General features: G+C 48.0%; 14 protein-coding genes across 25 annotated transcripts in view; all 14 read left to right on the top strand.

The window, feature by feature from the left end:
• Nucleotides 1-4,253: 4,253 nt before the first annotated feature.
• Nucleotides 4,254-7,517, top strand: LOC114001304 (keratin, type I cytoskeletal 19-like). The gene is made up of 7 exons (XM_027746358.2): nt 4,254-4,784; nt 5,139-5,221; nt 5,395-5,551; nt 5,641-5,802; nt 6,077-6,202; nt 6,296-6,522; nt 7,430-7,517. The coding sequence occupies exons 1-7, from the start codon at nt 4,254-4,256 to the stop codon at nt 7,515-7,517; spliced, it is 1,374 nt and encodes a 457-aa protein (XP_027602159.1).
• A 6,746-nt stretch (nt 7,518-14,263) lies between these two features.
• LOC114001273 (keratin, type I cytoskeletal 19-like) lies at nt 14,264-19,159 on the top strand. The gene is made up of 8 exons (XM_027746300.2): nt 14,264-14,836; nt 15,743-15,825; nt 16,147-16,303; nt 16,541-16,702; nt 17,144-17,269; nt 17,374-17,600; nt 17,904-18,049; nt 18,813-19,159. The coding sequence occupies exons 1-8, from the start codon at nt 14,264-14,266 to the stop codon at nt 18,836-18,838; spliced, it is 1,500 nt and encodes a 499-aa protein (XP_027602101.2). The 3' UTR covers nt 18,839-19,159.
• Nucleotides 19,160-23,381: 4,222 nt separating this feature from the next.
• Nucleotides 23,382-28,412, top strand: LOC114001312 (keratin, type I cytoskeletal 13-like). Its single transcript, XM_027746371.2, has 8 exons — nt 23,382-23,985; nt 24,861-24,943; nt 25,462-25,618; nt 25,856-26,017; nt 26,470-26,595; nt 26,775-27,001; nt 27,502-27,620; nt 28,113-28,412. Exons 1-8 carry the CDS (start codon nt 23,497-23,499, stop codon nt 28,136-28,138), a joined length of 1,389 nt encoding a protein of 462 aa, XP_027602172.1. The 5' UTR covers nt 23,382-23,496; the 3' UTR covers nt 28,139-28,412.
• Nucleotides 28,413-33,966: 5,554 nt separating this feature from the next.
• LOC114001259 (keratin, type I cytoskeletal 9-like) lies at nt 33,967-40,060 on the top strand. Its single transcript, XM_027746291.2, has 10 exons — nt 33,967-34,047; nt 35,266-35,884; nt 35,974-36,056; nt 36,589-36,745; nt 37,003-37,164; nt 37,524-37,649; nt 37,855-38,093; nt 38,374-38,648; nt 39,103-39,204; nt 40,004-40,060. Exons 2-10 carry the CDS (start codon nt 35,267-35,269, stop codon nt 40,027-40,029), a joined length of 1,788 nt encoding a protein of 595 aa, XP_027602092.1. The 5' UTR covers nt 33,967-34,047; nt 35,266; the 3' UTR covers nt 40,030-40,060.
• A 6,080-nt stretch (nt 40,061-46,140) lies between these two features.
• On the top strand, nt 46,141-51,767 carry LOC114001239 (keratin, type I cytoskeletal 10-like). 4 transcript variants are annotated; one of them, XM_027746272.2, is made up of 10 exons: nt 46,141-46,546; nt 46,580-46,893; nt 47,620-47,702; nt 48,147-48,303; nt 48,925-49,086; nt 49,427-49,552; nt 49,740-49,966; nt 50,670-50,821; nt 50,855-51,043; nt 51,447-51,767. In XM_027746272.2, exons 1-10 carry the CDS (start codon nt 46,141-46,143, stop codon nt 51,470-51,472), a joined length of 1,842 nt encoding a protein of 613 aa, XP_027602073.1. In that variant the 3' UTR covers nt 51,473-51,767. The 4 variants fall into 4 exon arrangements, with proteins under 4 accessions (XP_027602073.1, XP_027602057.1, XP_027602065.1 ...); XM_027746256.2 differs by having other exon boundaries at nt 46,141-46,525; nt 50,670-51,043; XM_027746264.2 differs by having other exon boundaries at nt 46,141-46,513; nt 50,670-51,043.
• A 1,579-nt stretch (nt 51,768-53,346) lies between these two features.
• Nucleotides 53,347-56,529, top strand: LOC114001324 (keratin, type I cytoskeletal 14-like). Its single transcript, XM_027746391.2, has 8 exons — nt 53,347-53,883; nt 54,445-54,527; nt 54,718-54,874; nt 55,073-55,234; nt 55,407-55,532; nt 55,622-55,848; nt 56,002-56,090; nt 56,510-56,529. Exons 1-8 carry the CDS (start codon nt 53,434-53,436, stop codon nt 56,527-56,529), a joined length of 1,314 nt encoding a protein of 437 aa, XP_027602192.2. The 5' UTR covers nt 53,347-53,433.
• A 4,183-nt stretch (nt 56,530-60,712) lies between these two features.
• LOC114001329 (keratin, type I cytoskeletal 16-like) lies at nt 60,713-64,349 on the top strand. The gene is made up of 8 exons (XM_027746405.2): nt 60,713-61,259; nt 62,063-62,145; nt 62,286-62,442; nt 62,641-62,802; nt 62,975-63,100; nt 63,190-63,416; nt 63,952-64,031; nt 64,330-64,349. Exons 1-8 carry the CDS (start codon nt 60,810-60,812, stop codon nt 64,347-64,349), a joined length of 1,305 nt encoding a protein of 434 aa, XP_027602206.1. The 5' UTR covers nt 60,713-60,809.
• An 8,264-nt stretch (nt 64,350-72,613) lies between these two features.
• Nucleotides 72,614-77,459, top strand: LOC120323081 (keratin, type I cytoskeletal 19). Its single transcript, XM_039380371.1, has 8 exons — nt 72,614-73,051; nt 74,445-74,527; nt 74,799-74,955; nt 75,195-75,356; nt 75,489-75,614; nt 75,726-75,946; nt 76,663-76,691; nt 77,202-77,459. The coding sequence occupies exons 1-8, from the start codon at nt 72,614-72,616 to the stop codon at nt 77,237-77,239; spliced, it is 1,254 nt and encodes a 417-aa protein (XP_039236305.1). The 3' UTR covers nt 77,240-77,459.
• A 3,670-nt stretch (nt 77,460-81,129) lies between these two features.
• LOC114002150 (keratin, type I cytoskeletal 15-like) lies at nt 81,130-86,096 on the top strand. Its single transcript, XM_027747961.2, has 8 exons — nt 81,130-81,772; nt 82,272-82,354; nt 83,234-83,390; nt 83,679-83,840; nt 83,959-84,084; nt 84,221-84,441; nt 85,243-85,268; nt 85,759-86,096. The coding sequence occupies exons 1-8, from the start codon at nt 81,194-81,196 to the stop codon at nt 85,848-85,850; spliced, it is 1,446 nt and encodes a 481-aa protein (XP_027603762.2). The 5' UTR covers nt 81,130-81,193; the 3' UTR covers nt 85,851-86,096.
• Nucleotides 86,097-89,388: 3,292 nt separating this feature from the next.
• Nucleotides 89,389-99,259, top strand: KRT23 (keratin 23). Its single transcript, XM_027746327.2, has 8 exons — nt 89,389-89,955; nt 93,414-93,496; nt 94,386-94,542; nt 96,061-96,222; nt 96,316-96,441; nt 97,171-97,391; nt 98,057-98,082; nt 98,739-99,259. The coding sequence occupies exons 1-8, from the start codon at nt 89,404-89,406 to the stop codon at nt 98,840-98,842; spliced, it is 1,431 nt and encodes a 476-aa protein (XP_027602128.1). The 5' UTR covers nt 89,389-89,403; the 3' UTR covers nt 98,843-99,259.
• Nucleotides 99,260-108,341: 9,082 nt separating this feature from the next.
• KRT20 (keratin 20) lies at nt 108,342-112,700 on the top strand. Of its 2 annotated transcripts, XM_027746383.2 has the most exons (8): nt 108,342-108,761; nt 109,524-109,606; nt 109,809-109,965; nt 110,453-110,614; nt 110,696-110,821; nt 110,965-111,185; nt 111,741-111,781; nt 112,418-112,700. In XM_027746383.2, the coding sequence occupies exons 1-8, from the start codon at nt 108,342-108,344 to the stop codon at nt 112,513-112,515; spliced, it is 1,308 nt and encodes a 435-aa protein (XP_027602184.1). In that variant the 3' UTR covers nt 112,516-112,700. The 2 variants fall into 2 exon arrangements, with proteins under 2 accessions (XP_027602184.1, XP_039236304.1); XM_039380370.1 differs by lacking the exon at nt 111,741-111,781 and having other exon boundaries at nt 112,380-112,700.
• Nucleotides 112,701-114,393: 1,693 nt separating this feature from the next.
• KRT12 (keratin 12) lies at nt 114,394-117,676 on the top strand. Of its 2 annotated transcripts, none has more exons than XM_039380369.1 (8): nt 114,394-115,014; nt 115,315-115,397; nt 115,628-115,784; nt 116,045-116,206; nt 116,305-116,430; nt 116,809-117,026; nt 117,289-117,371; nt 117,572-117,676. In XM_039380369.1, the coding sequence occupies exons 1-8, from the start codon at nt 114,394-114,396 to the stop codon at nt 117,667-117,669; spliced, it is 1,548 nt and encodes a 515-aa protein (XP_039236303.1). In that variant the 3' UTR covers nt 117,670-117,676. The 2 variants fall into 2 exon arrangements, with proteins under 2 accessions (XP_039236303.1, XP_027602117.1); XM_027746316.2 differs by having other exon boundaries at nt 116,809-117,020.
• A 2,055-nt stretch (nt 117,677-119,731) lies between these two features.
• KRT222 (keratin 222) lies at nt 119,732-126,447 on the top strand. 2 transcript variants are annotated; one of them, XM_027746487.2, is made up of 6 exons: nt 119,732-119,873; nt 121,483-121,611; nt 122,349-122,569; nt 122,866-122,942; nt 123,120-123,225; nt 124,561-126,447. In XM_027746487.2, the coding sequence occupies exons 1-6, from the start codon at nt 119,778-119,780 to the stop codon at nt 124,772-124,774; spliced, it is 843 nt and encodes a 280-aa protein (XP_027602288.1). In that variant the 5' UTR covers nt 119,732-119,777; the 3' UTR covers nt 124,775-126,447. The 2 variants fall into 2 exon arrangements, with proteins under 2 accessions (XP_027602288.1, XP_027602294.1); XM_027746493.2 differs by having other exon boundaries at nt 119,868-119,955.
• A 2,498-nt stretch (nt 126,448-128,945) lies between these two features.
• The window catches only part of SMARCE1 (SWI/SNF related, matrix associated, actin dependent regulator of chromatin, subfamily e, member 1), a 15,640-nt gene continuing 9,111 nt past the window's right edge, over nt 128,946-135,474 (top strand). Inside the window, exons 1-4 of one of the 6 annotated variants that reach the window (XM_027746443.2) lie at nt 128,946-129,073; nt 129,769-129,819; nt 130,350-130,393; nt 133,255-133,359. In XM_027746443.2, the coding sequence (XP_027602244.1) occupies nt 129,813-129,819; nt 130,350-130,393; nt 133,255-133,359 (156 nt within the window). In that variant the 5' untranslated portion in view covers nt 128,946-129,073; nt 129,769-129,812. The other 5 variants (XM_027746418.2, XM_027746432.2, XM_027746437.2 and 2 more) reach the window with 5 other exon arrangements.

The raw sequence follows: 135,474 nt of genomic DNA on the forward strand, positions 1-135,474 counted from the left end.
TCATGCTTCTCCCTCTCTGGAATAACAGACCTTCCTTGGAGAAATAGGAAGTCTCCCAGGCTGACTGAGCCAGAGCTATGTCAAAAATCAAAACCAGATCAAGCAAAATGTACCTGAGCCTCCAGCTGTCTCGGGGTCTGCGGCAGTGGGCAAGGCTGCAGGCGGAAATCCTGAGAACACTGCTAATGTGCTGTGCTTTTTTTCCATCAGAACAGAGTTATTTCAGTTTTAAATGGCAGCTTTTTAACTCTCGAGCCATCTGCAGACTGCCCCAAGTGTATGAATACAGAAAGGCTTTCTGCAAACCACAAATCTAACTGATGAAATACAAGTAGGAGGCTAAAAGAAGATGTCAGTCCAGGAGTACCTGCCTTCACAGGCAGCACAGGGAGGGATGGCTCCTTCTGCAGCCAAGAGGACACAAGGGAGAGACTGATCCAACAGCACATTTGGTTATCTCTGATTGTCACCCTGTGCTGAGATATTTACATCTATCAGCAGGAACTGCCTGAGGTGAAATCCTGAGGAGAGCTGGGGGAACAGCTGGGAGAGCTGATGGAGAGCCCAGATTTGTAATCAGTGGATTCAGTTCTCCTGGGGTTTTCCTTATTCATCAACATATATTTGCATCAATGAAAAAGGCCTTAATTCTGCATACAGCTCAGGGTAACACTGTTATCACAGGCGAGAGCGAAGTCCAAGCTCAGTACAAGTGATCCCTGTAGTGCTCCGAAGAAGGAAAATACCACAGGACTATTGGGCAATTTATTGCCTGTTACTACTCCTTGATACACAGTTTGTGTCCGTGAAACATGGACAAATTGTGACTCCAAGAGAAGGACAAATACTGGTTTTGGAGAGCATTGCTCAGATTTTCTGGAAGCTCCAAGCACAAGAAGAAAAGCCTCATTAGGAGTCAACCAGGAGTTACAGAAGCAAGTCCTCAGCAAATGATGGTGAAACTTTAACGGACAACAAAATGAAAAAAGGGAAAATCAAGAATGTCCTTGAAAGGTATTTCATGACTGAGACACAGAGAGAAATCTATGAGATGTGCCTGTGTCAAACTTAATATAAAACAGCAAGAACACTGACAATATATAATACTTACACAAGAATTGTCTTTCTAATTTTTGAAGCCCCTTGTTCTTCTTAGAGAGTTATTTTTAAAATGCCCTCGAGGAGGGGGATGACTGTTATTATGGTTTCCATTCTACAAAGCATGAAATTGAGACTGGGAGGAGCTGAGTGAATTGCCTGGAGTGACTTGCAAAGCCGGGATCAGACCCCGGAGCAGCCGGTGTCCTCAGAGGGGTGGAGATACAGCCAATGGCAGCTGGCAGAAAGTGGTGTGACAGGTACATCACCAGCCAGATAAGCAAATACTTTGTAAATACTTTGTATGGATTTTCCATAGTGACACACGGAAATTCAGCTGACAGTGGGCAGAGAGCTCTCCCTGCCCGGGCTGGAGCCGTGAGAGACGCCCCAGCTGGCGGGGGCTGGGCTGGGCAGTTCCTGGCTCCAGCCCTGCTCCTGGCATTCCCTGTGTCTGTGCACCAGCAGGGACTTGGGGTTTGGTGCTGTGTCTGAGTCAATGAGTCCCCGGGGAAGCTCTCTTGGACATGAAAACAGCTGGTGACTCAGAGATTGTTTGTAATAACGTGAAATGCTGGATCTCCTTCTTGGGGGCACATTATACTTCATCTGCATTAGCTTAAGAAACAGTCTGAAACCTTAAAATATCCAAAGGATTTCCCTCCAGGGAAATCTAATCTTTCTCATTTCCATTGCCCTGTTGAATCTGGTAATTCTGTGCCGTGGAGCACCCTTGGGAATAACGCCAGCGTGCCCATCCCCTGCCCCCGTCACACAGCCCAGGACGCCGACAGAGAGCTGAACTATAATCCCTTTTCTCTCTATTTTTCACAAAGCTCATTACGTGGGAGCAGCACCTTCGCCTGGGGGAGGCTCTTCTGCTCATTTGTTACTTGAAGCAGTCATTTTTCCTGGTCAGGCCGGTGCTGCTGCTCCCGAAGTGCCTGTGGCAGCTCCTCGTGCCTGGCTCCTTCCTCTGCCTCCCCCGGGGCACAGCGCTGCCTGCGAGGGGCTCCCGAGTCAGCCGAGGACGAGGACGGTGCATCAGAGCAGCGCCCTGGGCTGGCTCCGAGGCTGTGGGCAGCAAATTTCCATCTGCAGACTCCAGTCGGGAAGTCAATAAAAGTTAATTCTGGAAGGAGCCTTCCATTAGGCAGGGAGATGCCGTCATTAGCAGGTCTCCTTGTCACAAAGTGAAAATCTCTTTAATGATATGAGGGCTGTGACTGCTGGCAGGGCCCGAGGTGTGCTCTGGTGTAAACCCAAGAGCTGGTTTTAATAAAAATTTCGCATTTTGGAAAGGAAAAAAAGCTGCTGTGAAGGACACACAAATCCGGAAAAATCAAGACTGAAGTTACTGTTCTCCTTTACAAAAGCTGTAGAAATTCTAATCACCTTTGGTAAGGTCTGAAGTTCCAAAAGTAAGGAAGAAACGTGGACATCTCTGCTTAGTTTCCAGTAATTGAAAAAAACCCAAAACTCTCCACTCATTATGTGTTTTTTTTCTCCTCTTTTAAAAAAAACATAAAATCATGTAATCACAGGATGGTTTGAGTGGGGAGAGACCTTAAAGCTCATCTCATTCGACCCCCTGCCACGGGCAGGGACACCTTCCACTAGACCAGGCTGCTACAAGCCCTGTCCAACCCGGCCTTGAAAAATGAAGGACCATATAATTATGGATTAAATGAAATTAAATGTTTACTCAGCTCTAGTTTTATAATTCTTGGATGGAAAACAGACCGATTGTGGCCAGGCTGCAGCTGATCCCGACTCCAGCTCCAGGCAGGGCCTGGCCACCCCTGTGTGTGTCAGGGCACCCTGGCACCGGCTTCGCTTCCTAATGACGGCGTTAACGAAGGACGGGCACCCACAGAACCACCCCAGTGGTGCAGGAGCGCTGGGTTTGCAGTGGCAAGATAAAATCGAGCCTAATGAACTCACCCAAATGGCAGAAGCAATATTTGTGAGCCAGGCTGCAGCTAACACATCCTTTATGCCACGTGTCCAGGTGACCTGGATGCCAAACCCACAGCTGAACCACACGTGGGTGAGAGCCAGCCAATATTAGCATGGCTTTATTAATGTTATTAATAAAATTAAAGATTCAGATGACAAAACATTTTAATTACTTCCCTTCTTCCTCAATTCATCATTCCAGGACCGAAAAATAGGTTTAATGTATATTTTTTTAAAGTTGTTTTTGTCTTTTCTAAGTGTAACACCTAGATTGTATTTGGAGTGTTTCCACGGGGCTGATTAGAACTGGGTCAGACCTCTACAGAGTCAGGCATCTGCTGAAATTCTGCATGTTACTGTTTCAGAAATCTTATCCTGTGTGGTGGTGAATATTCACAGTGAACTGCAATGTTTGGTGTTCAGGAAACATCCTCTTCTCTTATATTTTGGATAAATATTTGACTATTTTGTCTACCCTATAAAGCAGCAAAACAAACAGATCTCCCTCTGCAAGGGGATGTTTTGATGGAGGTAGGAGAAAGAGAAAGGACAAATCATCCCTGGTACACTCCAGTGCAATATTCCTCTGTGTTCTCCAAGAGCATTTCAAGGGGCTCACTCAACCCAGGGCCACGCAGGACGGGACAGACCCTCGCTGCACGGTCCAGGGTGGTCTCCTGGCCCTGGTCCCAGGGACTGAGGGCAGCTGAGTGAGGGGACCCTCTCGCTCCTGGTGACAAAGGGGTCGAGCAGGCTCGGTCAGATAGGATGCCTTTCCCACAGCTTTCACTTTCCGGGTGGACTCGCCCACGCCGGGGGTGGATAATTGCCGTGGTGTTTCACTCCCCGGGCACTCTCGGGTATCGTCGGGTTTTTGTGTCACTGTTGTTGAGCTGTCATCACAAGTCAGACCTGATGATTCAGGAAGTAACATTTTTGATGTAGTTTTGAAACACGCTTCTGTTAACCAAAGCATCTTTCTGTTGTGGGATTTCTGGAGACAAACGCCTTTGGGGAATTATTTCCGGCTGAAAAAAAACACCTCCCAGCCAGGTCACAAGGAGGAAGAATAAACAGCCCTTCTCCAGTGGCACGATCCACGGGGACTGGTATAAATAGAGGACCAGGGGACAGAGGGATCACAGTTGGATCCTGCAGCGAGCTGAGCACTTGCCCCGGGCTCCGTCGGCTGCACCATGAGCTGTGCTGTCAGGCAGGTCGTCACCACCTGTGCCCAGGGCAGGGGCAGCACGGGCAGCAATGCAGCTGGCACGGGGAGGAGGGTCTCCTCCGCCTCCTCGGGGAGACACGCTGCCTACGACCTGGGTGCTGCGGGGGGCAGTTTTTCCGGCGGCAGTTTGAGCGAGGGATTTCTCGGGAAGCAGCTGAGCGCCGGCAGCGCGGCCGGCGGGAGCTTCGGAGCCACCCAGAGGGCTTGTTCTGCCCTGGGCTTCAGCGGTGGAGGCATCTGCACTCGAGGGGGTGGGGGCTTCCCCAGGGCCGGCGCTGGCTGCGGGGATGGGATCCTGTTCGCCAACAACGAGAAGGCCACGATGCAGAACCTCAACGACCGCCTGGCCTCGTACCTGGACAAGGTGCGGCTCCTGGAGGGGGACAACGCCGACCTGGAGTGCAAGATCAGGGAGTGGTACGCCAAGGTGGGGCCCAGCTGCGAGCCACGGGACTACAGCTGCTACCACAAGGAAATTGAAGACCTTCAGAACCAGGTAAATCCTTGTTCGTCAAGAAAGTTTAATATTTCCTTGGGCTTTGCTTTCCCAAGTGCAGAGCCCTGTCAGAGGGCAGAGGAAATGGCTCTGGAGGGGCAGGTGCAGTGATGGTTTATATGGAATGATGGTCCAAGGGAGGGGGATTCTGCATTTACTGAGAACTGACACTTCAGCACAGCCAGCTCCACCCAACTGGCACGAGGGTTTCCCTGCTGTGATCCCACCTAACTGATCAATAATCCCAGTACATGGAATCATTATAAAATACCCCGGGTAGGTGTTTCCTCCAGGGTCTTCTGGAGCCAGAGGAAGCCGCAAGCCCTAATCCCTTTCCTACATTGGCTTTTCCAGATCCTGTGTGCAGCCATGGAGACTAACAAAATCCTTCTGAACATCGATAACAACAGGATGACTGCTGATGACTTCAGAGTGAAGTGAGTACAGACCCGTGCTGGGGAAGGGCAGGTGAGGGGCGGTGACGGGGAAATCCCAACCCTCTGCCTGTCAGGCCGCACGGTCAAAAGCAGATTTTTTCCCCCAAACTCAAGTGAAAGGCTTGCTTTGCCCTGCTGCCCTGCTGACCCCCCTTTGCTGCCCGTGGTTTAAGGTACGAGACCGAGTGTGGTCTCCGGCAGAACGTGGATGCCGACATCTGCAACCTGCGGCCCGTCCTGGACCAGCTGGCCAGCTGCAAGACCGACCTGCAGCTGCAGTGCGAGGCTCTCACGGAGGAGATGTGCTGCCTCAAGACCAACCACGAGGAGGTCGGATCACCCCTCACCCAGGGAATAGAGAAGAAGGAAAGCCCCCCCCGGGGTTGATATTACTGATATGGTGCTCGTGTTCCCTGCAGGAAATGAGCTGTCTGAGGAAGCAGGCGACCGGGGATGTGAGCGTGGAGGTCAATGCCTGCCCTGGCCCAGACCTGAGGAAGATCCTGGAGGATCTGCGGTGCCAGTACGAGACGCTGATGGAGCGCAACCGCAAGGAGACGGAGCAGTGGTATGCCTGCAAGGTACCACACCCGCGCAGAGCTGGGCCCGGCACTGCCCCCTGGGACAGCAAAAGTGAGGGATTAGATGTCCTAACACCAGCAGCTGGGTCACAGGAGTGCTCAGATCTAACTGTGCTGCCCGATTTCTGTGCTCTGTCTGTGGCAGAGGGGCCCCCACATGGTGTCACAGGGCCACAGGAGAGTAAATGGGGGGGGGTCAGCCTGTTCAGGGCACTGCGGGATGTGAGATGATGTGGGGACGTGAGGAAAGGGCTGCTCTTTTCTGACCTTGCAGATGGAAGAGGTGAATCTGGAGGTCGTCACAAGCAGCCAGGAGATCGAGTCAAGCAACAAGCAGGTCACTGAGCTGAGGCGGCAGCTGCAGGCCCTGGAAATCAACGTGCAAGCCCAGCTCACCATGGTAGGGATGCCACACCACTCACACCTGCAGCTCCCGTGACCAGGGTCGTGCCCGCAGCAAACCCAGGTACCTGTGTGCTTGTTCCACTCTCAGAAAGAAAACCTGGAATCCTCTCTGACGGAGACCGAGTGTCGCTACAACAAATACCTGGCTGAGCTGCAGACCCAGATCTCCTGCGTGGAGCAGCGGCTGGCTGAGATCCGAGCGGAAATGGAGTGCCAGAACCAGGAATACAAGACCCTCCTGGACGTCAAGTGCCGCTTGGAGCAGGAGATCCAGACCTACCACTGCCTGCTGGAGGGCGGCCAGCACGACATCATGTACGCAGACAGAGCCGGGCACCCCAAAATCCCTGTGCTTTGCCTTCCTGATACCAGTGGTAAAAGCAACACTGTGGTGAGGAACCAGTGCTGACCTGTTGCCAGACAGGGCCTATTAGCAAACTGTGAGGCACCTGAGGATTTGGCTCTGATAAATGTCCAGGGTGCATGTCAGAGACCATTCTGGGGCCAGGGAGGGGGGCCAGGAGAGCCCCCAGAGCTGTCCCAGCCCCTGGCACGGTGCAGCAGCTCTTTAAGGGCAGCTTTGCTGGCAGCTGGGCAAGGTCTCTGACAAACACTGTCACATTAACTGAGTTATATTGGCTTTGCCAGAATGAGGCAGGGTTAGGGACTGGCAGCTAAATTAACCGAAACAATAAATTATCTAAACATTTTCAGCTTCACACAACAATTTTAATTAAAGTTTTGGGAATTTAATTTGTATGCAAAGCAGCTGTCTCTGCCCTGCCTCCCATTGACTGAGGTTTTTAAACAGCCAGGCTGTTAATCCCAGACATGGCTGCACACACACAACACCAGCCTGGGCACCCACCTGCTCCATTTGTTTGGAAAAGGAGGCACTGGAATGGTAGAGCCCTGAGGACTCTCCAGTCCTAAATTATATGACAAATCAGTTTTTGTTCCAAAATGGCAGTTGCAGTGGATGAAGGGACACTGTTAGTGTTTGTCTTGGAGCCTGGGGTAATCCTGGGATGGAAAAGCAACAGCAGCCAAGAGGCAGGCGGGAGGGAGCGGGAGAATGGTGGCCGATGGCCCTCAGGGTTCGGAGGGGAAATGGCAGCACTGACTGAAGAGACAGAGCTACAGCCAGTGCACAGGTCAGGGGGAGATCTCCAGGGTGGGAATGCCAAGGGCCTGGGTCTCCAGAGCTGTCTCCTTTCCACAGAGGGCCAGCAGGAAGAGGAGTCGCTGCCACATCAGCTGGGAGGAGTGGGGGGCTGAAAGCCACTCTGTGCCAGCCCTGCCTGCCCTGAGCCTGGCACGGGAGAGGGTCTGCCAGGTGAGGGGTCCTCCAGGAGCTGGGGAGTGGGACCATGAGCTGTCCTTTCAGTGCTGGGAACCTGGGGAAGAGGAGGATGAGAGGCTTCCAGGCTTTTCTGGGTGAAGAGGGGTTGGAGGTGGTGTCTTTTCCCTGGAAAGAGGCTGGGTCGGAGCCTGCCAGGCGGGATGGCAGCTGTGCCCGTTGGTGGTGGAGCACTGGGATTAACTGGTCTATGGTGGGAAGCAGTGGTAAGGAATGGTGGGAAGCAGTGGCAAGGGATGCAGCTGTGGGACATTTGTACACCTCTGTAGAAATTAGGTTTGACACTGGGGAGTGCCCAGCAGTAAAGGTGTGGTTAAATAAGACTTCCAGCACAACATGGGAATGAGGAACTGGAAGGGGAATCAGTCAGTCACAGCTCTTTGAGAAGGTATAAAATCAAGCAGAGCTGGGGAGAAGAGGGAAGAGGAAGGTCAGTACAAGAGCAAGGGTGTGGAAGAGAAAGGCACATATTCAGAACCCCCTGAAAAAGTGATGCTTCCTGCTCTCCCTCAGGTCACTGCAGACCAGAGAGCCCCTCAGCCCCACTGCACATCCCCGAGGAGCTGTGAAGAACAAGCCATTTGGAAGAACAAGGCAAGAATAACCCGGGTGTTCTCAGTTGTGCTCCAGCAGCAGCCAGAGGGACTCCATGGGAGCTGCTCTGATCCCAGCACTGCCCCTCACTCGGGCTCCCCAGGGCTGTGCTGGTTGTCTGACAGCAACCAAGGCTTGTCTCCAATAAAACTTTGCTCCTACTGACACAGCCTCAAACCTGGGAAATAATTTCTACAAGTAAATTAATATACAAGTATTCAAAAAAAATAGTTATGCAGACACTGATATTCGAGGCACAGCTTTGGCTGGAATCCACCCTCGCTCTCCATCCACACACCCGTCACTGCAGGGAAAGAGGAAAACAAACTGTGTCCCCATCAGTGCTCCTGCTGAACTCAGAGGCTGAGGAGGGGATGGAGGGTGGAGGAGAGGGACCAGCCTGTGCTGTGGAAAGGGATGTTTGCTACCAGAGGAGGAGGCATTTGCTAAGACATGAGGTAGAAGGTGATGTGGAAAGAAACATGCAGGGAGGCTGGGCAGAGGGCAGGGAGGGACTTTCGGGCTGTCTGTCTGTCTTCTACTGAGAGACCTCTGAGAGAAAAAGGAGTCCTCATTAAAGTAGGTGTGTGCTAATATAATAAAATATAATATAATATCACATAATATAATGTAGCACACAACACCTATGACTTATTATGGATGTGCACTAGCAGGATAAAATCAAGAACAACAAGTTTTCCCAAATAATTGGAGCAGGAATTTTGAAAAGCAGGAATTTTGAAAGCCAGGCTCTGCTGGACTGTCCACGCCCTTCTGGTGGAGGCAAACAATTCCCAGAGAAAACACTAAACAAAGAACCTCTAAATGGGTTTGTAAAAAAGGCAAACAGGAAGAACCAGCTGGCAACATGTGGGAAGATAAAAGGGTGAGACAAATTAATACGTGGGAGAGAATTTTTTTAAAAGTGAGACACAATAAACAGCCAGGAAAAAAAAAAGCTGCTGGTGTTTTATTACCCCAGTGAAAGGAATGACAAACACATCCAGGAACACGACTGCATTTTGCTGCGTGTGCAAGCCAAGGCTCAGGATGCAGCCTGTCCCTCCTCACTGGCAGTGTCTGAGAGATGGGTCAGTAGGGCTGGGAGTGGTGTCACAGCCCTCACCCCTCATGAGGCTCTAAAAGCCCTTTTCTCTCATGAAATATTGGATGGGGTTTGATGACTAACCTTAGACAGAAGCCTGAAATGGAGGATCCTAACAAGGCGGCCTTGGGGGACACAATGAGTCCAAATTAGTGCCCATTTCTAAAGAGAGAAACAGCTCAGACGGTTCTGGAACGGCCTCTCCCTGAGCTCTGTCCAGGACACTCGTTAGCCCTGTGGGGTAATTGCTCTAACGAGCTCCTGGCCAAGCTCTGTGCTACTTTCGCTGCTCGGTTCTGCATCCCCCCTCCCGCAGCACTAATTACACTGCGCATTTGGGGGCGATCTAACCCCCCTCGGTGCTGACACAGCACCTCTGAGGTCACCACACGCTGCCCTCCCTGCCCGGGACTCACAGCCTGGGCAGCCCTGGGAAATGATGGAGGCTGTGGAGGCTGCCCTGGAGGAGGCAGGGAAGGGAAGATATATGAAATGCAGAGGGCACAGTACAAGAGACAACAGGACAAGAGTGACCCGGGACAGGGACTGCAGGCAAACGTCTGCGGTGTCCTCACACAGCTCTCGGGTCGTGCAGCTCATGGCAGCTCAATCTGTCTCTTGTAAATCTTGTAAAGCAAGAACCACCAGATATCTCAGAGACAGAGAGAGACTTGGGCTGAAGGTACAGGACTGGGAGAGGAACCAAGGATAAAGAGAGCAAGGGGGGGTGCCCAGGGAGAGGAGGGGGTGGTATCAGCACTCGGGCTGGTAAGCAGAAGATGAAATGCACTGTGACTGCTCCAGCAGATGTGTCTGTGTGCTACAGAGAGCACATGGGAATTACACCACCATCAGGAAAAATCCCCGAGGAGTGAATGCACCAGAGGTTTAAGGGATCAGTGAAGAAACAGAAAGAAAACAACTAATTTTGCAAATTGCCAATGCTGGAAATCAGCCACGAGTTCCGGACTGCACAGCACAGCCAATTATCCCTGATTACAGGCATGGTGTGTTTGGAAAGGCAGGCCATGTTCTGCTGTGATGTATAAACTGTAATTTCTCTACAAAAGTGTACTTCATGCAGTAGGCAGACAGGTACAGTCTCACTCACACCCACAGTAACTATCTGTGGGGTTTAGATTTTTGTTTACTGGCTTGTGCAACATTTGTAAAGAACTACAGAGATGAGCAAACTCCTGCCGTAACCCAACAGATTTCTCAGCTCAGTGCACTGAATAACATAATCTAAACTGCCAGTATGAGCCACAAATTTAAAGTGCATTGAAATTAAGAGACTTTAGTATGATATAAAGCTAAAAGACACTGTGGGGAGGCTCTGGCTGCTCTGCCCCTTTGCCTGCCCAGCTCTGTCTCACCCCTGACGGTGTCTGAGTGCAGGAAGCACCTGAACACAACAGGCTGTCAGGTTCTGGCCTGACCCTGTGGCTCAGCCTCGGTTTCTCTCCCATCCTGCACCATGCTCAGCTCTCCATGGGGGACTGGAACTGCTGCGGTTTCATCACCCATCACTATTCCCATCTATCCTAACGAATTCTCCAGGACTCTGCTGTGATAACCTCCAGAGGTGCACAGTCTGGAGGCCTGGCTGCACTGCCAGTGTCTGGCAGGCGCTGGAAGGAACCAACAGCCCTCACAAAGCGAATCAGGGGAGACTGTGAGCTTCAGTAGGGAGAAACCCAGCTGTGTCCATGTCCTGCTGAGCTCCTACTTCACACTGCAGATGCTCAGAGCCTGCAAATGTGAACAGTCAGCAAGAAACTGAAGCAGAGTCACCCCCTCGGTCCCAGAGGTGTATTTAAGCCCGGGCTGTTACCAAACCCACTGTGGTAATTATTTCACTTGCCTTACAGGATTTGGCTAAACATGGTGGTACAAACCAGTGAGTCACTAGCCAGGAAAAAGTCGTGGTCTGCATTTGAAAGATGAGAGCATGAGGCCTGGAGCTGGCTCAGTATCACATCAAAGAAGTGTTTAATAAGTGATGCCTAATGGCCATTATGCAAATTATTAATGGTAATTACAAGTGACAAGATAAAATCATATTCCAGTGTGGTTGCACAAACATCACTGAGGCAATGCTTATGAAAGCAAAGTTCTGTAGAACCAGACACACCTTTCTTGTAGTTGACACAGGAGAGCATTATCAGCTTTGATAAGCAAAGCCAGGCGAGCGTGTGGAGCCGGGCTGGGCACAGGGACCAGCATCCCGTGGGAATGTGACATCCTGCTGCCTCCCCCATCCCTGTGCACCAGTAATGACCCTTATCACCTCTTCCTCCACTTTCACTCTCTCACCCATCAGGCCCAGAGAACTCAGCTTGTTGGCACTGACATTGTGTGTGACCACTGCTCATCATCCTGGCCCATGGTTTGTCGTGGATTCCTGCACTTCCAGCTGCATGAAGCCATTTGTTTCCTCCTGAGGAAAATCCTCTAAGACACGTTTGTGTCTTAGACTTGCACAGTCCTTTCCCAGCCTTCTGCCCCAAGGCCGTGTCCCAAGGCTACAGGATTACAAATAAAAACAAAAGCGGAGGTAAAGAAATCAGTGTAATGGGGGAAGAAGCCGGTACTGAGGGATGTTTTGGAATGAGGCAGTGGCTCCCAGCTAGAGAAAGCAGAACCACACAGCCAGTGAGCCCCACACAGCCTCTGTCTGGCCTCGGTGCTGAGCCTCGAGCCCCAACACAGTCACAAGGAGCGGGACAACACCACAGTGTGTTTTTAAGATACAGCCAGGTTAGTCAGGGACTGGCTTCTGGGTGCACTGGCTGTACCAGACACATGTCCCACATCCCAGTGAAACCAGCAGGAGCCCAGAAAAGCTCCAAAGAATGCAACTGCATCCCAAATATGAGTACTTTGGCAGAACTGTATGGTCGTGTCTAACCTTCCCTGGTGAAATGGGATTTGGGAGCCTGTGGACCTTTTCACCAGGACGTGAGTGAAAGGTTGTACAGTGCTGCAAACCGATTTGTTTTGTGGAGCAAGACCTGTTCCTTCTTCCTGTCAGGGAGCTGCTGAAGGAGGGGGGAGGAGGTGCTCCATGTCCACCCGTAGAGAAATGTCCACCATCCTCCTAAAGCCAAGAGTCTGCAAGGGAAAGAAAGGCACCCCCAGCCCTGTGTCTGCTCTTGGGTAACTCCTGAAAACCTCCCCAGCAGAAGCGAAGCTCCAAGCAAGCATTACATTAATTTCTGTTGGCTCCAACAGCCACACCCTGTCTTCAATTATATTCCTCAAAACGACGGATGAAAGCCAGATTTGCTCCCTCTCCTCCTTTTCGCTCGTGATTTTCCTGACTGCGAGTCTGGGCTCTGTGGGGAGCACGGGGGCTGTGTCTAGGGGAGGATGGACTTGTATTTCAGGCACTGCAGTCTCAGTGAGGAATCTGAGCTCCGACAGACCCGGCTCAGTCCTCAAGCAAGTTATTTCCCTGCACCATATGAATAATGAATATTCCTGGATGCTGCCAGCCTTGGTAGGCGGCTTTTTATCATTTTGGATCTAAGTAAAGAAATAAATTACTCCACCGGAGAGTGGAGAGCCTTAACTCATGCTGGTGTGAAGACAATCACAGCTAAACATGCTTGGGGTCACTCTCATACCGTGGTGGCAGAAGCCACCAACTTCCCACCAGTCCATGAGGTGTCTGAGGGTACCAGTGTGGGTTTTCTCTGCCCTTCCTCCCAGAGATGACGCTGCTCTTGGGGCTCCCTGAGTGTCACCTCACTGCCAACGAGGATCTATCACAACTGCTCCTGTGAATACCCAAACATCCTTGAGTCAAAGGTGGCTTGTGAGTAAGAGTCGCGTGGAAATTCCACCCTGTAGGGGACAGAAGCCGTCGTCCCCCAGAGAGCAGAATATCCTCTCATTACAGAGTCTGCTGGAGAAGGACACTGGCACTGCTGGAGCCAGTTCTCTGAAGGCTCCCCTGGCTGCCCCTGCCTGCTTGGGCTGTGCTCACTCCTGCTACTGCTCCAACAAACTCAGTAAGAAATGCAGGACACTTTTGTCCTCCTTGTCCTGTGCTCAGCACAATCTTAGTAACGGCCAAGACCCGCAGGGTCCCATCTGAGTCCACCCAGGGAACTGGATACATCGCCCATGGATGCTCCCTTTCCTGTCCTCTCTGTCTTTATCTACGATCACCACAAATTGGTGCAGCAAGGGCAGCAATTACAGTAATTGAAAAATAACTTCAGCGAGGTCCTTCGAACACTGCAGGTGACATCAGCCCTGTGTCACCCACACACAGGGGACACTGAGCCGGCCTGAGCTGCGCAGTGTGAGCAACTTCACTTCTTGTGTTTCCATGACCAGGGGAGGTTAAGCCATAAACAGGGAACTAAACCCATGGGGAACTGCCTCACTGATCTAGGAAATCTCACTGTAAAGCAGGTATTAGAGCTGTGCCAGGTGACCCACATCCACACCACAGTGTCCCTGGTCTGTTCACTACTATGGTTCAGAAATGAGAAATTCTATTAGTCTCCCATTTCTGTTTCACGAACTCTACCACAGCATGTGATATAAAAATGGTTATTGGACTAAGAATAAAATAAATACAAATTAATAAAAGATAAAAGACACTTTGATGTTATAAATACCAATGTTTCTTCTTTGTACATAATCTAGGGCAACTTTTTTCTCGACTTGTTGCAAAGTTTGCATCATACAAAAAGCTGATGACTCACAAAACACTATTTTACTTTTTGGAATAAGCTGCTGACATGTAAAGTATCTTCCCTGTGAACTGGGATTTCTAGAGGGAAACTGCCTATGGGCTATTTATTCTTGGCATAAACAGCCAGACTAGCCAGCCCCGTGGGAAGAAGAAACACCCCACAGGTGACACCCCCTTTGGAAGGTATAAATGCAGACCTGCGGCAGCGCCAGCCTGCAGTCGGACTCAGTATCACGCTCTGCATCTCGCTTTGGGCTGTGGGTTGGCGCTGCAGCTGGGCCTCGCCATGAGCTGTAGTATTAAGCAGACAACTGGCTCTCTCAGGGGCAGGACCAGCGGGGGCAGCTGCGTGGTTGGTGGCGGTGGTGGTGGTGGCGGAGCGCGGATCTCCTCGGTCTCCTCTGGAAGATACACGGCCTGCGGGATAGGCGGGAGCCGAGGGTTCTCCGGGAGAAGCTACTGCGGTGGCGTGAACTACGGAGGGGGCCTGAGCACCGGCAGCCTGGTCGGTGGGAACTACGGAGGCGGCTTAGGAGCCGCTGTCCTCGGAGGATGCCCGGGCATGGGATTCAGCGGTGGCAGCGCTCGCTTCGGCGGTGGCATGGCAGGGGGCATGGGAATGGGGCTCGGTGGAGGTGGTTTTGCTGGTGATGGCATTCTTCTTTCTGGTGACGAAAAGGTCACCATGCAGAACCTAAACGACCGCCTGGCTTCTTACCTGGACAAGGTGAGGTGCCTGGAACAGGAGAATGCTGACCTGGAGTGCAGGATCAGGGAGTGGTATGCCAAGCAGGGCCCTTTTTGTGAGCCACGGGACTACAGCTGCTACTACAAAGAAATCGAAGATCTTCAGAACCAGGTAACATCCCTTCTCAGCTGCTTTCTCCCTTGAAAGCCTCTCCCCCGGTGCTGCCCACATTACCAGGAGTAACAAATCAATGTTGTAAAATGCTCTTTGCAAACATCCATTATAACATCTGCCTGTGGAAAGCCCCAGAGCTCAGAGGTGAAATCTGGAGGGTTTCTGTTGCTTTTATTCGTCAGATATACTAAAGGGGGAAATGTTACTTCATGGAATGCATCTGGATGGGCTCAGTGATCCTTCTGAATTCTGTTAGTGCCAAGGTGTTTAAATAGACATGTGGCAAGAAAAGAACTAAAAGATAAATAAATAATGGGTTGCAATAATTTGCCTGAATTTATATTATTGCCGTCAGTCTTGCAGAATTCCAGTTAAACTTTATTTCCTCTATTAGTTTACTCTCTCATAAGCAATTGGGGAATACAGGATGTCTAATTAAAGGTAAGAAGAAAGACAGCATTGCCATAACACATTTGAAATGAGCAATTTGAAATTCAAAATGTTTACAAAGTGTGTTTGGCAAAAATTTAGGATGTCAATGCATAAAGAAGAATAAAGTGAAAAGAATCTGGGAAAGGGACAGAATGAAACCAGCTTGTCATTAAGTCTTCAAACAAAATCTTTAAATCTCTTATCTGTGAAAATAAGATTTAGATTTAAAAGGTTGAGGTGGATTGTGGCAGGTGCTGGACACTAATTACACCTCCCAGACTGCTTGTACCTGAACCATGAATTTTATCATTTAATGCCTTCACTACACTTCACTGAACACCCCTGTGAGTGCTGCACCCCTCAGCTCCCCATCCCTGCTACCCAGGACGTCAAAAAAGGAAAGGGAGAACAGGGTCTGGTGGCACTGGGCAATGGGAGCAGAGATTTCAGGAGTGAATGTTCTTTTTCCAGATTGTCTGTGCAACCATAGACAACAACAAGATCATTCTGAACATCGATAACAGCAGGATGACAGCTGACGACTTCCGAGTGAAGTGAGTACCGCGGGCTGCCCCCTCCTCTGTCCCCGCCCCCGGAGCTCTGGGCAGCTCTGCTGTGACCCACGACAGCCTGGAGGCTACACAGAGAAGCCTCTAGAGCTGCCCTAATAAGGGCAGTTCCAGGAGGGAAAGTCTGGGATGCCGAGCTGGGTTTGAGTGGAGATTAGAGTTCTCCAGGAAGCAGAGGGATCTGCAGCGAGAGTTCAGCTGTTCCAGCACGTGGTGTCTTTAAAGGGGAAGGTTTTGTTTTTCCTGTCGGAGCTCAGAAACGCTCGTGGTGGTGTCAGACACTGACTGCTCTTTGTCTCTTGGCAGGTACGAGACGGAGCTGGCCCTGCGCCAGAGCGTGGAGGCCGATATCAACGGGCTGCGCCAGGTCCTGGACCAGCTGACGCTCTGCAGGTCCGACCTGGAGGCACAGCTGGAGTCGCTGCGGGAGGAGCTCTGCTGCCTGAAGAAGAACCACGAGGAGGTAGGTCCTGCCCCTCTCCTCTGAAAACCTTTCACTCCTGCGGGATCCATCCTCCCTCGCCCCAGGATGCTGCTCTGGGGGGCAAGTGGTTGATGGAGACCATGGTGTGACCCCGGAGCTGTGAGGGTCCAGCAGAGAGGGGCTTTGCCAGGCTCTGCTCCTCCCTGCAGGGCAGCTTGGCTGCCTCAGTTCTTTCCTCCTTTTTAAAAACTGACCTGATCTGGATGGTGTTTGCAGGAAATGTGCTGTCTGAGGAAGCAATCGACTGGAGATGTGAGCGTGGAGGTCAATGCCTGCCCCGGCCCAGACCTCAGGAAGATCCTGGAGGAGATGAGGTGCCAGTATGAGACACTGATTGAACGCAACCGCAAAGAAGTTGAGGATTGGTATGAGTGCAAGGTGAGTAAATTCCCACACCTCTGACCTTCCCCAGCTAACACTCAGGCAATGGTCCCCCAGGACTTAAACCTTTAAACCATTAAAGCCACACAACAGATTGTAATAGCATTTAGAATTGGTTCAAAGTGACCAAGGGACACAGGGAAGGGATGCTGCTGCCCTGTGTCCTTGTCATGGGGTGAGGGAAGCACTCCATGCTGGTGAGACTTAAGGAAGGAATTCTCTACAAGGCCGTAAGTGGTGAGAAGAACTGGAAGCAGCACTGTTAGAAGACCAAGAGGAATGACCAGCAGGGTTTACACTCCATTAGGATGAGAGTTTTCACCCGAACCTTTCTCATTTCAAGTTTTTGCCAACTTCTCTGCTCTTTCCTTAATACTTAATCTGACTTACAATGCACCTTCCCTGAATTCCCTCTTTACCCTGGATTGGTGATTTCAGATTGAGGAGGTGAATCGGGAGGTTATTACAAGCGGTCAGGAGGTGGAGACGTGCAACAACCAGGTGACCGAACTGAGACGCCAATTGCAAGCCCTGGAAATCGATCTCCAAGCTCAGCTCAGCCAGGTGGGTGACGAGCTGGTGCAAACCTCAGCCACCTCACAGAATTTGCAGCGAAACGCGGCGTTTCTCCTGCCTGTATTTGTATTGTGCCCCTTGTCACCCCTCAGAGGGACAACCTGGAGTCCTCGCTGGCGGAGACAGAGTGTCGCTACAACAACCACCTCGCTGAGCTGCAGAGCCAGATCACCTGCGTGGAGCAGCAGCTGGCTGACCTGCGGGCAGAGATGGAGTGCCAGAACCAGGAGTACAAGATCCTGCTGGACGTCAAGTGCCGCCTGGAGCAGGAGATCCACACGTACCGCTGCCTGCTGGAGGGCGGCCAGCAGGACCTTATGTAAGTGGGCTTGAGACTCACCAAAAAGTACAGTGGAACACCTGTGTCCTGGTTATTTCGGTGTAACAGCAAAGGGAAGGTCCTTCTCCCTTACTGACCTACTCGGGCTGCCTGGTGCCAATGGTGGGGACCTGCTGCCCTGCCCTGTGCCAGCTGCTGCCACAAGGAAAGTGGTCACTGAAACCTTCAGCCCATTTTCTGCCAAAAAGGGAACCTGACTGAGAGCAGCCGGGACACTGAAAATCTATAGCTCTAGTTTGTCTGTCCTTTCCCTCACTAAAATGTTATTTTCTGTCCCCTCAGTCAGCAAGGAGGAATTGGTCAGTCTTCGGGTCTAGGAGGAGGAGTTGCAAGAAGCAGTGGGATAGGAGGAGGAGGCATCATTAGGACAAGCCACACTTACACTTCGTCTGCCCAGATCCCATCCTGTGCAGCTGCGGAGATCCAGGGTAAGAACTGCCCCACTCTGAGGGTTTCCACGGTTTCCTCTGCTCTAATGCAACACGGATGGGCAGGAAGAAAGATCTTTCCCAGGCAGCTTACAGATGTACTTGAAAGTTTTATTGTGGGGCCCCTGGGAAATACAGGATGGGAGCCACAGAGGAGTGGCTGAGAGGAGAGCTTTTGGGAGCTGGGACTCTGCTGAGACACAGGAGAACTGCCAAAGGGAGGAGGGGAAGAGGGATAAAAGGGAGAGGGACAGAGTCAGCAGGCAGGCAAGCCATGGACAACATGGAGAAAAGACTGACATGAGATGGGGGCAGAGGAAAGAGCAGGAGAAAGCAGAGTGCTCAGAGATCAAGGTGGAGGTAGAAAAAGCAGGAATCATAGGAATACTGGCAGATAACTGCTAGTCCTAGTTCAAGAGGAAGCTTCCAGCCAAACTGAAAAGGAAAGAATGAAATATGGTGAGAGTTGGTCCAGGAAATGAGAGTGAGCAGGAGCATTGTTCCAGCATGGACCCCAATGCCATTCCCTCATCCACATCTCCAGCTTCCACTGCCTGGCATGGAGAAGGGCAGCCTGTGCTACAGCACAAACAGATCCATCTGCCTGGCTGGCAGGAGCCATCAGACCTTCCCAAGAAGGGGCAGTATTTATCTGAAGTTCTAATTGAATTGGCTTGTGAAACGATCACGTGTGGGGAATGACAGTGTGGGAAAGAATCCATTTTTGCCATAAACACAGTAATGTTTCCTTTGATCTCTCCAGTGCCTTGCCGAAGGATTTGTGATTAAGCAGAGAAACAAGAATATCCAAGAGAAGCCTGAAGCAGAGCTATGGGTGAAGAGAGAATATTTACTGCATGTGTCTGCAGAGAGCACGGGGCGTGCTCGTCTGCGCCGCTCAGCCGTGCTAAGCAATGTGCCAGAGGGATGAGCAGAGCGTTGGGCCACATTCTGCTTTGGTTTGCTATTTGCTTTTCCAGTCTGTGTTGCTGTGTGTGGCCCAGCACCACGACTATCGCTGCAGTCAGCCAGTGATCAGCCATCACTAATGTACCTGCTGCTGAAAAATGTCTCTAATAAAACTTTGCTTGTGCCTGATGCAATCAAGAACGTGCGTCTGAGGCTGAGTTTCTTTAGAACACCAGGTGCTGAGCCATGGGCACACGGGGCACCTAAACTGGTCGGGGTCATCCTGCACTGGGAACAAAGCTGCTTTGCCAGCGGGAGCCAGAGAGCGGCCTCGCTGACCTGGCAGGTCTTGTCCCACTCCTCCCTGTCACAGCCTGAGGCAGATGTTGCCTGTTCCTGCGTGACCCACGTGGACAGGCAGGTCAGCAGACACTTGTGTCCTTCCCACACAGCACTGGGCTAAAACACAGTCCTAGAAAAGTTCTGAGCGTCACTGGTGGAACATCTGGAGACATTTTGCCTCAGTCCCAGTCTAGTGCTGACACATCTGGGCTGGGCCCTCTCATACTCCATCACCCAGCCTGGAGGTTGTGATTAGGGTGAAGAGGAAATCTTGGTCTCCATTCAAGTTCTCCTGACATGGTTTATGTTTGGACCTATTCCTTTAATTCTATAGAAATCTTCCCACTGGGAAAAGGACTGGAGGCAAAAGGTTTATCTCCTCTATTTTCCCACAGTGACTGAGTCATTTACTGGTCATCCTTCTATTGCAAAGAGTTTCAACCTGAACATCAGGAACGGTTGGAAGATCATCTTTAGATGAAACACACCTTGTCTGGGGAGCTGGGGAGGGCAGGGTGGGAGCTGAAAATGAGCAGCTCAACAGAGAACAGAATGGAGAAAAAAGCCACAGAGGCACTCAAACCTCACAGGTAAGACAAGGATCACTCTTGGGCCTTGACCAGCAGCTGGTGCTGAGCCAGTGCGTCCTGGCACTGACCTGCCCTGAAGCACTCTGGGTTTGCAGAACTTGCAGTTAAAAGCATTATGAGGGTGTTTGGAGGATTAAAGTGTTGGTCCAGAAAGCCAAGCAGTGACGGGTGACTGTGATGTGGCTGCTACAGACTCAGATTCACCTGTGACATGACCTGGAAAAGCAAAACTCCTGGTCACTCCTTTTCTGTCAAGGGCTGGAGGTTATGGGCCAGCAGGCTCAGGGCAGGAGGAGGACAGGCACAAAGAGAAAACCACTTCAGGACTGTACACACAGCACACGGCTCTGCTGCTGGCGCTTCTGTACTCTCCTGATACTGAAACAGACTTTACACGGCATCGAGTCCCTGAAGAAGTTTAACCACTAAAGTTCAGGGAGCAGGTGAAAGGTGCCCTTGGAGAGAAGGTGTCTCAGTGGTATTTCTTTTATTTCATCTACCAGACACTAAGCTCAATAGTATCCATGGGCAAGACAAGAAAATGTAGCACTGGAACATCTGCAGTAACCAAAGTGGCCAAAAGTAGAAGCTTTTAAACCAAGACTATAAATCAAGTAATCTTTAAATATAATACATATTGTGCCTATAATGGCAAATTTCTGTTGGACTCCTCTGGAGCTCAGCTGTTCTGAGCTCTGACTGAGAAGTCAAAAAAGCAAACCTTTCCCTTTTCCATTCCCATTGTCTCCTCCTGCCTCCTCCTCCCAACCTATGAGTCCTCACACTCTCGTTTCTAAAAATATAAAGGCACTGCACTGAGGCCCTTCCAGTTTCCATTCTTCTGGAAACTCTCGGCCATGTAAGATATATAAAAACTTGCCACTCTCTCCTGGCAGCCCCATGTGATTCCCACCAGCTCTGGGTTGTTCCTCCTCTTGTGAACTGCTGCTGACATCCAGCTGCTCCTCCAGATTCCCTGGGCTCCTGCACAGACCTCCCACCCTTCCCACTGCAGCCGGCGGGTCCGAAGCGTGCGCTTTCACAAAGGAGCTGCCCTAAATTCCTGAGAGGTGAAAGAGACCTAATGACATGGTCAGAAGGACTCTAATGACCCAGACATGATGAATATGCCTCTAGAAAGCCCCCTGGGGGGGGAGTACAGCCTCAGCTCCTGGGATGCTGTGATGTTGTTTGTGGACCTATGAGCTGGGATGCACCTGGAAGGCAGCTCAGGAGAGGCAGCTTATGATTAACAGTCCCCCAGCAGAAAACACCCTGGAAACACCCCATTTATTAAAGAGCTGCAAATTATGGAGCTGCAAACATTGGAAACTACATTTCCATAAGATTTCCGTATTTCTTTGTGCTAATGAGACAGACCCAGGAAGCTTAGGAGTTCAAGTAACTGAATGAAAATAGGAGGAAAAGCTTAATTTAATCTGCTAATGTTTCAGAACAATCACTTAATTTTATCTTAGTTTAACTGGTGCCCTCATTTCCTGAAGACAAACAGGAAAAATAGCGAGGCAGAGGGAAGTGTGTGTGGTTTGAGGCTCCTGGGCACAGTTTAGGTGGGGCTGAGGTGTCCAGAGGGATCAGGAGCCGTCCCTGCAGCGGGCACGCAGACACCCTCCCCTCCCAGGGAGCAGTGTCAGCCCGTGTTCCTGCCTGTGCTGCTCTGATGTGCTGCAGTGATAACCGTGGAGCCGGGAAGGAATGTGTGCTCACTCAGGAGAGATGCTGCAGACAGCTGTTGGGAAACTCCTGAGGAATCATCCGCAGCCCGGGCGAAGCTTCCAGCGACGCAGCTCTCGGCAGTTTCGGTCCGTTCCTGCCGCCACGCCCTGGCTCCCAATTATGTTCTCGGGTCCTAGGAATGAAATCCAGCTGTTTCTCCCTATACACAGTAACTTTGTTAGAGGCTTTGCCTATTCTGAGCTTTGTTTCTGTGTGTTTGGGGCTGGAGGGAGGCCCGGCGTGGCAGGCAGGGAGGCACCATGGCTGGGCCCAGCTGCAGCTCTGCCAGTGCCGAGAGCTTTGTCTTTGAGTAAAATCACTTTGGGAAGTCTCTCCACACCCGTCTCCAGCTTGCTGGAGATATCACTGGAATGCTGCTGGCTGTTATGGTGCTGGATAAGGAACATCCAAGGAGGCAAAGATAAGGGAAGGCGTCTTTTCAACAGAAATAAGAGCAATAAAATGATGGGGAAATCCACAAATACTGGGATAATTCAGTCCTTTGGTAAATGGGATCATTTACCTTCCATAAGAAAACCTATTTCAATTGATAATGCCATTTCAGCGAGAGTTTGAAGTCACTCTTCCCTGGTGAAGCAGGCTTGCAGAATTTCTTACAGGGAATGGTTGGTTTCAGAAAGCTCAGGAATGCCTGTCCCTTGCTCCATGGACACTGGAACAGGGGCTCCCAGGGAGAGGTCCAGTGGTCTGGAGTCTCAGCAAAGCATCTCATGAAAATGAGCTCAGCCTCACTTTTGATGTCAGAAGTGTGAAAGGATCCCTAGTTTTTATTTTCCCTGCCTAATTAAGATTTGGAAATTTTACTGACAGAGAAATTCTAGTTTGTACCAAACCCACCTTTCCCAATCCCATGTGGAGCTGCACTGGGCAGCGACTGCTCTGCAGCTCCATCAGCAGCTCTGTCTTTATATGTGCCAGGACAGCAATCCCAAAGCTCTGATTAGAGCACAGCACATATTGACAGAGAAATTGGCCATAGGATGTTTCCACTCCCATCCACTGTTTCAAAGCCACCCTTTCCCAGCAACAATTACAATCCATAATGAGGAAAAGTGTAGAAATTATCTTTCGCTGAACAACAGGAAATATTTAAAGCACTTTTACCTTCCTTTACACTCTCCACATAATGAAACAAATCCCTTGTGAATTACTGGAGAGCCACAATCATACAGGAAGAACCTTTCATCCGTGTCTATTAAGAGATCCCTCCTTGGTCTCACTTGTCTCGTAGCAGAGTGTTCCAGATTTGTCATTTTGCCAGTGGAGAGATTTAAAGGTTAATCTCTGTGTCTCTGATCTTTCTACAGAGTTCTTACATCATTCCTCATACATCATTCGAGAAGCAAACTTAGTATTTCTTCTTTCTTTTTCATCTTGCATATTCCAACCTCAGCACCTTGCATGAAAACTGCTTGTTCAACTCAAAATAAAATGAAAATAAATTAATGAGAGATAAAGAGCTCTTTGATGCAATAACCTTTAATGATTTCTTCCTGGTATGTAATTTAGGACAGTGTTTTTCCTGGCTTAATGCTGTAAGTTTGCATCATAAACAAAAAGCTGATGATTCATAAAACATTATTGCTAATGTATTTTCGAAATTAGCAAGAGACATGTAAAGCATCTTCCTCGTCTACCAGGCTTCTTGAAAGGAAACTTCCCTTTGAGAAATTATTCTTGGCACCAATGGCTGGAGTAGCCAGCCTTATGGGAAGAAGGAGCAGTGGTGACACCCACTGTGGAAGGTATAAATAGGGATGGGCGGCCACGGCCAGCTCGCAGTCTGATTTCATATCAAGCTGTGCATCTTGCTTTGGGCTTCTGCTTGCCTTGCCAACCGCTGTCGCCATGAGTTGCAACATTAAGGAGACTATTACTGTGTCTAGCAAAGGCAGGAGCAGCGGTGGCAGCTGTATCATTGGTGGTGGTGGTGGAGCACGGATTTCTTCCTATGGGATAGGCAGTGCCAGAGGTTTCTCTGGAAGGAGCTACTGCGGTGGAGTGAATTATGGAGGGGGACTGAGCGTTGGTAGCTTGGCTGGTGGGAGCTATGGAGGTGGCAACTGCTATGGCAATGGCCTGGGGTTTGGCCTCGGAGGAGGGGTGGTTGTTGGGGGTCTCGGTGGCGACTGTTTGCTGTCGTCCTGCGATGAGAAGGTCACCATGCAAAACCTCAATGACCGCCTGGCCTCCTACCTGGACAAGGTGAAGTGCTTGGAGAAGGAGAACGCCGAGCTGGAGTGCAGGATCAGAGAGTGGTACGCGACACAGGGCCTGTCCTGCGAGCCCCGGGACTACAGCTGCTACTACAAAGAGATCGAGGACCTTCAGAACCAGGTAATGCCCCTCTGGGTTGTTCCTCCCATTGACAGTTCGTTGCTGAATTTCTGTTTAGAACCTGCTGCACTTGTCGGGGGAACTTTGGTGCTGCTGAATGTGTTCACAGACTAATTTTGGCAAGTTCCCCTATGACATTGCTGAGCGTGGGGGCACATCAAGGATGGGTGCTGCAAGGTGGTACGGGTGGGAGAACGCTCTGGAAAAGGGAAAGGATGCTTTGGTACGTTGTGTTTGGAGTGTACAACTGTAAATAGGGTATTACCAGTGTGCTCTGAGGAAATGTAGTGGTGTCAGCTCTGTAGGGAAAGCAAAGCAAAGAGAACTATGGAACAAGGGCAAAACATACACATTGAATGCTTTATGAAGTGAAACATTATAAATTCTAGGTGAGAAAAGCTGTGTATTGAAACTGATTGTCACAGGGGCACAGAGCCTCACACTAATAAATCCACAAGAAAAGCTGATCCTAAGGCTTAAAGACACCTTCCAACCATCTTCCCTGAAGTCCCTTAAGTCTGAAGCCCAGAACACTCCAGCTTCAATATCAGCTGAGATTTAGTGACTTAAGGAAGGTTCTTCAGGTTCACTTTGTGAAGCCTCTTTGGAACTTGCCTTCAGATCTTGAAACTGAGATGCCCCATCTCACAGCTCTTTAACTTCCAGCCTCTACATAATTGATCTCTTTACTGACTGTGAGTAAAGGAGGCAAAGCCCCCTCCTTCAACTTCTCTGCTCAAGGGACTAGGTTACTTAAGTGAGAAAGTAACAGAAAAAGGGAATTGTGCAGGGTTACTGCCTAATTGCAATGCAGAAAGACCTACAGAGTAGAACAGGAGAGAAGGAGACATCTCTCATGCTCTGCTCTTTTCCAGATTGTCTGTGCAACCATTGATAACAACAAGATCATCCTGGACATCGATAACAGCAGGATGGCTGCCGATGACTTCCGTGTGAAGTGAGTGCCCCCTCTGAACCCGCTGCCTCCCCCCTGCTCCTTCCCACCTCGCTGGGGAGGCTCAGAGCACTAATTACAGAGGCTCCAGACACATCTCCCCACACCACTGTGGTAGGGCAGGATGATGAAAGGCATTTTGCTCCTGGTCACCAGCCCTCCCTTAATTAGTGTTCTTGGGTAAAACATTTAGCAACAGCGTTTGTGGTGAGGCTGGGGACGGGCACTGCAGGGAGTGGTCCATTTCCACCCCAGACCAGAACAGATGGGATCAGCAAAGCAGAAATGCAGCTGAGTAAGTGATACCAAATACACAGTGAGCAGGAGCAGGGAAAAACCAGATGAGGAAGGAAAGCTTTCACATAACAGACATGAAGTGGTGCAGAAATCCAAGGCACGGTGCATTCAGCATGGACAGCAAATGCAGACCAGAGCAGGGAGCTGGGAAAGGAGATCTGGGCACAAAGAGAGCCTGTGTGGGATGTTCCCATCCTGAATCTGTGCTTTCCTGCACAACCCAGGTACGAGACGGAGCTGGCCCTGCGCCAGAGCGTGGAGGCCGATATCAACGGGCTGCGCCAGGTCCTGGACCAGCTGACGCTCTGCAGGTCCGACCTGGAGGCACAGCTGGAGTCGCTGCGGGAGGAGCTCTGCTGCCTGAAGAAGAACCACGAGGAGGTAGGTCCTGCCCCTCTCCTCTGAAAACCTTTCACTCCTGCGGGATCCATCCTCCCTCGCCCCAGGATGCTGCTCTGGGGGGCAAGTGGTTGATGGAGACCATGGTGTGACCCCGGAGCTGTGAGGGTCCAGCAGAGAGGGGCTTTGCCAGGCTCTGCTCCTCCCTGCAGGGCAGCTTGGCTGCCTCAGTTCTCTCCTCCTTTTTAAAAACTGACCTGATCTGGATGGTGTTTGCAGGAAATGTGCTGTCTGAGGAAGCAATCGACTGGAGATGTGAGCGTGGAGGTCAATGCCTGCCCTGGACCAGATCTCAGGCAAATCTTGGAGGATTTGAGATGCCAGTATGAAACACTGATAGCGCGGAACCGCAAGGAAGTCGAGGATTGGTACGAGTGCAAGGTGAGCGACACACACCTGAACCACTGACACTCACCCCCCAGGCCTCAGGAGCCTCTCAGAGACCAGACATGGAGACAATAAGCAGTTCTTGCTTCTCAGTGAAGCCCAAGAGCAGCACTCATTATACCCTGTGTTCCATAGGAGCCACAGGCCTGTCTGACCAGTTTGTTATGTCCCATCTGGAACAGCAGCATTTGCCACAAGGCCTTGTGGTGTGTTGCTGGAACATAGATATTCCACATTTGGATTAAAGAGACTTACTAGCCATGGGGCTAATGGGATTTGTAAAATGAACAAGCACAGGAGCCAGCAGGGAACGCCCTGTGCACAGAGAACCTGCCCTGCTCCCTTTTACTTCTGCTGAACACTCCCTGTGTTCTGCTCCTGTAAAACCAAGCCCGATGTACCCAGATATCTCCTGAAAGCTCTTTACCCTGGATTGGTGATTTCAGATTGAGGAGGTGAATCGGGAGGTTATTACAAGCGGTCAGGAGGTGGAGACGTGCAACAACCAGGTGACCGAACTGAGACGCCAATTGCAAGCCCTGGAAATCGATCTCCAAGCTCAGCTCAGCCAGGTGGGTGATGAGCTGGCTCAGCTCGGACGTGGTCACTGCTGGGTTTCTTGGTGTGAACAGCCAGACCCACCAACCAGCACAATGGTGCTGAATGGCTCCTTCATTTCTAGACTGGAAATCATAAACTCCAGGGTGACGCTTAAAATGAATGTTGTTTCTTTGCTTGTCCTGTTTATCAGAGAAATAATTTGGAATCCTCTCTGGCTGAGACTGAGTGCCAGTACAACACCCTCCTCGGTGAGCTACAGAACCAGATCACGTGTGTGGAGCAGCAGTTGGCTGAAATAAGGGCGGAAATAGAGTGTCAGAACCAAGAGTACAAGACCTTACTGGACGTCAAGTGCCGCCTGGAGCAGGAGATCCAGACCTACCGGTGCTTGTTGGAAGGAGGACAGCAGGACCTCATGTATGTACATCTCTAAATCCACTAGAGAATACATGAAAATATCACGGATCTGTATTACAGATTGGGAATCCAGCCTGATCTTTAGTCCTTCTTAATGCTTTCTTTGAGATGAAGAAGTTGTCTTATGAGCAACTTCACTGTGACGAACATTCAAATCAGAACTAAATGTCACTCCCTGGGATCTGCAAAGCAGAGATACCAAATCTGATAATTGCTGGTGACAACACTGTCTGTCCTAACATTAGGACAGTCTCTTCTCTGGGGTGATATATGTGAGAACTGTCAAAATGGGAATTAATGGCAATTAATTGGCAACTGCATTGCAGTTCCACACCAGGGGGGAGCACAAATGTAAAGCAACTCTGAGAGTGACAGAAAATGTGGTGTAAAATACTCTATAAGTAAAAACCCTTATAAAGGACATAGTTTGAAACTTTGTGCCATGTAGCCAAGTCAGCAGTGACACGTGAAGTTCTAAAATTCCCTGTCTGTCTCACTAGTCACGGAGGAGGAATCGGAACTGGCGGAGGGGTCATTAGGACAAGCCACACCTACACAACAACTACAGCTGCCCACTGCCAGCCCCAGGTCCCACCCTGCAAGACTGGAGACATACAAGGTAAGGGCCGTCTGCTCACAGCGGGAAAACCAGCTTTGGTTTGCCCCTGAGCTCTAAGGGCCAGAGACAGCACAGTCCTAGGACGTGTCACTGGCATCCTCTCAGACTCACTGTGCTACAGGAGTGATCTGTCACAGTGGTGGTGCCACCGAGGAACAGGGTTAAAGAGAGCTCAGGCTGAACACGGGGCTGCAGGAAACAAATGGGAGATGAGAGGAGGCAGTACCATGGAGAGAAGTAAAGAAGATGAGTCTAAACTTACCATAAGAGTCTGGAAGGAGTGAAAAGAAGAGTAAATCTATAACTTTACAAGTGAAAATTCCCATTAAAGTAAATTATTTGGGGAATATCTGGGGTTTCCTGGGTTGCTGCCAACTGCTCCAGCTTAGCAGTGCATTCTAGAAACGAGAGCACCACACAGACCCAATTTCTGTTATTTGAAGGATTTTAACTCTGTTTCAGTCAAATAATGCTGCTGTGTTTTCCCTCCAGTGACCTGCAGGAGAATTTGTGATTAAGGAGGAACGGACTGGAAGGTGACAGGGAAACCCAGAGACAAACCCAGAATGCTCCGTGCTCGCTGCACCCTCTGTGCAGAGAAAGTAGAAGTAACTCAGCGACGCTTGGCCACGTAGCTAAAGGGGGTGTCAGGAGCCCCCTCCTCTGTTCTGCTCTTCTGTTCTGCAATGCTGTAACCTCTAGAAATTACCTGAGTTAGTCAGGGTCACTAACGTACCTGCTGCTGAAAAACGTCTCTAATAAAACTTTGCTTGTGCCTGATGCAATCAAGAACCTGGGTCTGAAACTGAGTTCCTTTAGAGCACCAGGTGCTGAGCCATGGGCACAGTGGGCACCTAAACTGGTCGGGATCACAGGATCATCCTGCACAGAGAATGGCCTTGCTGACCTGGCAGGTCTTGTCCAGCTCCTCCCTGTTGCCACAGCATGAGGCAGATGTTGCCTGTTGCTGTATGACATGGGAGGAGGCAGCCAAGCCAGAGGAGCTGGAGTTCAGTGAAAGGAGAACAGGGATGAGTGACAGAAATTCCCATGCCAAAGCTCAGGGTGGTGTGTGTCCATACACAGGTATTGGCTCAGCAGCCATCCCTGGTGCACATCTCCAGCTGCTCTCCAGATGTGTCAGGTGTTAAACTGCGAGATGAGCTGGTGCTGGGGAGGTCAGTGGTGGCTGCAGCCACCTGGGGGGGAGAGGTGTCACCCGGGGGGGAGAGGTGTCACCCGGGGGGGAGAGGTGTCTCCTGGCCTCACCTGTCCCCTGGACTTGTGCAGTGTGAGCATGTCCAGGTGCTGCTGCCCCTTGGCAGAGTGAATCCCACCTCCTCTGTGCGGGACCCCTGCCCAGGGAGGGGGACCCTGCGAGGACAGTGCCCCTTCTCCCGGGTGCCTGTCAGGCCACGTGCTGAGATGACAGCACTCAAATGTTCTCAGCAATGTCCTCTCATGGGGACACACACAGCTGTGCAGAGACACCCACAGGACGGAAAGAGCCCATGGCCTGAAAGCCCTTTTTGTAGTTTATATGACACGGCACCAAGATTTGTCACACCTAAACACGTGTCAAATATTGTGGAGTCCTTTGCTGAGAAATTCAAAAGCATTTTAAACATCAAAGCAAATGCCAAACCCCGCTCCTGACTGTGCCACACACCTGGAAAAGAACATTTCTGCCCCTGCTCTGGCTGGGTTCTGCGCTGCAACAAGCCGGGAGAGGGGACGGGCAAAGGGAGGGCGGAATCTCGGCTGTGAGGAAGCGGAGAAGGAACAAGAGTGATCCCTGGCGGCCGGGAGGGACGGGCAGCTCCATCACAGCCGCTGATCCCGACTCCAGGAAGGACACCGGGAGCTCCTGCGGCAGCACCGCACCCTCCTGGGGCCGGGCAGGGTCGCCTCCTGTTCTTTCCACACTCGGATCTCTCCAGGCAGCTCTGCCGTGGCCCAAACCCTCGTACAAAACCCCGGAGCTGCTGCTCGCTCCTCCCCGAGGACTTCGTGAAAAAGATCCTCTGGAGTGAGAGACAGATCCTCACCGAAACTCAAATCCTGGGAACCTGAGCTTTCACTTTCTGCTGCCATCGGCACTGGCCTTTCCCTCTTGTACCACAGAGAGAAACAGCAACATGAAGCACCTGTGAAAATATTTATACTGGGTTGAGTTTCGCTGTTTGTTTTTCCCAGAGGAAAGAGAAATTTAAAATATTTATACTGGGTTTGTTTTGTTTTTTTCAGAGGACAGAGACATTGAGCATGTGTTTGCCTGAGAAGACAGGGCAAAACTGACCTATCCAAAAGCTGTCCAGTTTGGACTGAGACTGAAGCACAGGTTTTCCACGAGCACTGCATTTGATGTCAGGAAAAAACCTAAGAGCAGCTGGAGTAATTAATGATCCTGATATGCACGTGCTGCTGGTGCTGAGGAAAAAGGAAATAGAGAAAGTGCCTGGGAAGTCCTGGCACTTCCCAGCTCTCCCCATCAGGTGTCAGCTGTTCCCAGCCGGCAGATCCGAAGGAAACACGGACCTGTCAGTGTCTGTCCTGCTCCCGAGCCCCGGCCTGGCCTGGCCCTGCTCTGCCCCAGGAGTGCAAACAACGAGTCACCACGTTACCCGAGTCTGAGACTCTCCTGAAAGTAGGGATCACATTTTCCTAAGAGGCCCAAAGACACTAAATTGGGCTAATCCTGTCTGTGGCTGAGTGGAATTAGTTGCTGGTAGCCTATCTAGCAGGAGTACGATAGTATGTGATTAAAATAATAGGTATATAAATAATAAACATAAAATTATATAAAATTATATAAATGTACATACATTCTAAATAAAAATGTAATTATCCACAATCTACAGCAGTTTCAGCCCTGCCCAGGTCCCCTGCCCTGCAGCGGGGTGGGCAGTGTTCCCTCTGCCCCGCCGAGCCCTGCGCCCACCGTGCCGTGGGATCCCGACACGTTCTGCATTTCACCACACGGGATATTTGGAGATATTTGGAGGTGCAGGAGCTGAGAACTCCCCGGCCCTGGGCTGCGGGTGCTCTCTAGAGGGCACTCGGCTCCCACCGAGCTGCCGGAGGGCGCCCGGGGCAGAGGCGAGCGGCAAACCCGGAGCTGGGGGCTTGGCTCACCCTCCCACAGCAGAGCCGGGTGGTGTCTGCGGGACGTGCCGGGGAGATCCCGCTGCGGGAAAACACGGAACGCGCTGTGAGCCCGGACATCCCGCTCCAGCTCCTCCGGTATTTAGTGGTGTCGCTCGTAGTGAGGTCGGCACGACCCGATTCCGTGCGTGACAGCTCAGGGACGGCGCAGTGTCCTCCCTGCCGCCTGCAGACCCCCGGTGTCCTCCGGGCCCCCCGGTGTCGTCCCGTGCGGGGGCGTGCGGGACGGATGCCAGGCCGAAACTCACTCACTGATTTGCTAACACCTGTTTATGTTTCCAGCGGCACCGGGATATTTCGCATCACGTCGTTGGGCGGGAGCACAGCGAAACTCAGGGTCCCCGCGGGGGCTGGAAATGCGCTGTAATGACCCTTTGCTAACGAGGGTCTTGCCAGTGGAGCTGCATCAGCTGAGACCCCAGAGTCACCTGGGCCGGGGGCTGCTTAGGCCCGAAATGAAGCCGTTCCCAACCCAGGGGTTTGTGCTCTGAAATCTCTTACGGCTCTGACTCACCTAATTTTTGTTCCTATCGCAGCCACCATCGCTCCCTTGGGTGGTGGAGCTGTTGAAGGTGCCCTTTAACGTTTCATCACCACTCGGCTCTGCAACAGGGAGTGAGTAACAGATGGGGCAGAGTGGAGGCAGGAATTACGTCTTCTCCTACAGGAGGGATGTTTGCTGGCTGCCCTTCCCTGGCTGCCCTTCCCTGGGGTCAGCACGTCACCCCCCCATGCCGAGTCCAGCTTTACTGACCACTGGGGGAACGTGCTGGGTTTGGACCGTTGGACAAACAGGGGCAGGTTCCAGGGATATTCCCTGTGACCACACACCTCGGGGTGTGGGTGGACACCAAGACTTACACCAGAAGACACCAGGAGAGGTGGGGACTTACTCTCTCACTTCAAAACATATTTTAAAACCCTTCACTTAAAAAATGCCTAAAATATGTTTTGGCATCAGGGAATCACGGAATCATTTGGGTTGGAAAAGCCCTCTGAGCTCCTCGAGTCCAGCCCTTCACCCAGCACTGCCAAGGCCACCACTTGCAGATGGTGGTCCTAGAATTTCACTGAGCTCTAGAACCACACTATGTGTTTTGGTTTCTGGCAATGAACTAAAGCCCACTGGTCTTTTGACAGGATAAACATGAGTGAGCCCTAATATGTTACAACTGATCTAAATCAGATTTTTCAGTTTTCAAACATCTAGTTTTTTATTGGGATAAGGAAAAAACCCTCATCGTTTAAATTTTAGGGGAGAGGAGAACAGTTTCATGCTGTCAGGCAGCTGAACCTCACTGGAAGGAAGAGCAGTGTACAAATAAGTGTTCACCCTCCAACACAGTCACACTGCAGGGCCTGGCTTTCTTCTCTACTAGGGAGAAATCCTACAGGATTATCTGGGGTTAATAAAACTGCCTGATGATAATATAATGGGAGTTAGTTTATAGCATATAATTATGAGAATGAGTCATATTCCCCAGGTAGATAATTCAGAGTTTTTCTCTGTGTAGCAACATAAGGAGATTGAATATTCCTGACAAGACCTGATCAGAAGCTGGAAGGATGGAAAAGGATCCCTCTGAAGCACCAAAAAGGGTGGGCAACAGTGCAGTCGTGCCCCCTGAGATGTGCTCAGCAACCTCGGTGGTTTGTCCCAAACACATCAGTGTGGGGAGGGTGTGGATGTGGAGCTGGAAAAGGTGGTGCCAGGGGCTGGGAGGAGCCACGTGTGCCCACCCACACCCCGGCCTGGGCTGCCCCCCCGGCAGCCTCACCTTCCCACTGCCACACACCCAAAGGAAACAGGCTTTGTCCCCCCGGCCTCTGCTTCAGCCAACACACGTCTGGGCTGTGAGGAACACACAGCAATTCTGCCACTGACGTGCTGGATGAAATCTGCCTGGGCTGGGTGAGCCTTTCAGGCTTAAATAGTCCCCCTGCCTCGCTGGGCAGGAGCTGGTAACAGTTTCATCACAGGAGAAGGGAGAGGCCCATTGCAAACAACTGTGGGGCCACCAGCCTCCAAGGCACCTTCCTCCTCCTCCTCCTCTTCCTCCTCCTCCTCCTCTTCCTCCTCCTCCTCCTCTTCCTCCTCCTCCTTCTCCTCCCCCCGTTTTGGCCCTGACCAGTTTTTGGCTCTGCTGCACTGAGCAGCCTCAGCCCAGATTCCAGAAGGTTTTGCTGTCCCATTTCACAGGTACCACTGGGGATCCTTCCAGCTCCTGCAGAGTTTATTGCAGTCTCTCTGTGTTACGATTTCCCAGCCCTCCAGCTGCACTCCAGCAGCATCTCTAGATTTTGCTGGAAACGTTATCTAAGATCACCCAGGAAGCTCAGAGTGTTGCAAGGGCCTGGACAATCCTATGAGACATAACTGCAGACAAAATTACCGCCTCATAAACCAGCTTCCACCTTACAGCAGCTCTGAAATAAAACATTCCTTTCAGGAACCATTGGTTCAGTCACTTCTATCTCTGATCCTGGCCAGGATTCCCAGATACACTGAATCATCAGGCTTTCTCAGGTTTAAGGAGATAAGCTTCACTCTTGAGGAAAGTTGCCTGCACAAATTCTAGGGGAAAAATGGCATTAAATCTTCCTTTCATGTATTAAACATAAAGCTTTTAAGTTGCACACTGACATCCTCCCTGATATTCAAACCATCCAAACATGTTCTCCTGTGAAGGGAAGACAGGAAGCTTGGTCCATCTGAAAGGAATGAGTGATGCAAAAGAGGTAATAAACATCTTTGCAGAAAAAAAAAACCAAAACAAACCCCTTCTGCAGAATTATACAGAAAACATAGATTTGTACCCATGTCAGCAGCTGGAAGAAACAGTTAAACAGGATGTAACCCAAAGGCTCCAAGAGCCAAAGCAGCTGGAAGTATAGAAGACAATTTTGTTTACTTGAGAGAAAAGGGTTTCTGGCTGTAATGAGCTAAAATTATCCCCCACACTCCATTAAATGTTGCAACGAACCATTTAAATTCCTACAGTCCAGGGGAGGCCTTGCTCCCACTTCAGAGCTGAAGTGGAGCAGAAGATGGAACGTGAGGCGTGTCCTGCTGCGTGGGCCAGGGTGTGCTGGGAGGGGCCTTCACAAAGAGCTGTTTCCACAAACACTTGCTGCGAAGCCCTAACAAACAAACAAACCTGTTGATCAGCAACAACCAACAGCACAACGGCCCAGCAGAAAACAGTAACATCCCAAATCGATACAGGAAATTGGACATCACAGGACGAGCTCCACCCACGAGGTGCGACAGGTGACAGACTGGGGTTTGTCTGGCAGGAGGATGGGGGGAGAGGCACCCAGGGGAGAGGTGACACTGTCTGAGGCTCAAGGCACGGGGGGAGCTCACGAGCATTGGGCAAAGATACAATCTTGAAAGAAGAAGGTGTAGGATGTGTCTGTGGGTGGAAAACAAATCTGAAGGGAAAATGTGATGCAGTTTATTGACTTAATCTCCAAATCAGAAACTTCACCTTTCTCCTCCAAGGATGTTTGTATTTGTGCTGCGTGGGGAAAACATCCTGGTAAATTTGTGAATTCCCTTCGGGAGTGAGAACAGGACCTCTGACACTCCCAGGAATGTCAGGAGAGACCAGCCCAGAGCCAGGATGCTTCCCCAGGTGTCTCGGCCCTCCTGTACCTGCATTTGGTCGGAGCACATGAAGGGTTATTTCCAGAAACAACCTGCCACACTTCCATTCCTCACAGCCTGACACGGAGCTGTTCTGCAGTTGTTGTAACACCCTTTTTCATAATTAAATTGTTATTTATAAAACACAATTGTAGAGGTGTGATTGGAATAATTGCTGACACGTGACATTTGCCAATGTTCTCTGAGCTTTTACGAGATATTATAAAGAAGTCAGAGTGGTTCATTGTACCTACAACTCACATCCTGGGATGGGCTTTCCAAAGGCATAAAGCAGTCAAGGACTAAAAATAAGGAGCACACAGCAAAGAATAACCATAAATCTATGGAAATATCAGGTAACTATAAAACAATCAGCCAGTATTCCTTGACAAATATCTGAACATTAGAAGAGAGACGGGAACATCCACCACTGTCCCTTATTGTGGCAGAGTGTTGTTGTGTTGAGAGGGATGTGACCAGGACGAGGTGAGTGGGATGAGTTTCTTTGGGATGACTGTAAGTCAGTGCACTAGATCTCAGCAAAGATCTCCCCCACTCAGAGCCACCCAACAGAAATTACATGTTTTGTATGAATAAACAAATGGTCACAAACACTTAGAGGAAGGGTTAAGCTTCCTGACACTGCCAAGCATCTCCCTTTGGCAAATTAGGGCTTGCAAATGCACATGGAAAGCGGGTACTCCCTTCCACGGCGACACCCTCTGTCTCGGCTATAAATGCAGAGGAGGCCGGCTGGAATTTGGAGCTATGATTCCAGGACAACTGTAAGACCAGCTTTGAGTTTTCACCTGAGTTCTTTGCTGCTGCCAGGATGAGCTGTGGCTCGAAGCAGCCCCTGAAGAGCTGCCTGCGAGGGAGCAGCGGTGGCGGTGCCAGCAGTGGGGGAGGAGGAGGGGGCAGCTCGCATTCCTCGGCCTCCTCGAGGAGGATCTCCTCCAGGAGCAGCGGCGGTGGCAGGTTTTCTGGCAGCAGTTGTGGTGGAGGAAGCTCCCGGAGCAGCTGTGGTGGGGCAGCTGGTGGGTATGGGAGTATCAGGCGCAGCAGCTACGGAGGAGGGATGAGCAGCCACAGCTGCGGAGGAGGGATGGCTGCCGGATACTGTGGAGGGGGAATGGGAACGGGCTTCAGGTCAGGGGGCAGCGGGTTTGGTGCTGCTTATGGAGGAGGCTTTGGTGGAGGTGGTGCTGGTTTCAGCGGTGGCAGCTTTGGCTTTCATGGAGGGAACGTGGGAATTCTCTCCTACGACGAGAAGCTGACCATGCAGAGCCTCAACGAGCGCCTGGCTTCCTACATGGAGACGGTCAGGAATCTGGAAACGGAAAATGCTCAGCTGGAACAATTAATCAGGGAGTGGTACCAGAAGCAAGGTCCTTCTGGCCCAAAGGACTACAGCCACTACTATGGACAAATTGAAGAACTTCAAAGCCAGGTAGGATGCTCTTTGCCAGAGGAGTTGAAGCACTGACAGGCTGAGAGGTTCTCAGGGAATGTTTGCCCAGCACGTTGTTTCTCTTCTAGATCGTGACTGCAACTGTGGACACCCACAAGGTACTTTTGGACCTGGATAACACGAGGATGACTGCAGAAGACTTTAGAGTAAAGTAAATATATATTCCTCTTTTCCAGCCACTGATTTCCTTCCTTCTGCTTTCCTGAACTTCATAAATTAATTCCATAAGCAAATATCAATCCACAGGGACTTGGGTTCCTCCTGGTTCTATGGCAGCACAACTGAAATAATTTGTGAAACTTCAAAATTTTCAATATTTCTAGAATGATCTTTGGTGGGAATGCTGTCTCTGAACCAGATGGATGGACCCTGCACAAAGTTGCAGGTCAAAGAGATGATGAAAGATACCACAGAATAAAATATTAAAGTTCAATATTAATATTAAACTTTAAATGTATTAAGTATAAATAATAATAATGTTATTAAGTAATATTAATTTTAAATGGTAAGTACTGGCTGATGATTTCCTAATTCTGCTGTTTGAGGGATGCTACATGCACTGAAGTACAGACACAAAAGCAGACACTGATACTGGAATAGGTGAACTTCTCCATAAATAATGTCAGTAGGAGAACTGGGATGGGAAGAGCAGGGCTGACCTCTCTGCACCGTCCCTGGCACAGGTACGAGACCGAGTGTGGGCTCCGGCAGAACGTGGAGGCCGATCTCAACAGCCTGAGGCCCCTCTTGGACAGCCTGACCCTGTGCAGGTCCGACCTGGAAATGCAGTTCGAGTCTCTGAAGGAGGAGATGATCGACGTCAAGAAGAACCACGAGGAGGTCAGAGCAAAAAAGCAACAAAACCCCACAAACTGGGGGTGCTGCAGGGGAAACCTCGGCATGAAATACCCACCGAGGGGCAGGGCCAGGCTGTGCCAGGGGGGGCCCTGAGCTCAGCCCCTCAACAAGCAATGGCTCGAAGTCAAGGCCAAATAATTGCAACACAACTCCCCCCTATATATATATATATATATATATATATGCTGTTGAAAGGCTCAGTTTGTGTTCATTGTCCTGGGCCTGGCTTTTCTCTGCAGGAAATAAAACAGCTGGAATCCCAGTCCAGCGGGGATGTGAGTGTGAAGGTCAACGCTGCTCCAGGAGAGGATCTGCTGAAAAAGCTCAATGAGATGAGACAAGAATATGAAGCCATTATTCAGAAGAACCATGCAGAGGTTGAAAAGTGGTATGAAAGCAAGGTAAAGGGTGACAGTTGGAATGTTCATGTTAAAAGGGAAAACACCAGCCCCTGTAGAGGAATGACACAGCATCCATTGCTATTAGGAAATAATGGTAGAATCCCTTTGACCAAAATGAGGGAAATCACAAATGGACTCGAACTGTTCTGGCAGAGCCACATGAGGAAGTATAACAGCCCCATATTACCAGTGGCCCTTCTGCAACTTTGAGTTTTCACCTGAGTTGTTTGCTGCTGCCACTCTGAGCTGTGGCTCCAAGCAGGCCCCAAAAAACTGTTCCAGCTGGTCCCATGATAAACTGCCATGTTGACACTGTAAGTAAAAGTCAGAAACTCCAGTTCTGTACATTAATTTTTCAGATGGAGGAAGTGAGCCAACAAGTCCACTCAAGTGGCCAGGAGGTGGAATCAAGCAACCGGCAGATCTCTGAGCTGAGACGTGAATATCAGAGCCTGGAGATTGAGCTGCAGTCGCAGATCAGCATGGTAGGTAACAAGTGCTCCTGATCCTTGGAGTTGCAAAGAACCCAGGGGTTGCTGGGATGACAGGAGGGCGGCTGTAGCTGGCACAACAGTCAGTGAAGATGCTGGATGCCTCTGACACCATGTGAGATCTGTCCCATGTGGGGCACAAGAACGCTCTGATCCTGCCACGTTCCCACCAACGCCGCATTTTGTTTGGCCCTTGCAGGTCGACTCTTTGCAGTCCAACCTGGAGGACACGGAACGTCGCTATAACATGCAGCTGCAGCAGATCCAGTGCATGATCAGCCCTTTGGAGGAGGAGCTGGCCAGCATCCGCTGCGAGATGGAGAGCCAGAACGAGGAGTACAAGATGCTGCTGGGCATCAAGACCCGCCTGGAGCAGGAGATCCAGCAGTACCGGGCGCTGCTGGAGAAGGGGCAGCACGGCCTGAGATACAGAATTAAGTAAAGACATCAATTTATTAACTTGCCATCTCTGCAATCAGGGGAAGAGGAAAGCAGCAATATTTATGTTAGGAGCTGGTACAACTGATTAATCATCAACACGTTTATTACAACCACAAGAATTCACATAAATCTTAGCTGGCAGGGTGCAAAGCTGGATTTTCACAAAAATATTTAGCATTGTGATTTGTCATTTCTTCCCCTAAGTGCCAGCAGGAAGTGCTGCTATCTGGGAAAACGAAGGGTAAGAAGGAAATAACACACCCTTTCCTGCTTACAGACCTGCACAGGGAGGAGCTGATGGTGGATCTTCAGGAGAAGGAGGAGGTCATGGAGGAGAAAGCAGTGGAGGAGGAACTGGAGGATCCTATGGAAGATCTTCCTCTTCTGAAAGCGGAGGAGGAGGGAGTGGAGGAAGAACAGGAGGTGGAACCTGTGGTAAAACCTCAGGTGGAGGAGGTGGCAGTGGAGGAGGAGGAGGAGGAGGGGGCAAATCCTGCCTCTTCCGCTCTTCATCGTCCCAGTCCCAGCCTGGTGACTCTTGTGAAAGCCCAGGTAAAAATGGAATAAAGAAGTACATCCTGCCATTAACAATCCTCTCTGAATAGCAGGAAGGGATAAAACAACTTCCTTCCTGGAAATATTTTGCTATTTTTCCCCAGCTGTGTTTTAAGGCCACTCTGACATTTGTTCTTACACAGTGACAACTCAACATGGCAGCATTTGCAGTGACTCCACTGAAGAGGGAGGGTGGCATGAAGGGTTGTGTGGAAAGAGGAAATGAAGGGGGGAAAGGGAAAACGATGCCCAATCCAAAGCATGCAGGGAAGCAGGGAAGTCAGTGGTTAGAAATGTCACTGGTGTTAAGGGGGCATGGTTAAAGCAGGGCACAGCAGTTGGAAGGAACGCTCCAGACATTTAAAATATGAGAGGCATTGGCTGCAAAAGACTCAAGTAGCAAAAGGCAGAAAGGTCTGATCTGTGTCTGATTTCCCGGCTGTGGTTCCAGGAAGTGCTGAAAACATGAAGCTGTGCCTGGAAGGGAACAAAACACTGGGGAGAGGAGCAACCATGGAGGAAGTGTCCGAAGCCATAAAACACATGAGACTGGGTAAGGCTCCAGGTCCTCACAGCACCTCGGACAAACGCCTGAAAATGGGGAATATGAGCAGGAAATTGTCATTTTTAGAAAGGTTCACTTCCACTTTGATCCTGTATTGAGGCTTCATCGGTCTCTGTCAGTCAATCTGTCTCCCAAACACGCTGTTTCCACCACAGACTGACAGTCTCATGGCATGAGAGCTGGCTCTCACCCAAAGGGCCTGGAGCCACCCATGCAGACAGCAGGAACAGTGCACACACTCTCCTGCTGCTGGCAACAAAGGCAGCAAATTCAGAAGGATTTTGTTATGAGGAAGATTCTTTGGGAAAATTCGATTTTTAAAAATTCATACATAGGCTTTGCAAACTCCTCTGTAAAAATTCAATCCTCTGATCAAACATCCCATCTGACCTGCAACACTCCTACATATATTAATGCTTGGTAGGCAAGATTAAAACATGTCATGTGCCATCTATCTTTAACTTATAAAAATTTGTTGTAAATGTCTGTACACACAGAAACGTACATTCTGAGTTCATCTGTATTTGGTATACACTGCTCAGCCACTCTAAAGTGATTTGCACTCCCACAGCTGAGAACAGAAGCAGGTCTGTGCAGCTCATTGCTAAAGCTGCACACACAGGTACAAACACAAGTCTGACACTGTTCAAACTTTTCTGGGAGGCTGGAACAGCCCCGGTGCACCGAGACTGCGCAGGGGGGACTCGGGGAGTAACACAGGGCTAAAAATGCTGAATGAGATCACACTTCTTCAAAGAAATTCTTGCTTCCCTCCATCTTTCCTCAGGGAGTTTTAGAAGGTCTGAGGAGTGATTGGCAGGAGCAGCATCTTCCACTGCAGGACTTCCCCAGTGAGGCCTTTGGACCAAGCAAGACTCTACGAGCACGGCCGAACACGGCTCTGCCACGAGCAGGAGCCAGCACTTGTTCAAGTTACCCAACACTGCTCACTGCAGGGGCTCCTCAGAGCTCCCTGCATGGCCTGTCTGCTGCTTCCACCTGTCTTTCTGTTCCGAATCACTGTTACCTGATTTAATCTCTACCGTGATTGGTGTTCCTGTGCAATAAATGCTAATAAATCTTTGCTTCTCCATGATGCAACCAGAAAACCGTGTCTGGTTCAAGTTCCTTTGGTGGGGGTTTTTGTTTGAATCAGTTACAAATATCAAGCCCTACCTGTGGAACACACAATAATGTGTCAGGTTATCCATAGGACCCTGAGTTTGCAGTTCACCATTTAAGATTCACCGGGCAAAGCTTTGCAGACTACACTGCTGGGAACTGCTCGGTGAGCCCTGCGATGGGAAAACTCACACTCAACAAACCCACTCACTTCTGCTATTGCCTTTTATCTGGGACAAGAGGGGGGGCTTAAGGAACTGACTCTTCCCTAGAAAACCTGTTTAAAATATGGGCTCCATGGAGAATTTCCCCTGCAAATAACACAGGGGGTTCCTCACATGACTCCTGCTCACGATACCTCCTTCCTCCTGTGCACTTCCCCACTCACCTGCTAAAACCCAAGCAGGACTATCACTGCTGTGAGCCTTTCTCTCTGAGTTTTACAATCACAAGGTTTGTTTTTTCCCTCTGATGAAGGCATCACCCACGGGAGAAGGTTGGGAAATGCAGGCTGAGTGGGAGGCCGTGGGAACGGGAATGCTGAGCGCCCGATCCCGGGCAGAGCCGTGCCGGTGATTCACGGCGCTGCCTCACGCCGGGCTCTCAGCCATGGGATTGGAACTGGAAAACGAAGAAAGGAAGAATAAAATTGTTTTTCCTGACCAGTGTCTGTCTGGGGGCCTGAGGGACCAGGTCACCTCGTGCACGTGCTGATGTCCCCAACCTGCTGGTTGTTGATGATCATTTGCCAGGATACCCCCAACTCCCACCTGCTGCAAAACCACACTCTTCAATTTTAACCCCTTGCAGCCTCACATCGCCCTTGTCCTTGTTTTGTTCCCTGTCTTCTGAACCTGCTTCCTCCAATTGCTCTGCTCGCTTTCCACCTCTGCCAGGTGGTGACAGCTCTTTCTCAGACCTGTCTGTCCAGGGTACTCAACTGACAGCCCAAATTAAGGAGTGCTCCAGGAGCCCTGCTTCCCACACCTCCCCTCGGAGCCTGCCAGCTTAACCTCAAAACTGTTCCTGCTCAGTGCCTGCTTCCTGGCTGTCCCAGGGTGAGCTACAGTGATTTACCTGGTCTCTGGTCCCACAGTGACACCCGGGAGGCTGTTGGGGTGATTGGATATGATTTCCTTGGAGCAGCAGCCTCTCTGTGCTGGACTTCACTGCTCTGTGCCACCACAGCAGCTCTGAGCAGTCCTGGCCCCTCTTGCTCCTGCCCTTCTTTCCAAAAATACAACTTCCCTTTAGTATTTTACGGCCAGTTGTCTAATCCTCAGGCATCTCTGCACATAACCTTGCAGGAGAAACTCCTCTGAAATGATCCTCGGGGAAGCAAAGCAGAAAGTGGAGTGTGGGAAGGGCTGTGGGGCAGTTCAGGGGCTGAGAAAACAGCGCTGAGCACAAACACGTACGAGGATGCAGCTTGTGGCAATACCCAGGGCAGCTCTGCTGCTGATTTAATGGCTTATATTGATATGTTAAATAAGGCACAATTTCTGAGCCATTAGGATAAGTAATTATAAGAGTACTATTACTACTTTTGCTACTCAGCATTGATTGCACCATATTCTTCCTTACCTAAAATCTCTACCTTTAGTCTGCATCTACAATGCAAATCAGCTTCATAATAAAGTTTATTTGCTACATTTTACAGTATGTGACAAAATAAATACAAACCACCAATAGACTCACAAAACCCCCCACTCAGTCATGGCATCAGTGCTCACTACAGACAAAAAGCACTCTGAATTGTGATGGTTTCTTACCAGACCCTGGAAGAAAATGCCAGTTTAAGGATTCTTTCCTTTTTCCATTTTGTATTACAAAGCCTGCAGCTGGGTTACCACTGGCACCTGCTTACTGAGAGAACAGGCTCACATGGAAGAACAGAGCTAGAAAAACCATTGCAAAGCAGGAGTAAGAAACACAAACATTGTAGTGTCAGGTGTCAAAGCTCAGGGCAGGCTCAAAGTGGGGCCGCAGTGATACTGAGGAACGAGGAGAACTTGGCACTTTTTATTTGCACGCATTTCGCTAGGGATTAATCAGCATAATAAGCTTTAATTTTATGAGCACAAAGTGTTGCAATTCGGATACTTATCTGGTGTTCCTATTAGTGCTCTGAGGAGATAATTGAGGTACGTGTTGGAACAAGACCTTCAGAGCAACCTGAGGCAAAACTCAGTGTGCACACACACTCCTGCCTGTTTGGCTTCAGAGCTCCCTGGCAATCCAGGTGTCCATTTGAAGGCACAGCTGTAATTTCCAAACTGCCTGTGTGTACTGTGCTGATCTCTCTTTTGTTGAGCGCTGTCAGGCCTCTTAATTGCCAAATCCTGCCATATTCAAGGCCATATTCAAGGGCTGCACAATGAGAACAGCAAAGTCACTGAGCTGGGGGGAAGGAACTCGACCCCTGCCAGAGTCCACCTGGTTTTGCTTCACTTCCATGAGGGGTAACACCCATCTCAGACAAAATTCGGTTTGAAGTGTTCACTCTTCTTACAAAAATATCTAAGAGTGATGGGAAGGGATGGTTAAATAGGTGAAAAGAATAAACTCCAGCAGTTGCCTGAGGCATCAGAGTGACAGTGAATTAAGGGGAAATGCTTCAGTTTGCCAGTGCACAGACACAAAGCTGAGAACACATTTCCTCCAGCTCTTTTTGAATGCAGCAGCTCCAGCCTGCTGGAAAAGCCTCCTAGTCTTGGAGCACGGGCTGCTCTCAGGGTGCTTGGGAGTCACTTCTTTGATACCAATCACGAGGCCTGACTGAAAGGAAAACAGTCACAGAGCGAGAGTGGAGGGAGGGCAGCTGGGCCGAGCCGTGTGCTGGGTTGAGGAGATGCTCTGAACAGGGTTGGAACATTCCAGCACCTGCAGGTTGGGGGATAAATGCCCTTATTCTGCTCTGACTGGGAAACAGCAGTGTTATATAACATATGGATGCTATATCTACACAGAAACATTAATGATTCAACTGCATCACGTATAGGAAAGAGACCAGAGAAGGACCTAAAACTGCCAGTTCCTGTTAGGTAATAATTCCATAAATTCACATCATCCTATAACACATTAGAGGAAAGCATCAGAGAACAAGATTCTTTGAAGGCTCTTTAAATGAGCTCAGAAATGAAAATGCGTCCTGCCCACAGAACAGACCTTCTCTTGTTTGTAAACATTTGCACAGTTAAATATTTAATAATTAATAAGTTAAAATAAGCCAGGAGGGAATTCAGTGTGTGCAACTTTACTGGAGCATGAAGTACTTGAGTTCACCTGTATTTTTCAGGCACTTCAGTGTCAGACTCCAGACAGACACACAGTGACTGACAGAAACCAAACATCCCAAGGGCAACTCTAAGCTGCAGGAATATTTTGGAATATGGCCCAGCCTTACAGCCAGCAGGGTTTCTATAAAACCTCCAAGGTGAAATTAGTAACAAAAATTAAATCATAGCAATGCTGAAGACAAAACAGGAACATCCTGAGAGCATGTGACTTATGAGCTACCAAAGATCTGAAGGCAAAATCTGTGATTTGTGATCCTCCTTTATATACAAATAGTGGAAACAACACAGAACTACAATGAAATGTTGAGGTTAGTGGAAGTTCTCCACCCTCAATGCTTTGACTTTCTTTTCTGTCATTGCTTTGATTTTTTTAAACTTTTTCTTAATCCTGCAATAAGAAGTGTCCATTTTCCAGTGTGGACAAATCCCTTTTGTGAACAGGTACATATGGAAAAAGACCCTGAATAGGAAACAATGTTTTCAGAAAATACAGAAACAGAGTAAGAGACTCTTTTGGCATTTTTTTTTTACTTTTGTTTTAATAATTACAGGAATTACTTTGCTCACTATCACCTACAAACCCACAGATTGTTCTAGCTTGGCTATGAAAAGCATCTCTAAGGAATATTCCCGGAGTCTCTGATGGGAATTTGAACGTGACAATCCATTTTACTCACCACGGCAGAGTTTGTGACAAAGGGCCCCACTGGCAAGGTGACATTCCCCAGACCCAGAGACAAAAAAAGCACTAAAATGAAAAAGCATTTTGCCCCCAGCAAACTCCATCTCTCTGCACCAATAACAGACCGTGCAGAAGCAGAAACTGTTTATGCTGCTGGGGTGTCAGGACCAGCCCCCAGCTGAGACTCAGGAGAAATTATCACATCACCAACCTGCTCGGAATCTTTCATCACCTTTGAGCCATTGAGAGATCAAATAGCAAGATAAAATCTGGGAGCTTTTGAAAGCGATTGCCTAAGCAGCAACAGAGCAACGCCGGCACAGGCACGGAGCAAAGGCCAGGAGGAGGGATGAGGTTAGAAAATGGTAAATAATCCTGAATCTACAACTTCCCACAAAGGCAGCCTTGGGAAAGCAAGGCCTGCACTGCATTCCCATCTCCAAGGGCTCCTGGAGATGCTGGGAGCAGGACAGCAGAGCACAAATGGCAGTTCTTCAGGTGTTGCCTCTGCTCCTGCACCTGAGGTTTAGGGGAGAAATTGCTACACCCTGTAACTGCCTCCAGTCGTTAGAGACTCCACGACCCCGTGGGGAGGAGGGAGGCTGATGGAGACATTTCAGTCACACAGAACAGAACTGTCACTGGGAAACTGTGCCCCTTCCCCTGAGCTCTCTGGGACAGTTTGGGTCCATCTACAGCAAGACAAGAGTGCTGGTGGTTTGCTGTTTGCACATCTGCCTTCAGACACTGGCTTAGCATCCAACCCCCAAGGCAGGATGGAAACCCTTCACTGGGTCAGCTTCTGGGATCAGGACGACACTGAAGTGTGGGGTCATTTCTTTTGTGGTCTCAACAGTCTGATTTAAACTGCCTTTTCTGTCAGGATGTTATTTTAGAGTCTCAAGGATCTCTGCTTTAAGAGCAGTAGACATAATACAGATGTACTTTATCACCTGTAATATATGACACATTGACAATAGAGAGCATGAGCTGCTTTATATTAAACGATAAAAAGTCTTCCCACACAGTAGTTTTGAGGTAACTGTCTGCAATAATACAGCTTCTAATTGGGCTACAATTGACTTTGTAATACATTTAAAGTATCCTTGATCTTCCCCCTGTTTTAGATCAGCAGTTTCTTGGTGAAAAAAGTCCAGTATTTTTTTTTCCATTTGAGTTCTAGGACTTGGCTCTCTGTATGCTGTCCTGGTGCTTTCTTCACAAAGGAGGCAGTTTGATTTTTAAATAAGAATCCCTCTGCATTGCTTGAAATAGCCTGTTCACATCACTAAATATGTTCTTTAAGTGCTGGCAGGGACACACGAGTTGGACAATCTCTAGAGACAAGTCACACAGTCCTATTAATAAAACTCTTGCACTATCACATATGGTGAGAAAAGGAATATAAGGTGTGTAGAAAATCTGAAATACACGACATAGGAAAGAGCAAAAGAGAACAAACAACAGTCTTTGGCGATAGCAGCTACAAAATCTTAGCAAAGAAAGTACCTATTCCAGGAAAAGCTAAATGAAAAGGATGTCACCCAAAAGAAGTGAGATGTTAAACCTTACCCAAGCCCCAGAAGCCCAGCCGTGGGCTGGATTGCCTGAGATAGCTGCACAAAAATACTGTTCAGCAAATAATTCTTGGCACAAACAAGAAATTTGGTAAATGCCCTGGGAGAAGGAAACACCCTGATGGTGACACCCAGTGTCAAACGTATAAATATGGAGAGCTGGGGATGAAGGTTTGCAGTCCTGAGGCTTATCGGGCTGTGCAGCTAAATTTGGGTTGTGGTTTGACTCTCGCCTGCTGTCGCCATGAGCTGTGGCACCAAGTCCTCGAGCAGCACCATTAGAATTAGCAGTGGAGGTGGAGGAGGTGGTGGTGGCGGTGGTGGAAGATGTGGTGGTGGAGGTGGTGGAGGGAGCAGGTCTGGAGGATACTCCTCAGTGTCCACTAGAAAATACACCTCCTCTGGAGGTGGCGGGGGCTTTTCTGGGAGAAGCTTTGGAGGAGGAGGAGGCTCCAGGAGCAGCTATGGAGGGGGCTTCAGCAGCGGCAGCTGCGGGAGGATCAGCCGCAGCAGCTACAGCGGCAGGATAAGCGGTGGTGGGTACGGAGGAGGAGTGAGCTGTGGAAGCATTGGAGGAGGATTTGGGTCAGGAGGAGGCGGATTTGGGGGAATAGGAGGTTGTTATGGAGGTGGTGGATACAGTGGAGGTGGTGGATACAGTGGAGGTGGTGGATACAGTGGAGGTGGTGGGTATAGTGGAGGTGGATTCAGTGGCTTTGGGGGCAGCGGGGGCTTCGGTGGTGGTGGCAGCTATGGTGGAGGAGGTTTTGGTGGGATAGGGTTCGGGGAGGACTCTGGATTGCTCTCCACGAACGAGAAGCTGACCATGCAGAACCTCAACGATCGCCTGGCTTCTTACATGGATAAAGTGCGACGCTTGGAGGAAGAAAATGCTCAACTGGAGCGGCTGATCAGGGAGTGGTACCAAAGTCAAGGTCCCTCTCAGGGCAGGGACTACAGCCAATATTACAGGACAATTGAAGAGCTGCAAAACCAGGTATGATGTACTTTGACTATCTCTGGAATGGCACTTGCTCCTGCAGCAGAAGGTCCCGGTTTGGGGTGATATTTGCCCTCCCGTGCTTTGGCCAGGAAGCAGAGCTGTGTGGGGACCGAGCCTGGCTGCCAGTTTTCCTCTGTGTGTTCTGGCACAGGTGTATTTGGTGCAGGTGGCATCGCTGGGGGCAGTGGCAGATCAGCACCAGTGTCCCCATCACGGGGCCTGTCTCGTGCTCCCTTCCCCACTGGGCTGCTGCTTGCTCGCTCCTCACCCTCAGGAACAGCAGATGTAATCATTGCTTGGCTTGTGCTACTGCTGCCATAGTCATTGGCTATTTTTGTGAATACACAGGACAAGCAGCAGGTGCAGTTAGCCCCATTCCAGCCCTCAGCCACTGAACAGTCCCATATCTCCTGCATGAATATGGCTGTTGCCAAAAGCAATGGCAATTTTGCTTTCCCACTGGTTTTGAATATGAGTTTATTTAGTTATTCTTTCTGACAAGGTAATTTTAATGGCTATTTGTAAACCAAAATTGACAGTAAAGGCACTTTCTTCTATCTGGAAGCAATAAACTCTTCTCTCAGTAGCTCCTGCAGCACTAGTCAGGTCTGACATCACCACAAAGCTGTTCTGCAAGGTGTTTGTGCACAGGAGTTCCTTCTCTGTGTGTGTCAGACTGAAAAGACAACTGTGGAGTAACACCTGCCCTCTCCCTTTCAGATTGTTGGTGCAAATGTGGACCTGAACAGGATGCTTCTTGACATGGACAACACCAGAATGACTGTGGATGACTTCAGAATGAAGTGAGTGGTTCCCTTCCTGGCTCATTCCATCCTGCCTCCTTTTACCCCCATGGGTTCCCACTGCCAGTTAATCTTTGTAGAGGCTGGAGCCTCTTGGCTCCAATGTCAGAATACGGAATTGTTGGGAAAAGCATTCTGAGAAGGATTGCTTTGGGTTTTCACTATTGGTTTTATCCAGACAAGTTCTTGAAGGACTCCAATCTAAGTTTCTCCATCCTTGCATACTGATTTTAAGTATAATCCTCATGGAATAAATCTCACATAGAGAAACTGTACTGAAATCAAACAAACCTACTGGAGACAGAAAGAGAATTATGTCCTTTCTTTTAAGGATTGACAAATGGGATTAGAGACCAGAGATGTAGGATGGGAACTGCCCATACTGGAGGTACCAAACAAAGAGGTCTGGCAGCACCTTTACTCTCTGTCTTGTCTGTTGTTCAGGTATGAGACTGAGTACAGTCTCCACCAGAGTGTGGCAAGTGATATCAATGGATTACGCCCATTTTTGGATCAGCTGACTCTAGCCAGATCTGACTTGGAGTCACAGTTTGAATCCCTAAAAGAGGAACTGATCTTCCTGAGGCAGAATCATGAAGAGGTAAGTTTCTCCACACTTAGTAAGCACTGACAACACAACACTCAGAGAACTTCCCGTGGATTTTTCCACCAGCAGTAACCAGGTTTTGGCCACTGGTTTTGATCATCCAACTTGACACAACCTGGCTTTGATTCTGAGGAGTGTGTAGTGTCCACAGCTGCCCACAGCTGATGTAATGAGACACATGGGTCAATGCTAGGCAAAATGAGAACTGAGGAATGAGTGACTTTCAGTACAAAGTAAACTCTGGTTGCTGAAGTCATGGAAGAAAAATTGGATAGAATATATTGAGGAGTCAAAAGAAAGTATTTATACTTTCTGCAGTGAGATTTCCCACGGAGGAGAAAAGATTCCCACAAAGAGCACCCTGAACAGAATTCCTTATGAGCCTCTGGAGGACACTTCAGGGGCACTGTGAAGTGTCACAGTGCCTGGCTGTGGGCACTGGAGCCTCAGGAATGGCCGAACTGTTCCATGGCAAGGGCAGACAGGCCCCCTTTGCAGGAGCCATGGGCTGTGTGAGGATCTGTGTCCCTCTCCTTCCCCTTATTTGAAACGACACCATTTCTCCTTAACCCTCACCCTTTGAGAACCTCATGGGCTCCTGTGTTTTTTTTCCAGGAAATGAAAGGACTGCGAACACAGTCTGGTGGGGATGTGAGTGTGGAGGTCAACGCCACTCCCGGCATTAACCTGATGGAGAAGCTGAATGAAATGCGCTGCGAGTACGAGAGGCTCATTGAGAACAACCGCAAGGAGGTGGAGAGCTGGTATGAAACCAAGGTAAAGCACGGGAGGTTTGAATATTGAGTCGTTCACAAAGCACTGGACCTCTCCACATCCAGCAGGCAAAAAGTGTTATTTAAGGGACATTAAATGACTTTAAGCAGTTTCCTGTAACAGGTCAGTCCTGGAGTATCAGGTTATGTGGTAAAGCACACAGAGCCTCTGTCTTCCAGCAGCCAGGAGAATTACACAGGGTGTTGGCACAGTGGTTTGAGGGAAGCAAAGAGTCTGCATTGTGTCTTTATTCTTATTAATTGCTTTCTCAGTGCTTTTGTGATAACCATACCATCCCTTCTTGTTATCAAAAATGCCTCAATTTTGTATGTGCGTTTTTCAGATGGAAGAAGTTAATCAACAAGTCCACTCAAGTGGCCAGGAGATACAATCAAGCAACCAGCAGATCTCTGAGCTGAGACGTGAATATCAGAGCCTGGAGATTGAGCTGCAGTCGCAGATCAGCATGGTAAGGAAAGGCACTTGCTCCACCTGTTACAGTGTGTATGTGGGAAGAAGGGTTACACCCAGCAGGGTAAATCCATCTGAGGAGAATGGGATACTGGGTAACTAATCTGCAAAGACACACTTTTTTCTGGTTTGTGAAGATCTCCTGTTTTTTCCCACCAACGCCGCATTTTGTTTGGCCCTTGCAGGTCGACTCTTTGCAGTCCAACCTGGAGGACACGGAACGTCGCTATAACATGCAGCTGCAGCAGATCCAGTGCATGATCAGCCCTTTGGAGGAGGAGCTGGCCAGCATCCGCTGCGAGATGGAGAGCCAGAACGAGGAGTACAAGATGCTGCTGGGCATCAAGACCCGCCTGGAGCAGGAGATCCAGCAGTACCGGGTGCTGCTGGAGGAGGGGCAGCAGGACCTTGTGTATGTACTCTGAGAGAGCACAGCACTGTCATCAGTCACAGGCAGTAAACAAACAGTGGGGATTTGCAGATCAGATTTGGTGCTGAAATGGGGCTGATGCAGCTGCTCTTGGCCAATCGCCTCCCGGGCTTGAGGGGTTTCATTCTGTTCAGAACATAACTCATGTGAGGAAAAATCAGTGAGAAATTCTGAACTACCGATTTGGGTCTGGGCAGGGAAACCCCCACACAGAGCCTTCCCTTTACCCTGGTTCCAGGGTAGCCAGGAGCTGAACGGGCAGGAGTCACTTTGGAAAAGACCGTAAGGAAAGAAAATGACCATAGTTTTCCAAACTTTCATAAAAGTCTCTGGAAGTTCAGGCTGATTCAGCTTCCTTTCTGCAGTGCCTGAAAGAGCAGCTAAAGCTTCATTCTCTGCTTTCCAATTTCGAGCCATACACTGATAAAGCAGCAGTGCCAAATATTTCAAGAAGTCCCCTGGCAGAACATGGGAAAAACAAAAGCTCTTGAATTCAAGCTGACATTGAAAGAGAGGCTGATTTTTTGGCACTGCCTCAGTTGTTTTGCTGCTGTGCTGGGCTCTAACCAGAGGTACAGCCCAGAGCAGTGCCAGCTCCTGGGCAGCAGCTGTACCTCGATTGCCTTCAGAGATCAAAATGCTTTTGATTAACTTTTTTTTTCCCCTTCTTTCTCTCTCTTTGCAGAATCCCTTCAGGAGGAATTGGAGGAGGCATGGGAGGTGGTAGAATAGGAGGTGGTGGCTATTCTGGAGGAGGAAGAGGAGGAGGTGGTAGCATAAGTGGTGGATATGGTGGTGGTGGCAGTGGAATGGGAGGAGGAATCGGGGGAGGAAGTGGTGGAGGAGGAATCGGAGGAGGAAGTGGTGGAGGAGGAATCGGAGGAGGAAGTGGAGGAATAGGAGGAGGAAGTGGAGGAATAGGAGGGGGAAGCGGAGGTGGATGCAGTAGCATTGGAGGAGGAGGAGGAGGAGGAAGAGCCTCAGGAGGCATCAGCAGTTCCCACTCCTACTCTTCATCTTCCCAGTCCCAGTCCTGCAGGAGTGGTGGTGAAAGCCAAGGTGAGAACTGTGGTTTGGGCATACTGTCCTCTCAGTCCCACCCTGACTCATTTATGCACTCATTTATACCAGAGCCAAACAGTACTGAGGACAAACTAAAGTCTCCGAGAAGTGTGAGATCCACTGTTGTTAGCAATTCTTTCCTCTTTGTGTGCAAAGTCCATCTCTGTTCCATTTTGTGGGTGACATCAGCTGACCCTGTAGTTTAATAACCCCAGCTGGTTTTCTTCATCCCTCTCATTCTTTGCAGACCCTCATAAATCTCACGGCCTTTGTGCCATACTGGAGTTTTCCTTTGTGCTTTTGGAATGCTTCTGGTCGCTCCCACACAATCCTCATGTCTGGGGGACACTGGTGGCTCAGTGCCAGCACTGATGTTCACACTTGCTTTGCCCCTAAACAGGCTATGGAAGAAAATCTTTTGACTAAGAACATACACCAAGGATTCTCCAGTGCAAGACCCTTCAAACAGAAACGCCCGAATCCACTGCATTCCCCGTGCTCCCGAGGAAGGAAGATGCTCTGAGCAGTTCCTGGGAGTTGCAGATGCCACCTCTCCCCTGCCCTGCATGCTCTGTGCTGCTTCTGCCTGCGATGCTCCACGGCCCCGGTCACTGGCAACTGCAACTGCTGCTTCACAGACCCAACCTGGCCGGTACTCGGGTTGTTCTGAATCAGGAAAATGTCTCTAATAAAATTTCATTTCTGTCTGATGCAACCAGAATCCTGTGTGGGGTTTTTCTTCCACTCTGTAGGGTGAAAACACTTAAAAAAGAAAACACAAAGCCATGCCAAGACATGCCTCCAGGCAGGGAGGTTGATGATACACTCCAGTAGCTGATAATGATATTTAGAGTTAAAGCACAATTTCTGAGCAGTCAGGGCAGATCAGAATCTTCTTGGAGCAACTTGGGCTGTGCTTTTGTTTTTAAATAATGTGCCAGATACTCTCGTGAGCTGAGCTCTGAGACCCAACAGACAAATATCAGCCCAGAATGGGATAACAGAGCTAAGGGTGAACACAACTGCACAACCGCAGCCAGAGAGGGGAAGGAGCTTATTTCTTCTCCTGTAATGCGGAATCTCTTCCTAGAATGTTCCCAGGTTGAACCCATCCTGCCTTTCTGTGGATAACCTGATTTTGAGGTGGCAGTTCACAGCAGGCCCCACCAGCTCCTTGTGCTTCCCTTCACAGCCCAGTGACTCGTCTGCAGGAGCCGCAGAGCCGATGTTTAACACGCAGCTGGAAACCTGAGGGTTTGTTTCCATGCAAGGCTTTGCTCAGCTTCCCAGCAGCCTGATTAGTAAAGGTGGAAAAAGCAGTTCACTGCACATCCCCTATTGCACAGGCAGTGGAAAAAAGTACACAAGTGTTTCTGACTCTGCTGGGTGGTGCATGTTCTGTCATGGTTGCAAAACACCCTTCACTGTAACAAGCTCAGGTAATGATTATATTTTGTCAGATCTAATCTTTGGCACTTTTCATCAAAAATTATTTTTTCACCATATTATATAATTCAGGGACTTATTCTGAGAAATGACTATTTTAACATGGTTATGAAAATGCACCAAGTCAAATATTTCTCCTCTCAATTTCCTCTGAGTCCATTTAAAACACTTTAAAAAAAAATTAGGAGCTCTTTGATAGGAAAAGATTTAGTATGTTTTCCCTCACACAATACTACTTTTGAGGCTGTCACCTGGTTTTCTTCAAGAAGAAAAAGGACTGTGATTCCCATCCTGCACATTCAGAGAAAGCTGAATGCCAGCAGGACCTTCATCAATACAAGCAGTGACAAGAGAGTGAAAAATTCACAGTGAAGTTCTCCTCTAAAACAGACATGGGAATGCAGTTTTAAAAGGTTTTATTTCAGGGAATTAAAGAAGATTTCTAAATAGCTAATGCATATTTGAAATAAATCAAGAATGAAGACTCCCTTGGTCATTGCGATCACAGGAGGATGACCAAAGCTGAACTACTGAGTTTCACCACACAGAAAGCTGAAGGAGGCAGACAACAAGGCACAGCCTTTTTTAGCTCCCATTGACAGACTGACAAAGCTGGGAGATATTCTATTTTTCAACAAAATATCCAACAAGGAGCCACCCACATAAAATTATAGTGCAGCTTGATGTGAATCAACACAGACATACTTGCACTGAATGGTAATGCCTTTTACTTACCTCAGACTAGATTCCCTTAGCACATCATTTTTTGGCACAAGCACTGGGGCTGGCAAAGCCCATGGGAAGCTGGACTGCCTGGCAGGTGACACCCACCCAGCCAGGTATAAAGAGCCACCGGCGAGGACGCCCCACTGCACTTGCCTTCCCTGTCTCTCGCTGTGCACAGCTTTGCTTCTGGGGCTGGATATCTGATCCCTTCCACCATGAGCTGCAGCATCAAGAGAACATCCAGCACCTCATGCCGGAGTGGAGGAGGAGGAGGAGGAGGTGGCTGTGGAGGCAGCAGTGGCCGGAGCTCCTCGGTGTCCTGCCGGCGCTACGCCTCCTCCGTGGTCGGCGGGGGCAGCTACGGCGGGGCAGCGTGCGGGGGCTACGGGGGCGGCCTGAGCGGGGCCGGCCTGGCCGGGGGCTACGGGGGGGGCTTTTCGGGGGGCTTCTGCATGGGGGGGGACCTGCTCCTGGGCGGCAATGAGAAGGTCACCATGCAGAACCTCAACGACCGCCTGGCCAGTTACCTGGACAAGGTGCGAAGGCTGGAGGAGGAGAACGCTCAGTTCGAGCACCACATCCGCGAGTGGTACAGGAAACAAGCTCCCAGCGTTTCCAAGGACTACAGCTCCTACTACCAGACCATTGAACAACTCCAGAATCAGGTAGGATGGCCCCAGCTAGCGTGGCTCCATTGCCCACATGCTCTTCTCTCCTGTGAGGTCTTCCTCCTCCCTCCTTCCTCTTTCCTGAAATCCCACACTGTGCAGGTGGGTCAAACCAGCCATGGGTGGTTTCCAGTGTTTCCCTCTGCTCCCACCCGGTTCAGCTGGATGGAGTGCAAAGCCACAGCACCTGGATGGCAGGATGTGGGCTCCCTTTGTCCCTGCACACTCCTACAGACACCAGGTGGAGGACTGAGGTCTTGCCTTATGATAGGTTTACATGGTACCAAGAAAATAGAATAATGGACCAGGAGGAAGCATGATACAGGGAAAGGGCTGAACACACTCCCTGGGACACACAGGGAACTGTCTCTAACTGGAGAGGAGGAAGTAAAGAGCAGGGATTTGGGAGGATGTGTGATAGCACAAGTTTCCTTGAAAAGTAAATTTGGAGCATCACCCTCGCACATGGTCCCTGCATTAATGCAGGAAGCAATTCCAAGACCCACAACAAAACCCCGCCAAAGCTTTGGGTCTTCTTTCTACCTTCCGGTTTTGCAGATCATTTCTGCCACTGTGGACAACAACAGGCTGCTGCTGGACATCGACAACAGCAAGATGACTGCCGAGGACTTCCGAATGAAGTGAGTACCTCCCTGTGAACCTCGTGTGCCTGTCCAATCCTGCTCAGCATCTCAGGAGACAAGGCAGCAATGCCCTGGGTGGTGTTACTGACTCCTCCAGTGTTACTGGGATACTGGCCTTGGAAGGATGTGTGCTAGTGACTGTCAGCATCTCATTTACCCATTTCTCTGACTCTCTTGTGTGACACAGGTATGAGAATGAGCTGGTCATCCGTCAGACCGTGGAGGCTGACATCAATGGCTTGAGAAATCTCATGGATGACCTGACTCTGGTTAGATCTTCCCTGGAATCCGAGCTGGAGTCCTTGAAGGATGAGCTGATTGCCCTGAAGAGAAACCATGAGGAGGTACAATCCAGTGACAAACAGCACAGCCAAGGCACCACCCTTGGATTCTTCAGCTTCCCACCCTCACACATGGAGTCAATTCCATCTTAGGCCAAGGGATTGTCGCTCCTTTTTTACCTTGGTACTGCTTTGCCCACAGTCTCCAGCACAAGAAATGACCTCTGTGTGCTCTTGTGTCTCTGTCTGGACTCCCTGCAGGAAATGAGGCAGCTCCAGTCTCAGACTGGTGGGGATGTGAGTGTGGAGGTCAATGCTGCCCCTGGAGAGGACTTGACAAAGATCCTGAATGACCTGAGAAGTGAATACGAGCAGATCATCGACAAGAACCGCAGGGAGGTGGAGCAGTGGTATGAAGTCAAGGTAGGTGGCAATGCCCAGAGAGGAGTCCCCTCCGGTGGCACAGCCCAGGCCCGCGGGCACCGGGACAGGATGAAAGGGAGAGGGTCCCTGCAGAGCTGAGCTCTCCCTCAGCAAACCTGCTCCCCCAGGGGATGCTGTGGCTCAGAAGGTGTCCCTGGCTTTGCCCCCGCAGATCGAAGAAGTCAATCGCCAGGTCACCTCCAGCAGCCAGGACATGCAGAGCAGCAGCCACCAGCTCACGGAGCTGCGGCGCGAGATGCAGAACCTGGAGATCGAGCTGCAGGCGCAGCTCAGCACGGTACGTGGGCAGGGGCTGGGCCTGCCCTGCTGGGGCTGGGCACGGAGCACCACAGCTCCCCTCCTCAACTCCTGTCTTTGCCCTTCCAGAAAAACTCTCTGGAGAACTCCTTGGCAGAAACCGAGACTCGCTACGGCTGCCTGCTGCAACAGATCCAGGCGCAGATCCACTCTGTGGAGGAGGAGCTGGCCAGCATCCGCTGTGAGATGGAGGGTCAGAGCCAGGAGTACAAGATGCTGCTGGGCATCAAGACCCGCCTGGAGCAGGAGATCCAGCAGTACCGGGCACTGCTGCAGGAGGGGCAGCAGGACCTTGTGTATGTATTCCATATTGTAGCAAGGGAATAGCAAGGAATCCTTGTGTACTTATTTGCCAACAGAGACTTCTTGTCCCTGGAGCATCAACATCTTTTTTGACTGAATATCCGGTGTTACTGGGTTTTTCTGAATTGATTACTCTCCTTTTGCAGTGCCTCCCAAGGTGCTTTCCAAGGAGGTGGAAAATCCTCCCAGTCATATTCTGCTTCCTACTCCCATTCCCAGTGTGGGGACATGGCAGGTAAGACAACGCTTTGTAAGGATGTGGTTATTAGTGGGTTACATCTGCCCCAATGGCTGCAATGTAGTTTGTAAGAAAAAAGATTTGTAGTTTGGGCTGGGCAAGATTCCCAGATCCATTAACCTGGGAGTGAGAGAACCTCAGTACTCTGTCACAGAGGAATCAAGCATTAAAATACAGCAAGTTTTGCCCTTCCCTCTACCTAATTATAAAATATAGACCATAAACTTTACGAGATGGGTTATGCTTTTTTGCTCATCGGAATAATAAAAAAATACAGTTCTGAGAAAGTGCTCAGGGCGCTGCTGGCACGGAGCCTCTGCCCCTGTGCTGCTGACACAGTGTCAGGTGTGAGGATTCCCTCAGCAGGAATGCTCAGATTTCCTCTCAAGGCGATGATTTGCTCGGTGTTCACACAGGGCAGTCGAGAGTGTGTTAGAGCAGCGGCAGCGACCCCGACAGCGTCCAGCGAGAGACGGAGCCCGGCACTTGTGCAGCACGGCCGGGGCAGCGGGAAGGGCTCGGGACCGGAGCCTGCTCACCTGCCCCAGCCCCCCGTCCCCCGCCCTGCAGTGCTTGGCTTACTCATCTTGTCTGTGGCAACTGCTTCTTTGTTTAAGGGCTCACACTCTGCTCGAAACTCTTCTCTAATAAACCTTTACTTCCGCAACGCAAATCACAACCACGTGTCTGAGAAAGTGAATTCAGCCAACCCGGGGTGGGTCCTCCCCCAGCTCACCCCTCAAACACGGGCTGCGCAGTGGTTCTGGGTGACTCAATCCCGGGACAATCCATTTTGCACTAAGGAAATGGTCACGGTGCTGAGATGAAATCTCCAAGCAAAGGGAAATGTCAGGAATTGTGAGCGTGGCTGTGTGAGGTGTGACAGATTCCAGGCTCTGCCTGAGGGAACTGCCAGGTGACACTGTCAGAACTCTGCTCAAAAGCAGGAGGTATAAGGCTGAATGAATGATGTGAGTGAAAGGAGGAAGAAAATACCAACGCTGGGGAACTCAGAAGATTCTTTAATTAACTGTTAATGTACTAAACTGTGTTCAATGGTACTATTGTGACAGATATCTGAGTCCATCAGTCTCATCCCAGCTGGAGTCCTATGGGAAGGTGTGACTCAGGAGAGGTCGTTCCAGTATGTAGGGGCTTCCTCACAAGTATTTCTACACCTCTGACTGTGCAGACAATCACATATTGCTGCCTTCTGTTGGGAAATACAGACAACAATGCAAGGGGCCTGTTTCCTTTAGTGTCATGCACCAAAAACATTCCTATATTTTATGATAGAAATTTCAATTTCAATACTGATTTAATACCAAGAACACAATTTCTGTCAGTACACGCAGCTGGCTGATATTCTGCCTTCAGCAGAATTTTATTTGCTGAAGGTATTTTCTATATTTTACTGCTTAAAAAGATAAAATGCGCAATAGAAGTAGAGATGAGACAGCAATACTAAATTAAGGTAGCTCTTTTACACGCATTTTGCTTTCTGAAGATCACAGTGAAGGCCCTTTTCAATCTACGACTGATGCCCAGAGTCAGCCGGGTGTCACTCCCTTACAGGCGCCTGTTGGTCCCCTCTGTGACTAAACCTGCTCTTGAGTATTTCTTGCTTTATCTCAGATGGAGGGTACAGGTCTGTTAGGGCAATGAAATGAAAGATTCTCTCATCACAACCAACTTAAAAGAACATGATTTGGTTTAGGTCTTCTTTCAGTAACCACATGCCTTGGCTCTGCCAGACAGCACCGGGACTGCAGCCTGCAGTGAGTGTCCACAGAGACACTTCTACTCATTGAGTAGTCAGTTTGAAAAACTGACTTTTATCAGTCCAACAACAGGAATTTTTGTGAATAAAAGCCTGACTACAATGAATAAAAAGCTCATTTCAGGTTTTAACAGTATATAAAGTGATGTAAAGCAAATGCAAATATGACTTTGGTCTCCAAAGGCTGCCAGAACTCACTCAAGTCTCAGCTGTACTTCCTGTACCAAAGCTGGTGAGGGACACATCTCTTTTGAGGCAGGATTATGTAGCCTTGAACTACAGTTCATGTGTATAAGTAAGCACTGAACGTTAATGCATACAGGTAAGGTCTCATGTGACAGGAGTCACATAAGAGAAAAGTGAGCCCAGAATGTGGGTCCGTGGAAACCATTCAGCTCTGGATGAACTGAAGAAACACATCCCTGAGCAATGCTGCAGGGAGAGGGGTGATGGATGAGGAAAGCACAGATGGAGTTCCTGATGAAACTCCTGGGAGTAGCACTCCTCTTCCCAAGACCACAGTTGACTCATTTGCTGTAAAACAATTAATTACCAGTAATTGTTTCTGAGGTTGTCCTCTCCCTCTCGTGTGACTGAAGACACACATCCAGTAATGCATCACAGCTTCTGGGGAAACCACAGACTGCTTTTAGTTCTTTTGCCAGTTCAGAGTATCTGCTTGTGGCTCCACATCCAATTTCACCAGTGAGTAAACAGCACCGGGAAAGGATCCACAGCACTCCCACTTCAACCAAACTTCTGACTTACAGAGGTCCATGGGGTGCATTGTGAGCCAAAGGCCTGCCAGGGGAAGATGTGATTTCAAAGCTCTCACAGCCCCTCTGGAGGGCTGAGGAGCCCCAACACCTTCTACAGCAGAATGTCTGAGCTGCCTTTGCCCTTGCAGGGACTGTGGGAGGACCTGAACAGCCCCGGCTCTTTTGGCTGGTGACGTAAATCAGTGTGTCCAAACTGACTCACAACAGCCAACTCCAGCCAAGAGCCGTGTCCACAGGATGGTGACAAGAAATGCACAGGGAGACAAGGAAATGCCCCCGAGTTACAGAACAGAAGGTCTGAAGTTTAAGTGTTTGGGATGCAGCTGCAGCAATAAGGATGGTTAGATCAGCTGTTTGAAACGAGAAGAGAGGGACAGAGGGACAGAGAAAAGGCTCCTGGTGATGGTATGAAATTACAGCATTGGGAAATGTCAGGAATTGTTGGGTCGGGTGTTGTGATGAAACGGTGCCGAGAAGGAGATACAAAGTCAACACCTCTGGCACTAAGGCCAGTCAGCAATAAATATCTCATAGGGGAGAATAAAAGTGCATTTCAACAATCTAATGAGGAAAATATGACTAAGGAATCACACCCTGTGAGAAAATAATTTTTATTTTTTAATAATGATGACTCAGTCGCAATAACATATGCAAAGCAACTGGTTCTGACGTGCAGATAATTAGAGAGATACCAATAAAACAACAATCATAATTATGCAGATCAAAGGATTACATTATCTGTGATCCAGGGTGGTGGAGTGTCAAGAAAGAGGGCGAATGGCTTTCCATGATTCTTCAGCCGGCCATGACACACGTTAGTAACTTTCATGGGTCTCATAAACGCTGTGGTAGGAGAGAAAATGCTGCTGGAGCCACAAGTGCAGGGGGTGTGTAACACTGTAAATGGAGAAACCACTTGGAGAACTCTTCCCAAGAAGGGTTCATCACATCCTGCCCCCTTACGGGAACGGTGCAGTTGTGCAGCACCGAGGGACAAAAGACTCAAGGTAAGGGGGGTCTAGAGGGTCACCACAGCTGCCTCTGTTACACAAGGATAAAATGCCCACCATCAACTGACCAAGGTCAATTTTGAAACTCTTTCTCTCCTCCACCCAAAGCTCCTGCAAGAGAAGCACCTCCAGACCCTTCTGCCTTCTGTAGGTAAAAAGCTCCTCTTAGTTTTCAGGCCAGACTCACTCAAATCCAGACTGTGCCCTTTCCTATGTGGACAACAGGACTGTCCTGGATTTCAAATGGCCCCGGTACCTCCTTCCTCAAGAGCTGGCTGATAATCATCTCAGCCTCCACCTGGCCAAGATGAATCCTTTCCTCTCCCAGCACACAGCCAGTAAAGCCCTATAGATTTTACACACCTATTTCAGTTTAAAGTAGTCTCTGAGTGATGGGAAATTTGCACAAAATGTTAAAAAATCACAGTTTTAAAATGACATCATCGAATGCCCATCGCTGTGCGTGAGACAGGAGGGTTTCCCAGAAATGGCACCACCCGAGTCTGGTGAGAACACAAAGAGCATTGCTGCTTCTAAGGTCACTCTACTGTGATTTACCACCGAGTACCCTGAGAGACAGTACCCATGCTGAGTTCTCCTTTGGAGGGAAGGACCAAAATTCTTAGAGATTTTGTCTCCAGAACTGGCAGTTCAACAGGAAAACTGGAACCAGCCTCACGCACAGGGTGCCTGAGTTCATTCTTCTCCAACTCTGACATTAAAGCAGAGTAACCAGGTGGTGCTTTCACCACCTGTTTTGAGGACAAAAAAATTACTCCAAAGAACAAAGAACAACTATTAAAATGAGTCTCACTCATTAAGTAGCCAGCAACAATCTATCTGCAACAAAATCTAACTCACAGCCACCCACCCGAAATTGCAGTGCAGGCTTGGTGAATCAGCATGCAAACACAGTACCTGGGGGGAGGGCTGACCCAAGCCCCAAAAGAAATTCCCCTTAGCACATCACTTCCAGTGTGAGCACTGGGGCTGGCAAAGCCCATGGGAAGCTGGACTGCCTGGCAGGTGACACCCACCCAGCCAGGTATAAAGAGCCACCGGCGAGGACGCCCCACTGCACTTGCCTTCCCTGTCTCTCGCTGTGCACAGCTTTGCTTCTGGGGCTGGATATCTGATCCCTTCCACCATGAGCTGCAGCATCAAGAGAACATCCAGCACCTCATGCCGGAGCGGAGGAGGAGGAGGAGGAGGTGGCTGTGGAGGCAGCAGTGGCCGGAGCTCCTCGGTGTCCTGCCGGCGCTACGCCTCCTCCGTGGTCGGCGGGGGCAGCTACGGCGGGGCAGCGTGCGGGGGCTACGGGGGCGGCCTGAGCGGGGCCGGCCTGGCCGGGGGCTATGGGGGGGGCTTTTCGGGGGGCTTCTGCATGGGGGGGGACCTGCTCCTGGGCGGCAATGAGAAGGTCACCATGCAGAACCTCAACGACCGCCTGGCCAGTTACCTGGACAAGGTGCGAAGGCTGGAGGAGGAGAATGCTCAGTTCGAGCACCACATCCGCGAGTGGTACAGGAAACAAGCTCCCAGCGTTTCCAAGGACTACAGCTCCTACTACCAGACCATTGAACAACTCCAGAATCAGGTAGGATGGCCCCAGCTAGCGTGGCTCCATCACCACATGCTCTTCTCTCCTGTGAGGTCTTCCTCCTTCCTCTGTCCTCCTCCCTCTTTCCCCTGGCCCTGGGCTCCACCCCCTGCGGGATGGCCGTTCTGGTGGTACTGCAGAAACAAACCCACTGAGCTGCACCTCCCATCCCTTGGGTGAGCAAACCCCCACAGCACCCACAGGCAAAAGGGACGTGCTCCAGAAGCCCCAGGGAGCTCCAGCAGCCACAGACGCGCTGGCACACGGAAATCCCACGCTGTGCAGGTGTCTCCAAAGCAGTCGTGGGTGGTTTCCAGTGCTTTCCTCTGCTCCCACCCGGTTCAGCTGGATGGAGTGCAAAGCCACAGCACCTGGATGGCAGGATGTGAGCTCCCTTTGTCCCTGCACACTCCTACAGACAGCAAGTAGAGGACCAAGGTCTTCCCTCACAATCATCTTTTTTCATAATGAGATGAGTTACAGCATTAGGGGCAAAGCCTACACTGCCTCCTATACCCAGAGTGCAGAACCCACTTGGGGTGGGTGATCTCCCAGCATAACTGTTCTTCTGTTCTTTCCCCCATCAATATACTCTTTCATCAGAATGTTTGCAAAGCCAAAATCTTCACACACTAGACCCTGTCATAGAGCATTTCAACAACGTTCTGCCACCCCTGCATTGGTGCAGGAAACAATTCCGAGACCCACAACAACACCCTGCCAAAGCTCTGGGTCTTCTTTTTTCTTGTCCTGGAAATCTAGGACACAGAAAGATTTCTCTCCACCCTCCTCTTCTGCAGATCATTTCTGCCACTGTGGACAATAACAAAATGATCCTGGACATCGACAACAGCAAGATGACTGCTGAGGACTTCCGAATGAAGTGAGTACCCGCCTGTGAACCCTGACTCTCTCATGCTGTGAATTTTACGAGACTTGTGAATGGAGGTGCTGGTGCCCTGTCCAAATGATCGAGCATTGCAGTGGAACGAATGTGTAATGCTTCTCTTTCCTTTGGTGCAGGTATGAGAATGAGCTGGTCATCCGTCAGACCGTGGAGGGTGACATCAATGGCTTGAGAAACATCCTGGATGATCTCACTAGGACTCGGTCTTCCCTGGAATCCGAGCTGGAGACCTTGAAGGATGAGCTGATTGCCCTGAAGAGAAACCATGAGGAGGTACGATCCAGTGACAAACAGCACAGCCAAGGCACCACCCTTGGATTCTTCAGCTTCCCACCCTCACACATGGAGTCAATTCCATCTTAGGCCAAGGGACTGTCGCTCCTTTTTTACCTTGATACTGCTTTGCCCACAGTCTCCAGCACAAGAAATGACCTCTGTGTGCTCTTGTGTCTCTGTCTGGACTCCCTGCAGGAAATGAGGCAGCTCCAGTCTCAGACTGGTGGGGATGTGAGTGTGGAGGTCAATGCTGCCCCTGGAGAGGACTTGACAAAGATCCTGAATGACCTGAGAAGTGAATACGAGCAGGTCATCGACAAGAACCGCAGGGAGGTGGAGCAGTGGTATGAAGTCAAGGTAGGTGGCAATGCCCAGAGAGGAGTCCCCTCCGGTGGCACAGCCCAGGCCCGCGGGCACCGGGACAGGATGAAAGGGAGAGGCTCCCTGCAGAGCTGAGCTCTCCCTCAGCAAACCTGCTCCCCCAGGGGATGCTGTGGCTCAGAAGGTGTCCCTGGCTTTGCCCCCGCAGATCGAAGAAGTCAATCGCCAGGTCACCTCCAGCAGCCAGGACATGCAGAGCAGCAGCCACCAGCTCACGGAGCTGCGGCGCGAGATGCAGAACCTGGAGATCGAGCTGCAGGCGCAGCTCAGCACGGTACGTGGGCAGGGGCTGGGCCTGCCCTGCTGGGGCTGGGCACGGAGCACCACAGCTCCCCTCCTCAACTCCTGTCTTTGCCCTTCCAGAAAAACTCTTTGGAGAACTCCTTGGCAGAAACCGAGACTCGCTACGGCTGCCTGCTGCAACAGATCCAGGCGCAGATCCACTCTGTGGAGGAGGAGCTGGCCAGCATCCGCTGTGAGATGGAGGGTCAGAGCCAGGAGTACAAGATGCTGCTGGGCATCAAGACCCGCCTGGAGCAGGAGATCCAGCAGTACCGGGCACTGCTGCAGGAGGGGCAGCAGGACCTTGTGTACGTACTCTGTTTGCAAATAAGGGCACAAACTCGATCACAGGCTTTTCTCTCTTAGCACTCATGGAAGACAGAGCAGAATCTTTTACTTGTCTGTAGCTGAAACCTAAATTCAGCAGCTTCTTTTTCACAGCATCTGCACTGAAATGTATCTATCAGAAACTTCATAAGCACATCAAACTCCAAGGGAAACACAAAGCAGATTGTTACTGACAGGTTTTGAGTTAATCAGTTCCTCTTGACCTGTTTGTGTGGAGTGAATTCTGTGAGAGGAATCACCGTGCCAAACCAAACTGTAATGAAGTTCCTGCTGTCAGCAGGCAAGTAAGAACAGCTGGAGTGGGAGAGTACAAGAATTATGCTGCAAGAGTGTTTTGCTTTTATAATTTTCTAGGAAAATACAGCTGGAGGGAAGGAAATAAAAAAAAAAAGAATTATTTGTGAGGTCCAGAAAAAGCCAAGCTGTTACACACACTGCATGTGATGTCAGTATGTATTTATTTTTCCCTTTCTTAAAACTCCTTTCCTTTCACAGATCATGTCAAGGAGGGGGAATGTCCTCCCATTCTCATTCTTCTACTTCCTACTGTCATGGTCAATCTAGTGACAAGGCAGGTAAGAAACATCTTCCAAAGAGGATCCAAACCCATCCTGTTCCCATGTCTTTCACATTTTGTGTTTCATCCCTTTTCCTGTTAATACCAACCTTGTCCTATGACTTCCACATCTGCAATTGCAGCAGGGATTAAACCATTCGCAATCAAAGCTCTTCATTTCAATGTGGTTTGGCTCCAGTTCCAGACACAGGCTGATCTCCTTTCCCATGCTTTTGCTCACATAAATAGAAATATCAGTGCTGCAAGAGACTCTTGATTTCCCCGTCAGAGCAATCAATTCTTCTTTCTTTCCACAGGGCAGTCCAGAGTGTGTTAAGATACAACCGGTGTGTTGGGTTTCCCTGACCCACTCAGTGCCATGGGAGCAGCCCGGCCCACAACAATTCCTGGGCTTCTCCTCAGATGATCTCCTTCTCCCTTTCCATGCCGTCCATCACTGCAATCGCTGTGCCTACACACACATTCCTGCAGTGCACTCCCTGCTCTGCTGCATGACAATGCCTCCAATAAAGCTTTACCTTTCTGCAATGCAAAGAAAACTGTGTCCAACCGTCTGTTTGGTTCATTAATATTGTATTTACGTTTAGGTGAAACGAGAGAGATAAACCTTCACAGAAAAATTAAGGTTGGGTGAATTATGTGCTATGACCCCAAAGAAATGTGTGAACCCTGACTCAGTTGATGTCTGGATAAAATCCTGGAGATGAATCCACATTAAACTCAAGAGTGACACCTATGGGGAAGAGAAAGGGGGGGGGAACCCCTTTTTCATGGCGTATGTTCCAAGGGCTGTGCGAGTAGTTCAGTAGTTCAGCAGCTCAACTGAAAAATCAGGATCAATTACAAAATTTAATTAAAATTTTGTCAAATCAAAACCACTTTCCTTTGAGTCACTGAACAAGAAATCAATCCCATCCAGGCAGCCCTCTCCCAGCTTCTAGATGAGAGCTCTGTCTAATCTTGTTCGATAAAGCAAAAGGTCAGATCAGGAAATGAGTGAGGCTTATGAAAGAAGTTCTCCTACTAACTTAATGTTCAGTTGTTGGGATTATTCCTCCTGCTATGTTGGAAAATCTGGGCTCAGGACTTTTATTTGCTAGTTCCATATGAAGGAGTGTGCTTCCTTATTCCATAAGGCCATTCCCAGCTCCATGGCCGTGCAAGCTCTGGGTGGAGGATGGCAGAGTGCAGGCAAGGTTCAAACTTCCTAACCAAAACCATGCTCATGTTATTTGGGCTCAAGAGAGAAAGGTGAAATATTTCAGTCATTTCAGACTTACAGATTACATTTCAGTGTTTGGTTTGCAGGGCTGAGGAAGCTGCTGAACAGGGCTGGTCACATAGCAGAGGAGTGGCTCCACTGCCACCCTGTCCCAGACCCAGGTGGGTCTCACAAAGCTCGTTGTTCCCTGAACAGCTCCTAATTCACCAACATTTCCTATCCTGTCACACAGCTGTGCACTTGCACTTCGGTCTGCAAAGAGATCTGGGTCAGGCAAAACATCTTAGATTCGGATAACAGGGTAATTCTTAGTTTAAAAGGCATCAAACTGTTCCATGTTACAATCCAAAGCCGAATTCTCAGCACGGTAGAAAAGAGATGAGTCAGAGAAACTATTTCCTTGGGAAACAAAGGAGGTTTGTAAAGTCAAAGCAGAAATACCTGTCCCTGGAGTCATGACAGGGCTCTCCTGCTCCTGTGCCAGTAACAGACTCTGCTCTGCCTTCCGCTCCCTTTTACTTCTCCTATCAGCCAGTGCTGACCACCCCAAACCCCTCAGCATTAGGCAGCTACAATGGCCTTTGGGATCAAACACCTTCTTCAACCACAGTTTAACTAGGAAGAATGTTTGTGACCCCAGAAAGGAGTCAACTGTGTTCTAGGCTGTCTGTTGGGAACGCTCTCGAGTCTCCCGCTTCCCTTCTGCTCCTTTGTAGGTGGGGCACGCTGGCAGTGTCCATACAGGCAATGCTGTGGTTGAGCCCAGTTCTGCTCCACTGCTGTGTCCCAGGAACCACAGAAATAGGTCCCACAGCTCCGTACCACGGACAGGATTTATCCGTAGGTGACGGGCAGCGTGTCCGTCTGGGTCGGCTCACACGGCATCCTCTGGTGGCAATTCAGGAAATATACACTAGGATTTGTGACAGAAGCTGTTCTAAACAGTCTCCAAATTAAATTCCGGCCTCAACCCGAAGACACGGTTTGGCCAAGGAAAGAACAGCTTAAAAACCAGTAAAATCGGCAGGTTTGTATTTTCATTTCGCTCGGGAGGAGGGTGAATCCAAAGGCGCTGTGTTTGACGGCCGGGCCTGCAGGGGGAGCTCGGAGCCGCTCCCGCTTCCCAAGGCCCCAAATGCCGGGATCGTGGCTTTGGGAGGGTTCGAGAGGCTCAGTTCTGGCTTCCCCCTGGATCAGGACGTACCTGCAGGATTAAGACCCACAGCACATGTTTCTTTTTGCAAAGGCAGCTCTTAGGTATGGACAGGTACGACAGCCCACTGCAGCTCCCGGTGCCTTTGTGCACACTCCTGCCGGGCCATGGCACTCCTGGCCACAAGGAAATGGGACCACGGAGGTGACACAGCAGATTTCCCTCTCAGCCCACGAGGACTCAAGAAATGAGAAAAGGAATTCTGGCTCACTGTGCCTGTGACAAGAAGAGAGACAAGAGGAAGCTGCTCCTGTGATATTTCTCACATTTACCAGCCCACCATAACAGTGAAAAATAACAGCAGCCAAGTGAACCAAGTACAAGAATTCTTGCAGGAAAAATCCTTTCTCTCTGTATTCCAATTAACAATTTCTATTCGTTCATGTCATACATAACACAGTGGAGTGGTAATCCCAACAAACCTCAGAATTCTTTAAATATTTCCACACTGTGGCTGTTCCATCCCTGGAAGTGTCCAAGGCCAGGTTGGATGGGGCTTGGAGCAACCTGGGCTGGTGGAAGGTGTCCCTGCCCATGGCAGGGGGTGGGACTGGATGGGCTTTAAGGTCCCTTCCAACCCAAACCATTCCATGATTCCCTGATGAAGGACAAGCACTCTCAGCCACACTGGGGCTGACTCTCAGAGCTGTTTTAGCAGTGCCTAAAGAGAGGTTTCTGCAGGCTGCAATTACTCCTAATAGCTCCGTTTGGGAGCCCACGCTCCGCGGCTCCGCCAAGCCTGGCTCCAGGGAACACCTTTCCCTGGCACACCCCTGTGCTCCCAGCCCTGGCTGGGATCAAAGGCACCCACAGCCTCAGTAATCAACATTTTCTTACAACATTCCCAATGTTAGTTCAGTTCTTTCCCACAACCCGATGTCGATAATTGCCAAAAGTTCACAGCAATCACACGCACGCAGAGATTTTAAACAAATGCCAACTGCTCCTGTCTGTTGAAAATGTTAGAAATCATTTCACCAGTTCTTACGTGATTAAAGCTGAATCCATTTGGAAAGAGTGAAAAGGCACATTCCAGTCACTTGCTTTGGTGGCCTTGGGCTGCCCAAAATACAGACAACTGGCACAGACCTCAGTTTTTAATGAAAGGAAGATATTTAAAGCTGAATTGGGGTGTCAGAAGCTGGTGGAAAACCACAGCTCCCAGTTAAGGTAACAGCCAGGAGTGCCTGGGGAGGGACCTGCCTGGGGAGGGACCTGCCTGGTACACGGGGAAAATGCTCCTGGTTGAAAGTGGCACAAACTGCTAAGAGTAGCCAGAAATCCCCTTCTCCTCCCCTAAAGGTGTGTGGCCAGCCAGGGCAGCCAGAGCCAGGGCTCCCAAGGGCTTTCTGTGGGCTGAGAGTTGCCATGAGAACCACGTGTTTACAAACACCTCCCTGGCAGCAGCTCCCAAACCGGAGGCTCCAGGACTGGCCCTCGCAGAGCAACAGCTGGACTTTCTCACTGAGCCCAAGAGAGATCTGGAGACTCCAAGAATTCCTCTCAAGCAAAACCGAGTATGAAACCGCCTGTAGGATTGGGAAAGCCCAAATCCAAGGATCCATCAGGAGGGTACTAAGAGAGCTCCTTGTTTTCAAATCCAGAACATGTGTTTAAGGCTTGCACAGTAAAATCTCAGCCCTTACTGGAAGCCGTGGCTTATCCCCATGATCAGAAAATATTCTTATGAAATTAGAGAGAGAAATAATAATCTCTAATTCTGTGAGTACAAATACGTGTGTATAGATATAAATATATGAGCACATAGATAGAAATAACACACATACAAATGTTTTACAGAATAAAGCAGCTCAGCTCTGCTACGCACCCCATCTACTCTCTGTTTCTCCCAAATCTGGGAGGCATTTTTGAGTAGGAATTTTCCACGTGGCCTATGGGAAGATCCCTGTGATAGTTCCAGGCCTCCTCCCTCACTGTGACTGCACTGATGTGGCCAGAGTCCAACACCCAGAGCTCCCCTGGCCCGGGACAGGCTCAGTCTGCCGGGGTTTGGCAGAGCCTCTGCGCTGCCTCTGCCGCTGCCTGCACAAACCTGACTTCTGGAACACGTCCTCCTGGCCCTTGGATGCTTGGCTCTTAAATAATAGTTTCCAGCCCCATCATACCTTGCTGAGATTTACCAGCCAGATAACAGGTTAAAGGAAGTGTAAAAGTACATCCAGTGAGTTGTCTTTCACTCCTCAGGGCTTGGTGCCCAACTGAGCCTTCCTTCCCACACAATCTTTAATCACACCATAAGAAAATCTGTTTTATTTTCCTGTCTCAGGTACTTTAGTCCTTTATGTGCTTTATCGTTAGAGTTCTGGACTGATAAAGACTTTAAAGCTGTTTATGTTTCTAGGGTAACAGGGACAATAATGAGGCTTTTCCACACCACAGCCAGTTTCAAGGATTTGCCAAGTATTCACACTGCTCGCAATTACTGAAGTGCTTGAGCTCTTCAGGATCTTTTACTATTTTCCTCATACTAATCTATTAAAATATTCTATAAATGGCAACCACTGAGAAATTAAATTCTGTAGCTCTGCAGGAGCCTGGGCAGGAATGGTTCCAGTTCAGCTCAAATCATTGATCCATCGTTTCTCTTCTGCCGGGAACGACCCAGAGCCCTGGACAGGAATGGCTTGTCCTGTGTCTTACTCTCCTCATTTCTGTTAACACAGAACCCTTTCATGACCTTATTTCTCACCTCTTTCAATGCAGAAATTGTGCATTTCCCACATGCATTTCCCTTCACCACATTCCCTCTACTTTGCAAAAATAGTAATTTTGAGCAAGTTCCCACTGTTGCTCTGCTCTTCCCTCCCCTTCCCCAACCGCTCCCAGCCGTGCGTGCACGTGCTGGGACCTGCCCCTTCAGCACAGAAACATCCTTGTCTCTGAATCTGTTGGCACATTTGGGGACTATATGGCAGTGCCAGGTTTGTGAGGATTAAGGAAAAAGATTAATGATGGGCTATAAAAGCCAGACAGGTGAGAAATGTATTCTGGGCAGACATTCACCACAGTTACCTTGCTACCAGCTGCAGATCAGAGCCTGTTGTCATTGGTTCCTCTCACGAGGAAGTTTAAAGAAAAAAATATGGCATTTTGTGCTTGAATTAAAGAGCAGCAAATGTTTCATGCCTGTGGTCTTCAAAAGGGAAGAAAAACATCCCAAGCTGGGATCTTAAGAGGGCCTGTGGCACAACTGGTTGGGAGGGGCAGCCAAAGTTTGGATGAGCAAGAGAAGAGATGGAGACTAAAAATGTGGATGTGAAAAGGCAGCACATTATCACTGATGGAAGCAGAGGCAGAAAGGAATAATTACCAGAAGGAGCAAACAGTTAAAAATTTAAAAGGTAGATTCAGAATAATAACTCTACATTGCTCATTCATCCACAGAAGCATCACTGGAATTGCAGCCACCAACAAAGCTGGTTAAAATGTCCAGCAAGTTCATTTAACTGGAATTGCATTAGCAACTCCTGGTAGCAAATACAGCAGGATGTGAGAAGAGAGAAGGATATGCCAGAGTCACTCAAGGGCAAGAAAAAAGGGTTTACAGTTAATAAAACTACCCTGAAACAACAATAACGATTTTATAAGGCAGAGCTCATAAAAGTAAAGCAGAACCCAGTTCCAGCCAGGAGTTTGGGTGTGACTGGATGACTTTGCTTGAAAAAATGTGTCTCCCTTCCCCTCTGATAAGGTGCAGATAAAGGAAAATCCCTGTGCTGACCATTCCTTACAGGGGAAAAGCTGACCCTACAATAAATTAGGTTTATGGTACTGGGAGAAAATGAGACCTATGCCGAATGCTAAAAGCACATTCTTTCACTGGCCATACTAAAGGCTTTTCCAAGCATTTAAGTACATGTTCTCACCTTAAAGGAGTCCCTACAAAAACAAACACATGCAGCCATTGAGGTAAAACAGAGATGGAAGTTAAAAGAAAAAACCAAAACCTTTCTGGAAACTTAGAATTCAGTTTTAGCACAAATGCTGTGTGAGGGACTGATTTGGTACTAGAAGCTTATTTGGTGGTACAAATCAGATTAATCCATTTGGCAGTGTATCCCAAGCCTTTCCTCTCCTGACATTTTCAGCTGTACTTCCAAACTGCCATGAAGAGCTGCAGTTCATTCTTTGGGAGATTCTTCCCTGCCAGTTGATGCAAACCCACCATGCCTGCAGTACCTGATCAATATTCTGCCAGTGTGACACATGGGGATTGCTGCTTTTACTCAAGGCTTGCAGAGGGAGTGCAGGGGCCTTCCAGATCCACATTTTCATGAGTTGGATCATAAAACAGATGTACATTTCATTTTGCAAAACCCAAAACCACACTGCTTTGAGGTCCTGACGTGGGAGTCCAGGGAATGCTGAAGGATTTACCTAAGGGGAAGGACCTTCCTTTCTCCTTGCAGCAGGAGACAAACCTCAAAAAGGACACACTGGGATTTGTTCTCCTTTCAGCTTCTTGCACTTCAGTGCAGAAAAGCACATGGACTGATGTTCTTTATGCTCTAACTATGGACTTGAGTATTTAGTGATAAAATAACTGTTCTCCTGCAGCTTTCTCTCTGTCTGCAGGCAGACTGCAGCCTCCTGACACCACCTGTTCACAGCCCTTGGAACAGTTACTGGCCAGGCAGGTTTGTCCCGCCCGGGGCTGAACAGGACATTCAGGTCTCCGGGAGGAAGGACGTCGTTTCTCTGGCAGCAGCAGTGGCCCTGTGGCTCTGAGGAGAGGCTGCACAGCTTCACTGTGCAGGTGGAGAGCTCTCTACAGAGAGGAAAGAACTCAGCTCGATGTCCAGGGCTGAAGTGTGGCACACATCCTGTGTGTATCCAGTGATTTATTGCATCCCTGAGTCACTGCACGGTTCCTGATAAAGGTGATACAGGTGCTGTTTGTTCTTCCCGTGTGCTGTTTGTTCTTCCCCTCCCTGAAGCTGCCCCACAGTTTGACACCTCTGTACACAGGGAGTGCAGCTCTATTGTGTGGCCTGAAATACCTGGAGCATTTTTCATGGGCATAGGAAGGCCTGGCTGCTCCTGAGAGCTGCAAACGCTGCCAGGACAGCACTCCCTCTGTCTCCAAAGCACTTCTGGGGAGCTCCAGAACTTTGAAGGGAGTGAGAAGGAAGGAGAATGGAAGGAAAGTTGTGAGTATCCCCTCGTGTGTTAGGGATGCTTAGGGAGGAGCTTGCAGTAGCAAAGATTTTGGATTTTGAAAGTCCATCTTGCATAACAGAAGACTTGAAAATTTTAGAAATAACATTTTCATGACTCTCAAAGACCAGAAGACTAAGTGATTCTGTTTCTTCTCATCACTTCTCTCTTTGAGCAGCAATCAAAGGACTCAGTGTATAATCAGGCACTTGTTTCTCCTCACTCCCCAGGTACTCAGAGTTGTTAATGCTTCTCTTTGCTACAAATGCAGCCATGGCTGCTTCAGAAGGATTCTTGTGTCTGCAGAAAACTAGACACTCTCAGATGCAGCAGGTTCTCTGTCAGCCCAAACGGAATGGAGAGCAAAGAAAAAAACAGAGAAAATGTCACTTCTGAAAGAAAAACCTGTCTCAAGGGAAATGAGGAAAAAAAAGGGGGTAGGAACAGGTTTTGTCCATGTCCACACCAGCTCGGCTCCTTTCAAGCTCTGTTATCAGGCTGAATCACTCTGTTAAAACTCTTTCATGAGATTACACAAGAAGGTCTTTGTGTGAGTCCCTCTGATCGTGGCACTCAGCGGGGGCCGTGCACTCCCACCCCTTTGTTTCCATGCAGGTAAACTCTGACCAGGTGTAGGAACGCTCCCCTCGGCACGGAGACGCCTCCTCCAAATCCCACCTTTTGCTTCAAGAGGCGGTGGTCAGGGGGAGGAATCGCCTCCCGTGTGTGGAGGTGTTTGGGAAGGAATCAGCCCACTCCACAGCCACTGACCAATAAGGGAATTGCCGTGTTGGCAGAGGGCTTAGGGCTGATAAATTCCACGGGTCTCAGATAACACCTTCTGGAGACAACTCCCATTGTCACCGGCTTAAAAGCAGTGAGGTGGGGGAGCAGGGCACACTCCTGCCTCGGGATCAGGAACCTGTGAGTGCAGCTTGGTTTTCCAAGGTCCTTGGTTTTCCTCACCATGGCCAGTTACAGCTTCAGGCAAACCAGCTCTTCCGTGGCGGGGGGGCCTGTCGGCTCCTCGCTCCGCTTCGGCGGCAGCTTCAGGGCCCCCAGCATCCACGGGGGCTCCGGGGGCAGGGGCGTGTCCGTGTCCTCGGCCAGGTTTGTCTCCTCGGGCCTGGGAAGCGGCCTGGGGGGAGGCTACGGAGGCGGCTTTAGCAGCAGCTTTAGCTATGGGGGCGGCCTGGGAGGCGACGGGCTCCTCTCGGGAAACGAAAAGGCGACCATGCAAGGCCTGAACGACCGCCTGGCGTCCTACCTGGAGAAGGTGCGCGCGCTGGAGGACTCCAACGCTGACCTCGAAACTAAAATCCGAACCTGGTACCAAAAACAAGGGCCAAGCCCAACTCGGGACTACAGCTCTTATTTCAAGACTATTGAGGACCTTCGAGACAAGGTAGGTGTTAATATTTACCAAAATCCATCTTTGATTTGCTCTTAGGAAGCACAGCATGAAAACCCAAAGAGCAAACCTTCCCTAGGGAGCCCCCAGAGGGCCTTGCAGGGAGGTGAGATGGACGTGCAAGGAATGGGCGGGGGATAAAGAAAATGTCAGTAGGGAATTATCTGCTTTTTAGATGTTAGCCAGGAGAAGGCACAAACCAGTCAGTGTGGGATGTCTGAGTACTTAACTCTCTGACAGTGTTTGCTTTTGTACACACACATGTACATACACACATGCTGGCCATGTACACACTTATGACCAGTTAATGTACATATCACCATATATAAACTGATATATAAAGAGAACCAAGCAGTGACAGCAACCTGCTTGTCTCTGTACCTCTCACCTGCCATAAGGTCTGAAAACCCTTAGAGGCCCCATCATATTGCTTTAACAATGAGAATAAAAATGGGCTAAGGACAATTTCTCTTTCATCTTTCCCCTACTTAACCTTGGAATGGAGATAAAAGCACTGAAACATTTGGCATAGGGAAGAAGGAAGCAGCAGACACGAAGTAATCAATGCCATATATAAATGCAGGATTTGCCCCAAGAGCCCATGGGTACCTGATAACAGATTGCTGAGGTGATACACACCCTGCAAAACACAGGCAGTCGCTGATTAAACTATGTAAATAAATCAAAGAAAACTTGAGGTTTAGTTTTCGGAGTTCAGCCTGGAGTTCATGACCACTCCCATGCAGGTTCCTGCTCCTCCTGCAACCCATCCACCTTCGCTCCTGATTTAGAATCTGAGCTCTGCTGAAGGCAGAACTGGCAAGGAGACTTTTTTCCTTCAGTATTCTTTTCCCACCTTTCTTTCACTCCCCTTCATTAAGAGAGGGAAAATGTTGCTCCAGCTGTTTTTGTGTTTTTGTGTTTTAGGAGTGGCAGGCAAAGATGTGCTTTCCAGGTAAAACTGAACAGGGATCCCTCCTAAATAAACAACATTTCCTTTAGAGGCTTTCATGATGCATTAAAAGAATAAATAAACACTGTCCTGGGTGTTCTAGGAAATAAAAATATGTTCCAAGACGTTACCTCTAAGTCCTCTCCCCCTAAGCCAGCCCATAGTTTTGTCTCACAGTGGAGAGAGGCTTGAGAGAAGTGGCTTTTCTACGTAAAGCCACTTCACACACCAGACACAAGGATACATCCAAAGCTGCCAATCCTGGCAGAAGTCTGAGATAAATCTGTGCAATGTGTTTGCTGCAAATCATTGATTCTTCCCTACACCTCTGTTTGCAGTAGCTACAGATGAAATAGAGTCTTCACTCTTATCTGCAGAGCAGGGAGGCAGAGAACACTTGTTTCAGCCTCAGCAATGAGCTCCCTTTGTTTGCAGATCCTTGATGCCACCATCGACAATGCCAGGATTGTGCTGCAGATTGACAACGCCAGGCTGGCTGCCGACGACTTCAAAACCAAGTGAGTAATTTTGGAGAGGGGAAAGGTCTCGTGAGTAGGCAAAACCCCCTGTTGAGCCAAAGGGCAATGAAACAAGAACAGAATGGCCATAAAACCCCCGTGTGAACACTGGTTTGATCCTGTCTGTGCAGCTCAGCCCTTCATGTATTTGCTAAAAGCACCATCTGCACCACATAAATCCTACAAACCCAAACACTCTCATATAAAATAATGTGTTTCTTGTGGGCTGGTTAATCAGCGAACCTGAATGGGCTTGTTTTGCCTTCTGAAGGTTTGAAACTGAGCAGGGGCTTCGCCAGAGCGTGGAGGCCGACATCAACGGCCTGCGCCGCGTCCTGGACGAGCTGACCCTGGCCAGAGCCGACCTGGAGCTGCAGATCGAGAGCCTGAAGGAGGAACTGGCTTATCTGAGGAAGAACCACGAGGAGGTAAAACCCAGGAAACGCGTTTGAAAGCGGCACTATAGAAACAGCCTGTGGAGATGTGGAGCCCCTCAGGATTGCCCTGGGGCCTCCAGCGGTGAGGAAAAGATTTCCGTGTGGGCTGGGACCCCCCACCAGTACTTCAGGGCAGTCAGTCGGCCTTAGCCCTTGAAGAAAGAACAGGAGGTTCATAATGTTTTCAGTGATGATTGTGCCCTCCTTTGTCTCCTCTGCCATCCCCACAGGAGATGAGTGCCCTGAGAGGACAAGTAGCCGGCCAGGTCAGTGTTGAACTGGACTCTGCTCCAGGCATTGACCTGTCCAAGATCCTGGCGGATATGAGAGACCAGTATGAACAAATGGCTGATAAGAACAGGAAGGATGCTGAGGCCTGGTTCCACAGCAAGGTAAACCCCCTCCATACTGTGCAAATACTGACCAAAAAACCCATGAAAGAAACAAGTGCTAAAAGGCACAGAAAGCTGCTGTGACAGCCCTACACTGCCCATCCTTCTCATGTGGTGCTTTCCCTGTCTCAGACCGAGGAGCTGAACCGGGAGGTGGCCATTAACACCGAACAACTGCAGAGCAGCAAGTCCGAGGTGACTGACCTGAGGCGCAGCCTGCAAGGGCTGGAGATCGAGCTGCAGTCCCAGCTCAGCATGGTACGTCCAGCTCTGCACTGCCTGACCCCCCCCACTGAAATGGGCCCGTACTGCCCTCCCTGTGGAGAGTCCTGTACGTGGCACCAGCCCCTCTGTGGTTCCCCCTGGCAGAAAGCGGCGCTGGAAAGCACCTTGGCCGACACGGAAGCGCGTTACGGGGCGCAGCTGGCGCAGATCCAGGGGCTGGTTGGCAGCATGGAGGCACAGCTGGCAGAGCTCCGAGCTGAGATGGAGCGCCAGAACACCGAGTACAAGATCCTCATGGATATCAAGACTCGGCTGGAGCAAGAGATCGCGACTTACAGGCAGCTGCTGGAAGGCCAGGAGTCCCAGTAAGAACCTTTTGTCTGACCCTGCCCTGGTGCTCACTTGCACCCCAGTAAACACAACTGCCAACACTCCCGGGGGTCCACAGTTTGTAACAGATTAATTGCTCTGGACCCTGGTGGAAGTAGAAATGTTACAGCTCCCATTTACATGAGATGAGACCTCAGAGAGTTTCTAAAGGGGAAGAAAACACAGGAGATTAAGTGTAACAACAATTAGAGTGATCAGCTGCTTCACAGTCAGGAAAAGTGCAGTTAATAATGTTTTACAGGGTATAAAAATTAAGAACAAATTCCTATAAACTTCCTGTTGCCAGGCAGAGAGCTTTTACCCCTCAGGAATCAGTGTGGAAGGAATTACTGTGAAGAGAAGGCAGCAAGGCTGGCCCTGCTCAGCCCCTGAGTCACCCCACATGGGAGCACAGCTCTCTGTCATCTCACACAGCCTCCAGGAGGGAAAAAATGAGACAGGGGTGGAAAGGTTTTGATTTCCTCTATTCCTCCTTTTCCAGAATTGTCTTTTCCCAATGCAGTTGTTTAAAAATATGTTTCTTACAACAGCTCCCTCTCCCTGGCTGAGAAGGAGCACAGGGAGATGGGGATCCCTGCTCTGACCACCACAATGTACCTGACTGACAGAGAATTTGCTCCCATCCATCCTTGTCTCACACAGCATTTCATGTGTTAACTCCTTGTTCAACTGTTCTCTCTTTGTTCCACAGGATGTTTGGCTCCCTTTCAGGAACTCCTGGTAAGAATCCTTGCTCTCTCAGGAGAAGCTTTATTTTATAAAAGGAAATACACATAACTCTGGTAGTTTGGTCCTTTCTAGAGAGGAGTCTGCATTGATTTGCCACAGAAAAAAATCTAATAAGTAACAAATGATGTCTCTGACTAGAACTGAACAAATTTCAGCCATTAAAAGATGTCAGACATGAGGAAAAAAACCCCCAGACTCTGCTACAGTAAAGGCAAAGTAAAGCACAAAACACTTAATCATTTCCCCAGATGAAAGGACACAGGAATTGAAGCTTGGCCAGCTCAGGGGAATTGCAGGAACATGCCACTAAAACCTGCCTTGAGCTGTTAGAGGTCAGCAGTATCTTAAAAGGGATGAGTCAAATCCAGGAGATGGAGAGGAAAAGTTCTGAGAGAAGGGAATGAGAGACGAGGCCCAAGCCAAGCTCAGTGCCCGTCACAGAGTGGGCTCGTGTGAGCTGGACTTAAATAACTGCTGTTCCTTCTCTCCATGTTATTGCAGACAAAAGAGACAAGCGGGGAGATGGGAAACAGCAGTGAGGATCCTCCAAAGGTCATCTGCAAAGTGAGGAAAGACAGACAGCACACGGGGATTGAGACGGAGAGGAATCACTCTGAACGGCTGGAATCGACTTTTAAAGCACAGAAAGTTCTTGGGCACACAAAGTTTCGGCAGCTACACTCACAAAATGGTGATTCAGTTGCAAATAGAGTCAGCTTTGCAATTTTTTCCAGGTCTTGCATGTACTGAATTGCTGCATCTACTCAAATAAAGATGATCTTCTTGCAATCTTTGCTTCTTTGGAGTTACTGTGATATTTCAGTGCAGTTTGGCTTTACTCAGGCAGGAATTAGCCAGGCAGCCTCCCTGAGAGGGGAGTGCTCACAGTGTGGGGGTGGCTTGGGCTCCATCCTGATTCCTTCTGTCTCCTCTTGCTGGCAGGAGCTCAGAATAAGGAGGCAACAGCATCCCCAGCCCCTCAGTGGGGCACACAAGAGTGACTCGGGTTTTTAAGGACACCACTGAGCACTCTGCAGAGCAGGGGCAGTGGGATGGGAAGTGATTCCAGAGAGCAGCAGGAGCTGGGAGACGTTTCATTAGAGTAAAACATAAAGCTGTTAAACTGGGTCGCAGGAAACTCCTACAGGAACAGACAGGGTTGAGCAGCAGTTGGGAGAATTCTTCACTTCCTCCCCCAGTTCACACAGAGGTTACCAACCTTTAGCACCAATTTCAGCCCCCTTCTCTCTCATGCTGTTGAAGGTGTATTATCCCAGCTGAAATTCCAAACGGAATCACTTTTCCAGCCCCAGAAATCGATTATTTCATTTCCTACCACCCCTCTCCAACCTGACAGCTGAGGAAACTTTTCAGGGCTTGTGCTAAAAGCAACCCATGGCTCCAGCCCAACCAGCACCTTCCCAGCTCCCACTGTCACCAGAGGCTCCTCAGCTGAGGGGGAGTGGGAACAGGGATATGTCCAGACTGGAAGCATCCCAACACTGCTCTCCCCCAGAGTGGGTCAGAGTGCAGCCTGTGTTTCAGTGACACATCACCGGATCCTTCAGCACTTCTCTCCTTGGCCTTGAGAAATGTTCACACCAGATTAATGGAGTGTTCTCGTGGCTCAGAGCACCCCAAAGCTCTGGCCCTGCTCCCTCGACGCAGGACAACCCTCTTCAGTCCCAAGGTGCTGGTGCCTGGTTTTGGCTCAGCGGTGACTCAGGGGACCTGTCAAGATCAGCTGTCAGTTCTGACACCGACAATGCCAGCTCCGCCTCTGGAATGAGGCACGGTGGCTTTAGGCACTGTGACAGGAGACAAAAACAGTGACGAAAAGTAAGAACCAGCAAAGAGACATGGAGAAAGGGACAAGAGAACAGGGGGAAACAGGGGCAGAATTGAAGGGAGCAGTGGCCTGAAAAGCCCATGGGGAGCAGGGGGTTCTTCAGGAGCTCACCCATTTCTGCGGGGTTTGCTTTGGGAAGAGCCAGGAGAAGCAGCTTTCAGTGGTTCAGCACAGGCAGTTCCTGAGGGCTGACACATTTGCTAATGCACATTTTTGTACCAAACTTACTCCCTACAACAATCAGACCTGGAAACCCCCTCAGAAGACAGGACAAACAACTCCAGGTTTGGTTTTTAATCTTAATAAATCCCATTCCCTGAGAGGAAGTTCTTGTGACAAAACCAGTCGGGGTGTGAGGTCACTGGTGCAGATTTCTGGTGTTGTCCAGCTGCAAATGTGAACGTCTGACAAGAAATTCTTTTTGCTCCAGGAATGCAAACTATAAGAATCCTGAATTCTTGGTTTTATAGCCTAATTTTATTTTATAGTTGTATTGATTTTGTCCCATATCTGCAGGGCAATGAAGGATTTCTGGTGAAATGTTTAATATAAAATACACAGACACTATAATTTTAGAACCTGGCTCAGGAAAAAAAAAAAAGTTTTGTAAAGGTATGTCAGGTTCTTCTCTGAGTGATGGGTCTATCAGTCATAGACTTATCACTGAGATGACAAACAAGCTGCTGCTTGACTCGAACTTGCTGTCCTGAGAGGAGGGGCTGGAGTGTGTCAGCTCCGTTAATCCCACAGCAGAGGTAACAAAAGGGTTTGTGCAGCACAGGCATGTCAGGGGATGTGTTCCAGGAAAGCTCCGTGGAAGATGACAAACCAAGGAGTTTGTGCACCACAGGTACAACGCTGAGAGTGTGCAAAGGACAAGTCTGTGTGTCAAGACACTGGATAAGGAATCTCAGAGCAAAGACAGTGAGACCAGAATAAAGGCATAAACTGGAAAAAGGGCTCTTCTTTTCACTTCAGCAGGTGATGGGCTTCTGTTTCCTTGTACAGACCGTAAGGAGAAAACGCTGTAGAAATGGTTGTCTGAATAATGTTATAGGACATGATCTGTATTGGCTGTTTGATTGATTTTTAGTTTCCCAATGGTAAATATTAAGAAACAGCTTTTATCTGCTACCTCTTTTGTGTCTCTCTGATCCAATCCAGAGTGATGCCCAAGTGAAAAGCAGCAAAATGTGTTTCACCAGCGACCTACCAAAGGAGTTATCAAGCCTGAGTGAAAGAAGACTGAATGAAAATTCCCCAAAGTTTCCTGCTGAAGTTTGCGGTGTTTTCTAGAGGTCTGTTTGCTGGTTGTTTGTTTTTTGGGTTTTTTTAACGGAATTTGATTTGCCTACTGTGTGCTCACTGGGTTGAACAGCCCCTGGCAGCGCACACACCTCGGGGCACTGACATTACAGGGGTCTCAAAGAGACTTCTTTTATCTTTGGGAGGATTTGTCTGAACTTGTCTCCTGAGCCACCAACCCTTGGAGACACACAGATCTGGCAAGGTATGCAGAGCCATTAATCTGCCCAGCAGCAAAACTGAAGGGCTGTGGCAAAGGGCCAAGTTCGGTTTGAAACACGTTTCCAGAGCTGAGAGCACCCCGTGTTTCGTGCTCAGCCGTGCCCAGAGCCAGCCTGGCAAGGGACATCACAGCTGGACTTGGCCATTTCTTCCCTCCCAAGTGCACATCCCCAAGTGGAAAGGCTGCTCATCCCTGCACCTGCAGTAACATCTCAACATCCTTCACCCGAGCAGTGTCACCGTGGTGTGCAGAGAACGGGGCTCTCCAAACTCCCCCCCTGCCACAGTCCCCACACCCCCATCCCAGCAGGGTACACAGGCAGCTCACACCTCCTCATCTTAAGCCCATTTTCCTTAAGTTTTTCAAAGTAACAGAACCTTAGTCCTCCTACATTTCCTCTTCTAATTATTTCAGTCTTGTGTTACCCTTCTTGACTATCTCACAAGCATTAATAAATTAACTGTGCCCGCTCTCCCTTGCACACTGATGGATGCTGATTGTTCCTCACATGATGCCATGAATTGGTGCTTTTTGTACTAAAAATTCGGACTCCAAAATCTAAATATTAGTTCCAAGCAACGATCAAGAATAAGAACATTTCAAATTCAATTCCAAAATTTTAAAGGGAAAAACATGGACAGAAAAGGACAAATAACGGTGAGATGAAGTGATGATTGTATATTTTTCAATGAAAGGAGAATTTTAATTTAACTTAGTTTTCAGATCAAGTTGATTTTCAGAATGTAGCCATGGTGAGTGTTGTAAACGGGCAGGTGGGGTGGGGCTGAACTCACTTTGTTTTTCCACTCTTGAATGTCAGAGAAGTAAACTCCAAGTTTCAGAACTATAGCCCGAAGAAAAAACACTCATCTGATTCATGCCTTTTGTTTAATTAAAAAAAGAAACCCCAAGCCCCTGCGATGTGCTGCCAGCGCTGCTTGTCAGGAATGTCATCATAATTGGCCTCACCCCCAGGGAGGAGGAATTTTGGAGGGAGGGCTGCAGTGGGGTTTCAGATCGTGAGGGTATAAAAGAGGCACCAGGGCAGTGAAGGCACAGCCTCTCCTCTCTGCCCACGCTGCACAGCTGCCCTTTGCTCCTTCCCTTGCTCCAGCCATGGCCACCACCTTCGTGAGCTCTTCCTCCACCTACGGGGGCGGCTTTGGGGGCGCCGGGGGCAGCTCCCGCCTGTCCTCGGTGCGCGCCGGGGGCACCTTCCGCGCCCCGAGCATCCACGGCGGCTCCGGCGGCCGCGGCGTCTCCGTCTCCTCGGCCAGGTACGTCTCCTCTGCAGGAGGCGGCTACGGCGGGGGCCTGAGCGCCGGCTTTGGGGGGGGCTACGGAGGAGGCTTTGGCGGGGGGGCAGCCTGTGGCTTTGGTGGAGGGGCTGGCTTTGGAGGGGGCTCTGGCTTTGGAGGGGGCTCTTGCTTTGGAGGGGGCTCTTGCTTTGGGGGCGGCTTTGACCTCGGCGGTGGCTTTGGGGGCGGCGATGGGCTCCTCTCCGGCAACGAGAAGATAACCATGCAGAACCTGAACGACCGGCTGGCCTCGTACCTGAACAAGGTGCGGGCCCTGGAAGAGGCCAACTCAGATTTGGAAGTGAAAATCCGAGAGTGGTACCAGAAACAAGCCCCCACCAGCCCCGCCCGGGACTACAGCAATTATTACAAGATAATTGAAGATCTCCGAGACAAGGTGAGACATTCATATGTAGAGGAGTTATAAGAACACAAGAGAATTATGGAACTGCATATTCCATCTCTTTAAAATAAGCTCAAATAATTAGAAAAGAAATACTGAATTCCTCAATCCCAAATACACTGAGGTCATGAGCATTCTAGCAGAAAAGAGTAGCTTGTTTTCAATTTAAACACTAAATATCTTATTGTGACAATGTGATGTTCATTGAAATTAAAATGTTCACATTAAGTGTTAGCAAAATGTGGCAAAATGTGTTTAGATTTTTCAACATATTTTTTCAGGAATCAAATCGTAAAGAATGTGACAGGTAGGCCTCAAAAGCTGGAAAGGTAATTCTCCTGGCTACAGATAAGATCAGGGGTTGTACAAATGTATTTCCTAATTATGGTTCTAATCCACGTTGCACAGAGTATCTCTGGTTTGCTCACGGAGTGTGGATCCGGTATTTCACCGTTACTCACAGGACCCTTTCTCTGTGATTCTTAATTGCCAGATCCTTGCTGCTACCATCGACAATTCCCGGGTCATTCTGGAGATCGACAATGCCAGGCTGGCTGCCGACGACTTCAGACTGAAGTAAGTTCACCTGGGGCACATTTGTCTTCACTTTTCTCCTTCTCTCAAAACAGTTTTTTGAAGCTTGATGTTACTTCTTGTGTAGAAAATAAAGTTCTTCAGTCACTGAAAGGCAGGTATTGTTCCTTGGTAAATTCTGATGCAAAAAACCCTGGCAAACAGAATGAACTGATGAAGGACCAATTCAGAATATAAACCTGACAGAACACAACCTCCAGATCACTGAGCAGTCTGCATAATGAGTTATAGCCCAGCTCTTCATTTTTTCATGATGCTCTTAACTATTTTTACTAGCCTGAGTCATGGGGGAAAGAAGGCAAGAATAGGTTGGGATTTTCACTGAGAAGGAACAGAGTGGCAGGAAGAGATCACTGTGGGGCTGCAGAAATTCTCTGCCACAGAGCTTGAAATTTAAAAAAGAAAGACCAAGGGTAACATGGGGCTTTTCCATGCCCCGGGCTCAGCAGCACATTCAGTAGATGATCAAGGTCCCTGCGCAGCTGCTCTCCCTTGCAGTGGTGCACCTGCAGGTTCCTATTTTCCCTCTCGTGTCCCAGACAGCCCCAGGCTACCTGTGCTTTCCTCCTCTCCAAATCCCAGAGGACACTGCAAACGGCCTGTCCTGTGTGACGGCGTTTCTGTGGATGCTGATAATCCTCATTAGGTTCTGCAAGGTGAATGGTCACATCCTCCTCAGGAACAAAACGAGATGGCAGTGCCCGTGCTTCCATGTGCCATTTTACACTTCTTCTCGATCTGTATGTTTTCATTTACAGCCCACTGTTCCTCCTGTATTCTGTGTTAAACGTGATCATTTCACAGCTGTACTGAGCACAAACTCGGACACGTTCCAGTGCTTGTTTCTGTTTTGAACTGCAGGTATGAGAACGAGCTGTTCCTGCGCCAGAGCGTGGAGTCCGACATCAACGGCCTGCGCCGCGTCCTGGACGAGCTGACCCTGTCCAGAGCCGACCTGGAGATGCAGATCGAGAGCCTGAAGGAGGAACTGGCTTATCTGAAGAAGAACCACGAGGAGGTGAGTCCTGACAGTGCAGAGAGAAGATCACTTCCCTTTGGAATTTATGTCTCTTGTAAATGAAGCATAGTATAAGTCACATGTAAAAACGTGCGTGGTGTGTGAGTACACGGAGAGTAGGGAAGCCTGTGCAAGGAGAGAGAAAATGGGATAAATGTTTCATGTGTGTTGTACCTGTGAGACTTGACAGCCCAGGTCCTGTGTGCCATGGCAGGGATCACTGGGGCAGGAAGGGTGTGAGAGGAGGGAGCCTGATCTTTCTGTGTCCTCTGCCTTCTGCCCATGCAGGAGATGAAGGAGTACTCGAACCAGATGAGCGGCACAGTCAACGTGGAAATGGATGCGGCTCCTGGCATCGACCTGACCAGAGTCCTCTCCGAGATGAGGGAACAGTACGAAGCTCTGGCTGAGAGGAACCGGAAGGATGCTGAGGCCTGGTTCTTGACTCAGGTACAGTCACACGTGCCTCTGCATTACCGCCTTGGCAGGTGCCTCCCTCCCTTCTCAAAATAATGGAATTTTTTTTATACAGTATATATGTGATTTTACAGTTGTTTTTTCCTTGCAGACTGACGAGCTGAACCGTGAAGTTGCCACCCACACACAGCAGATCCAGACCAGCAAAACGGAGATCACAGAACTGCGCCGCACCGTGCAGGGCCTGGAGATCGAGCTGCAGTCACAGCTCAGCATGGTACGGACCCGCCCCGAGCACGTCTCCAGGCACTGCCTCACACTGTCCCCATCCTCCCTTGCTGTCTTGCCTCTCCTTGTCCCCCTCCGTGGCACAAACCTGCATTGTAACCTGCTCTGACATGATCCTGCTTTAGAAAGCCGGGCTGGAGGCCAACCTGCGGGACACGGAGGGCCGGTACTGCGCGCAGCTGGCCCAGATCCAGGCCCTCATCACCAGCGTGGAGGAGCAGCTGAGCGAGCTGCGCTGCGACATGGAGCGCCAGAACCAGGAGTACAAGATGCTCATGGACATCAAAAGTCGCCTGGAGCAGGAGATCGCCACGTACCGGCACCTGCTGGAGGGCCAGGACCTGCAGTACGTGACTCTGCCCGAACCCTGACAGCAGATCGGGGCAGTCACAGGCACTGTGTGGGGTGGGAGCTGGGGCTGCCGGGCTCACCCCGCAGAGCTGAGGCACTGCACGCACAGCCTGTGGGGCACTGGCAAAGCAGGTGCCCAGGAAAATCCCTGGTGCTGCCCTAACTCCAGCTAAATCTGCACATCAGCGGTGCTGGGGATTTGAAAATACAAATGCCACCAATTTGACTACAGTGAATTACAGAAGGCACCAGGCACCATATGTACATCCCACATAACCCTCTGTTTGCACTGGAATTAGAGCCTTCAGCCTGAAACAACCTATAAAAACCTGCTCCCTGTATTTCTTTAGCTCGTGGTTTTCTACATTTGTGCAGAGGTGAAAATATCCATCCTCACACACCAGTACCCCCATCTAGAAAAGAGCTTAGTACAGACCCCAGCTTACTTCAGGAAAATCTGCTTTTTCATGCCCATTCCTCATATCTGATCCATACATGGAATTAGTCCTTATATAGTTTCTAGAAGAGGCATTCTGAGGAGAGCAGCAGTATATGGAGATATCAGGACAAGGAACTGGTCTGAGGGCTGTTCACATTCCCTCTTAAGTACATAAGGGTGGCTTTCAAAGCTGAAAGCACCTTAACACCACCTCAGGTAACAACACACCTGAGAAACCAGCCATTGAGAGCAGCCCTGTGAAATCCTGGCTGTTCACACGAATTCCTAAATGGATCAATGGCTTCAGGGGACAGGGTCAGGGATGGTCATTAATGAAATATTTCTTCTTTTCTACAGGCTGTCAGGAGTGAACCCCAAGGACGGTAAGAAACATTTTTATTTAACAAAGGGCTGAAATGAACAGGCAAAATAGGATTAAACAAACTTATTGGCTTTTTGCCTTGGATTTCTTCTTCCTACCACAGATTCCATTCTCCTGCAATGACCACTTTCTGTATCATGTACAGGCAAAATCATAACACTTTATTTTATGTTCACTTTTGAAACCATCATTTTGCCATAACGATTGCATGGGAATCTAAACCACCAAAATCTCCCAAAGATTTCTAAATTCCTCTGCTATTCACACAACATACAAGATACTTCCAAATCCACATGTGATGTGCACTCCTAAGTTTTTTCTGGATAAGGACCAGGAGGGAAAGCAGATAAGATGTAAAGGCAGTTCTGCCTTTGATATGTGAAAGATCTTGTGAGGAAACCAACAAACACAACTGCACTGCTCAGCTCCTCAGGGCCTTGGCTGTGTGGTGGTTTTTTCTTCCCTATTTAATTGTTTTATTCCTCCTCCAGCATCATTTGGGATCAGTGGAAGAGTTCGTGTTAGCACAGAAGATGAGGGAAGATCTGGATCTGGTTCTACCCGTGACAGGAGATTCCCATGAATAAATACTGAATCCCCTCTTTCACGTGATTCCACATGGAACCAGTGCAGCTTCTATATTGGCTAATGCTGAGAGAAAGAGCCTTTCACTCCCCCCAAATCACAAGAATGTACCCAAAAATGTCTTTCCTTAGATTTGCTCTGCCTTTGTACATGAGTATTGACTCGCTGGGTCAGAGATGCCTGTTCTCTGTCAGTGCTCTATTGTTTCCTACATAATAAAGTTTCTGTTCTGCTTGTGCAAATATATCCAGTCTGATGGTGTTTTCTGGAGTCAGTGTGGCACTGCCACACACAGCCCACACACCCTTCCAGCAGGGGTAACAACAGCAATAACAGTCACAACTTTAATAATAATAACAACAGAGATGGTGATGAACAGATACAAAGTGCCAATAAATTCTTCCAGGGATCTGGAGCTGGTATCAGTAAAAAATGGAGAAGATAACATAAAAAACCCTAAAGCTCTTTGTCCTCAATGCCAAGCACACAATTCATGCACAAATAAAATGCACCTCTGCAAAACCCAGTATTTTTCCATCTGTTCCTGTACTGCCTTCAGCACAAAGAGAAATGCCCTCAGCTCCTGAGGAAGCTCCAGGCATGGTCCAGGTGAAATGAGCTGCTCAGAGTTTGCTGTGGCTGTTTTGGTTCTCTCCCATCAGGCAGAACCTCCCCAGCCCGTGTCAGTGCTGTGGCTGCTGTACTGGCCACACCACCTTCTCCCAGCTGCAAATCCACACCGGAGGAACTGAGGAGATGCTGACAAAGCTTTAAGAGCCTGGTGAATCCCAACCTCAGGAGTACATAAGGAGTTATCTAAATGCTGTACTGTGCTCCCATAACCTGTTTGGAAAAGGTGTCCTTAGCCCCATTGATGGGTATTTCAATACCCATCAGTGTCTGCATAACAGTGTCTGCAAAAATGATGTAATTTCTAGAATTTTATTCTCTTTCCAACCTCCTTAGAGCCCCTACTTTTGTGTTTCCTATTTCCTGACACTTAAAAGAAATCTAAACTGCTGGCACCACCAGTTTGGCCATGAGTGAGACCACAGGATCACTGGTGCCACTGGTAAGAAATGCACATCCTGCTGGTATTCCCACTGGAAGGAACTGGGAAGAGGTTCTTGCAAAGCAACATCATAATGCACCAGAAAAGGAAAGCCAAGCAGCACAAATGACCTCTTTTCCTGATCCAAGGTAACTATTGTTTGTATCACTCAAACAGCAAGAGGTGGAATTCCCAACAGCCACAGGCAGCTATCCATCCACTTGAGTTCTGGATGGAGGAGCTGAATGAACCAGTGATGGTTGCAGGACATTGACCTGTACGATGTAGGTGTCAAAATATTCTCCTGTACTTAAAGTGCAGCCTAGAAATTCAGCTCAGTCTGCTTTCCCTGTTCCAATTCAGTACAACAAGCACAGTTCCAGGACAGTGCATTCTCCCATTCCCCAGCTCCCAGGGAGCATCCAAGGGTGCCATCTGCTGACAAGGGTTTATTTCCACACTCCGATCATCGCTTCCATTCTCTGCTCTGGGTTAAAGTGGTGACTAAGCCCCAGACCCACAGTGCAGCCTGACAAAGAGCCGTGTCAGGTTTGGAAGTCAGTTGTTTGATCTTTTTCATGGATCCTCAACATGGGTGAATGAAAATTGTGTGGTGTCTTTCCCAGTTTGGAAAGGCTGAGCTTCAGAGGAAGCCCTTGCCATGTCCCAGACCACCTGTGCTCTGTATTACTTGCGAGAGAAAATACAATTCTGGTTTTCACAATGTGGTAACTCCATGAAACTCGCAGGGAGCAGGACAGAGGCTCTCTGGTCTCACACGCTGCCAGCCTCGCTGCCAGGCAGCTTGGGAATATCCCGTGAAACGAAGGATTAATTTTATTTTACATACTACTACGTACATACAGGTGCATTTCCATTTCCGTGTAATAGTTCATAGACACCAGCTTGCTGGATGGAAATTCAGTCTGAAAATGATCTCTGGTGAGATGAGCTGAACAGCAGGATATCATCAGTTCTATGAAATTTGGGGTTTTTTTTCAAGTTAGGCCCCCAGTTTTTGTCAGGTGCTTCAAGCTCACCCCGCTCTCCAACAGCAGGGCTGACCCTGAACTGCAGCTTGGACAGTGGCTGTTGGCAGAGTGTTTGGGGAGAGCCAAGCCTGGCACTCACTGGATAACCCTGTTTTCAGCGGGTAATTGTCCCAAACAGTTACAAACGGCAGCATCTCTCCACACCGGAGTGCCTGAGGAAGGAGAGGGAGCACGCGCTCCACGGAAAGGGAACTGGGAAAAGGAAAGGAGCAGGTGCCGAGCAGAGCCGAGCCCGAGCCACGAGGAGGAGCCCCGCACCTGCTACGTCAGGAGAGAGGCCGGGAGGTACCCAGGGAAGGCTGGAGTGCGGCGATTCCTGACTGCTGCAGCATTCCGAATTAAACAGAGAAAAACACACCCCTCCAGGTTTCTGCCAGGACAGTGTAACTCGGCTCCGTGCAGTCTCCCTGACCCCACCGCTCAGGCTGAGCAGCAGGGCCGAGGCAGACCCCGGGAAAGGGCTGAGCTTTCACCTGGGTAAGGAAATCAGCCTCTTCCCAAATCTTTCTCCTCTATCCCATCCCTCAGTTGCACACCAGAACTACCCTTAAAGACAAGGTAATCCTCTAACCCCAGCGGCTGCCACGGGAACGCTTCCCGGTTTAGCCCCCCCTTACCAGCAGGAGGAACAGGACTCCCCTGTTCTGTGTTTGATGGAAGCAGCTCCACAGAAATCACTGAGACTTTTGAGGAAGACTATTCCTGAAGGATTGCCAGGTCCATTTCTAAGGCTGGCAGCTTTCAATAATTACTTGAAGCTTTTGACTTGCTACAAACTCACACTGTAAATATTTTCTCTAGCTAAGGATACAAATATCTTAACTGTGTTAATGCTGGGAACAGCAGGAAATCCCTGCATTGCTGCCTATTGTGACAAGACCATTGAAACAGGACTGAACCTCAAATTGTGAGAAAATCAGTAGAAAATATAAAGTATCTAATTCTCATGTGTTTCCCCTGGGAATGGGTAGCTGTGGGGAACAGCTGGGCATTACTGACTCCGGACTGGAGGTTTTTTAGTTTAGAAGTTGAATCACTTCATTAAAGCCTGGTGTCTCCTACAGGCTGAAGCTGTTGGTCATTAATGACGGCAGATAGCACATGCTGGGTCTGAGGATCCACAGGCTGCTGTAATTCTACATCTGAGAATTTGGACAGAAAGCATCTGCAGAGCCCCATCCCTACCCCAGCTCCCCATTTATTCCCCTCACGAGCAGGAAAACATAACATGCTAACTACAGGGTTAGAGAGAAGTCTGAGGCAGAGCTGATCCTGTTCCACACCTACGGGATTTTGGCCACACCTCATTATTATCATATGAAAAGAAAAAGAAAAAAAAACCCAAACAAGCGAAAGGAAAGCAATCCGGTATGTGGCTGATTCCAAACAACAACAGTGTGCAGGCTCATAAATGCTTCAGAATTGACCAAGAGGAAGCACGTTTCGTGATGACACAATCTTGTTGCTGTAGTCATTCATCGAAGGGAAACTCCCACAGGAAAAGGCATAAAGCTGCTCAGGGAAGGCGAAGAGGCTGCTCAGTGCTAGGCAGCCAAAGCCGGGGTTCGATTCACACAGAGCTAAGCATGAGCACCAGCCAAGGCCCTTTCCAGTTTTTTTCTGGGTCCCTCAGGGGTAGTTCAGGGTGTGGTTTGGCCCAGCAAGGAACTTCTTACAGAGCGTCAAGTGCAGATGGTGGTGCCAGCAGCACACATCCCTCCTTCTCCTCCGCCAGACCCCTCTGGCTGCCTGCAGGAGGGGCACCCTGGGCAGGCTTCGGCGAGCACCATGGGGAAAGCATCTTCCTGGGGGGCAATGAGAAACAGACCATGCAGAACCTGAATGAGCGCTTGGCCGCCTACCTGGACAAGGTGAGAGCCTTAGAAGCAGCCAACGCTCAGCTGGAGAGCTGCATCCTAGAGTGGCACAGGACAAAGTCTCATGGAAAGAGGCATGACTTCAACCAGTACGAGCAAAACGTCACTGACATGCAAAGACAGGTAAGTCAGAGCTGGGACTGTGTCATTCTGTGCTCTTCTAAGGAATCTGGGCTCTCCTTTATGCTGGTGGCTTTCCTCTGAAGAAGTTAAATAAAACCTTTGAAATGCTAGAAATCCCCAGGAAGGTGGTTCCAGGGCCTGGGCGCAAACATTCTTTGTGCTCAGCAGGAGGAGACGGGGCACGAGAAAGGCTGGGAGGGGGCGAGGGGGGACTGTGCAGAGACTGGAAGAATAGAGGGATCCGTGTGCTGCCAAGTGTTCCTTTCTGCACTGAAACTGGGGCTTGAGTAACTGCGTCTGGCAGAATTCTGGCTTTTTGACGAGCAAATTACAAAGCAGGAGGAGAGCAGAGCCTGCCCCTCTCCTGCCGCTGTCTCCAGACAGACTGGGGCATTCCAGCTCTTTGATTCCTGCGGTAGCAGACAATGAAACTACAGGAGTTTTGGGACCAATGAGCTTATGTAATCAGATGGAAAAATACTTCATTGTAATTAAGAAAATAGCAGTGACAAATTCCTTGTGGATGTTTTCACTATAATTAAAAGGAGAATTTCTGGTTCCTGCCAGTAGTTAATATTAATGTTCAACAGTAACTCTTTCAATCTCCCAAACTCACGTGTCTTCAAATTTAAGCATAATATTAATCTGTATTCATAATGAACATCCTTAGCACTGTAACCAGCTGTGTGACTAATCAGTGTAATTAACTTTACATACCCATATGGGGCAAAACCCAAAGCTCTTCCAAATGCAATGCTGTCGTTTTCCCTCCACTTTTTATAATACTATTACTTGGCATTCTCAAGACCCTGAGAAATTCTTTTCAAAAGGGCTTGGAAATGATGTTAATCCGTATCTTTGCTGATTGGGGCCAGGGACTTAATCAAACTGGGTGCTCACTGTTAAAAGTGTTGCCTCCAGGCAGAAGATGAGGCGCTCTGACCACAGCCTGTGTACAGAGAGCCAGAACTGTCATCACCCATTTCTGTTTTAAGGATAAAGAAAGGTCACCGTCCCCAGACCTGGCACTGGAGCACTTTCCTTTTTAACTGAAAGAGAAATAAAAACTTGTTCATCAAGAACATAAATGTGTTCAGGTTGATTTGGAATTAATAGATTAGAAAGATTCAGAAGGACAGGCATAAAACCATGATGCTGACTGGGGTAAAGCCCTCACTTTTGAATAGGCTATACCCAAACCACTGATTTTTAACTCTCACCCCTTAAACAGCTGTCCCTGGCCACAGGAACCTGGAGGCCAGTGGCTGTGCTGGATGAGGCAGGAGGGCCAGGAAAGGATCATTTACAGGTGACAATTCAGTGCTTCAGCCCAGAATTTTAACTTTCTCTGCAAATTATTGCAATTAGCACCAAGTCTGCCAGTAAAATGAGTGAAAACATAGTGTCTAATTATTAACCATAATTAAATTAATTAAACGTTAATTTAAAAGGTGAAACTAATTTAGCACCTGAAATAAAATTTAGACCAAAGTTAGGATCCTATATCCAATAACCCAGAAAGCCTATTATAAACTGTCTGTCTGAACCTTGGAGGCATTTAATCATTTGGGTCCTACATTTGGGACTGCACTCTTCCCTGCATACCTGAATTCAGGAGGAACATTTCATTGGAGTGAGAAGTTGCCTTGCTCCAGCCTGATCCACTGTAACCCAGACACACAGTGAAATGGCACCTGTTCTTCAGGTAACTGCCTCATTCAAACACCTTGTGTCGCTAAATAAGCAAAGTGATCTACAGAGCACTCCAGGAGATGGGACAAAGGACACGAGACATGTGAGGAAGAAGCCAGTGCAGGAAGCCTTCTTGGAAAATCCTCAGTTTGAGAAGGAATTGGAGTGTATTTCCTATATAACAACATGTGAGTCCTTAATGAAGTTATCTGTGAGTTTGCAGACCGGTACTAGTGTCCAGCCACATTCACGAGGGATGCAGGGAGGAATTCTGTGTGATTATGAACAGGCAGCTGGCACATGTGGGATTCCCTGCTGGCTGCAGAGCACCCACGAGCGCTCAGATAGCAAGAGTCACACAGCAACTCCTTACACCTGTGTGGTTATGAAATGGCACAAAGATGAAGAACTCGTGTTGCTTTCTCATCACCCTGTAGATCCCACGGTAGCATTTACCATTCTCCAAGGCTGGATTCAAGAATTGCCTCTTCTCTGACACCAGATTCCAGGCAGCCACACGTTCAGGGTGTTATAGTTCAGCTGGCCTTGATTGTGTCCCAGGGCAGGATCCGAGGTGTGCTGCTAATTGCTCAGGAACGCACAGTCTGTAACAGATTAGTTAAACATTCCACCTTCTTATTTACTACACGAGGTGAACCTTTGACACTTCAGGAGAATTTTGTCATTTCCTCGTTTCTTTGTGATTCACTGAGGTGTGGGAAGTTTAACCTGAAGGTGCTGAGAGCTCTGTAAATGATTTTGGTACAGCCATGATGCCCCTTGGTGTGCTCTGTGGGTGCTGAGTGAAGGTGACTGGTGCTATTGTGACCACACTCCTCTTTCCTCTCTGTTAGAAAAGGACTCAATGCCCTACATTTATGATTTCCTGAGAATTATGTATGGGTTCCTGCTGGAATTCTTCCAAAGATTTTGCACACAATGCTGAGCTTTTTGCATTCAGATCTATAGTTAAAAGCCATTCCATGTTATCAGGGGCTCACAAGACTTTCCAGTGTGTGCTGAGTACACTAAAGGAATTAGGAAGTTGTGCTTCCTCTTGCACCTTTTTGGGCAATTTTCAAATCCCAAAGCAAAATCGGAAACATGAACTAATCAGTCCGTGCTGCTGGAGTTACAGGTGAATAACTGAATGGAACACAACTCCATGCCAGTGGCATTGTCCATGTGACTCCAGGCTGAAGCCTGTGGTGGATTGAGGGCCCTGCCCGGGAGTCGCTGCCACCACCCCTGTGGTGCCTCTGCATCACAACACCGACTCAGCAAGGTGTTCCTGCACGTGCTGCTTTTTAGTATATCATTAATGCCAACACTTGATTGTACTCAGACACAGCTTAGTGGTTCTTACTGAAATTTGCTCTAAAGATGCCCAAGGCAGCTTTGTCAGCGACGCTGAACAGGATCAAAATCCAGTCACAGAACCAGAGCAAGGCAGTGACTGTTACTCTGTAATAAACCATGAAGTTTGTGTAATACAAATCATATCCTCTACCTGGCCAGGAATAAGGTGACAACTCTTGGTTCGTACCCAAAAAAGTAAGACTAAGAGTAAAGTAAGATTATGAACAAAAATTGCAGAACATCTAAATGAATCAGGAAACTGAGCTGCTGTTATTCTTGTTACATGGAAATTCTTGTGCTCTTGTTACATGGAAATTCTCAAGCAGCAGGGAGGCTAAACCAGCACAGGTTATCTACTGTCACCCCATGGCCACACTGAGCCTCCTGTGGGATTCTCTGTTTTCCAGATTGAGGATGGCAAGATCACCAATGCCAGTATCCTTTTACAAATCGATAACGCTAACATGGCTTCTGAAGACTTCAGGCTCAAGTAAGCTCTTCTTTGCTTTCCTGATCAAGTTTGAAAGAGGATTAAGCAAAACGTTGTTTTTTCTTGCTAATCCAACGGTGAAGTGATTTTACTGAGGTTCTCTGGTGATACTGGATGAATAAAAACAATGTAGAGCAGGGAAAAAAAACCCCAAAGCATGTAAAACCCACAAATGATTGCTGAAGAACCTTGAGTCACCCTGTTTATGATACTTAGTGTAGGTCCTGAGGAGCAGGTTTGACAGCAGACACTTGATACTTGTGACAAAAGGCACTTAAAACTGTCATCTGGGATTACAAATTATGGGATTACAAATTATCCCCTCTATGCACTGCACTTCCCAGTCCAGCCCAAATCTATTTCCTGGATTTATCACCTCTTCTGCCCATGGCAGCATCTCCCTGCCTGTGGCTCAGTGCAGACACTGCAAGAGGTTAGAGAGGAATGGGAATAACTGGCTTCCTTCAGATTTTTCCTGTCTTCTGAAGGACTGAAAAATTACCATTTTGGAAAAACTACAGCACGCACTGATTGCTGGGACTGTTTTCAGAGAATCACATTCTCAAAGCTTTCACAACCTGGTGAATATTAAAGTGCAAAAAGGGAAGTGAAAAAAAGAGCGATTTTACTCCTTACCATATAGGAGGAGTTGTGAGGGAGAAAGGAAAACGAAATACAAAAATAGTGAAACCCATCTTATTGTTAAGACTATTCAAAAATATTCCAACAGCATATTGTAGAAACAGAATTTGTTCCCTCGGTTGTTTGTTCTCTCTGGTTGCCTACACACAGGACTCCAGCACGTCTAACTTCTCTTTGATGTTCCGTATGCCAGAGCCTGAGTTGGGCAGCTCTCAACACGCACCTTGTGTCCTCTTTCCTCATAAAGATACGAAGCGGAGAAGTGTCGCAGGCAGGGAGTGCAGCTGGATGTGGAGAACCTGCGGAAGGAGCTCGACGGCCTGACCATTATTAACACAGATCTGGAAATGGAAATCGAGGGCTTGAGAGAAGAGCACATCCTCAGGAGGAAAGACCACGAGGAGGTAGAAAAAGTTCCACTTGGTAAAATCCTATCGCTCAAATCTTTGCTAACATGTAATTAACTGAGTAAGACCCACAATCTATAAGTGGGATTGATGATTCAGTTTGATCCTGTTTCTGAAGCAGCCAATGAGAGTCAGATGAGGCACAAAGTCTGTGTCTGCTTTACCAATTACACCAGGGTTTCAGAGAGAACAGGCTGTTGTAGTCTCTCCCACCCATCTGTCATGCACAGCTACTAATAACTGACAGATTGGACAGAAATGCTCTCAGAAAGACTTAGATACAAGCACACAAGATTTCAAGGAAATAGGAAATGTTACTGGGTGCTGTTGGGTTTAACCATCACAGCCTTTTCCCTCAGTCCTGGGTATATCCTTTCCCAGACTCACAGAAGGTTGAGGGTTGGGAGGGACCTCTTGAGGTCCCCTTGTCCACCCCCCTTACTCAAGCAGGGTCACCTAAAGCAGGCTGACCTGAGCTAAGCACACCCTAAGTTCTTGAAGGATCCAAATTAAAAAGGAATGGTTGGCGAACTCAAGCAAAATTACTCATTCTTGCAAAATCCCAAGCACAATAATTAGATAATAATTCTCAAAAGCCACGCTGCTCTGAACTCCTCCAGAGCTACACCCAGTGCTCTCTGTTATTCCACATTTATAACCCCACTGCTAGAAACGTGCTGGTTTCATTTTGATCTGGTGCTGTTTGCAGTTATTGCCTCACGCAGAACCCAACGCGCTGCTCGGCGTCCGTGGGCTGTCGAGGCGGGCAGGGAAGCACTGGGGTTACACAGCAGTGGGGAAGCTGCCTTTGGCTGACCCCCTGCCAGCCCTAGCTCTGGGAGGCAGGGATCCAGCAGAGCCATCCCTGTGTCCAGCTGATCCGCACTCGGTGATGTCATACCCCGAAAGGCTCCTCTGCCTGGGCGCTTTGAAAATGGTACCAGGCACGGAAGGCTGTGCTACACCAGAAGGAATGTTACCCTACCTGCCCGACTGGTCCCGTAATTATGTTGTTTACACAGTAATTATATGCTTTAATCCAATTATTCCTTTAACAATTACATAGAACTTTTACATTACTCTCCTGTAAACTTAGTTATAGTTCCATAAATATTAACGTAAAGGGTAAGAAAGATTAAATTACTGTTAGATTTTCGTCAAAGGTTTTGGGTTCCTAACAGATAAATAAATAAAAAATGTCAGTGCTTCTTCATTAAGCCTGTCTTCCAGAAACATTCTATGAAAAGATCTTCTCACACATTTTTATTGAGTTAAGCAAACATAACTCACTGGTTTAAGTCACATCAGAGTAACATCAATATGTAAATTTTCCAAAGAATGTTAACTTTATATATATATACATATATATATATATGTATATATATATAAACTTAACATTATTATATATATATATAACAATTCCCCCACCGAACCACGCTGTGATTCTGTGGTTCTGTGAAAACTTTCCACTTCCATAAATGAGTTTGCTTGTTCCCTCTGCTAACACATGAACAGGATATGCAGGCAAATCGCTCCTCACAAGACTTCAAAGTCAACGTCAAAGTAAACGCGGCCCCTCCTGAGGACTTAGGCAAGATTCTGGCAGAAATAAGAGAAGATTATGAGGCCATAATTGAAAAGAATCGTCAGAGCCTGGACAACTGGTACAAAGAACAGGTAACAGCTATTCCCTGCTCATTTCCAAGATCCCTGTGGCTGTACCTGCCTGACCAGGGTCAGTAAAGCTTTGCTGTTGCTTCTGCTCCCCAGAGCTCAGTCACGTCCCTGGCAGCAACCCCCAACCCCGAGGAGATCCAGCGCAACGAGAACGAGATCAAGGAGCTCACACGGACTTTGCAGGCCCTGGACATCGAGCTGCAGGCACAGATAAGTAAGGTATCTGCTGCAGACATCCTGGGCTGCTCTCTCCTACCCCAACTCAAAGTTGCCATGGACCAGTTCTCCATTTAAATCTACAGCCTAGAATAACTTTGTTGCAGTTGCTAAAGTAGGAGGGAAACTGGAATTCAGATCGTGCTCGACTTTGACAGAACATGCCAAATAGATTCAGCAACCATCACCAGGAAGTGAAAAATTCATGTCTCTCCTTAGAACAAAATATGGGGAGGGGAGGAGAAGGGGTAGCTGATTCCATGGTCTAGAAAGCAAACACGTCCAGAAGACAGATAATAATGCAAAGTTCATATTTGCAACCCTTATTTAATGCATGAACTGTTAAAAATGAAAAATGCTGGTGGGGAACTTTCACAAACATTGCTCAGCTCTTGTATGGGTTAAAGCTCACACCAGTGACCTGGAGACTTTGGAGCAGTTGTGGACAGTCCATGCAGGACTGACAGGAGAGGCAGCAGTGCCAGGAGCAGAGCTTTGAGCAGAACGGATACAGCAGGGAGAAATGACTCAGCTTTGCCTCTCATGCACACACGACACAGCTTCGTGGTTCTGCTGCCTTCACAGGAATAGTTATGCAAATGCATAAGTGTTTAAATTACCACAGCCTTAATTTTGCAATCTTCTAGCTAGAGACCAAATTCTCTGGCATTTCTGCGTTATATCTACCACATAAATAATAATCATGGTTCTTGGTATTATCTGCTCTGCCAGAAACACATGCTGGAAGACACCTTGGCCGACACTCGGAATTACTACGCTGCCGCGCTTCAAAACATGCAGCAGATCATCTCCAAGTGTGAGGAAGAGCTGAGCCAGGTTCGTCACGACATGAAGCAGCAAAATAACCAATACAAGGTTCTTCTTGGGATCAAAACCCGCCTGGAGAAGGAAATTTCCACGTACCGCCTGCTGCTGGAAGGGAACGCTGACGGGTAAGGCAGAGCTGCCCCGACTGGAACAGATGAGAGGAGAGTCCTCATATTCGAGTTATTTATTTGTTTGTTTGTTTATGCTTAATCAAAGCTTGTGAGTTCCATACTACATCAAGGGTTGGTATTTTAATGCGATGGATCATAATAAAAAGCCAGAGCCACTTAAAGTACAGAGACACTTGTACCCATGTAATTTGGATTGCCTAAATTAATATAACTTTTTATTAAAAAAAATAAGTTCTCCACTCCCACAGCATGGCCACCTCAGCATAGGAAAGTGCTGCCCTCATCTTTGTTCTCTCATCTGAAAAGGAAGATTAGCAGCCTTTAGAACCCAAACTCTCAGGCAGGGAGGCCAGTGTGTCCCCCCAAGGGTGGTGGGATTTGTCCAAAGCCAAACTGGGATCAACCTGAGCAGCTCAGAATACACAAGAACCAATGCACCTTCCCCAGGAGCAATAGTGAATGTGCACGGGGACAGTTCCAGGTGAGAGCACCTACCAAGGGAAAGCTCATGTGGTATAAAAGCATAATTTTTTTTTCCTTTTTATTTTTTAATTTTCTCTCATAGTGGGATGAGGTCTCCTTAGAATCAGTGAGAAGAAGGGGATTAAAAACTTCTTGAAATTAGTCTGACCATTATTTTCTCTCTATTATTTTTACAGGACAGCAAGAAAATCTGAAGCTAAAGGTAAATGTCTCTTACTTTGTTCTCTGTAGTGACTCTTAATTACTGTCATTTCCAATCAAATTTTCCTCAGAGTAATTTTAACCTCACCCGACTGAGCTGTGGCAGGTGTGTGTGGCAGGCAAGGCTCACACAGGCTGTATTTGAGAACCCTTTCAGTGGTTCCTGGGTGCTGTGAAGGGCTCCCTGCAGAGCCCGTCGGGCTGTGCCTGCTGCTCCTGGGCTGCCTCAGCCCCAGCGCCGTCAGCCACACACGTGGCCACAGCTCAGACTCCAGACTAAAGCCTTCCTGGGATATGAGGAGGCACAGAGACTCATTGGGTGACTAAAGCAGCGTTAGGGCTTGAGAGCAAACCAAAAATCTGCATGTCTGGGAACTCGTATTCTGGCATGAGCATGACCTGCAGACATCCCGCATAATCTGCTGGATTTGCATTGGCTGGGCTGTCGCTGTGTTATTCATTTGCCCTGACCTGGACCAGACCCAGGGTGACTTTCTGGCAGCACATTTCACACAGAGCAAGAACAAATATTGACTTAAAGGGAAACATGCAAAGATAACTCGGCTGAGAGGCAGGTGAAGGACTGCAAACGAAGCTCTCCCTGCGTGGCCTTGTCTCAGGGTTGCCCCTTGGCTAATGAAGTCCCCTCTCTTCCAGAACACGCCGGGCTGAGCAAACGGAAGCTCAAAGCGATTGTCCACGACAGCGTGAACGGGGAGGTGGTTTCCTCCACCATCAACGAGATCCCCCCACAAGCCTGAAGGAAGGTCCTGCCAAGCAGTGGCTCTCCCGCAGCAGCTCCCCCAGCCCCCCGGGAACAGTGTGCTGTGAGCCAGCTCCCCGTGTGTGGGACAGGGACACTGCAGTGAACTCGCTCCTAACATGATCTGCAGCCTAACCCTGCAAAGTGCCACACGGAGCTGGGTACAGCTGATACTGGTAGTTTAAAGAGCTTTTAGTCACCCAGACGCTGAAGAGAAGCTGATCAGCGTCAGCAGCTGGCTGAGCTGGTGACAGATGTATCGTGCACATCTCCCCGGGGCAGGAATCTCCGTCTGGGATTCAGTTATCGCTCTGCAAGTTAACTATAATTTAAAAGGAATAATCTCTCAACTTTTTTCCTGGTCTTATGCCTCTCATCATATACCTCACTGCAGCCAATAAATTTTTATCCATTACTTGTTCTGGTCCTTGGAATTTCTGATTTTGCTTTCCCTTACACATGTCCCAGCCCATTGTGGCAGTGCCACCGACATGGCTCAGGACTGCCAAAGCCCCACTGTTTCAGGAGGGACAAAACTGGAAGGACACAGGAAAGAAAAAAGGTGACACAAGTTAAAGACAGCATTTACACGAGCAAACTATTCAAATTCCCCATGTACAACTTTTCAATGTCACCACTGAAAACAGCATTATGAGTAGGAGTGTTGTAAAGTCACTTTACTAAAATAGTCACCTAGAAACATTTCTTTATTCTTCGGCTTGAGAGAAATTTTCTTGCACTGTCTTTACACACTTTCCTTCAGAGCCTGTAAGTATTTTTCCAGATACTCTCAACCTTTCTCAGTGACCCAGATAATTCAAAAAACCATCTCAGTTATTTGGTCTGATATTAATGTTCACTGTCTCTGTTGTTGGGTTCTGCAGTCAGGACAGAGTGGTGGTTGCACTGGGTGCTAACGTCAGGGAGAGCCCACGGGCTTTAGTCACATCCAGGCTTCCTCCCCCTCCTCAGCTCAGACCCCGACAGAAACAGTGCTGGGCAAAGCTAAAATATGGGCAAGGAAAAGAGAAACATCATTAGGATGTTTAGATGAGGAAGACTGCAAGGCAGAAGGAAGAGAGACAAAACAGAGCATAATGAGTGTTAAGGATTTGCACTCCAAAGTCACCATCTGTGTCCAGGGCAGGCTCACAGTGAGTGGCATTGTCATCGTGCCCTTTCATCCCCACTCATGAGGGATTCTCACAAAGGGCTCCTGTTACCTGCCTTGCTTTGAAACAGGGCTCACAAAGGAAAGGGAAAATTTCAAAGAAAATGCAGATTAAACTGAACAAAGTCCATCTCTGTGATACAGCCCTCTGCTACCTGCATGTTCGGACCAGTTCCTGACCCCCCCTTCGCCCCCCGCCCCCCAACTCTCCACCCTTGTTGCACAAAGAGATCCCAAAAGCATTGGATGGATTACCTAATGGTTTCTTTAAACTGGGTAAAACTTGTAATACAGGATTAGTAACTCCTGGTAATTAACAGTGTCCTTCCTTATGGCTTACCAGACCCAACGAGCCAGACCTGGTGTTTGTAGCATCTGGACAAAATGTGCCGAGGTTTTCTTGAACAATTTTCGGAGTTATTTAAAGATAGGTTCATTTACCAGATTTACAGAGCAGAACCGCATTGCTGTGACACAGATAATTATAAAAACTTCTAAGTAGCCCCTTATTTCTACATCAAAGGAAAGTATCTGCTTTGTGCTGGGTTATTGTGCTGAACTACAAGGAAAGAAGAAGGGAAAACAAGCAATTGAAGTGCTGTGTGGAACACGCCTGTCCTTATTTCACACTGCTGAGCGATGCCCTGGCTTCACTCTGCCCTGTGCAGGCGTCCCCTGTGCAGAGGTGAGACGTGCTCCCCGTGCCCTGTGCTCCGGTCCCAGTGGTGCTGGATAAGAGGCAGCACAATTCCCATTCTCCTCTGCTAAGAGGCAGCACAATTCCCATTCCACTCCACCACTCTGATGATTTTAGCCTTCTCTTACCCCCGTGCCGTTGAGCTCTGTACTGGTCAGACCAGTAGAGCCCAGTACAGCTCACACACCGACCTCCCAGCTCACCCCGTTACTGACACCACCACGCACCCACGGCTCTCACAGCCATTTAAGTCTCTTTTACTAAGTGGAGTAAACCAGCTAGTCCTTCAACATACAAATACTCATTACACCACATGCTGTTTTCCAAAGGAAAGCAAATATTCTGTGGCAAAAGCTGCTGATTTCTGGCGAATCTTCCACGGCTCCAGAACACTCTGCACAGTCGCAGGTCTCCTCCGAGCTGGACAGCTCGTGTCACCAGCCATGTGTGCCCTGTACCTGCTGGTTACTCATTACCTCTGAATTTGTGCTCTGGTAGATAAGTTATGCATTTCTAAATGTATTTAGGGTGGGTCTGCACCTTAAATAATAAATAATGGTGCTAATATTTACCACTTGCATGCACTGTTAACATCATATTCTCACACCACACTGAGAGATGAAGGCAGGGAGATAATGAACGGGGGCAGTATTATCATTCCCATTTTATTGCTTGAGAAATTGGAAAAAGAGATGACACAACTTGCTCAAGGCTGCAAAGAAAGTCACTGATAGCCACTAAATTAGAATTCATCACTTCACAGCTTCTACTTAGCCCAGCTATTAGATAATACAACTTCCTGAAGAGCCATTCCCCACTCACAGCAATCCTGTCTGTGTCTGATTGCTTGGAAGAGATAATTCCATTGATTCATTCCAAGTGTTTACGGTCGGTCAGGACCCTGCACATACTCTGATGATGTTCAATGTGCCTGTGTCAGCAGCCTGACTGAAATGAGCCCTATACAGAACACCGTGCTGGTGTCTTTGGTGGCTTTGTAGTATTTGGGAGGGTTTAAAAGAGGGCACAAGTGGTGCTTCTTGTAATCTCAGAGCAGCGGCTTGAAGAGAAGGAAATCTTTGGGAGTATGATGCTGTATGGCTTGAAAAATTACTTTATTAATTGTATTGAAACTGATGGAATTCTGCCAGCTGGTATTTTGCCTCCTTCAGTATTCCATACACACACAAGTGCCATTTTGACACCAAGGAAATGGCAGAGCCAGGAGCAAAGGAAGTGCAATATGAGAAATTTGGAGTATCATACAAAATAACCCCCTCCAAGTGAAGAGATTCTATTTCCCATAAATGGATAACAAAGAATTATGAGCAGGAAAGAACAGCATTTCTCACTCTAAGTGAATGATGCAACAGTACTTCTGCAAACCAACAAGACACAGGAACTCAGCCTATAAAAGGAGGCTGAAACCATCCGTGCTCGCAGCCGGCTCCTCGCAGTTTCACCTGCCATTTAAGGCAGTCCTGCACGGAATAATCCAAGAGCCTTGACTGCTCTCCAGCCTGGGCATGAGTCACAGCTCATTTCACTTGTAGAAATGTTAAAACTTATTAAGGTGTATTACAATAGGCAGCTCTGGTAAGTGAAGTGTTGATCCCCTGGAAGAGGTGTGTGATGAGGTAATGCAGCCACAGTTTGTGCTATTAATCACACATTCTTCTGGGGAGCTGGCCCCACACTGCCAGGGCTTGGCCTTATTTATCAACAGTCACTTCTGCAGAATGCAAGATTTTTGCTCTCTGTTCCTTGTTAATGCGGACGCAAAATTAACAAAGCCATTTATAGAGAGAAGAAAGGGACTCTCTCCTTTAGAGCACTGCTAAACCCGCTGGTTCCATGGATTATTGAAGCAGGGAGAATAGGTAGAAGAGCCGGTAAAACATTTCACAATGTCCACACCCTGACCTATAAAGGTTTCTAAAGTTTTGCTGGGAGATGCCTGTTCGTGTGTATGAATCATTTAGAAAAAGGAAGGATCTATAAACAGGGAAGCAAGAAAAGAATAATGCTGGAGAGGCTGCACCCCCTGTCCCCCCATGTCCTGCATTATACAGCAAAAGCATTTTAATTATTGACTCTACCAGGACGTTTGGCTTTGAGAAATCACAGCTAATGGTTTGCTATGTGTGGCTTCCTCATCATTCCTCCCTCTGTAAAATTTTTGTTTCTTTTCAAGATGCATTTTTACGACATCTTTAATTGTGTGACTATGCTGAAATGACCTACTTGAGCCCCAGGCCTAGGGCTGCCATAAACCAACTGTGTGCAAAAATATGGCACGAAACAGAAGCACCAATGTCTGGCAGTTTGGAGTGTCCCTGTGGCAGGAGCTCCTGGGGTAGGACATGACCTAATGGTGAGGCAGGTGCAGGGCTGCTTCTCCTGGACACCTTAATTTGCCTTTTGAATGTCTAAATATGCATCAGAAGCTTAAAGGCATAAAATCATAACACCAGCTGTGGTAAAAACACTTTCAATAACTATCTAGACTTCAAGGGTAAATTTTTTGGCTTTCCAATGTCCTAAGGACAAGACCAAAGGAGTCAATGTGACGGGCTGTTATTAGGCTCTACAGAAAGCAACAAAAATGAGGAATATAATTTGAGAAAAATGTATTTCAATTAAGAGGAATAATTGGTTAAGAGGAGGTTGGAGCAGGCAGGGAAAAGGAGAAACAAACAGGCTGAAGTAGCTATGACCTACAGTTCCTCCTTAGAACAGAAGTCAGTGGTGTGCTGCCTCTGCACCCCCAAACCATCCATATGAGAAACGAAAACATCAAATGCATCAAACAAATACACTGGGAGAGACTCTTGCCAGAGTATTTTCTAAGCAGGAAATCCATAACGTTGCTGCAAGCAGACAGGAATTGTGATTGTGAAGTTATCAGTGCAGGCAAAAAATCACTGGTTTAGGCCTTATTAGTGAGACAAATGACCAATTTTTGGAAGCTGTTTCAGCACCCAGGCTCTGCTTCCAGGTTAATCTCACCAGAGACAGTCTCAAACCAGTCACCAAGACATTCTGGGAATGGATCCACTGGAAATAACAGCGCTACTGTGTGTAACAAAAACCATAGAAACACAACCAAAGTAACCTTTTCTTTAGAGTTTATCACTGCCTAAAAACCGAGATACTCAGATCTTCATAACGAAGGGTGTAATTTTAAGTGGTAATGAACATCCTGCTCTCAAAGATTTAGCTGTCAAGATTTAGAAAGACAGCTCATACTTCCTGCCACTGCTTCCAAACCCACTCCTTACACAGCACTTGCATTAAATGTTTGGCCACGAGTGATGTAAAAACATTTCTTCTGGATGGAGGGAAGTGTGGATGGATCCACGAACCGTTTTCGTTATGTAATCCGCGAGTTCCATCCCTCGCTCGGCTCCGCGCGGGTTCTCCCGCGGTGCTCGGCGCGGGAGGGCTGGAGAGCTCCGTTCCGAAGGTCGGTGGTGGCCTCTAGTGACAACCCGGGAGATCCGCACGGAGCCCGGGGCCTGGCCCGGCCCTGCGCTCCTCCGGGGCTCCCGCGGCTGCCAACAGCTTCGAACTGGAAATTTCTGCTGCAGCACTTGAGTCATGAACACCCGTCACAGTGCCAAACTTCCTCCAGGGGAGTATGAAGACGGATTTTTGGCTCGTTTCCTTTATTAGGATTTTTTTGGATACCTGATTGCCTGCTGCAGATCCCGATGCTGGGATGGTATTTCGAGTTCCAAGCAGCCCATAGTTTGCTCCTGGTTGCACAAACCCCGGGAGAGGGGATGCCGTGGGGTCACTGGGATGCACTGAAAGGATGGTTTTCCAGAGAAGTTCTGAACAAGAAGCTGCAGCCCTGCCTCTGCCCAGGCACCTCCTGGCAGTTGTACCCTGGGGTACAATTGTGGAGTGCAATTGTACCCTGGGGGAAAACTGAGTTTTAATTCTGATCTGGGGGCTCCAAGCAGGACACAAGTCAGGTCCCCAAAACCACAAGGACTTTTTTTTTTTTAAGGCCAGCAAAAAAATCTACACAGCTGTGAACACATGCAGTGCAGTGTGTTTGCACATATCCTTTATGGTGTACACTCAGTGTGTGCATATATTTGCACAGGGTCATGAAAATTGTATTTGCCTCCTGAATCATATAAATATGTAAGATTTTCTCGTGGATGCTGAACTACTCCAGCATTATGGAACTGAGAAAACCAGTAAGCTGGAATTCTCTCCAGTTCACTGGTTTTCTCCTTACCCTGACACCCTGGTTGCTCAGGGTTTTTACAAGAGAGAGAGAGATCTGCCTGCAGTCCCATGTTAGAGCTGATCTTAATGGCACTTTTAGGGGAGAGAAAAGAGAAGGTTCGTTTGTGTGGCCTGGAGCTGTGTTTGTTGGCACTGAGATCTGATTCTGTTGGAGGAGAGCAGCTGAGACAGGAAAGGCAGCTCCTGACTTTCATTTTCCACCTGTGGCTGAGGAGGGATGGAACCCACACACTGCCTCGTGCACCACTCCAAGAGCTGGAACGCTTCTCTAAGTACCATAAATATTTAAAGTAATGCTTTAACTTACCCCTCTGGTCAAAGCCCCAAGCAGAAAGAAATAAGGTGCAGCGGTTTGAAGATAGAGGTGTTTTCATTGGACAGAAGATAAAAAGGAGAGGGAAATGAGGGAAAAAAATGTATGAGAGGCACAGACAGTGTAAGGCTGCAAATGTTCAGGGCTCAAGTGAACCCAGCAGAGTTGGTGACTGCACCTGGACCTTTCTCTTGTCTGATCCCATTCAGCAAAGCACAAAACACCTTTGCTTTGCTCTTTGGACAGAGCAGGCTTCCAGGGTGCAGCACTGGCATTTACAGTGGTGCCAAGGTAGCTGAGGAGGAGGGAATTTCTCAGGCCCAGAAATATTGAAAACTGGAAGATGGCTGGAATATCAAACAAGGAATATCTCTCCCCTGAATGCACTTTGCACAGCAGAAGTCCTTTCAGGACTGTAGCGTAGATCTTTCAGATTCAAACTCTTATGGCACCAAACCCAAACACAGTTACAGGGACCAACAAACAGGTTGTTGGATTTCACCCCTAGAATGGATATTTGCTAAAGACTGAACTAAAAGACTTTGCCTTATTCAAATCTCTAAGTCAGCCAAAAGAGAAGCATCTGTTCCACCTAAAGGCAGCAGGAACACAGCCCCAGAGCTGGGTGTGTCTTTTTTCCTTGAACTCTCCAGACTGGTTGCCTGTGGCTGGTTGGCACAGGTGAGTCAGCCTGACTGGCATTCGTGTTATCAGAGCCCTGCAGGACTTATCTCCATGGCTCTGTAACACCATCAAACTTCTTCATGAAATCAGAAAATTTATTAGCGTTGCTATAATGTTTTATTATGTCTACAGAAAATCTCTGACAGAGCACGTCACTGAAGGAAGTGTTACCCACGAACCCACAGACTGTCCTGTACATTTGAGAAAAGAAGAAAAACACCACTAAGAAAATTCAGCCCAATATCTTTTCACACCAGGTCTTCATGATGCCATTGCTCTGTGCTTCCCCTTGCATCCACCTCAGACACTTCTACTTGATAGTCCAGAGGGCTCTGGAAAGAACATAGCTGCTGAAGGTTGACCCTGAACTAAAGCTGCAGAGCTATAACACAAAGCAGATGTCTCACCTAAGCCTGACTACCACTTTAATTAAGATCCCTGCATTTTTTGCCTTTTGCTCACTAAGAGAAAAAATAGAACCTCCAAGTGATGTTTAGAAAAAGCACCAGCAAGGTTATATGGAAACTAATTTCAATAAATACTGAGAAGACAAAGCAGAATGTTTTCTCTTAAAGATACTGTCACAAGATCCTGCAGAGATCTAGGAGTGAGATACAGAGCTGAGAGATGTAAGTGCAGCAGGATCTCTTCTGTACTCCTCTTATAGCTATAAAGGTGTAAGCTCTGCCCTGCTAAGATGATCAATTCTTACTCAGCCTGAATAATTTTAATGAACCAGATGACCCACCTTGAGTCTCTATAATGACAGACCAAATGTCATGGCCCGTGTACTTTGGTTTCACATCTCATAAATGTTTTTTATTATCAGTTACACCCAAAGATGTTCAAGGTCCAAAGACAATCCACAGCATCCTCCCAGAAAAAAGTCCTGCCTTGGACACTGATCATTTTGGTTTAGAAGCTGTGTGTAAGTAGGACAGTTTATGCCTTGAGCCAGTACTAGTTAGACTAATCCCTAGTGCAGTAGCTTAAAAAATTTGGCAGTACTGATTCCCCAATATCCCGGGCTGGGTGTTCTCAGAAACGTGAAGGTGCCTCCATACACAGTTTGATGCCCCCGAAGCTCGGTGTCTCACCAACCTCCTTGCCCCGGGGTGGGAGATCAGTAGGTACAGCAGCTGCTCTCCCTCACACAAGCCATGTGTGCTCATTGTTCCCCCTGACTGCACCAATAACACACCACAGCACTGTCAGTGCAATGCCCCAGGAGCTGCACCTCCACACTGTCCCAGCACACACCAGCCACCTGCTCCCCTGCAGCACCAACAGCCCCGCAGCAATCAGGTTCTTCCCTTGCTTCCCACGTTCTCCCTGCATTTTCTGTATCCAAGGTGTGCACCACGCTCAGCTCAGGACCCTCCACATGACCAGCAGCAGGACTGTTGGGTTTCTCCACGCCCTGCAAAGGCAGCTGGTTTCCTGTCAACAGTCACAGCCCCCCCAGCATGGCACCGGTGGTCTCTGGAATACTGATGAGACAGGAGGTTTGCTTTAACTTCAGCCACACAGGAGGGCTGGAGGCTCATTCTGCTGGAAGCTGGAGCTCAACACCTCCTGCCACTCACCTCATGTGAAACACAGTGGGCAGTGAAGGCCTCCAATATTCTCATTCCTCTTACTTCATTTTGGGACAAAGAAATACTCTTCCTGCTTAATTTCAACTGTACTGAAAGCTTGAGTTCCACTTGCAGGGGTTTTCTAATACCAAACAAATACATATTCAATGCAAGCTGACAGCAACAGCCTCCATCTCCACTGGCAGTGTGGACGTTGGTTTGTGCTTACTATGAAATGAATTCACATGGAAGTACAGCTGCCTCCTTTCTAGTCATTTATACACTGTTCTAGACTGTCCTGAGGCCCAAATTATTGCTTAGTCAACAGAAATACACACTCGATTGCAAATATAAATGTTATAAGTCTCTTGTCACATACAGGCAACTCTCATTTTAAATTCATGCACTGCACAGGGGGATAAGAACCTAGTCCTTTGTTCCAAAGGGCTACAGAGAGGATGGTTGCAAGTACACGGTTATAAATGATTCAGCAGATCATTTGTGCTTTATCTTTTACTCAAAACACTAACAAAGCAAGCCAGGCTACCTGGGGAGTGTTTCCTCAAACATGAACAGATGAAAATCGCTCTCTATCATGGGGAGGGGGGGTAATATCCTATGTGCTCTTTGTGCTGACACCAGTGACCTTCTGTGTCAACAGAGGTGGGGTTTGCAGCCACTGTGCTTCCTCCTGGACCCGGTATAAAGGTGCACAGCACACACGCAGCTCCTCACTGCCCATCTCTGCCCCTGCTGATTCACCTGGCTCCTTCCAGCAGACCAAGAGCACAAATGGCCTTCTCCACCCGCAGCATCCAGTGGGGCACCAGCAGCCGCCTCCAATCCGCACCCAGTGTCAGCGGTCGGACCTCCAGGAAAATGTCCCTCCAGAAGATCCAGGCACCCAGTGTCTACGGGGGGGCCGGGGGCTACGGCACCCGCATCTCCACCAGCGCCAGCTTCGACCAAGGCCTCGGCGGGGGCCTCCAGCTCAGCATCACTGGCAACGATGTCCTGCTCGCTGGCAACGAAAAATCCACTATGCAGAACCTCAACGACCGCTTGGCCTCGTACCTGGAGAGGGTGCGCTCCCTGGAGAAGGCAAACTCCCTGATCGAGAAGCAGATCAAGGAGTGGTATGAGAAGAACACCATAAGTGTAGGGCAGGACTACAGCTCCTACTTCAAAACCATTGAAGAACTCCGAAGCAAGGTAAGAGATCACAGAGCCCTCTATAAATGCAGGAATTGCGGTTACTGGGGAGACAGAGAATAATCTATCATAGAAAACGTATTTTTTCAAATTGCAGTTGTCTCAGCTGAGAAAAATAAATGCTTAATTTTGCTCAGCTACAAATTAGTTACAGATTTTACGTCATTTGTAATACCAGATATATGCCTGCAGATGTGAGTAATCTTACACATGAAAAACCTTTGACTCAAAATTAACTAATTCTATGATATTTGCCTTAGGTGATTTTAAATAGGGAAAGTACCGATGGTAATCTCCATATTTAAATATAGTTTAGCAATTGTCTATTTCAAAGTGGGTTTTTAGAAAAGAAGGGCAAATGCTCAGAAAAAAATAATAGATCACTACTTAAAATAGTAAATTACCACTGGAAACCAAGAAATATTCCCAGCAATTAGCTGACAGGTTTGTCAAATCATATTCCCAGAACTTCCTTCAATCTTTCTCCTCTTATATCAGTGCTATTTCCCAGCCTTTAAAAGTAGATCCCTTCAGAGAGCAGTTCATTCCATTTGATACACTCAGTTTATGACAGGACAATTTGCCTTTTGGAGATCCCTAATTCTTTCCATGCACTTCAGAGAGAGCTTAGCTTAAACCCAGCTGACTGACAGACAGCTGAAGTGATGTGGGATGAAGCCCTCCTGCAGTACTCATTCCCAGGAAAGGATCAAGAGTGCATTTCTCTGCAAAGCTTCATTGCTTGTCCACCATTCCCTTTAGATTGCTGCTGCCCAGCTGGAAAATGCCAGGCTCGTCCTGCAGATTGACAATGCCAAGCTGGCTGCTGATGACTTTAGACTGAAGTAAGTTCCATGATTTTATATCAATTCTTTTTCCTGCTCCTCTTACTTAGGAAAGCTTCTAGTTACTGGCATCAGTGCTGAGAAGTGAATATTTTCCAACTTAAAGTTTAGTGAATATTTCACGACTGTGGAAATTACTGATTCCAGCATTTACACCAAACTGTTGCACTCCAGTGATGACAAAAGACACCCCCTTGTACAGGTTTGAGAACGAGCACCTGCTCAAGCAGAGTGTGGAGGGCGACATTGCGGGGCTGCTCCGTGTCCGTGACGACCTGACTCTGACCCAAGCTGACCTGGAGGCCCAGATCGAGGGCGTGAACGAGGAACTCATCTTCCTTAAGAAGAACCATGAGGAGGTGAGAGCAGCTGAGCACTGCCAGGGAGAGGGTTTTTAAGTGGAAAACATAAACAGCCTCACTAGGAAGCATTTTTATGCTTCCTGGAAGCAGCATAACTGTGTGTGGCACTAAGGGACGTCCAAGCTGTCAGGGATCAAAGGCTGAACACTCCTCCATTTCAGGACTGAAGGAGTGAAGGTTTTCTCAAATAATGATTTATGGTTTAGGAGTTGCTACCCCAAAAAGTACACAAATGGGAGCCATGACTTCTACCCTCATTCCACAGATCCAGTCCTGAGGAAATCATCCTTCTATAAGACATTTACCTATGATATAGCATTTATTGCTACAAAATAGTAAACAGTACTTATGAGGTGATTAAGTTGTCTTGCCCTGAGGTGCTATTTAAGGATTACTGCTCTGCGTGTCGATTTTGAGTCTGGTTCCAACACCCAGGAGTGAGAGCTCCCTGCAGCTGGTGCTAACCAAGTCCCCCTTCCCGCAGGACTGCAACCGGCTGCGCAAAGAGGTGAGCGGCTCCGTGAACGTGGCCGTGGATGCTGCTCCTGCCACTGACCTGGCAGCTATTATGGAAAACATGAGAAAGCAGTATGAAGAAATGGCAGAAAAGAACCGCCAAGAAGCCAAAGAACACTTTGAAAAGCAGGTAAGGCCAACTGCTTAAACATCAGCAGCGACCCCGGTCATGCCTGGCTGCAGTTCACAGTCCCTCTGTTCCTCACTCCAGACAGCAGAACTGAACCAGGAAGTTGCCGTCAACGTTGAACAGCTCCAAGTCCAGAGGAAAGAGATCACGGAACGCAGACAGATCTACCAGAGCCTGGAGCTGGAATTACAGTCCCAGCTGAACATGGTAAATAACAGAGAGCACTGAAATAAGGACTGCTGATAGCAGACAGTTACACAGATAAATATAGAAATGAGGGGCTTTGCAATCAAAAGCTTATTTTAACACAAAACCGAATAAAACATCTCTGTTCTTCCCGTCGGCTGCAGAAACAGACCCTCGAGGCCTCGGTGGCTGAGACAGAAGCACGGTACAGTTACCAGATCTCCCAGATCCAGGCAACCATCGCCAGCCTGGAGGCTCAGCTGAGGCAGCTCCGAGCCGACATGGAGGCTCAGAACAGCGCGTACAGCAACCTGCTGGACATCAAGACTCGCCTGGAGATGGAGATCGCCACGTACCGCCGGCTGCTGGAGGGAGAGGAGAGCGGGTGAGCACACACGGCCTTGCGTGTTGGGTTTCCTGTAAATCTGCTGCTCTCCAGCTGCTTTGGGCTGGGGGGACTCCACTGCCCAATTCCCAGGTGCAGAGTGACAGCAGGCTGCAGTTCAGGCTGGGTTGCTGAAGCTGCTGTGAATTTTGAGGTGGGCTCTCTCAGCCTACAGGCTGTTCCTCTGTGAGCTGGGTAACCGGGTCGGTGTTCACACGCCAGGAGCATCCGTCATTCAGTTTGGGATGGACTTGTCCATGCTGGGCAAGCAGGCAGTGGATCTTCCCCCCAGCTTCTGCCTGTTCAGCTGTTCTGGCTCAGGAACTGGCTCACTGGGCATGAGCTGAAGTCCTGGCATTGTAGAGATGAGTCTGCAGATTAATGGCACCTACAGCTTATGCTCAGCAAGTTTTACTTTACCAGAGAGAATTCATTTTAATGTCTCGATGAAAGGGCATTACCTGTCCTGACCAAATGCATGGGAAATGTACAAGGATGTTTCTTCAATCCATTAGGTCCCATATATTTATATTTTCTAATTTATCATTCGAACAGGCAATTCGAATTGGAAGTAGCTGCAGCAGAGCTTGAAAAAGGTATGTCCCACCAACTTCCTTCTGTTTTGATGGCTGCCTGACGAAATGTTATGGAATGACACAGCCTGAAACAACAGCTTCACAGCAAATAATCAGCCAATAGAATCTCACACCAAGAAAGCAATCAAATATATGAATAGTTACCCTGCAGGGACTACACAAAGCCTGGGTTTATGCATATAATTCAGGTGCCCAATGTAAAACCACAGACTCACCAAATCCGTGATTCTGTGACTCCTCTCAAAGAGAACAAGAGAGTTACTGAAGTCCCCTCTGGAGAACTGCAGAAGCATCTGCTTCTCCTCGCTGACTGCACACAGAGATCAAGGCTCCCAAACAACATATCCAGTTTAATAGCAAAAATATCCATTTTGGTGTAAGACTGTTCCAAGGTTTTAGGTCTACAAGTTTGTGCTAAACTGAAGCAAAACTATCAGAGGGATAGAGAGTTATTGAACCCACTGTCCACTGAACATCTGACGGAAAAGAAAGCATATCCTGCACACCCCAAAAGTTTACCTCAAGTACCTGTGGATTGAAGATGCTTTTCACTATTTCCTCATTGGCTGCCAGTACTGCAGCAACATGACTCTGTCAGTGTACATGTAATTAATTCTCTTTTCCATTTCCTTGCAGAATCAAGTAAAATGAAGAAGATCAAGACAATAGTTGAGGAAGTGGTTGATGGCAAGGTCGTCTCCTCTGAGGTCAGAGAGTTCGAGGAGAAGATGTAAATGGCACCAGCAGAGGAGATGCCTCTGAGCTTCCTGGACCTGATGCCAAAACTAAAATATTTATAAAGAATCCCATCTAATTCTCCCTGCACCCCAGCAGGGTTGAAAAATGCCAAATTATCAAAGCTCAAATAATTGTTGTTATTGTGGGGGAGTGTTAATAAAAATCAGTAAGTTACAACTTACAAGACTTTGGCTTTACTTACATGGTGACTAAGTAGCTTTATTGAAAAAAAATCCAATCAGCCTGGTATAAATGTGTAACTGCTTCCAAGACAGATAAAAACAGAAGTATTAGTTTTTTTAAATGCCTTAAGACATCAATTCAGGACACCTTCTCTGAACACAAACTCCCACTCAAAAGTAAGGCAGCTTCACAAAAACCTGATTTTCAAATAAACAAGAAGTGTCAATTTGTTTTTCATAATAAATTAATGGGAATAAATAAATTGAAGTAGCCTATTTGATATTTTTCACCCTCTGTGAATGATTATGGCACCAAGGACTACAGCAAGCCAAGACACTTCATGAAGAAGAATCTATTTGAAACAACCCCCAGCTCTGTCAAACCTTTCTAGGCCAATAAGGTTCCCTATCCCACAGGGAGGCCCCCGGGCCACACCTGGATCCTCAGTCCCAGGAGTTTACATTTTCCCCTTGAGAACATAAACACAAAAAGCTCTTCCCTTTGAAACCTCACCTGTCCCGTGTCATTTACTGAACACAAACAGCTGCCAAAGAACTAATCCTAATCCTCTGCTCTCCCTGCCCCGAGTCACTGAGACCAGGCTATCAGCTCGTTTCCACGGAAAAGCTTTACTTGCACCTTTGATCTTCCGCTCCTTTCTGCCCCAAAAGCACCCCTGCCCCTGGGTGCAGAGAAATCAAAAATTAACTCATTTCAGTTGACAAATCCAATGATATAATTAAGCCAGGGTAACCATACCAAAATAACTTCAAAAGAAAAATACACTGGTTTGGGAAGGGTTCCCGTGCCCAAACCTGCACCAGAAGCGCTACATTTGATCTTTAGATTTGTATTATAAAAAGCACAAAATACAGAAATCAGATTTCTTATTTTGAGATAACAGCAAACTATTTAGCAGAAACAATGGTCAGTTTTCAGTCCAAAGTACAAACTGGGATATGCTATATGCTACAGACTATATGCAAATCACACTGAGGGAGTTCGATGATAAAAGGGTTAGCACAGAAAACCCAATTCCAAATCCTATTGGGCACAATCCAGTATATTTATGTTTCCCTATTAATGATCACCCTGCAGCTCTTTAATGCCCATGTGCCCTCAGACACCTGATGGTCACTTTTCTCGTTTCCTATGAAGCATCCAGGAGCACTAATCCAGCAGAGGCTCCTGCCAGAAGAGCATTATGAAAAGAAAGACATTCCTGCCGTGCACCCTGGGAAGCAGGGATCAAAGGGATCGCTCTGCTGACTTCAGCAAACTCCTGTAATAACAGCCCCGAACCCAGGAAGCACTGAATATGCAATGACAAAACAATTATTTAGGAGGGATTTGAATGCGAAAAGCACTTTTTGTGCTCCGTTGCACATGGCAGAACAGGATCGTGATGTCTCAGCTCCACTCCACCCATTTCCCCTCATACAAATACCTGGAGGGCACCAGATTTCCACGCCCGTTGGCAATTTCGGTTGGCACATATCATTTCAGTCGGTCAGGACACACTAAACTGACGTCCCCTGCGAACAGGAGGGAGAGAATGGAAGCTCTCCCCAGGAGGTGGGGACTCCTCCTGAAACACCCACTGCCGTCCCCATATAAAGCTGCCCCTGCTCCCGCTCTGCCCTGCTCCCTGGCGTGCCCTCTGCGGAGCACAGCCGGGCCCCTCGGCCACCATGGCCCTTTCCGTGCGCACGAGTGGCGGGTCCCGGCAGTTCTCCTCTCGGAGCGGAATTCCCGGGGGATCTCTGAGGATCTCCAGTTCTAGTGGTGGAGGAGGCTTTGGTGGCAGCGGGCTGGGGTTTGGTGGAGGGTCTGGTGGAGGTTTTGGTGCTGCTTCCCTGTTGGGCTCAGGCTCTGGCTTCGGTGGGGGCTTTGGAAGCAGCTTAAGCAGTGGCTTTGGGGGAGGCTTTGGAGGGGGTTTGGGTGCTAGCTATGCAAGCGGCTTAGGTAGCGCTCTTGGGGGAGGTTTGGGAAGTGGTTTTGGCAGCAGTTCAGGCGCTGGTTTTGGAAGTGGCTTTGGAGGTGGCGCAGGGTCTGGGTTTGGAGGTGGGTATGGCCCTGCTGGTGCTGGGGATGGTGGCCTTCTTTCTGGCTCAAAAAAGGAAACCATGCAGAACCTCAACGACCGTCTGGCTGCGTATCTGGACAAGGTGAGATCTCTGGAGGACGCCAACACCGAGCTGGAGCGCAAAATCCGTGAGTGGTACGAGAAAAGCGGCCCTGGCACTGGCACCCCTGGATCTGGGAACGACTACAGTAAATTCTATCCTCTCATTGAAGACCTTCGAAACAAGGTATGTCATCCAAAATAAGAAATTCCTTTCAGAAACCAAGAGCACATTTATCCTGCAGAACCGACCCCTGCAGTGACCTCTGTCACCTTGCACTGTGACACGTGCTGAGTTTTTCCTGTACATTAAAGCAGTTCTGTAGCTGTGTCACACAGTGTGACTTGTCTAATCTGAATGAAGAGAAGGCAGTGATGGAATCCAGCTCTACAAACTCTCGTATATAACGAAGTTTAAAGCTACTACAAAGCTTCTGTGAAGCTTTTGGGCTGTAAAAACTTTCTCTGAACACTGTTTGTACTCCAGATCATCAATGCAACCATCGACAACGCGAGGATCATTCTGCAGGTTGATAATGCCAGACTGGCTGCTGATGACTTCAGACTGAAGTAAGGAAGTCTTAATACTACAAAAACTCTTACTAACATTTTAAGGAAAATCTTCTTTTCTATTAAAAATCTCTTTCCTTGCAGAATACTTGTAATAAAATTATTGAACAATATTACAGGAATTATGCGTATTAAGATTTCATATTAAAAGCTGCAATAAAACACATTAATAGTTTGCATTTGACCTCGTTAGCCACATAAAAAAATAACATTTAATTCCTCATGCACAGATATGAGAATGAAGTGGCTCTGCGGCAGAGCGTGGAGGCCGACATCAACGGCCTGCGCAGAGTCCTGGACGAGCTGACCCTGACCAGGGCGGATCTGGAGCTGCAGATTGAAAGCCTGAACGAGGAACTGGCTTACCTCAAGAAGAATCATGAGGAGGTATGTTTTTTCCCACTGGGAATTCATAACAAAGGCAGATGGAATTGTGAAACATCAAATTATTCCCCTATTTAAGCCAGTGAGACTTCCTGGGTTTCGTGATTTGTTTTGTTTGCTGTTATTTTTTGAGTTTACCAAGTGAAAGTCTGCAAGCAACGTGCACGCGAGATCCCTGTTGAAATGGAATTTGTATCACACATATTTCTTTACATATCTTTTTGCCTTTTAACAGAACCTTTCCTTGTTTTCAACCTCTCCAGGAGCTTCAGGGCATCCAAAGCAGTGAAATGGGCCAAGTCAGCGTGGAAATGGATGCTGCTCCAGGGACTGACCTGACCAAGCTTCTGAATGACATGAGGGGACAGTACGAAGTCATTGCCGAGCAAAACCGTAAAGAGGCCGAGGCGTGGTTCAATGAAAAAGTAACAACCGGAGGGAGCAAAGCTGGAAAAATGCTTGGAAAAATGAGTTCAGTACTTGGAAGAGTAAAATTACACCCTATTCTTCCTTGTCATTTCAGAGCGGGGAGCTGAAAAGGGAAATCTCCACCCATACCGAGCAGCTCCAGTCGGGAAAGAGCGAGATCACGGATTTAAAACGGACCCTGCAGAGCCTGGAAATAGAGCTGCAGTCTCAGCTCGCCATGGTACGTTCCAGGGGAGCTGCTGACTGCTCAGAGCCGAGTCAGCAGCTTCCAATACTATTCCACAGGATTGAAGATTTGCATTTATTTCCTATTAAATCCTACATTCCTTTAGTTCCTAAGTAGCAGTAATATATCTAACTGGATTGCAGTAATATATCTAACTGGACTGCAAGGAGCACATCACAAAGCAGATCAGCTTTTATGTTCACATTCAGGGGTGTGACAAGGGCCAGTTTTCGCACTGGTGTTTCAAGGAGAAAATAAAACCCTCTAAGCAATGCAGCTGCACTCACACCCTTAAGCTATTTCAGTTGGTTTTGTCTTTGCAAAGAGGGTTTTTTTTTCCTTAATCAGAGATTATTTAATATCCTCACACAGAAAAAATCCCTGGAAGACACTCTAGCGGAGACGGAAGGCGGTTACTGCGCTCAGCTGTCCCAAATGCAGCTGCAGATCGGGAACCTGGAGTCCCAGCTGCTCCAGGTCAGGGCTGACATGGAGCGCCAGAACGCGGAGTACCAGCAGCTCCTGGACATCAAGAGCCGCCTGGAAATGGAGATTGAGACCTACCGGCGCCTGCTGGACGGAGAGTTCGTGTAAGGCACTGACTGACACAAAATATCGCCTCGGGTTTATTTTCTGTAGCAAAATCCTCTCCAGGTAGAAAGAGGTAAAAATAAGCGGAGCATTCCCCAAAGGACAGTGAGGCACATACAGCGATCTGAAATACCACTGACTGAGCAGAGAGAGCCATTCTGTTCAGCAGTGAAATAATCTCTCAGTGCCACCACAGAAAGGGAATTCATCCCGATCCTACTGAACATCCTGCAACCACACGTGTCTCTGATTCATTTCTAGGGGCGCAGGACAGGCAGTTACGTTTGAAAGCTCCTCCCTGACGGGGTCCAAATCTCAAACACAATCACTGGATTCTTCTCAGGGTAGGTAGAACTCGGTTGATAAAATTTTGTTTCTAAAGTCATTCTTATCAATAAAATAATACATGTTATCCTACATCATACAGCTCATTAGAACCAGAAGCCAACAGGAAAGGAAAAGGCCGTACCTGGTCGTGTACACCCTGCTCAGCTTTATCATTTTTAACATGTTGATAAATATTTTTTGTTTTGTTTATGTTCAGATCCAACCAAAACTAGAAAGATCAAGACAATTGTTGAAGAAGTGGTAGATGGAAAAGTTGTTGCATCCCACGTTAAGGAAGTTGAAGAGAAGATATGAGGCCCAATCTGATGTGGCAAAGGATCCATTCGCTCCAAGCCAAAATGGATAAATAATTTTATTCCTTTGTATGAAGTGATAAAAAGTTGGCTTTGTACTAAGATACTCTTACATCAGGCAAAGTCAGCACTTTCATTCCTAGCAGTCATGCGATGTATTTCCTGCTTCACTCTATCAGCATTACCTGTATGATTTCCACAGTGTTCTTTAAATATATCATCAATTCTGTGTTCAATAACCAGAAATACAGAGTGCACATTTAATCAGATCTGCTTTTTTATAATCTTTACCAATCAAGAGATAAAAAAATTTTGCTGTTCTAACCTCATTTTCCAGTTTTCTTGACTAATAAAAAGGACTCAACAAGCTTTAAGGTATCAGTGTCCCTTCATTCTCCATGAACCCCCTCCAGCACCAACGCTGAGCCCCAGGAGTCTGCAACCACCACAGCACATTGTCTGCATCACAGATAAACAGTCCCTGCCCAGTGCCTGAACTATAAACCAAAATCCAACAATAGAATATAAACACTGAAAGCAGCCAGAATTCAAAATTCCATAAATCCCAGGAAAGATATGATTGATTACACCTGCCTACCTTTAGCCTTCGGGGATCTCGTGGCCAGGTGCTCCCCTTACACCTGGAAAAAAAAAAAAGAGGGAAAAAGAAAGCTTTAGTTTATACTGTCCTAATTACAATATCTTGTGTTTGTTTGTTGGATTCCTTATGGTTTCCTTACTGGCCATTATTTTGGGGTTAGAACTACACGAATGAGGATAATTAAGACACTTTGTGGAAAAGAGACTGGACAACAAAACCTTCCCATCTCAGTCCAGGTCAGCTGGAAGACAACCAGCTAAAATCCAAACACAGGATCCTTTCACACACACCAGCAGACAGAGCCAAGAACAGGGATGCCTCCTGCACACCAGGAGACTTTTAGTTGGTACAATACTTTGACTTCTAAAAAGACAAGTGTCTTGTAAAAGTTCACTGCCTGTTTTATCATTCACTGATGTATACTCTTATTTAGAGCCCAAAATGCATTCCCTCTGATAAATTTATTTTTTTATTGAAATCTGAAATTTTTTACTGCATATCTGACATGGTGCAATACAGAAAAAACTGAAATAGGTAAGAGGTAAAACTGAAATAGGTAAGAGGTAAAACTGAAAAAGGCAAGAGCCATTCTTAGCAGACAAGATCACCCAGTGCTCCAGTGAGCCAGGAAGTGCAGAATCACTTGCAGAAAGCACAGCACAGCAGACAACCTGTGCTGGACCTGCCTGGGAGCTGTCTGGAAAGGGGTAAGAACCCCACACATTCTGCATGCTGTGTGTATTAAACACCTCGAGAACAGGCACCAAAGGTACTGAAACACCTTCACAGACGACCCAGACTCGTTTTCTGACAGCAGTGAGGTGTCTGAAGTGTTCATTCACCAGAACTTTGCCCTGTGCAGAAGAGCAGCCAAAGCCCTCACCATATCAGTACTGTTCACCAGTAGTGCTGGTTCCTCTCCCTCCTTGTGTGTTCCTGCCCATAAACCCACCGCAGAGTTGGGTGTGAGGATGTCCAGGAGCTCAGCTCTTTTCCGAAACGGGACAGTCCTCGACACTGGGTCAGGTCAGACAGCTGAGGCTTTCCCTCGCTGATTCCCAAATACCGTCAGGGATGGGAACTCTGTGCCAGTCCCGGCGGTGGTGGAGGCACCTGCCAGCGGCACTGCCAGCAATCCAGCTGTGCTGCTGGGAGGCTCTGCCCTTCCCTGCCCCTGCCAGCGCACCTCATGCTGGGCAGCTGCAATTTTGTCCTTCGCTGTGTGTACCTCTTACCCTCCCATTTCTGAGGTTATAAACCCCCACGGTTACAGCGTAACTAAAACAGAAAGACATCGATATCCTCATTTCGGCACATAATTTAGGAATCGCTGTTTCAGTGGCATCCTTTGCTGTATTAAGCTGCAGCCAGGCCGGGCTGGCAGGCTCTGACCCCCCATCGCTCCCCGAAATGGGCCGCTGCCGCTTTAACGGCCCCGCGGCCGCATCCCCGCGCCGCCGGCAGAGCAGCCGGGAGCCGGGGAGGATGGGAGGAGGAGGAGGAGGAGGATGGAGCCGGCCCGGCTCCGCCGAGAGATCAGGGCAAAGTATGAATCGCACATCACCCGAAATCAGATAAAGACCGTCAGCTCAGCAAGGACGCAGGTAATGCCTCCTCACAGCCACACACCTTGCAGAGTACGGAGCCATTCCCTGGCCGTACAGTTCCTCCCGCAGCCTCTGTGAGGTACAGTAATTCCTTTCGATGCAGCAGATTTTCGGGGAAGGGATTTGGATTTTACCGCAGTAAGATGTGAACTAGAAGATTCGGAAGTAGATTTTGTTTCGGGTATGGATTCACACGGAACGAATGCTGTGTAATCCGTCGGGATGCGTTTCTGTCCCTGCAGCAGGGCTATTACTGGGATTTAAGGGATGATGACATAGGCTTTAACACGGTAACCTCTAGCTCCATGTAGTTATCCCAGAGGAAAAGAGAATCCTGAAGAGAATCCATTTATATACAGCAAGCTTTGCCATCTTTAGCACCTCTAGTAAAGAAAACTGCATCTTTACAGGAACTATTTTATGTTGCTCACAGTAAAACTATGTTCTGCTCTTCAGCAAATATGTTGTTCTCTCATACAGCCCAACTGAATGTTACCAACACACAGTGCTGCTGTTGGGGATTTAGACACAAACAGCCCTAAACCCAACAGAAATCAAATGGCAAAACAATGCTGGGCCATCAAACGTGAAGAAATTCAGGGGAATCAGGTACTGTGTCCCCTTGTAGCCAGGTGTTGCAGGAATCCTGGAGGTTTGTGTTAAGGACAGGCCAGATCTGCTGCAGCCTGGCTGATCCACCAGCGGCGCCGGACACGCGGCAGCTGCACCCCCGACAGGGAAGGCAAGTTTATCTTGGTGTTGGCACCAAGCAGGCAGTGCTCGCTGGTTTGATCCTGTCACACAAATTCTGCAGTACCCAGGCGAGAACGGGGAAGCAAAGAGCGTTGGGGGTTCACTTGTGGATGAGCCAAACACAGATTTTTCACCAAAACGATGGCCTGGTAAAATTGCAATATGTCAGTATGGACAGGGGGAAAAAGAACTTATTTTCCTTGGTTCATAGGACCTGAATTAGAGAGTTTCTTTTCTTTGAATTGATGTCATTGTAAGAACCTGCACAAAGCAGTAAAATACGCAAAAGAGCAGGTGCTGTTCAAGGGCTTATGGCATCGTCACCACTTGCAGGGAAACTCAGGGTCAAAAGTGAAAAATAACTTCCATAAGTCAAAGAATCATTCTGGAAGTTATGTGCAGGAACATACTGTCAAATCAAAGATGAGCCCAAATCTAAAATGACCCCATACGTGCTTAATACCCTACTTTTGATACAATAAAAGGGAAAAAACCCCAACAAAATAAAAAATACATTAAACCTAAAGCACCCTATTCAAACCTGGAAACTTGAACCGCCTGCACTTCCTCTAAGCTCCAGAGGTGAGGAAGGTCTCAGTACAATTGGGTAATTTGTATGGGAATTCCTCTAGGACAAAGATGCCAGGGACAGAGACGTGGGCAACCTCTTCCCATTACATACAGCAGGATAAGGGCTTCTCCTCTACACAGCACAGAAAACACTAACTCTTCACTTCAAGCTTTCGCACATTTATACAACTCTAACAAAAATTCCAACTAGGTGTTTTTATGTCTACCTATTTTCGTTATTTGAATATATTTAATACTGTTATCTTTTGTATGTCCCCTGTAGGCAGAAGAAGGTGCAAGTAAAAGAATGGACAAAGATGCAGAAGCACTAAAGGCAGCCAGGGCAGAACTGTGCGAGGCCAGACGGCAGTGGCACCACATGCAGGTCGAAATCGAGTCTCTCCACGCCGTGGTAAGAGCCAGAAACGAGACTCGAACTCTCCTGGAAAAAAGAAGTATCATCCTTGGTGTAAATTACCCCACAGTCAGTTTATGTGACAGTCACAGCCACCACACAGCAGAAATCCAGCACACAGGAGCAGCCAGCTTTGGGGGGCTCCAGCTCCTCCCAGAGCCCTCACCCACTCACACTAACCCAGCTCATGTTCTGGTGCAGGATCTGCCACTCAATACACATGTGTTGTCCTGTTTTCACACCTGCCAAACATATATTTGCATGATGCTCCCTCACCAAGCTCCTGGTCACTCTGCCTAACCAATCCACAGCAGGTTTATAACTTCCACTGAACGTGTGGACCAAAGTTATCAATTCATTCGTGATAAAATATGTCATAAAATATAGTCAGGAGTTTGATTCTGGCACTACAGAAAAGCTCCAGGAACACACAGACAGTGTTCATACAGCACTGAGCTGGACATCATTTAACTGTACAAGTAAAACTGGAGATCTGTAAACTCAAGGCAGAGGATTGCTGTGCAAGAGGGGGCTACAGTTTCATCCTGGTTTAAATTATCACAGATTTTACTCGAAAATTTCTCAGCCAAAGTATTACCTTGAAAGCTTTACTCCTGTTTTTAATGAATCTTAAAAGAACTGATGTAACACTACAGAGTTTGTTAATGAAACCACATATAACATCTTTATGCACATGCTTTTCCAAATCTTAAAATACGACTTAAATTTCACAGGAAAAGGGTTTGGAACGTTCGTTGCGGGCCACAGAGCAGCAGTACCACATGCAGCTACAGAATTTAGAAGGTGAGATTGAATGTTTGGAGAAAGAGCTGCTGGAAGTGAGAAGGGGAATTGAGAAACAGCTTCGAGAGCACGAAATTCTCCTGAACACGAGGATGAAGCTGGAGGAGGAGATAGCGACGTATCGCAGTCTGCTGGAGCAAGAAGAGAGCAGGTACTCACTGCTTAGAGAAAAAGCTCTAAAGTACATCTTCCACTTCTGAGCGTCGCATTTAAATGCTCAGAATTGTAAGTGCATGAACCAACCACTAAAAAATTAAAGTATAAAATCCCCAGAAATGGTATCTGTAAGAAAGCTTCACTGATTGCACAGTCAGTGGTGCTCAGTGTGTCACAGCTGAGCAGGGAGCAGCTCACAGCACCCAGTGTGGCACAGCTGTTCACAGGACCAGTTTGGGATTAAAGCAATTCAATATTACTGGAAGCCTGTAACCATTTCTATGTTTGCAGGTTCCGTTGCTCGATACCTGCCCAGAAGGATGACAAAAAGCCCAGCACTAGCAAGATCACCTTTATGCTGCCTCCAGGTGAGTTTCAGACACCTTCCCCTTGGGGGATTTCGGCCCTAAGGGAGGTTCACAACTACAAATTCCTGGATATTACAAAAGCACCTTTTCCAGTGCAGCAGGAGGAAAAACACCTCCAGGTCCTTGTCCTGCCTGTGCCCTGTCTCAGGCTCAGTGTACCTGCATTTTCTCTTGCAGATGGTGTAAAGAAGCACGAACCAGAGAAGGTGGAACTGATGACAAAACAAGCAATCCTAGATGGAAATATCATGAAGGAAAGTGCTGAAGCTCATGGCACTGTACAGTAAGATAAACAGGAGTTTCAGAGAATAACAATTGGAAGTAAATGGTGGGGGTTGTGTGCCAGCAGGTTTGAGTTTCCGTTATTTGGTACCTGTTTTACCACGCCCACAAGAGCCCAGGAGCTCCAGAACAGCAGTGGCAGCTCCTGAGGGTGCACTGAGTGGCAGGGCTTAACAGTACATTACATTTGAAAATCCTTTTTATTAGCGTTGGCTTCATAAGCAAATAATACCAGGATGGTGCTTCTGATTTGTAATTTCTATTTCTGTTAAGAATGAAACTATGAATAATTCATCTCGCTAAGGCTGAAAGCAAAGAGCCCAGACCACGTTTGGGAAGTCCCTCTGGGGCCTATTTATGCACATAAATTCAGGCTCAGCTGCTCCAACTTGCTCCTTGGAAACTCCTACCTTCCCCCAAACAAGGGAGGGAGAACCTGGCTCCCAAGTAGGCATGTGAAAGTCTGTTAGGATGTGTTATTCACCTGAAATTACTTTAATAGTACTGGATTGTCTCATTTTATTTTTTTCTGCTGCTCCTTAAGCTTTTTTGTGGACTAATTTAAGGCTACCTTCAAACACACTGTAGTGGACCACATCCCTAGCACTGAACTGGAACTGGAGGCTGAAAAAGTGTAGGAATTTGGATTAAAAATTAATGCCATCACCAGGTCCACTGTACACACCCCACACCTGCCATGTATTCTCATACATGAGCTTTGTTGGTCACTCACAGTCACTCAGATCTGCATGGGGCCATTTAACTCATCAGGGCGAGGCCTCAGAGCCCAACTGTCTGATCTGGATCCTGACACACACACAGAGAATTAAATCAGCAGGCTTTGGGCCCCTAAACATTCCTCAATCAGCTGGCTTTCCCCCTATTTTTCTCCTGCCCTTTTTTTCCTCTTTAATGTAACGTAGCTCTACATTCTGAGGTTTGGATCTGAACTAGATTTTCTCCTCCCTATGCTGAAGACTTTCAGATGCAGGAATTCTGGCCTGCCCACTACAGTACTGAGACTTCTTGCAAAGTTTTTTGAGCCTGGATTCCAAGCTTTCTCCTCGGAAACAAATTGCCCGATGTGTTTGGAGCAGTGGTTTTGTAGCCATGTCTACCTAAAAGTACAAAAACAAGAGTATAATGAACCCTCACCCTTTATTTAGCTGTTCTGGAGAATGAACTTGTGAAAAAAAGAAAGCTTCAATTGTCTCAGTACTCTCTTAAATAACTCGACACTTTATTATGCAATTTCTCCCTGTTTTAAAAGCAGTCCTGAAAACAGATAACTCGTATTGCCTGAAAAATCATAAATACACCTGCTTTGTTGTTTCAGGACAGAAAAAGTGGATGAAGTCATTAAGGAATGGGAAGGGTCTTTCTTTAAGGACAACCCTCGCCTAAGGAAAAAGTCGGTCTCCCTGCGTTTCGACCTCCACCTGGCAGCCACGGACGAGGGGTGTCTGCACACCAAAAAGAAAACTCTCCCCGACATTGAAGTCAGGCTGGTGATGAGGAGATCCTGCAGCATCCCCTCCATCAAACCTTAACCTCAGCCCGTTCCCCCAGAGAGCACCTCCAACAGGCTCTGGAAATAAACTGTGGATGGACTCCCACAGCCGCTGTCTGCTACAACCACACCTCGCACTTGGATTAACACCATAAAACCATACAAGTCCTCTGAAAATTAGGGAGAAGAGCAAGGGAGTTCAGATTCCAGGAAACCCGACTTCTACTGGTTTTATACTCTGGGTGCAGCCCTTTCATTTTCTCATTGTTGTTGTTTTGTAGAATTTCACCAAATAGGACAAAAATTAACTTTATAGTTTGACATATCTGCCTTTGTAAAGGAGAACTTGTCTTCTCTTTCTGGAAATGAGAAATGCATATTTCACTCTCTTACATATTCAATATTGCATATATATAATGACTGGGGCATACATATAACGACTGGGGAATCCTTGCAATAATTTATATCACATCTGTCATAATTCTAGAAATATATTTTAAAATAATACTTTCTAACAGCAAAACTTACATACAAAGATGCTCTTAAAATACATGAACTATTAACAATTTTCTTTTAAAAGTGGCTGGTATTTTTAAATTCATTTTTTTAGGCAACAACTGAGCAAAAATATCTTTCCCTTGCATCCTTATAAACCCATTTTTAAAAGTGTTGTTACAATCCAGCAACATTTTAGCCGTATCACTCCCCTGGTTTTGAAGCAGTGATTTCCCCTGAAAAATCAATCATTCTCTTGTGTGTCTGCACACAGCTGTACTACAACTCTCTCAGCCAGGCCAAGTGAAATCACCCTCTAATTGTTCAAATGTGAGGAGCCAACCAACCATTTTAATGCCGGCATTCCGTTAATTTTGTTTGTTGTAACAGCGCGCATTAAAATATCTTCAACAAATTCCTCTTCTGACAAACCTTAAGGGACTCTCCCGACCTAGGACGTGTGACAAGTCACCGTTACACCAGGGTACAACTGTTATTCCTTCAAATTAACTGGGAAAAAAAAAAAGGGCTACAAATTCCAAGTCCAATTCAACCAGAGCCCTTAGGAGCCCCCCAGTCCTGCTGGGAGTGGCCGTGGGCAAACACAGAGCCCAGCAGGCGACCCTGCCCACGGAGGACCAGCCGTGCTCCTCTGTGACGCTGCGGGACAATCACAGACCCAAAGCAGACTGTACGGAGACAGGAATGACTGTCTGTGACGGTTCTGACCAGGATCTGCTCTCGGCCCCCTCCGGAACGCCGGGATTGCAGGGGCTCAGAGCCTGCAAACCCGGATTTGCTGGATCACAGCAGCACGTGGAGGATGGAGTTCACTGTCAGTATCTGCCTTATTACCTATGGCATGTGTACAAAACTGGGACTACAGATTCCTCCAGAGTTAATTTATGCTTCTATCATTTGTTCATGGTAACAATGCATCGATATTGCCCCGTCCTGTCTGTACTGTATCAAGCTGGCTAATTATCCTTAACCCGAATCCCGAGCTGGTGTTGTTACCTCTTGAGTACTTGGCATCCTGAATGTATCAACCTGCTCCAGTATTTCCACTATGCAGCTTTTTTTTTTTGTGCTTAGACTCTGTACATTTTACAATACTTGAATTTAAACTAAGTTTTAATTGCTTTAAGGCACTTTAAACAGGGATACCGACTTACCAAAGTAAATTATAATACTCCAATAAAAAAGTATTAAAATGGAGTTTGCCCGTGCATATTTTGTGTGTGCCAATGTGTGCATATTAAAAGGAAAGGAGTGAAAGAGAAATGGAGAAGAAAAGCTGTAGATAGGAAAATCTGTAGCACTGTAATCAAGTGTTTCTAAGATCTCCTCTGCAATTAGAAACACACAAATTCCCTGAGAATCTTTACCATAACATGTGGGTGTGTTCTGTGTTTTCTCCCCTTTCAGTACATATCCATCTGTTGCATTATTTACAAATCCCATCTCTTCATATGAAAACAACTCACTTTTGTTCATAAACTACTTGAACCTCCATGAGTGGCAGTGTGAACTCCACGTGGGCATCAAAACTGTAATACAATAACACCTCAGCCTCATTTTAGGCCATTTTAAAGCTGAGTTAAAAAATATAAAACTGAAGCTTGATACTACGGCGCAGAATTCTTCATTTCTCTGCTGCTAATTAAACACAGACCAGCTGAGCCTCTGCCAATGAGCACCTGCAAAGAGCTGATGTTAAAAACGGGTTTCATTGTCTCAACCTACTTCCCAGTGAATGTCTGTCCTCGTTCCAGAGCTTATGAAACTGCTGGTAATTAAAACAGTTGGGTAAGAATAAGTTTTTACATCCCCCCTAGTGAGCACAGTGCAGTATAAACAGTTCCATTAAATCAGTAAAACTACTCACATACTGTACAGGATATTAAAAAGTGTACACAGGGAAACCCTTTACTATCACAACATGGAATTGAGGCAAAGAGCCTCAAAAAAAAAAAAAAAAGGAAAAAAAGGAATAAAACAAACTGAGGAACACATCAGTGGCTCTGAAAACACATAATTATTCAGAACTATTGGCACGGAATGTGAGTGTCAGTAAATGAACACCATAATAAATATTTCAGTAAGCTGTGGAAATTTATAACAACATTAAATGCAGTTTACACTATCAACAAAACTATTATTAATAAACTAGAGATGAATTCATGAAAGCAGGGGGAAAACCAGGTTATTTTTCACCTCTTAACAAGTATTTTCTCACCTTTTCTTTACAAACAGTCTGCCTCAGTGAAGCTGGTGGACTAGAGTGGCTTGCTGAGGGTATGTGGCTGGCTGAGGAATCTTTTCAATTCTGACTTTCTTTCAATATCAAATTGAAGTCACAGGTCAACAAATGTCCATTGTGGGCACAGACAGCATGGTCTGAGCAGAGGAGGGCAGAGCTCTTGTCTCTATTTGTCCATAAAAATAAGTTTATTTAAGAATGAAAGCAAACTGGCCTAATGCAACTGTAGGCATCCAGAGAAAATGGCCCCAACTTGAAGCAACATGGTATCATGTTGAATTAGTTTCAATTCTTTTCACCTTCTACCGTCCTTTGGGGTTAGGCAGGTACCATCCCCTTGGCTTTCCTTCAAATCCATCTTCATTCATAATCCTCCTTCACGAATGTCTGGGAATGTACCTTACTGGCCACGTGACAGCATTTCAATAACAAACTTTAAATTTCAAAGTAAAACTTTCAACATCGGCCTTTCAGTTTCCACTGCCGAAGTTGTCATATTTCATTCAGTCACTTGGACAATTTCCAGTGTAAAAGGCTCCTGTGCTGAATGCCGGGGCCTGAATCCTCCTCACCCCCTCAGAGCCACAGGGTTCACCGGGTTTGTTACTTCTAGTTTTTACCTCTGTGCGTGTTACCTTTGCTGATTTCTGCAAGGAATTGTGGACAATTCCACTGCTCCCAGACCACTGGGTATTTTCCGACCCTGTGTGATTCAGCAGCAGAGTGTTTGGAGTTGGTCAGGCTGATTTAGTTCACAATCACCACATATCATGTATTTATAACCCAGGGTCCACATCGCTGCCTGTCCCAGCCATCCCTCGCTCCATCCCCTTCCTGTGGCCTTCTCCCGCTCGCCCTGCCACGGACACACCGGCACGTTCCCGCTGCCCTCAGGGCTCGTCCTGCCCTGCTCAACCGCACCGCACTGAGCACGCAGAGGGTTCACCCGCCTCCACCGCTGCCTTTTCGGGGATTTTTCGGGGATTTATCCGGGCTCGGACCCGACCCCGCAGCGTTTCCCTCAGGGCAGCCCGGGACGCCTCAGGGGGAGCGCGCGCCCGTCGTGAGGGGGGGAGAAAAAGGCGCCAAAAAGCGCCTCGGGGGCCGCGCGCGCTCCCGCGAGGGGAAAAAGGCGCCGAAGCGCAGGAGGCGCGAGGCGCCCGCAGCCCCCGCCCCGCAGATTCGCCACCGGGAGCCATCGCTCAGGGCACCCGCACCGGGAAAGGGGGACGAGCCCAGCGCTGGGCACTGCGGCTCCGGGACGCCTCGGGACCCCCCCGTGACACCCCCGCGCCCGGTGAGGCGCCGCCTCCGTGCCGGTGATGGCGGGCGGGGCCGCCCCACGCGGAGCACCCCGACGGCGTCCCGCAGATTCGCCACGGCATCCTCCCGCCCCCCGGAGGGCGCAGGGGGGGGCCGGCCCCGCGCGGGGGGCTCCGGTGGGAGCGGAGCAGCCGAAGCGGCCCCGCCGTTGTGAGCGGGGGGGGTCCCCCCCGGCGGGGCTGTGTCGAAAGTGCGGAGCGCAGCGCGCAGGCGCCGCCGCCGCCCCGGGCCGTGGGAACAAAGGGAGCGCGGCCGCGGGTGAGTCGGGAGGGCCCGGCCGGGCCGAGCGGGGCCGCGGGGGGGACGGGCCCTCCCGGGGGGAAAAACGGGGGCTGCGGGGCCCGGCAGAGCCTTCGGGGCCGGGCGGGGAGGCCGAGGGACTCCCGCGGCCGCCTCGGGCCCGCTCGGGCTCGGCGCGAACTCCCCGTGTGCCAGCCCGGCCGCGGCTCTGGGGCGTTGTTTGACGAGGAAAGCCATAAGAAATACCACGTTACAGCGGGTTTTTTTTTAACATTCTGGTGTAAAACCTCGCTGCTGGAAGGTTAAACGCTGCCTGTGAGACCGCGGCTGCCGGGCTCGGTGGTTATTTATGTGCCCAGATACGTGATTTGGTCGATTATGCATTAATACCAGATTTCTGAAGGAGTCAGTGTAAAATAATGGGATGTGTGCTTTTTATTCCTTACTGGGAAAAAAATATATTTGCTTAAAACCTTTAGTATGAAGATGATCTAAGCCTGCGTGTTCTTGCACAGCTGTTTAAGGCCGGATTCCTTGGAAAGTCCATTAGTTTTTCAAAGAGGTAACACCTAAGCTTATAAATGCCCTTTTGTCCTTCTTCCAAAATTGGCAAATTCCTTGGGAATCAGTGGTAACGATAATAATTGAAGCTTCAAAGATCTGGGGGAGCAGAGGCACAGCACTCACTGGCGTGATCTTCTTTTGTCTTGCAGAAGTACAAATATAATGTCAGGTGGCTGAAAATTTGACTATCAAAATGTCAAGTAAGTTTTTTTTTTTCGGATTTTTCTTCCTTTAACTTGATGAATTAAAGATCTGGTTCAGGAGAACCCGTTTGTGAGATGATCCCATTGTTCCGGGCATTAAAAGGAAATATGGGAAGTGCAGAGATTCCTGACCAAACTCTTGGCCTTAAATTGTGCTGTGGCTGATTCCTGGCATATTGTTTTCATAGGAAATGCAGATATCACAGCTTCTAAATCCTGTTTGACTGCATTTTTGCTCTCCCTCCCTGTAATTAGTGTGCATATAAATGCACACACAGATTCTCCAGTCTTCTACCTGAATAAAAGGCTGGGATTTAGAGCAAAGGGGGGGCTTCATTTTTTCTTTCTTTTCTTTCTCTTGTGTTGTTTTTCACTTTTCAATGGCAAAATGCAAAGTCTTTCAGAGTAGAATTTCTGTCTTATTTTGGTAAATTGCTTTAAAAATGTTGGCCACAGCAGATGCCTTATAGAGAATTCGTTCAGATTTTCAAGAAAAAAAAAATGTGCTTACATTTCTATCTTAACAGAAAGGCCATCCTATGCCCCACCTCCCACCCCAGCTCCTGCAACCGTAAGTATAGTGATTTTTCTCATTAACACAGAGCCTTTAGTAACTTCCCAGAGCAATAATTATGGAGTTGCATCACCTTCCTGTATCAGAAACACAGCACTAATTAATGTGATATGAATTGCTTAAATTAATCTCATTCTTTTTTAAGCACTTTGTGAAAGAGGAGCTGAATAAATTTGTTTCACCTTTGAGGCTGGATCTTGCAGACACTGAATTTTCTGTGAGCAGTCACTTGTCTGAAATGATTCACAGGGGGTTGCAGCAGTGCTGGAGTAGTTAAGAGCCAACTGACATATTTAATTCTAAAACTTCCCGCTGAGCCTGTGCCCAAATCATGGGCAGACAGTGCATTTTTTTTTAATGTTTCTGTTGTCCTGAGCTGCATTTCAGTGGAATGTAGGAATATGCAAAATCCTGTTATATTGGGTCAGAGCAGTGAAACACTCCTGATGCCAGTCTTGGCACTCCTTGAAATCACTGGTATTTTGGAGTCTAGGACATGGGAAGTATTTTACTTTCTAGTAAAGTGGTGTGGAATCACACTGAGGAAAACATGAATGGGAGCTTTGAGTCCTGTCCAGTGACATTCCTGGATGTACAGAGGTGCTGCAGGCAGGGAACTCTTTGAAACCAAATGCTCCTCTTTGGTCACATTTCTGAATAGTTTGGATTTTATGATAAATCCTCTGTACAGAAGAATGAGCAAAGATGCTATAGTGATTTTTTTTTTTTTTAACTTAAGAAGATTGGAAAACTGTTACCCAACAGTGTGTCCTTGATCTCTGCAGGGTGAGAATTAGATGGAAAGTGATCCTTCAAATTTATTGTGCTGTACTTTGCAAGTAAAGAGGCTTGAAAATGGTATAGTGCATAGATACAAGTTATGCTTTCATAAATTTACACGAATAAAACTTGGTTTGCATAGTTTGTTCAGAGTTTTCATTTTGCACACAGCGAAACAGCTCTGTGCCAGGGTTAGGAGGAACACGATGGACCCACCCTGAGCCCTGGATTCCTGCATGGGGAGCTGTGCACACACACGGGATTCCTTTGGGATGTAGCATGGATACAGATGTTAAACTGTTTATGTTTGCTGTGGTACAGCCCTTCAGAAGGGGTGCATGAAACACATGTCAGAACTGCAGCCAGTGATGTGCATTACCTGTCTAACAAGCAGCTTTTCTTCTGTTTATATTATATTTTATGCAGTCCTTCAGGTGATGGTCTGTGCTCTGTTAATGCAAGTCATAAAGCAGCCAAATAACCTTGCTTGTTCTTCCACAGCCAGTTCCAGGTGCTACAGTGAACAAAGTCCCAGTACTGTAGCTGAAATAAAAAGTCTCCATGTGTTGCAAGGTAGTTCCCTGGTAACATTTAAATCCTGTCTTGCAGAAATAAAGAATTAAGCAGACGGAGATTACAATTGTCACCTGGTTTTATTGAAGAGGTGTAGTTCAACATATTCAAAACCTGTTATGGTAATACAAAAAAACTACAGTAAAGTGGTGTCTTATGAAGTAGTGAGTGTGTATGTCATGAGCCCAGGCACACAGATGAGCACATGGCAGCTGCTGTGACTGAGTTAAAAAGCTTGGCAATAATCTCTATTGAAGGCTGACTGTTAAAGGATAATTTTCCTCTGCACTTGTATGTTAAGAAATAAAATCCTGCAGCGAGTCTGCCTTTACCTGAAACCTTCAGAGTTATCATAGTCAGCTCCTAGGGCACTTCTGTTCAGTGTCTGTGTGTGTCATACTTTGGTTCTTGGAGTCCTGAACCAATTTGCAGGATTTTATAACTGTGGTCTAGAACAGGTCTGGTCAGCAGATCCCGGGGAAAGACTGTAGGAATGTTTACTGGGGGTACTGGAGAGAGGGACACTGAGGGGATGGTGCTTAAATGTCTAAAAACACTCCAGGCTCTCATGAATCCTAATGGAGTGATAGGGCCACGACAGTCAGGATTTAATCACGGTCACTGTTAAATAGCTGATCCATTTTTTCCAACAAAATTTGATTGGGAAGTGGGGGATAATGGAAAAAGGTAGAAATTTAAGCGAGGAGGGGAATATAGGGAACTCAGTGACACTTGAGTGTCCTTAGATTATTGAGAGAGGAAGGTAAAGAACTCAGATTTTTCTCTACATGACTGAGGTGAGAACAAATTGATCCACTTTCATGAATGAATGAAGATGTATTGATTAACTTCTGAATTGTCTTGGATTGGGTGGTCTGTTCAGACTAGTTTGTAGTTTCTAACCTGTAGATCTTTTTGCAGAACTAGAGTTCCTCAGTCTGCCTTGTAACAGAGGGATGTCTCTGGGAATTGTCTTCAGCCACTGGCAGTGGTGCACAGATGGTGCTTTGAGAGATTTCCACCCCCCTCCACGTTTGTTGGGAAGGCAGAATGCTGGGAAGAAAATCAGGCAGGGATTTTCATTGGTGTAAATGTGGATACAGGGGATTTCTGCCCCATCACTGGGTGCTGTGTCATCCTGTAACCTTCACCCTTCGGATATAAGAGTCTTCTGAATTCCTTGGTGGCTCATGTTGGAAAATTTTATTAGCAATGAGCTGGATTTACAGAATGCTTGTTTAAATAAGTTACGCAGTTAATAGAAATAAAATCACCGACTTCAGGCAGAAATTTGCAGTGACACATTTGCTTAAAAGTCCTGTTTCCTTACTAGGTTTGTACTGGAGTAAGTTGTGTGTGTTGGGAAGACACCAACTGCTACACCTCATTGCTTGTTTGAATTCTGGTTGCTTTTGCATGCCATATTGCAGTTCATTTTCATTTCTGTGTTTTCCTCGTTTGAGCTCATTTCTCATTCGTGTTTTTGTCTCATTTGTTTCCATCAGCAAATGCCCAGCACCCCAGGGTTTGTGGGATACAATCCATACAGCCATCTGGCCTACAACAACTACAGGCTGGGAGGGAACCCGGGCACCAACAGCCGGGTCACGGTAGGAGAATCAACTATTACATCCTCCAGCAAACACCAGGAATTGACCCGAAATGGCTTTAGGGTTAGGTTCTTCGGAGTCTTGGCTGCTGCCACTTCTTTATTAAAAAAAAAAAACAACTTACTTCTGATTCTTATTCCCCACCCTCCCCCCCTTCCCCTTCACTCTGAAACCTTTTGCAGGAAAATGAGCTTCTACTCAGCAGGGAGAACTGGTGACGGTTTGTGGTGCAGAACTCCAAAAAAGACAGACTTTGTGGTCTTCAGTGACCACTGCATGCGTAGGGAAGAGTTCTGGAGCTGGGTACGAATTGTTGGAGGGAGGGAACTGCTCATTCTGCTGAGGTTCATTGGCACAAAAATAAGGAAGAGCGTTTTGCAAACTGGAGATGGTTGATAGTTGTTGCATCATCCTGTTGAGCCATATGAGGGGTGCAAGCTTTTATTATTCTTTCCAGGCTTAGACTGGTAATAACTGCACAGTCCCAAGTTCAGTCATTATTTTTTCAACAAAAGTGTGGTGATAATAAAATAGAATCCTTTCAGCTCTTATATGTGTCAGTGTGTGGGAAATGGATGTTACATTCATTTTTCATGGAGTAAACAAAGCGAGAAGGAGGCAAGTGATGAGGGAGGTGACAGCTTCATTTCAAACACGGATGAAGTGCTGAGAGTTGGATGGAGTTAGGAAACAAAAATAGACTGGGGAAATGTAACATTTTCATAACACAACAGAAATAGAGCAAATCCCTGATTTTTTTTTTTTTTTTAATATCTCAAAACTTTAAGGTTTTTTTTCATGTAAGATTTGTACCTTAAAACATCTGATCAGTTTGGAAAGTGATACGGAGATGGTGCTTTCAATGAAGTGTACTCCTTTTATGCCTCTCATATAAACCTTCTTTCAAACTTCACATATGAAGTTCATTCTATTTGTTAAAGCATTTGCAGAAAGGACCTTCCCCTACAAGCTGGAATTGACTGAACGGACACTATTTCCTTACACAAGAATAAGTCAGGTTTTGTCTGAGAACTTCCATTGTTTCTGTATGTCACAAACATACACAGCCTGCTCTGCCATGCATATCCCAGTATATGGATGGTGTCTTTAAACCCCTCTTAATTTAAAAGCATTAAACAGTTTCCGTTAATGTTTTTCCAACCCATCTGTATGTGTATCTATGTATACATTTTGGTGATGCATATACCTCATGCACATTATTTATACACAGTTCTGTATGCATTGTTCATAGAGCTCCATAAATTCAGCAAAACAAAAAACTTGTCGGGGAGTTAAAATTTGAAAACTGAATGTTGAACACAGGCCTTCTGGGGCTGCACACAAGTATTGATCCATGGGCCACAGTCCTGAAAGGTCTTGAACCTTTTATATTTTTATTTAAATGCACCCACTTAATGTAACAGAACTCCTGGAAGTGCTGGAGGAGCGGAGGGTTTCAGACCCTGCAGTTGGCAGGGGCTGTGATGGCACTGCACTGTTCTGGGAGGAAACCCTGTGGGGTGTTCTGTGCATTGAGGGGACATGAGGGGAGGCAGCAGCTTTCCAGCAGCAGTTGGTGCTCAGTGTCCTTTTGTGTAGTGCCAGCAGTGCCTGACAGCGTCAAAGCCAAGGGAAGATAGAGCACAGGAGCATGTTACAGGCTAATTGGGACAATTAATTACAGCTTGGCTACAAGTAGAGCACACATTTACAGTTCGGCTGCATAGGGTTGTTTTCTTTTTATCATATGAGTCTGTTAATTGGCTCCAAATTACCACTGACGAATTTTGCAGGCAGCTGCTAAAATTATTTGGTACATCTCTAACTTAATGCTTTTAAACTTTCTCCATATCTTTTTTCACCTGTGCAGTAGCCACATTAAATTTATCGAAACAGATAAAATAAATTGCTCATCAGAAGTGAGAAAAGCCAGCCTGCTGGGGTTGGTGTCTCCGTGGCAGCTCCTAAGCTGTGTAGTTCAGTTTTAAGAACACGGAGCCCTTTAGAGGCTTTATCTAGTTACTGCTCTGTAAACTCACAGAGAAAAGGGCAAAGCTCACGTTGGAAATCACTGCTGTGAGGACCAGCTCTCTAGTTAGTGCCTGTTCACAGACT

This window comes from Pipra filicauda, unplaced genomic scaffold (assembly GCF_003945595.2).
Source record: "Pipra filicauda isolate LSUMZ 115617 unplaced genomic scaffold, ASM394559v2 scaffold193_size2426894_pilon, whole genome shotgun sequence".
NCBI lineage: Eukaryota > Metazoa > Chordata > Aves > Passeriformes > Pipridae > Pipra > Pipra filicauda.

What these genes read in the sequence shown, in the direction of transcription:
- KRT23 (XM_027746327.2), top strand. Translation starts at nt 89,404, where the DNA reads ATGACACAATCTTGTTGCTGTAGTCATTCATCGAAGGGAAACTCCCAC. An exon ending in GGAGGAAAGACCACGAGGAG is followed by an intron (nt 94,543 to 96,060) that starts GTAGAAAAAGTT and finishes ACACATGAACAG; the next exon opens with GATATGCAGGCAAATCGCTC. An exon ending in ACAACTGGTACAAAGAACAG is followed by an intron (nt 96,223 to 96,315) that starts GTAACAGCTATT and finishes TCTGCTCCCCAG; the next exon opens with AGCTCAGTCACGTCCCTGGC.
- LOC120323081 (XM_039380371.1), top strand. Translation starts at nt 72,614, where the DNA reads ATGGCCAGTTACAGCTTCAGGCAAACCAGCTCTTCCGTGGCGGGGGGG. An exon ending in TGCAGTCCCAGCTCAGCATG is followed by an intron (nt 75,615 to 75,725) that starts GTACGTCCAGCT and finishes TCCCCCTGGCAG; the next exon opens with AAAGCGGCGCTGGAAAGCAC. An exon ending in CTCCCTTTCAGGAACTCCTG is followed by an intron (nt 76,692 to 77,201) that starts GTAAGAATCCTT and finishes ATGTTATTGCAG; the next exon opens with ACAAAAGAGACAAGCGGGGA.
- LOC114001304 (XM_027746358.2), top strand. Translation starts at nt 4,254, where the DNA reads ATGAGCTGTGCTGTCAGGCAGGTCGTCACCACCTGTGCCCAGGGCAGG. An exon ending in TTGAAGACCTTCAGAACCAG is followed by an intron (nt 4,785 to 5,138) that starts GTAAATCCTTGT and finishes TGGCTTTTCCAG; the next exon opens with ATCCTGTGTGCAGCCATGGA. An exon ending in AGCAGTGGTATGCCTGCAAG is followed by an intron (nt 5,803 to 6,076) that starts GTACCACACCCG and finishes CTGACCTTGCAG; the next exon opens with ATGGAAGAGGTGAATCTGGA.
- LOC114001273 (XM_027746300.2), top strand. Translation starts at nt 14,264, where the DNA reads ATGAGCTGTAGTATTAAGCAGACAACTGGCTCTCTCAGGGGCAGGACC. An exon ending in GCTGACGACTTCCGAGTGAA is followed by an intron (nt 15,826 to 16,146) that starts GTGAGTACCGCG and finishes GTCTCTTGGCAG; the next exon opens with GTACGAGACGGAGCTGGCCC. An exon ending in GGCGGCCAGCAGGACCTTAT is followed by an intron (nt 17,601 to 17,903) that starts GTAAGTGGGCTT and finishes CTGTCCCCTCAG; the next exon opens with TCAGCAAGGAGGAATTGGTC.
- LOC114001239 (XM_027746256.2), top strand. Translation starts at nt 46,141, where the DNA reads ATGAGCTGTGGCACCAAGTCCTCGAGCAGCACCATTAGAATTAGCAGT. An exon ending in TTGAAGAGCTGCAAAACCAG is followed by an intron (nt 46,894 to 47,619) that starts GTATGATGTACT and finishes TCTCCCTTTCAG; the next exon opens with ATTGTTGGTGCAAATGTGGA. An exon ending in GTGGATGACTTCAGAATGAA is followed by an intron (nt 47,703 to 48,146) that starts GTGAGTGGTTCC and finishes TCTGTTGTTCAG; the next exon opens with GTATGAGACTGAGTACAGTC.
- KRT20 (XM_027746383.2), top strand. Translation starts at nt 108,342, where the DNA reads ATGGCCTTCTCCACCCGCAGCATCCAGTGGGGCACCAGCAGCCGCCTC. An exon ending in GCTGATGACTTTAGACTGAA is followed by an intron (nt 109,607 to 109,808) that starts GTAAGTTCCATG and finishes CCCCTTGTACAG; the next exon opens with GTTTGAGAACGAGCACCTGC. An exon ending in TGCAGCAGAGCTTGAAAAAG is followed by an intron (nt 111,782 to 112,417) that starts GTATGTCCCACC and finishes ATTTCCTTGCAG; the next exon opens with AATCAAGTAAAATGAAGAAG.
- LOC114001324 (XM_027746391.2), top strand. Translation starts at nt 53,434, where the DNA reads ATGAGCTGCAGCATCAAGAGAACATCCAGCACCTCATGCCGGAGTGGA. An exon ending in TTGAACAACTCCAGAATCAG is followed by an intron (nt 53,884 to 54,444) that starts GTAGGATGGCCC and finishes CCGGTTTTGCAG; the next exon opens with ATCATTTCTGCCACTGTGGA. An exon ending in GCCGAGGACTTCCGAATGAA is followed by an intron (nt 54,528 to 54,717) that starts GTGAGTACCTCC and finishes TGTGTGACACAG; the next exon opens with GTATGAGAATGAGCTGGTCA.
- LOC114001329 (XM_027746405.2), top strand. Translation starts at nt 60,810, where the DNA reads ATGAGCTGCAGCATCAAGAGAACATCCAGCACCTCATGCCGGAGCGGA. An exon ending in TTGAACAACTCCAGAATCAG is followed by an intron (nt 61,260 to 62,062) that starts GTAGGATGGCCC and finishes CCTCTTCTGCAG; the next exon opens with ATCATTTCTGCCACTGTGGA. An exon ending in TGCAGGCGCAGCTCAGCACG is followed by an intron (nt 63,101 to 63,189) that starts GTACGTGGGCAG and finishes TTGCCCTTCCAG; the next exon opens with AAAAACTCTTTGGAGAACTC.
- KRT12 (XM_039380369.1), top strand. Translation starts at nt 114,394, where the DNA reads ATGGCCCTTTCCGTGCGCACGAGTGGCGGGTCCCGGCAGTTCTCCTCT. An exon ending in AGGCGTGGTTCAATGAAAAA is followed by an intron (nt 116,207 to 116,304) that starts GTAACAACCGGA and finishes TTGTCATTTCAG; the next exon opens with AGCGGGGAGCTGAAAAGGGA. An exon ending in ATCACTGGATTCTTCTCAGG is followed by an intron (nt 117,372 to 117,571) that starts GTAGGTAGAACT and finishes GTTTATGTTCAG; the next exon opens with ATCCAACCAAAACTAGAAAG.
- LOC114002150 (XM_027747961.2), top strand. Translation starts at nt 81,194, where the DNA reads ATGGCCACCACCTTCGTGAGCTCTTCCTCCACCTACGGGGGCGGCTTT. An exon ending in GCCGACGACTTCAGACTGAA is followed by an intron (nt 82,355 to 83,233) that starts GTAAGTTCACCT and finishes TTTGAACTGCAG; the next exon opens with GTATGAGAACGAGCTGTTCC. An exon ending in TGCAGTCACAGCTCAGCATG is followed by an intron (nt 84,085 to 84,220) that starts GTACGGACCCGC and finishes ATCCTGCTTTAG; the next exon opens with AAAGCCGGGCTGGAGGCCAA.
- KRT222 (XM_027746487.2), top strand. Translation starts at nt 119,778, where the DNA reads ATGGAGCCGGCCCGGCTCCGCCGAGAGATCAGGGCAAAGTATGAATCG. An exon ending in TCAGCTCAGCAAGGACGCAG is followed by an intron (nt 119,874 to 121,482) that starts GTAATGCCTCCT and finishes TGTCCCCTGTAG; the next exon opens with GCAGAAGAAGGTGCAAGTAA. An exon ending in GAAGCTCATGGCACTGTACA is followed by an intron (nt 123,226 to 124,560) that starts GTAAGATAAACA and finishes TTGTTGTTTCAG; the next exon opens with GACAGAAAAAGTGGATGAAG.
- LOC114001312 (XM_027746371.2), top strand. Translation starts at nt 23,497, where the DNA reads ATGAGTTGCAACATTAAGGAGACTATTACTGTGTCTAGCAAAGGCAGG. An exon ending in TGAAGAAGAACCACGAGGAG is followed by an intron (nt 25,619 to 25,855) that starts GTAGGTCCTGCC and finishes TGGTGTTTGCAG; the next exon opens with GAAATGTGCTGTCTGAGGAA. An exon ending in AGGATTGGTACGAGTGCAAG is followed by an intron (nt 26,018 to 26,469) that starts GTGAGCGACACA and finishes TGGTGATTTCAG; the next exon opens with ATTGAGGAGGTGAATCGGGA.
- LOC114001259 (XM_027746291.2), top strand. Translation starts at nt 35,267, where the DNA reads ATGAGCTGTGGCTCGAAGCAGCCCCTGAAGAGCTGCCTGCGAGGGAGC. An exon ending in TCAAGAAGAACCACGAGGAG is followed by an intron (nt 36,746 to 37,002) that starts GTCAGAGCAAAA and finishes TTTTCTCTGCAG; the next exon opens with GAAATAAAACAGCTGGAATC. An exon ending in GGCCTGAGATACAGAATTAA is followed by an intron (nt 38,094 to 38,373) that starts GTAAAGACATCA and finishes TCCTGCTTACAG; the next exon opens with ACCTGCACAGGGAGGAGCTG.